Source organism: Haemaphysalis longicornis, unplaced genomic scaffold (assembly GCF_048455015.1).
Source record: "Haemaphysalis longicornis isolate Haplotype H1 unplaced genomic scaffold, Haemaphysalis longicornis Haplotype H1 scaffold_2, whole genome shotgun sequence".
Taxonomy (NCBI): Eukaryota; Metazoa; Arthropoda; class Arachnida; order Ixodida; family Ixodidae; genus Haemaphysalis; species Haemaphysalis longicornis.
This window is the reverse complement of record NW_027526295.1, coordinates 240,721,687-240,849,306: the sequence shown is the minus strand read 5'-3', so window position 1 is coordinate 240,849,306 and position 127,620 is coordinate 240,721,687. Positions and strand designations below refer to the sequence as shown.

The following is a 127,620-nucleotide window of genomic DNA, read 5'->3' as shown; positions in this document are numbered from 1 at the left end:
GTTTAGGTCACTTAAAGGGAAGGTGAAGCGGTTTTAGAATTAAAAGAAAAGTTGACTAGCAGCAAGTACATATTGAATAGTTCATGTGTACGAAATATTTTCGCATTACATGCAATAGAAGCGGCGCAATGAGCAAACAAAAGTGGCTCGATGCTCCGCCCCCATCTCGCCGCGCGATGCCGGAAGACCGAAGAGCGCGGGCGAAAACCGGCTGAAAAACGTCATACCTGGACTTCCGGCCGCATCGGCCGCCTCGGCCATGCTCTTTTCGCCGTGTTTCCTTGTGAATGATACTTGTTGTGGTGGTTGATAGCACTCATTTGTACAATTTTCGTGTTCAAAAAGTATGCACGAACGCCAAACGAGGCATACGTTATCATGCCGTATTCCTAAGCAGAATAATGCCACGCCGGGATGCTTGATAACATACGGAAGAGACAACCGAGATGGCTGTGCTTGATGACAGAGAATATACTACACTACGTTAAATACTTTGTAAACCGCTCCAATGCGTTTTTTTTTTTTTTTTTTTTTGATGCGGCGGACGCGAATGTTCACATTAGATTCTAGATTTAGGAAGGATGGGGAATACTGCTGTACTTTGGCCGGGGATGTTTCGTTCCATTCCAGAAACCAAGTCACATTTGTTCAGGAAATACTTGTTTCGTTAAACGCGTCGGTTTTCTTGCCCTATGGGCTCAGGACAGTGTTAAAAAAAACCTTTTTTTGGCGAAACTAAAATAAGGGGTCAATCCTGATAGAAGTTCTCTCCCGGCTAAGAGGTAAACAGTATTCCTACAAAGTAAAAGAACCAAGACAACCAGATTATACATGTCACGATAAGGTGATGTTTGTCTGGAATTAAAAAAAAAAAAAACACCACTCCGAACCACCACCGTGCCATAATTTGTGTTGACTGCGGGGGCCTAATTTTTTGCCCAAGATTCCGTGTGGCTGCATATTATGACCTGGCAAGCACTTGTTGTCACTGAACCTCAAGTGTGCTCCAGTGATAGTCGGTGATATATATAATGATGATACTAAAAAAATTAGGAGCGAAGAGTAAATATACGGCCTCTGTCCGACTAGCGCGGTAAATGCTTAAATCTAGAAATGGTGAAACAGGCCAACGATTCATTATCACAAACGTTTGGTGCTTGTTAGCTAAAGTAACGTAACTACAACGTAGCTGCCTTGTCCGACTGGTCTGTTAATTATAACGAGGTGGCCGTAATATTGTAGCAGAATGCGCAACGCACAAGCGAAAATCAAGCCCTACTACAGCCAATAATGCTGAGCAGGCACTAGTACGCTGCAGTGTTTTCAGAATAAATGCATGTGAAGCAGTAAGACGCCACTCATCGAAGTGCAGCTAGCAATCGCGGAGGCGCCGTAGCGCCGCTGCCGAAATGGCGCGCGCGTGTGGGTCTGTGTACGGGGATGAGTAACGGGGCTGGGGTGGGCGACGACGAACAAAGAAAATGCGGAAGCAGAGTCTGCTTGTTGGTTTATGCGTGTACCGGCAAGATGTGTCTCGCATACACGTTTACAGCGCATGAACGCTATTTTTTCGCGCAGTGCACGTACGTGCTTTTCGATGGTAGATTGTTTATAAAACGCCAATTAATCTTCGGCATGAATGGTTTTGTGTATAATAAGAAACAGTTGAGGCAGTACCTAATATTAACATAAGGTATAAAATCCCCCTATGCTGGTTGCCTAATTCAAAAATATTTTGATGGAACTCGCTAGTCGACGTCATAGTCACTGCTTTGGGGTTCTCTGTCGTGTAAAGCAAATTTAAGCTCCAAGATAATTGAACCAACAGTACGGGAAATTACAAAACAAACTTCCAGTCATGTGCGAAAATTAAACTGCAAGCTAAATTGCCGCAAAGGCAACCGTGCGATCGTTCGCAATGCTTCCGACAACCCGCGCGGCCGAAGGGTGTCCTCCTTTGACGTCATGATGGGCGCAACCAATCAGGGGCGTCAAAAGACGAAAAGCGCGCGTCTTTCAAACGGGGCCGCCCTTTTTGCAAGATAAATGCCACTTGGACTCATGTACGATAAATTTCAATGTGATATTCGGAATCAGCGCGCAGGAAACTATATAACTGTTAATCTAACTCAATTTTTTTGGAAAGCGCTTCAGCTTCCCTTTAAAAAGCAGCTGCGTCTTCGTAGAGTACGCGATCGCCTGCAAGAGCTACCTGGGGACGCGGTTCTGTGCGCTTCGTCGCCGCTCTTCCGGGCGTCGGCGACGGCAGCAACATATCACCCATGTCACCTCCAAAAAATCAGGCACAAATGAATTCTACTGACGCCTCGTTTAGACCTAATACTGGCACAATCAGAGGTTGGCTTCATTTTGCAGCGTGGACAATGAATGCGGCGTCGTTTCGCATATATACGCCGCAGAAAAATATGTTTCGGGGATGTGATTACCCAATCCTGGAGAATAACTTATGCCTTTTATAAGAATATAAACCATGCGAAAATGTAAAGTATATTCCAAGCCTGTGCGTCGTTAAATATGTGCCCACACACGCCATATAGCAAGAACCAAGGAAATGAAACCTCAGAAAAATAAATGCTGTGCCAATGCGGAATTTAGAAACATAATAGCTCTAACGGAAATGAAAAAAAAAAAAAAAACAGTGCAGCTTCTGGCATGCTAAAGACGTTCGTCTGAACTTAAGCCAGGTAGGTTTCACTATAGACCAACTATACGAGAAATGCACTGCTATTTCGCGAGAAATCAGGGGGGGGGGGGGGGGGGGGACGCCGTGTACAAATGCGGAGCGGAATCAAGCAATGAACGTTTTAGTAATCCCACACACAAATCTCGCGTTCACTTTCCTTTTGCTTTTCTACTTCAACGAAGAGCTGGTCGTACGGCGGACGCATTTTTGGAAGTATACAGGGTAGGCTGTTCAACAAGCGATGAAAGGTGTCGTTGGAAGAGTGTGGATGTGATAAGGCCCTCTGATTTCAGTTTCTGGTTTATTCTGCAGGCTCCCTGTGCCACATGACGATATTTCGAAGAAGCATTTAGTCGCGGACGCGGATTATATTGTAAGCCCGTCTCCGCGCTGCTCGCAGAGGATATATGTAGCAAACGAAGGTCTGCGGGCGCGCACCTCACGACAAGACGACTCTGTCGTGTGCGGATCCCCGAGTATAATTATGTATTGTCCATCGTACTTTTGTTGAATATTCCCGAAATTAACACAGACTGGCTTGTAAATGGTGGTGATCAATACCAGGTATAATATTGGCAAACGCAACTGGTGTGCTCAGGTATGAGTGCTCCGCTGATTATGTAAGCGCACAAAACCGATCTAAATCGTAGTGTATAGCCGTAGCATGAACATCTGAGGAACCGGTGGTTACAGAGACACGGCTAGTAAAGTCAGGTCAGTGTAACTACAATAGGCTCCATCATACGCCGGTTCCGCGACGCTGGCCTGTGACACACACCTGGCGCTTATACAGACCGAAAATACCACACTAAGATCGCGTCGGAAACATTTACACTCTCGTAAACACACCCCATTTGCGAACAGAGTGACTGCTCCACACAAACATGAATTTCAAACGCCCACAAACGGTAAATCTCAGTCGTGAACGTGCCGCAAAAGCAGCGGCGGCACTGGGGAGCGGGGTGCGGACTCCCGCGCCTGCTTTCGAAACGGGCCGCTAGGGGGATTTCAGTGGCGCCCCTACAGGCCGCGCTCGAGGCGTATATATATAGCTGTTGTTTGTTCTATGTGCCGTACGCACGGAAGGCTTCCGCAGTAACCAGCGGGTGTCTTAACAACTATCTTGCCGGTGCGGCACACTGAAACGAAGTTGACTGATTGAGCAAATGCAGCACCCCATCTTTACGCACCCCGGGTTCTGACTGACGGACAATGGGACAGCCCACAAACGTGCAAGGATATAAAAAAAGGCATTTGTACTGTCTCGTAAGCAAGTGCAAGCAAGCAATTGAAGTGGAGTTCACATTCAAGGGATAACCTTTCTTGCTCAGAACCGATACGCAATTGGAGAAAATGATGCGCATCTCTAATGCCTCTCCTTTCTACGTCTTGTTGTTTCCTATAGCTTGTATTCACTGGTGAGGCACGCATGCAGGCAACCATGTGAGTGCACCGTTACTGGTTAATTCGGGCTCCGCGGGATGGTGGTATTTGCCCGTGTTAAGAACATGATTTGTGTTGAACGTTCCAAACTCTACCCCACTGAACGCGAAGTAATGCCTCGAGTCCAATGTGAGTGCGGTTAATAACATCTCTGTTGACACCACCGTTGAGAATCGAGTTGAAACGCAGCAAACGACGCACGCCGGCGTTTTTTTTTTCTTTGGCGTGCGGGCGCAGTGGCACAAGCCGCGCCATGTCCGTGGCGCATCGGCCATGTCCGTGGCCGTTTCCAGTGTTGCCAAGCGAAAGAAATTGAAGGCCAAACTTTTCAATGAATACCACCTATATTTTTGTCTCCTTTTCAAAGCGGCAAGCATAATTTTGATGCAGTTTCACATGTAATTGTTCGTTTTTACGCTTCAAATAAAAGCAGGCGGCCTGAACAAATGGCAGCCTGGTTTCAATTCTATGCAAAGAAATAGTCGGTAGCACATTGAACCATGTTAAGTCTCAGCGCTGGAGAACAATCAGCAGGCATAGTCGAAATGAGGAACGCAAGCGATTGAAGCAGTGTGCGTGCTGAAGACGTCAACTTACTTGTGATGTTATCGAGCGGGTAGTCCCTCTGAAGTAGCCGATGTAGGTACGACCTATGGACCATTGTGCAGTTGTTCACTGGCTTCAAGGTAGGCTGCAGCAAACGGAAACCACGAACAAGACGTCAAGGTGAAAATTATGGAATGAAGGGCACAAAAAAATACCGGCAGCAACAACGAAAACCAGGGACAGGTAACAGTAAGTACCGTATTTACTCGCATAATGATCGCACTCGCGTAATGATCGCACCCCTGTAGTTCGTCGTCAAAATATGCCTTTTTTTTATTTCCCGCGCAATGATCGCACCCTGAACTTGCCGCAGCCATATGTCGTATGTGTGCCAAATCTTGACGACAATGGTCGTGCTTACGTAAGTTTCCTCCTCTTTCAAAGCGGACATGGCTACGTTATTGCCGCGAACTTGATGATATTAGCGATATCGGCAAGCATGAGTTCATTATTGGTGCGGAAGAAACTCTCACTAAATGCACATAATGTAGTCACAAAACATATTAAAAAACGCGCTCGGCTTGCTATGTCGGCGGCCGTGTCTTTATGTCCCACACTGTGACAGCACCAGCCACTTATTGGTCGACCTGTTCTCACCTCACAGCAAACTCGTTCCGGCGCGTTCTGTAATTCCGTAATCCCGGCGAGTTCCGCACTGAAAGCACTGCATTTTGCATTACTCGGTGGTCAGTCGGTGGTCAGTGGAGATTTTATTGTTTTTATATGTTATGCTTGTTATGTTCATGAGACTTATCGTAACCATTCTGACCTGCAACTTGCATCTTCTGCGGTGAAATATTTTCCCGAAAAATGTACGTCGCGTAATGATCGCACCCCTAACTTTGCATCATATTTTTGGAAAAAAAAAAGTGCGATCATTACGCGAGTAAATACGGTAATGTAAGTCGATGGCCTTGACAGAGGTCCCGCAATGTCCCAATATAAAACTCGCGACAACAAGACCTAAAATTATCTTTATCGTGAAACGGACGAAAAGGAGTCAAAATCAAGGCCCAGATATGCTACCACGATCAAGCACAGGAAATATTTACCTTGAGATAAATACCCAAGGAAGTGGAGGGGAAAATAGCCCCGCCGGTAGCGTAGTGGTCATCGCACCAGACGCGTATTCTGGAGGTCGTGGGTTCGGATTCCACCCGGCGGGCATTTTTTCTCTACTTTCTTTCTGTCTTTCAAAATTCTTCGTCTATTTCAATGACCTACCACATTCTCCCATTTGCTTTCCGAGGCATTCTTGATTGACAACCATTATTTCTGTCTTAATTCAACGAGCCCCTCATTTCCCATTCTGATTCACTACATGCATAGCGAGGGCCTCTGTTATGGCAGTCTTGGTGCCATAGGTAGCTTTTATGAGGGTCCAACGCTTGTCGATCACTCCCGACATGTCGTAGACACTCGAGTCACGGCCCGGGGGTTAAAAAGAAAGTCCCCTTCACCCCGAGTAGTCCGAGTGGGGCTGGCTACCACCCCCAAGCGCAGGAAACAAAAATACCTTAACATAAATACCCCAGAAAGTGGAGGGGAAACTAGCCCCGCCGGTAGCGTAGTGGTCATCGCACCAGACGCGTATTCTGCAGGTCATAGGTTCGGATCCCACCCGGCGGGCATTTTTTCTCCACTTTCTTTCTGTCTTTCAAAATTCCTTATCTGTTCAAATGACCTACCACATCCTGGCCTTTGCTTTCCGAGGTTTGTTTGACTGCCAATCCTTACACTTCATTCAACGAGGCCCTTATTTCCCATTCTGATTCGATATATATATATATATATATATATATATATATATATATATATATATATATATATATATATATATATATATATATATATATATATATATATATATATATATATATATATATATATATATATATATATATATATATTCATTCCAGAAAGCGCACGCGTTGAAGTTACGACTCCGACGACCAACGTTCGTTGCGACCTGTGGGTGTGCTTATGCGTGCGTAAAACAACTTAGGCGCTAAGGCGCCCACAATTTACATCATGAGTTGGGTCTGTCGGTCGATGGGCGAATGCGCCGTATAGTTTACGGGCACTGTATAGCTTACTCCCTTCAACAGAAAAAAAAAATGCAAAATTTAAGGCGCCTAATGGAACATATTGTTACAATCTAACGATGCAGAACATTATTATATGCCCGCTTGCACATTTGCCGATGTGGCAACTGCTGGCGGTTGTAGCTTTTTGCACACTGCTAGCATGCACCGCGGTGTTTCTCAAGGTTCACAGCAAAAAATAGGCAATAAGGCTTTCGCAGTTAACTTAGAATACTGGGTTGTGTGTTCGACGACTTGCGTTCAACGACGAACTCACGTCGTTCGACGAACAATATAATGTACAAGGCTCAAGAAAGCTGTTGTTGTAGCCTTCTTCTTATACGTCACCGTTTACATCCCGAAAACATTCAGGTCACTCCCAAGGAAGGCCAAGAAGGCACGCTCAGTGTACCACGACGTACCAGCTCGAACAGCCTCCTCTCCAACGTCTTGCGGGGCTTGAACTTCTCCCGCAGCTGCAGTCGCACCGTCGTGGAGGTCGTGGGCGCGACCACCGCGGGCGGCGGCGGCGTCCGCTTGGTCGGTTTCTGCTCCGGCTTACACACGCACAGAACCTCGGTGCGCCCGGCCACCATGGCACTCTATGCGGAGAGAGCATGCAAGCACTGATTCAACGTCTGCACACATGCACACCAATGCGCATGCGCCAAGAAGAAGCGCCGTGTTCGAATTAGGGTTGGACAGCATCTCCTGTATCTTTTGTAGTTTCTTCGGGAATACATACCTTCGTTACAACAAAATCGCTTTGTTCGAAGTGTTTCAATGTCCTATCTGCCGTGTGTTGAGAGCAAACAATCTCCACTTTCAGCGAATAATCACTTGTGACGGAGCGTGTTCTTTGTCCCGGTGACTTCGCTTTAACGAGGTTTTACTTAATGTGTATATAAACATTATATAGTGCCGCGAAGCGTGTTGAGCTAACGTTCTGGTTACGCTTCGTTGTCCATACTTGATCGCGCACGGCCAAGTCTTTCTGTCTGCAGAATGACAAGCCCGCCTCTTGTTGCTTAGGTCAGGCTGCCCCTGACTACCTTGCTTCAGAGAGAAGGAATCTACCCCGTTCACCCCTCACCTGGCTCGATCATAGTGCGAAATTGTACCTACTAATACGAAAAATGGTGTGACCTTCGATTCACCGGCTTTGAACTGCACGCGCCCATCTGTGAAACAGCTACCATTAGTCGTCCGTTCTCGTCAGTTTACCATCGAGTACAAATTCTCTCAATTAAGCTATATTTAGTTCTGAAACCTTGTATAGTTTTCGTTCTTGTGACATTCCAACCGATTTTGAAGCTAATTTTTCCTGAGTATATTAACATTCAGTTCGATAGTTTCAATATCACGCTCTGGCAAACGTACAGTCAGGATAAATTTGAAGGTGATCGCTCGGGTGGCAAAGAAACAAGCAGCAGCGTGATGTTACGGGTTGTATCAGGGTTGTATCATGCAAGAGACAATGAGGGAAAGAAGGCACTGCTACCTTTATCTCCAACGTTCTGAAAACGGCAGCTGTGTAGGTTGAAAGGCCCGCTGATCGATATTCCCGCGATCACCTTCAAATTTATCCCGACTGTACATATTGCGAGGCTCCGACACAGGAGGTTTTGGTGGCACGTTTGATGAGGAGGTAAGTTAAACGAGAAGCCGTTTCCAAGACCGATGATGGTAGGTGATGAAGAAGATGGTGTGGTGCTTGCATGTGACATGATGATGAGTTGCGAGGGGGGAATGACCAGTTTAGCAGCAGTTAGGAAACAACGATGATGGTAGTACTCATACTAACACATTTCCCTTCCGTATGCACTACAATGGAACCACTGTCAGTGAGGAGGAGGTCCTCCCCACTGTTCTCATCACACCGCAATGCCATTCCCACCCAAATAGGACCTTCGTCTACGTGCTCTATAACTGACGGATTTCCAGACTCTAGGGAAAGCCTTCTCAAAACATATAGTAGGGAGTCTAGTACCAGGCTTCCCATGGAATTTTTACCCATGTTTAGCCCGTTAGTTACCCATGTTTAGCATTACGAGAAGGGCGGGTACTAATTGCATGATTGAGGCGCGTCTACGCTCGTGCACCACCACACAACCACACACCCATCCTTTTAACACGTTGATTCTTGCAAATTGCCGCCACGAATAGTAATGTAGTAGGAATTTTATTGCAAAGAAAGCCATTAGTCGAAGGGGGGACTGAAAATCTGGGAAATGGGCGTGTGGTCTTCAGTCAAGCTGTGGTGATTCCCTACAGCAGCCATCCGAGAATGAGTCAGCGGATGCGGCAGGATGTCGACCTGGGCGACACCTCATGTGCCGTGCCACTTTAATGGAGAGTAGCGGTACTGGGTGTAGCAATGTCTTGCGGTTGATAGGTAATCCGAGGACACACTATCTCCGAATGGCGACATCCCCAGTCTAAGCTCAAAGAATGAGTCACACGTACAAATTAGAGATGATGGAACGAGGCGCAGTTAAATGTATTCAACAGGTGCATTTGCTGGGTGAATTGGGGGTGAGTTGTTTGCGAGCGATGTGAGGGATGTACGCAGCATTCGAGCCCAGCTTATGGAACGAAATTTCTCCGAAACGAGAAGCGGGAGCTGTGCCTTCGAAGTACCCCTAAATGTTCAGTGGAGGTGTGTGGTGTAGCGGGTCTCTTTGGTGTGCCTGTGGCGAGTGAGTTGTAAGTCTGCGAGTTTGGGGTGGGAATGTGAAGCTAGATTCATAAGCACTCCTGCGTCGGTTGGGCAACGTATGGGCGGCGAGATTGCCCGCAAAAGGAGGATTATGCCCTGGAACGAAGACAATGCGAATGCAGATGGCATTTTATCGGAGTATGGCAAAGTGAGACAGAATCTGCTGCACCTAACGGTGATGTGAAATGAGTTTTCGGAGTTCATGGATCTTTCCAAATAAATCCGTATGACCACCGGAATCGGAGGAGCTTGCGTGATGTCAATGCTAAAGTGATGAAGGGCTCAGGGGACACCATGTAGTTGGGCTCTAGTGGAGCCGACCGAGCGACCGGTAATGCGGCGGAGTCAGTGAGGTTCGCCCACTCAGGACAGTGCCCCGCCAGTCCTGGTCTGCAGCGCTGGCTTCTGTGTATACTTCTAGCTCACCGGACCGGCAGCAGGTGGTGGACTTCTGCAGGTGTTGGGAACGTAGGGAGGGTTGATTTCGAAGGATAAGGGTGGCAAGTGGACGTAAGGGTACACAGAGTCAAGGGGGGAGGAGAGAGGAGGCGTGTGCCCCAATCCACAAACGCAAGCTTTTGAATGGATAAGGTGCGTTTGAGATCAGTTTGGTTGCGAACATGTTTCGCTTATGATCAGGTGTATGGGGAGGAAGATACAATCGTCTGTGTGCTCACTCTAGCTGTGCTGTCGCACACCGTTAACCAAGCAGCTGTAAATGAACGCCGTTCTTGTTCCTCTTCGACCTCGGTGGCGGCCGTTTACGCTCGAAGCCGTAACCCGGGAACGAACAATTGACCTTTAGCCAGTGAATGACCTCAATATAGCAAGCTATTAGTTAGATCTTTGGGGTGCTTCCCTCCGCGGCTTCGCCAATCGCCGCTGACACGTGTCTCGAAGCTACTCGAAGCCCTTACACTGCAGACAAACAGCGATAACCGAAATGTAAAGATGCGGCGACAGTGATGCCCGCGTCTGGTTCCCACTGAAAGAGAGCATCCTGTGTGCATCTTCCTTTGTCGTAGTCTTGTTTTCGCTAGTGAAATGCGTTCAAGCAATAACAACCTAACACAACTTTCTGCCTTAAGTGGGCTCGAGGCAGCACAGCGCTGCGCACCTTGCAGTTGGGTGACTTGTCGTACTCCTCTTCGTCGAGGAATCGGCAGTCTCCGATGGCGGTGATGAGCTTGTAGCGCCGGTACGGGCGGAGGTCTACGTTGGGGCCGGGCGACACCATGAGCACTGTGACGAACAGGTGCCTGGGCTCTCGGGGCAGGTACGACGGGGGCACGCGGTACGTGTACATGGACAGGGTGCGAGGCACCGAGACGGCCCCACCGGCGGCATCGGGTGGGCCTGCTCCCCGGCGCCCGTCGCCCCGCCCTGTGCCCACCCCGCGGCTTATGTTCTTCAGGTCTGGCACAGTCTTGGCTATGACCACCTGCAAAGGGCCAGCACGAATGCACTCTGCTGCATAGGACACAGAATTGTCGATGGTCTAGTTAAAGTGTGAACTGCCGATAGTAAGAAAACAGCTTACATTACGCTGTCGATAGTTGACTATCGATAGAATATCGATGTTCTATTATGGTAAACTATTTGGGTAGGGCTGTTAATAGTCTACTATCGTGACACTGCCGCCATAGTGCTACCGATTATCGTTTATCCCATTACTATAGTTGTAACACTGTAGTCGGTTATACAAAAGCTGTGAACAGTAGTTTTGACTGCCAGTAAAGAAAGCTAAGAGTACGCACCAGTTGCGTAGCCAGAAATATATTTCGGGGGTATTATCGCCACAGGGCAAAAACAAAAGGAACAGAGACTGCGCCAGACACCCGAACAATGTATGTCATTTTTCTGCATGCATGAATTTTGGGGAGTGTTCTGACGCTGAAACATCACCTGGCTACGCCCCTGATCTACACGATAATAAAACATGACTGCCACAGAAAACATCCGAAAAATGATCAAGTAACTATCCAAAAACATTTGAGCCGCTGGAGAAATAACACAATTTCTTCTGGGGAGGGGGGGGAGGACATACCCACAGAATAAACATCCCTCCTTCCACACACACAGACACACAAAAAAATACCAACGGCAACTGCCAGAAGCAATCACTACTTGGACGCTATTTAGTTTTGGAAGCCATCATTAGCACTCACCTTCATCCTGCAAACACATTCATCCGCGCCGACACCCATGAAGCATGCTATCTATTCCCCAACAATAAACGCATCAATGTTCAGAGCCTTCTCCAACGTCCACTTTGGCCCCAATACCTCCCTCCCCATTACGTTGCAGCTGATTCCCTGGCCACAGAGGTGTGAGAAAACTGCTACCTCCTGAGCTCACCCACGTAAACAACATCCCCAGTCCACCGTGTCTACAGCCACTTGGACCCTTGAAAACAAAAGAAACGTACACCCAAGGCCGTAGCCAGAATCTTTTTTTCTGGGAGAGGGGGGGGGGGGGCATTATTGGTTATGGGAAGAGAGAAGCTTTGCCAAAAGGAGCACTAGCACTCACTTACACGCTACCTGAAAAAAATTTCCGATAAAAGTTGTGTGAAAAACGACCAAGTTGGTACTCCCGCTTGCATGAGGGGTCATTGTTTTCGTATTGGGAACTCTTTGAATAGCGTATCATTTGTGCGTTAGTCTAGCTCTCCTTCCAAGGCGCACTGTAACTGCGGACGGGCGGATGGCGAGCTTACCACGTAGGAGCGTGAGTCATCCTTAGGCTTGAGCTTGACCTCGATGGGCATCTGCTCGCCCGGGTACCAGATTCGATGCACGCCCAAGCGAACCAGACTGCCCTTGTCCGGGGGCCGAGCGGGGGACTCCGGCTCTGCCCATAAGCGGCGAAAGGATTATTGCGCTTGCTGTGCATGCTTGCTTCGCCCATGTGTGGGCGCACGGAAACGATAAAAGAATCGCCGTGGTCTAACTCGGTTAAGCCAAGTTTGTCGAGCGATCGCTCGGTTGTCACGCCGAGAGCGCGCAGTGAACGCTGGTCGGCGCAGACACCGCTCTAGTCGCGAACTCCCAGCGAACTTAAATGCAGTAACACCTCCTTGTGCCATTTAATGATGGCACGGGCTTTTACTGTTTCTCCCTATCCCCCTCTCTTCATTTGTACCCTTGGAACGAACAAGTGATTAGGCGCTTTCTCTGCATAGCCGAACGACGCAGTGGCTGGACCTTGGCTAGGCTTGAAAAGTCAGATTCGCGCTACAAGGAACGGGGCTTTTTCTCGTTTGTACATGGAGTATTAGAGCTTTCCTCTAAAAGCCTCCCCCGAAGTGATCTACTTGCGGCGCTGTTATGTGCCGTAATAAGCATACCTTCGCACACCAAAATGTTGCAGCTAATTTACCCCATAGCCGTAGTCTGGAACTTGCACTGAACGTAGGGGTAGGCGAAATCGAGAACGTATTGATCCTCCCGGCCCGCCCTATGTTCTACCTGGTTGTAATTCTGGTTTTGAGAAAACAAAAAAAAAATTCTCGGAACAGCAAGTGCCGCGACAAACGGCTGTGGGTTGCCCCGTGAGAGAAGACCGCCAGAGGCACGTCCCACACAGATACTTACTACTTGCGGCGGGTAAATACTGCGTACGGGACAAATCTAGTGCGCCATCGGTAATGTTTATTCCTCAAGAATGAAAAGCCATGTGCTTACAAGGCAGTTGTGTGATGTCTTTGGATGATCCTTCGCAAACCGGAAAACTACCATGCTTTTTTTTTTTTTTTTTTGCCGGAAGATAATTCGCAATTCTTTTGTGGCTGTTGCCATACGCATCAAATTGCAAGGCCCGGTCGGACATGAACAAAATATTGCCACTAGAAGGTTAATTGTGAATTTTTACGTGTTTTTTGGAGTATATCTCGCAGTTTCGGCAGCAGTGGTGGAGATGTAGGCTGGTAGAATGTTCACCAATATGATAACAGTCGAGAATCACCTTTAAAGGGCGCTCCACAGCAAGTAAACTTGTGCTGCGGTGAAGACACTAAAACAGCGTTGCCAGCAAGAAAAGCACTTGTAGGCCTGTCTGTTAATTATAATTGATCACTTATAAAACTATTTGCGATAGCTCACGATAATGCATGCCGGAGGAGAAGCAGTAAAGCAGGCCAAATCGCGATAACTGAATTATGTTAATTGCATCATCTGTCAACCTTTTTGCAACTGCTCTTAATAGCACAGCTGCGTTAATATTCCTGACACAATAATGACAGTTCTCTGAAGCGGAACGCCATAATCGCCTGTTGAACCACCAAGGCTGGACTGTGGATAATCTCTCCACGTTGTCTAAGCGAAATCTTACTTAATACGCAAAGTGCTTGGGTGAGCTGGTGACGCATTTCCAAGGAAATTATGGTCGTTCGCAGTATTTCGCAAGATCAGATACCAGCGACCGCTTAGGGTACAGCACTATAGATTGGCCGGAGGCATTGTTTAGATATTTTAACCCTTTGATACCCAGTGTTGGTCAAGAGCAACAAGTAAAACAATATTTTTTTTCTCTCGCACATTGTGGTTTTTTCGGCATTTAACACTATCTATCGACAGACAAAGGATAGCTGACCTAAAAAAATTCAAGAAGACAGAGCAGCAGGTACGTTTGTGCGCTAAAAAAATATTGTTTACGCGTGTCAACTCGCATCAAGCTTAGGCGGCTCAATGGGCTAGTGACAGGTAACCGATATTGCGCAATTTCGGTGTTAATACAAATGATAGCAATACAAGCTTTACGTTATTTATTGTCTTCACTTGAACCATAAATCATGGGGATCAAGGTAGCTCTCTTGTTCAAGTGATATATGGGCAGACAGTGCCCAGTGTTTCCCAGTGTGTCCTAGTGTCCGTCCTAATGAACCAAACTTTTTTCTGACTTCATATTTGTGATGCCGAGTACTTTTAGGTCATAAAAAACTTCTCAGACGCTGAATCAAAATAATAAAGTTTCGGGCAACAAAGGGTTAAAGACGATAGCTTTTCCTGTGCTACCTAAACGCGAAAATTTCGGTTTGTCTATGTCTTTATGTGCCTCAATTCAGCTGTGTGGCTGGAAGCTGAATTCTTGAACAAGACGTGTACCTAGGCCAAACAATTCCAAACTAAAAAATCTGGGAGCGTACATCATACTCGTCGACACTGTTCAGCAATAAGAAAACAAGAATATTTGAAGCAAAACAAATACGCAACTGATACTAGCATTGCTCTTTTAGATAAAGATAGACGTGGACGAAATATTTGCGATAACAACAACAACAACAACAAAAATACGCTATGAAGGAGATTCAGGTGCCTTTTGCACGATGTTCAACGAGCACGCAGTGCAATGCATAGCTTAAAGGGACCCTGCAACACTTTTTTTCACCTTTTTTTTTGAAATCCTAAATTCTTGCAGAACGTAGTCAGGCAACACACTCAGTACTTAGATTGGGTGTTTGCAAAGGACCTCAGCCACAAATTACTGCCCTATGCCCATCAGATAACTTGTAAACTCGCTCAAAAGGTTGTTCTCTCTTTCCCGGTCTTGACGTTCTTCGACGACTAGAATTACGTCACTAAGGCCGTGTAGCGGCTTTTGACCGGTTTTCCTTCAGTTGCAGCAATGAACGCTTTTCGATGCCAACTTTAAAAAAAAAGCCACAAAAACAAAGCAGAAATTGAAGGCGTATCTGGTGCGACGAGCAAATTACGCAGGGAAGCTCCGTGGTGGCGATAACTATAGCTTTCACAGTGGTTCCAAACGCGAAGGAAAGTGTAAAAGCGCTTATAAAAAGCGCTGCAGGGTCCCTTTAGCGCAGCGGTATCGTCCCCTCCATCAAGACTGACGCCCTCTCACCAAACTCGTCGAAGAGGGAGCTGTAGGATCCTCTCCGAAGAAGTCCTGCTCCCAGCAAGGTTCTGTTCCGCGGATACCGGTATCGCCGCTTGGACAGCAAGTCCTCCCAGCCTCCCGTCCTGCTCGGCCTCCGGCGATTGCCCTGCGCCGGTGCGCCGCCTACACTGATGGACTCCAAATGCAAGTACTATCTCGGTGCACGGATAGCTTAGTGACATGCCAATTCTGTCACCGTGTCCGTCAAAGAGCACGTGAATATGTTTTCGCTTAATTGATTACGCGGTCTGTGCCTTCTCCGCCGCCTATGTGTACGACTAATTACGCCGAACGGCATTGACAAGGTGGCCAGACCTAGTTACAGAATTTCATTTACAGCTCATTATAGCGCTGAAAAAGGGGCAGCTAATCACGGCAGCGTTAAAAAGCACGGCCGCTATTCTTCGCTGGTTAGAATATGCTCCTTAGTTGTCTACCGCTAAGCGGCGGTAAAGGTAAGCAGTACGACGCCATCTTTCATGAGGGTGTGCACAGTTGGTTTCGGTTCGAAGTCGTTGACCATCAGTGCCCAACTGAATTGTTCACCGCTTAAAAAAAGATCACTAATGACAGTAATAACTCCGATCCTTATTTACCTGCCTTACTGTTGTATTTTGCTGTTGATTGTTGTATTTTATTCCCGTGAAAGCTGCACAATAAACAATTTCAATACCCTTATTGCGAACTGTGACCGATGTGGTCCCGCAGCACAAGAAGCCTGCTCAACCCCGAGCCACGCGTATCCGCTCGTAGCGACAGTACATGCTTCTTCACATTCACACCCATGCTGTGAAGCTATCAATCCAACCGGGTTTCGAAGTGGCACCCTAAAGTAACGCTGACGTCAATGACTACGTCGGGAGCCATTTCATGATACTCGCAATAAACCCTCCACACCACAGCAACAGCGACAGCACGCATGAATGACGTATACTCACTGAGGGTTTGCGTCGAAGTTGCGATTTACGAGAAAAAGAGCAGTGACATCGAACATTTTACATCGGCTAAAGGTAAGGTCGACAGCATACGGAGGAGTAAAGTTTACCTAATATAAACAGGGTTGCATCGATGCCGAGCGATGCTATTGATATTGCAAACAACCAGCGTAGTGGTTTTCCCAACATTTACTTATACAACTTTAAGCAATTAGAAGTAATCTGCTACAAAGTAATCTCCAGTAAATTTGTCCTCCCAAGCAAAACTTAATACTTCACAGTTAAGGACAACCATCGGAGGTGACTTGTGCCTGCATTTTTTCTAACTACGCATTTCGGGTGGATGTAACAGTGGTGGTATAAAACGAAGTAGTGTGAAAACTACAGTAGCAAAACTATTTAAACTTCTTAAAGCATCATTATGCGCTGGGAAAAGCCTCCTTCGTCGGTTGACCAACCGGAGTGTCACGAACATTGTAATATCCTTAACCTGTAGTCGGGTTCATCCGGCTGTACCAGAAATTTCACCGAGCAGGTATGCTTTGAGGTAACAATCTTCGAGTTGGGGATCAAAATATGGGAAACTTACGTGGTGGCGAACGCGGATGTCGTCGTCGGCAAAATTGTTCTCTTTCTCGACAAAATCTCTCTTTCTGTAGCGAGAATGCATAGGAGCTTCGTCGTACCTGAAACGATAGAAAAAAAAGCACTAACCAATGCCGAATAGCCCGATTACTAACAAGCCTGCAACGTCGCCAATCTGTGTCCACTGCTTTACTCGAGAGGAGTTTTTTTCGCTTGATTTTCTTCACACCAACTTCCTATTCATCTGTCCCATCTTGAACTGCATACAAAGGGTTGTTCGTTTTCGGGTAAAACCCGATTTTACCAGATTTTCACACACCGAACGTGTTTCGGGAGGTTAGGGTTGAACCCGAATATCTCCAAGAATGAATCTTCTCAAAGTAGCGATCTGCACAATCGTGCGCTGATGGTCCGCCGTTCTCAACCAGTACTTGCTGGAAGCAAGTCCCACAAACACAGCTGTCGAACTCTTTGAGTATTGGCATTAATCTACCGCTCGTTACCCCAGGCTGGCAAATGGAGACCTGCCAAACTAGCAACACGGAAATTCGGAAGACTGCAGGGGAAGGGGGGGTGTTAATTTGGCATTTTTAGCATTTCGGAAATTACTGAGACTGTAGACTAACGCCAGGAAGGAGCAAGGGTGTATATTTCGAGCGGCAGCGACAGAAAGCATTGGCGGCAGCGTGTGATTTTTTTTTTGTTGTTGCTTGTCGCTGCAGCCGCCCACGCTACCTGTTCTTGCATCATGAGAAACTGTACTCCTGGTTCTGGTAATGGAGAGCGCCAAACTTCTTTATTTGTGAAGGGACGTTTTCCCTTGCCTTCTTTCGGTACGGTGCATGCGAGGGCGTCTCGGGGCTGGCCTTTGTAAGGTATATAAAGGGATAACCACATGCAGAGACGGCTACCAGCGACGCGAAAAACGTAACTCATTGGTTACAGCAAACAGGTAGTGTGGGCGGAAGCGACAAGCAAAAAAAAAAAAAAAACATTACATAGGCCGCCGGGGGCGGCGACCGCCACGGGAAGTCCCCGTCGCTCGCTTATTTCCGGCTACAAGCGAGCGACAGCGACATCGACGAGCGACAGCGACAGCGGCAGCGACAGCGGGCATTGGCGGCAGTATATGAATTTTTTTCGCTTGTCGCTGCCGCCCGCGCTACATGTTTGCTGTTTCCATTGGGTTAGTTTTTCGCGTCGCTTGTCGCCGTCGCTGCATGCGGTCTTACACAACATTCAGGCAGCGCTCAGCCGCGCTGTGCGCGCGGTGCTATATTGCCTACAATATACCTACTTAGCAGTACTTTACGGTATGGTTACAAGGAACTAGAAGTACAGTGGTGAGCGCTCTTCAGCAGCACTGCAACTGTCGTAACAGGAAAGACTGACGTGAGCACGTGATTAAAAGAGTCCGCCCTCTCTGCTGTGGTGGCCAATTTTCGGGAAACTCGAGATAGCATTCGTACAATCGAGAGATGTGGTCAAAATTTGGGAGTCTCACGGACCAGTCGGGAGAGTTAGTAGGCATGGAACTGCTGCACTGACATTGTTGTGCGTAGCTAATGAAAGCTGTTATGTCGAGAGAAATCGGACCAGTCTCGAATGAAACCGACATGTTGCGCATGCAGATGATAATGTATGTAAGCAAGGATGCGCAAAAAGTCGATGACCAGCTTTTCGGGAACGAAATGTTTCCTTTCTTGGATGCTACCAATGCTCTTTACTGCCATTATTACTGATTTATTTCCAAACAAACACCACATTCTGGATAGTATTTGCAAGAGCAGCTTGATTTCCCCGCGATAACCAACTTGAAACAAACGCCAATTTTATAGTGTTAGAGGTAAAAAAAAAACCCTTATTCCTTCTGATAAAGTAAACTGAGTGTATTACTTCATACATTAGTAGATTCAACCCAAAAACCGAATTCCCCATTAATTTAGAAAAAAAAACCCTATTTCTCCTCTATTATGAGTTTGAAAAATACCACACTATTTTTACCCCCAGCTTAAAAAAAAAAATAAAACCCGGAAGCGAACAACCCTATGCATGCATGATCAAAAAAGGGGAAGTCGAAGGAGAAATCATATTCCAGGCAATGAATGGCTGGACATCAAATCATAGGGACTGGCTCAAGTAGTGCTGGTTCATTTCAGACCACATAGTTTTTGTTTTCGCTTACCACTTGGTAGAGTTTCGGGTACGCATTTTTTGAAAATCAGCTTGAAACTTCAAAACTTCTAAAGGCAGCGCCCTTCTGCATTAAAATGTTCACCTGTTTGTGGAGAGTGAACGGTCGCCTGCTTGAGAACTGTGGTGTTCTAGGACACTATATACCCAGAACACTGTTATCGCTTCGCTTGATGTAGAAATTCCCGCAGAAACTGTAGCCTTCGTTTCAAATTTCGCTACTCAACCGAGGAAGCGGAAGTGGTTTACACACATGTCGTACGGTCGAGGTAGTCCGCGGTAGGGCCTCGACTCGAGCATCTGCGGTGACCGGGACCGCGGCACATCGTCTAGCACGAGGAACCGTACGTCGGGCCCCGAGTCGGGATAGGCGGTGTCTATCGCGTATCCTGCGTAGAAAAACAACCCACAGCATTCCACGCGTCTCGTTAACGAGCACTCTATCCGACCAAGCGGGCATAGCCTATCAGCGCATTCGCATTTTTCGACTATTTTTGAAGCCACGATGTCATAGAATCTTTTACCAGCCATGAAAGAATGGGGAGACAGACAATGCCAGCGCCACCTGTTGAAAGGATAAGATGTGAATTTGGTGCGCGCCACTTCTTGAAGCAGCGATCGCATTTTGGCAAAACAACGGCGTTTTGCTCTTTATTCGGGGAGCGACCGCACGATTCCTTAATTTTTGAGTTTCCCTGCAATCGCCCGAGACATCGAATTGTTTGATAATAAATCCACGCATCGGTGAGTGCATACACAAAATTATGACATTCATCTGAAATGCAGCTCTAAAGTTACCAAGGAAATCTGCACACGCGCTTTTCAGAACATATATCAGTCAAAACATTTACACCATCTTCCCGCGAGAAGAACCATGGGGTAGATGCGACGTTTCCGTTGCGTTTCCGTTATGTTAGCGTGCCCATTGTTGTTGTGTGTCCATATTTATCGGGGTGGCCGGTGCTTGTTACGGTTGCGCCGACCATCGCGATATCAGGCCTGTTAGTCTACATTTCAAATCATCGGCGGTCACCGGAGGATGTCATCGGAGGAGCGCCGGCGGAGCGGCGCAGTTACCGCGTTTATATGTATGGTGAGGGGAATGAGAGAGAGCAGCGCTGAGCAGAGCGTGCGCATGTGTTAACCCGCACCCACGCACAGCTGGCACGGCGACGGAGCGAGCGCAGCCGAGCGCTAACACGCAGATGGCGCTGCGGTGAGAGCAGCGCGAGCGCGCAGCTGGCGCGGCGAGGAGAATGGGGGAGGGATGCGGACGCCGCCGGACTATGCCGGAGGGACAAGGCGGGTGAAAGAGATGCGTCACATCTAAAAAGAAACGCGTCCAAGTTCAACATTCGCAACCGGGACCACCGCCTATTTAAAGCCTTCGTTAACCAAGACGCTAGCTGTTTGTAGACCTAGAGAGAATTCATGAACTACTCGAAGTGAAGGACAGGTTTTAGATGACCAGTCTTAGTGTAATATATCATATAAAACATTACTTTTTCTTGCTGGTTTATATTTTTCAACGGGGTGAGGAGGAGAGAGGGAGGGATACCTCCTGCACGAAGCATAAATTTCGAAATACGTCCTGCGATGTCACATTTATGTCGCGCGGCAGCAATTTCTGATATGAATGCGCCAGCATTCTATATGAAACGAATGTGAATGCGCCGGCAACAAAGTCAACAGCACGTACCCGAGTTTCCCACTGCGTGTGCGACTGATTACGTAATTTATGACGTAACAGGTGTAAAGATGTACATCGGTGGATGTGTTTACGGATATTATTTCGGTACACGCGTTGGTATATTTTACTCAAACTTGCCTATTCTAGCATAAGCTTCTCCGTTAGGCCCCGGCGATTATAGACAACGCTGCAAAAATGTCTATGTTTTTCTTTATTTTTTGCAACTACAAACTCGTTTATGACTCGATAACAAGCATGGGCATGGTAGCGTGCTATAAAATTTTGTGGGGGGTAAGCACAGGACGTACCAAATATCACGAGCGTTTTTAAAGTACAAACACTGCGGTAACACTGCGTGACAACTCCCGTAATTGTTTATGCGGCAAGCGCTGCATTCCCTTGTCGACGTCATGATGTCTGCCGTATTTGCTGCCAGATGTAACAGGAAAAAACTAAGTTGAGAGCCAGCACCTGTGTGTCTCGTCTTCCTTCTAGTCCTTGTTTGTTGCACTGCCTATTCAACAGCTGTATTCGCGCTGCGGAACCACTTCAGTAACCGTTAACGTTGCAAGCGCGACAGGAAAGCAAATCAAAACTACTTTCAACTTATTGTCGCCGTGATGAACCGGAGTAAATGCTTTGAACCTTGTGTCCGCATCAAGGCGCTGGACAGCATACAAAATGGTTGGAAAGCTTTGACGTTGCACTGTCCTGTGGTACGAAGACCCGCCCTCCCCGGAGGCGTATTTTACGCACTTCTAGCTCCTATACAGCGCAGAAAGAACGCCAAAGCGTGGGTCTGGCCAAGCAACGTCCCGTTCTTGGTGCGCAGTCACCGGCGGCGGCCAGCTTACCTGTGCGGTATGGCAAGAGTAAGAAACAGCAGACGAAGTGCAGCTTCATGTTTTTCGCGGTCGTACTCGATGGCTGGGCTTCATTACCGACGCGCTGGCTTTGCCTGAGCCCGCTGGCCGGCCATGACACTTCCAGTCTTCTTCTTCCTCATCGGCCTCTCAGGGCTCACGAGCACTTACCGTCAATAACAAATTTGTGGGCCCTTCATTTCAAATCGCGTTGTTATTTACTTTTTGGCCGATAACTGTCTTAGGTTCCTTTGTTAGGAGGTTTACAATCATCAGACTACAATTCTTAAGTCAAGACACGCGCCGGATTGTGTACGCAGATTCGTTCTTGTTGTTGTTCCTTTGTTTTTGGCGCATACCCACTTGGGGGATTGGACAGGATCGGGAACTTTATTGGGGCTAATTTGCCCGATTTAGGGAACTAAGATTTGGAGGAAAAAATTGATGAGAATAATCGCACAACAAATATAGGAATTTGTAGAATAAAAGTGCGTACTATGCGAGCAGTCGGAAGAAAAGGCTCTTCTTTCGTGTGTGTACAGCTTAAATAAACTCAAGAAGAGCGGCTAAAAGGGTAGGCGCCTTGTCTCTGAGACGTAGGCGTGGACGGCTGTAACCGAACTCCTGTGAATAAGCCCAAGCGAAATGGCTCCAAACGAAAGTAAGACCGGCATTGAAAGGGTAAGTCCAAGACGGTGAATTGGCAATGCGAGGTATTTTCTTCTCAATAACGAGAAACCGCGGCAACGTCAGAAAAAAATGCTCTATGGTTTCAGGTTTATCACAAAGAGCACAATGACCAGAGGAGGCGAGATTAGCGCGGTGCATATAGAAGTTTAGCTGTGGAACTCTACAACGCGGGTTCTTTTAGGAGCACGTGCTTTCGTACTTTTTTCTTCCTTGTCACGCATTTTTATTTCCAGTTCCATAGCCAGTGATGGCGGAAGTGCCATTTTTCCAGCCAATAACCAGACTAACCACCAGTAAAACCTAGCTGCTGTCATCTTCGTTGGTTGGCCGGTTGCCCCTTCGTAGTGTCGTTGTTCCTTTACTGATAGCACATACCCACGAGGGGGATTGGGTGACCGAACACGTGGTCGGGGGATTTGCTGACCCCGGCGAGCTGGTTCGTCGTTTTATTTTTCCTTTCTTCATTTTAGAAATGTTGCTGGAGAAGGAGGGAGAACCGGGTATTGCTATGCAGATCTGCTTGCCCAACATCTGTTTGGAAAATCCAAGGAAGGAAACACCAGCCAGTTACAAGATGTTACAGGTGGAGCAATCAGCTGAAATCAAGCAAGCCTAGTCTGCTACGTATATACGCCTCGAGCGCGGCATGTAGGGGCGCCACTGAAATCCCCCTAGCGGCCCGTTTCGAAAGCAGCCGCGGGAGTCCGCGCCCTGCTCGACAGTGCCGCCGCTGCTTTTGCGGCACGTTCACGACTGAGATTTACCGTTTGCGGGCGTTTGAAATCCATGTTTATGTGGAGCAGTCGCTCTGTTCGCAAATGGGGTGTGTTTACGAGAGTGTAAATGCTTCTGACGTGATCTTAGTGTGGTATATTCGGTCTCTATAAGCGCCCGATGTGGGTCACTGGCCAGCGTCGCGGAACCGTCGTATGATGGAGCCGATTGTGGTTACACTGACCTGAATTTAGTAGCCGTGTCTCCGTAACCACCGGTTCCTCAAATGTTCTTGCTACGGCTATACACTACTATTTAAATCGGTTTTGTGCGCTTACATAATCAGCGGAGCACTCATACCTGACAGCACGCCAGTCACGTTTGCCAATATCTCAGATATTGACTACCACCATTTACAAGCCGGTCTGTGTTAATTTCGGGAATATTCAACAAAAGTACGATGTACAATGCATAATTATACTCGGGGATCAGCACACGAGAGAGTCGTCTTGTCGTGAGGTGAGCGCCCGCAAACATTCATCTGCTACATATATCCTCTGCGAGCAGCGCGGAGACGGGCTTGGAATATAATCCGTGTCCGCGACTAAATGCTTCTTCGAAATATCGTCATATGGCACAGGGAGCTTGCAGAATAAAGGAGAAACTGAAATCAGAGGGCCTTATCACATACCGCACTCTTTCAACGACACCTTTCATCGCTTAATTGTTGAACAGCCTACCCTGTACACTTCCAAAAATGCGTCCGCCGTACGATCAGCTCTTCGTTGAAGTAGAAAAACAAGAAAAAAGTGAACGTGACATTTGTGTGTGGGATTACTAAACCGTTCATTGCTTGATTCCGCTCCGCATTTGTACACAGCGTCCCCCTCGCCTCCCCCCCACCGATGTCTCGCGAAATAGCAGTGCATTTCGCGTATAGTTGATCTGGTGAACCCTGCCTGGCTGAAGTTTCGACGAACGTTTTTAGCATGTCAGAAGCTGCACTGTTTTTTTATTTCTGTTAGAGCTATTATGTTTCTTAATTTTGCACATGCACAGAATTTTGTTTCCCCAAGGTTTCATTAACTTGCCTTGGTTCTTGCTGTATGGCGTGTGTGGGCACAAATTTAACGACACACAGGCTTGGAATTTACTTAAAATTTTCGCATTGTTTATATTCTTATAAAAAGCATAAGTTACTGTCCGGGATTGGGTAATCACATCCCCGAAACACATTTTTCTGCGACGTATATACTCGAAACGAAGCCGCATTCGTTGTCCACGCTGCAAGATGAAGCCAACCTCTCATTGTGCCAGTATCAGGCCTAAACGAGGTGACAGTAAAATTCATTTATGTCTGATGTTTTGGAGGTGACATGGGTGATATGTTGCTGCCGTCGCCGACGCCCGGAAGAGCGGCGACGAAGAGCGCCGAACCGCGTCCCCGGGTAGATCTCGCAGGCGATCGCGTACTCTAAGAAGACGCAGCTGCTTTTTAAGTGACCTAAACGTACTCTTTGCCTGTAGACGTCACCATTACAAGTTTTCTTTAGGGCGCTAAAAGAATCGAAACAGAACCAAAACACTGCACGAGCCCCTATCAGCCACGCAGCGCAAATCCCGTCAACGCCGCGGAGAAGCGGCGGCAGGCGGCGCAGCGATCGCGAAGCTCGGGGCGTATAGTAGCGCCACCTCGCGTGTCGGGATCAATTTATTCAGAATCAAGGCAAATCAGTGGCCAATATAGTAGCCATGGGGTAGCCCTCACGCATGAAAACAATGCAACAGCCACTTAAGATATTTGTTTCGGAATGGGGAGTTCTGTCCGTTTCGAAACTGTCATTTTCCCGTGCAAATCAATCGTAACGTAGTTGCACTTTCGAGGCTTCTGAAACGCACGGAAACCGACGCCCCGCTTTGCTTGTGCTGCTTCACCTCCAGCCATCTACTTCCAGCCAATCACGGCTCGCTCGAAATAGACGCTCTGAAACGAACACAAATAGACAAAACTCAGCATTCCGCCATGATTTCTAAGCGTACACGAGTTTCAAAATAACAAACACCACAACCCAGCCTTCTGTGGAGTCGGAGCTAAGACGCTGTATTGTCGCGCATGACGCCGCCTGTTTGATTACCGGCCACAGAAGCCATATTTCTCATACAGCAACAACAACAACAATAACAACAACAAAAATCCACCACCCGCAGGTATTAAATTTTAATGTATGTTTAAAGCCCCAGAAGTCCAAATTATGCCGGAGCCTTTCAATATTGCACATTTTGTTGCTAAAGTGTAGCTCGCCGAAGATTAATTCCTCTTAGTCTTGCGTAAAGGTAACACCCCCAGTAACGTTGATAAATGATAAATTCTTCCTACTGCCCACCCCATTTTTTTACCGTACCTCAACCCCGTCCATATATTGAGAGGCCAGGCAAGGAGGCTGGGTAGACGGCATTTATTCGGCGAGCGGCAGCCCAGTCAGAACGAATGATGCACACTGGTGATGAATGTCTGCGGCGGCCGAACGAAGGTGATGGTGAGAATATGTTGCTGGGCGATCACGAGGATCAGCGTGAATGATGGATAAAATTCGACGACATGATCACACTTGTCTCATAAAGAATAAAATTCGAGCAGATTCCCACAATATTGACACGGAGCCCAATTTATTAAAAATGAGGTCGCAGCGTCTGCGTTGCGCTCAGGGAAAGGCCCCGATGCGAAGAGGGCAATTTTTTTTCCCGGAATGGATACGCGCCGTATCTGTGTGGGCCATCATCACTACCATCTACAGCCAGCGCTTGACGAAGGAGAAGAAGCACCGAGGCGGGTTCGCGCGCAATCCATCCGAGCTGCGAGGAGGAGGAGGAGGAATAAGCGTCCCTATGAAGAAGTTCGCGTTGGGGAAGAGTCCTTATTCCAGGACCCCTTGAGGCCGTCCAGCTTCTTGGTCTCTTTTCATCAGCCAAAGCTGGTCATCAGGGTCCGAGCTGGACGGTGCTCTCTCCCAGTGCTCAGGGGAGGGGAAGGGCAGGGGGGTAGGTTAGGGTTTTTATCGCAGCCCCACCCAATGTGGTAAAGCGTGCCCGGAGCCTCACAGAAGCGACATTGCGAGGAGTACAGGAGGGGGGGGGGGGGGGGGGCAGAATGTGGGCTCTAGTTGGGTGGGGAAAGGTATTGGTTTGGATACCTCGAAGGTTGCGCTCTTGTTCTTTTGGGAGGTTTTTGTGTGGAGGAGGGTACATTGTTCGCTGCAGGCGGTAGTGCTGCGTGATTTCCTTGTAGGTCAAGAGGGGACAGTAACGCCCCTGCTCGTCGAACTTTAAGGGATCTGTCAGTAATGTCTCACAACGTGAATGCAGCAAGATCACAATATCCTTCCTCTTGTTCAGAGGCCTCCAGTTAACGCGAAGGTTGCTGACGCCAATATAAATAAGGGACACGACAACCAAGGGAACGCTTGCTACACTACAACGTGTTTTTGTGCTGCCTTATGGGAAGTTGTGGAAGGGCTCCGTTGCTTGATATTCCGCACTATGTTTTGCGATTATAGAAGGTTGCTTTCCCGCAGTGCACCAAGATATGCGAAAAAGCCGACCCACTAGGGCTATTTCCCTCATGGAAATGTTGAATCAAAAGCGGTATAGTAATTTAAAAAAAACTACGAGACTTCGTATAATTTGTTTTCATTGAACAAAAATAGTTGGCACCGGCTATAGCCAGGAAAGCAGGTGCTCGTACTCTAACTTTTTTATGATAAAACTAACCATAAAATAGAAGCATTGCGGTCTAATCAGTGGTCCTCATGTGGGCATTAAGAGCCCCTTGCGCTTAACGAAGGATTGTTAACGGTGCCACACAAGCTTCAGTTTATGCTTAGAAGCCCTCCGGCGTTCACTTATTTCTGCTAGCCCTGGCAATGATGCAATGCGGCTCTACCGTAAAACACACCCTAGCGGTGATGTTGAAAGTTGGCTTTGCGGTACACCCATTCTTCGCTCCTTTGACACGACACGCACTTTAGACGATATTTGTGCGTGCGTTCGGGGCGAGAATTGGGCGTAAAAGGTGAGTATCGTATGGAGGGCGCCAAACAATAGCCCCAGTGACATTTAGGCTCAACAAGAAATTAATTTGAACTTAAGCCAAGCGCCAACATCCTTACGCCCGTTACCTTACTCCACGGGGCTCCCCATGGCTGTTCTTTGGCCACAAGGCCTGCTGTGTGTATTTACTGCCACTGGAAATTAAATGGCGCCACTGTTGCAAACGAGTATTAGTTATTACATCCAACAGAGAATCGGGCAGCGCAAGACAGGCTCGGTTGCAGATCCCTTGAGGGAAGTTTTCGTCATGCAGTGGACTGATGATGATGATGTTCCTCGGTGAACATCATCATATGACGATGGCGACGACGACGACGATGCTGCTGCTGCTGCTGCTGCTGCTGATGGTGATGATGATGATTTCCACTACATTCTGCGATACTGGCTCGCGTAAACAAGGAATTACCATTTTCCGTCTGCCCAAACAGCACATAACTTCACAAGTATCACTCACAATATGCTGTGTCACGTATTCAAGATGAAGTTAGGCGTATTTTCTGCGTCACTCAATTCCAATCCTGCAGAGAGCGGCTGACCTAGGAATACCAAATGGACGTTCTTGTCGCAGAAAACTGCGCACATTTACAGATGAGGTGAATCATGATCCTAGTTCTCGCGCACGTCCCAGTGTGGACCGAGTGTGTAAGTGCAAGGGGGAAATAATCTACATTACCGATGCCGGCCAACCAAAACTCCGAGAAGATGTGGCAAGAAGTTAAATATAAGTTAGACAAGGTCAATTACACAAGTTCAGTTCATTATGAAAGCTAGTCACAGTGCCGCACCATGCAGGCCTTGATCATAGGGCAGTTTAGCGCCTTTGGTCTAACCCACTTCAGCCCGTACGGGATACCAAAGCTCTGTTGGTGTTCTTACGCAGAACTGGCTTGGACCAAACTGGACCAGCGCTCGTGTTGTTGTCCCCCTTCTTTGTCCTGGTTTATTCGCACTGTTTCACCACAATGAATCTGTGCCAACTGGCCCAGTTCTCGACTCTTTTGGGCGAAGTATTGGGATTAACTTCCCAGCCAAGCTCTGTGTATTTGTTTAAAGTTCGTGTGCATCATCTCACTTCTTTATTTATTTGTTTACTCATATTAAGTAACAGAACCTCATGTTTTTGTTTCCTCATAGACCATAGCATGGTAAGCCAAATGGCTCAGCTAACCTCGCTTTTACCATTAAACGTACTCTCTCTCTCTCTCCTACTCCCTCCCTCCCTCTCTCTGCTTATACAGGCTGTTCATCATCATCAGCAGCAGCATCAGCCTACTATCACCTCTCGCCAAAAAAATAGCTAGTCTAGTCCCTCTGACTAGAGTCACTAGAGGGACTAGAGGGACTAGTCACTCTGACTAGTCCCTCGATGCCGAATACTATGTGAACGACAATGGTACTGATGTTTCAAACTGTAGCGCAATTGACCAGGGACAATGAACGAGTAGAGTATAAGTTTCCGTTGAGTTTTCAGCCCCTGTGAAAGTTGGATAAACTTTATACAAACGAAGGTGGGCGTACTGTGTTTAGTGACTGCAAAAATAAACACCGAACTCCATTTTTTTTTAATGTAAAGAAGGTGTTGTATACCCGATTTCACTCTCTGTGGTCAACAGTATACTGGCCAAACCGGCCGCTGTCTTAACAAAAGCCTTCGCGAGCATAATCGCGATGTGAAAAATGAAGATGAACAAGATGGGCAACACGAGTCAAGATTGCAGAATGCTCATTGATAAGTGTTCTGTGTTTGGCAAGAGAAAGGGCAACAGCACACGGGAAATTATTGAAGCAGAAAAGATAGCCAGATTAGGTAGTTCCTTTGTCAGCTACAGTTCTGTCAAATTATCTGAAATACGTATTGCCTACTTGCGTTTACCCCGAAGTTCACATGTGTGTGACGTCACGGAATAATTGCTTATATTTGAGTGGAAGTGTTTTAACCAAAGTTGTTTGGAGTTAGCACTGTGTGTGTCTACTCATTCTTTGTCCCTCGTCTTCTGCGCTACAGTTTGAAAGTTCTGAATCTACAAACCAGATTGCTACGCTACTTAAGGTATTGATGTTGACCGACGACAATGATGTTAAAAGACCGCCGTGACCGCGCATAACCGCCCTTCCGGCCATGCGCATTTTCAACGCCGTAGGCTGATCGATGCAGGGACATAGGGGACCTCGCGTCCTCCTGCGTCTCCTCCCTTCTACAACACAGTTTAGGCCTTCCAACAAGAACTTGCGTTTGGCAAGCATGTCGATACTGCATTGCCACATGAAACTTTTTTGCCCACCGAGATCCCTTTACTGCACAGTGCCGTATTTGTCTGTTACTCATTTGAAAATTTTGATTGATTGATTGTAGGGTTTAACGCGCCGACGCAACGCAGGCGATGAGGCGCGCCGTAGTGGAGGACTCCGGATTAATTTTGACCACCTGGGGATCTTTGACGTGCGCCGAAATCTCGTACACACGGGCGTTTTTGCTTTTCGCCTCCATCAGAAAAGCAGCCGCCGCGGCCGGAAATCGAACCCGCGACCTCGTGCTCAGCAGCGCAACGCCTTAGCCACTGAGCCACCGCGGCGGGTATTTGAAAATTTTCGTTGGTTTTACTCACCATAGTGGAAATCTCCGGTTAAATTTCGACACACACGCGTTTCTGTTTCCCCTCCATCTGAAAAGCGGTACCGGGGCCGGCCGAGAATCGAACCCGCATTCTTGGACTCAGCAGCGTAACGCCTCCGAAATTCTCATTTTGAGCCGAGCTGCGAAATACACGAAGTCAAGCACCAACTATCACCCAGGTTCCTAAGTCAGTAGTTGTTTTTGCCATTTATTAGGAAATTTACATCATACAGAGTTAAAAGACCGTTCCTCACTCATCATTTTAAAGCAAAGCTTTCTACCTCTACCAGCCAACGGTTCTTTCGTAGCATGCGGGACAAGAAACTCCCAGCGCGTCTGCGGAGGGAAGGTCTGTTTTCACTCACGGAGCGCAGTGTAATGGCGCAGCGAATTTACCCAGCGTTCCCCGCGCGCTCACGCTGGCGGGCGCATTGGCGCGACCCGGCTTTGTCGTCTGCTTCAGCCACGGTTGGTTTGGGACTGTTTGGCGCAGCTTCGCGTTCATTGCGCGCTCTCTTCGCACGGATTGATTAAATTGTTCGACAGCATCTCCTGGGTAACCCGGAAACGACGGAATTAAGTGGTCGTGCGGCAAAGATACGTAAAAGATTGGTTTGCAGGGAACGAAATCAAAATGTAGACAGCACATACAGAGATGTGGCTGCTAAACAAACACTACCTTTTGCACACTGCTTGCCACGAGTGGGGCTCCGTTTTCTCAATTGGTGAATACCAGTTCGGTTGTGTTTTAACAGGTATTACAACAGGCGAAAGGAGCAACCGGTTGTGATAAATAGCGATTATAAGAGTTCCCTCAGCTCTCTCGCGAATCGCTAACTTACTAAACTGTCTAGTTTAAATCGGTATAAATTGGTTGATTGTAGGGTTTAACGCGCCGACGCAACGCAGGCGATGAGGCGCGCCGTAGTGGAGGGCTCCGGATTAGTTTTGACCACCTGGGGATCTTTAAAGTGCGCAGAAATCTCGTACACACGGGCGTTTTTGCTTTTCGCCTCCATCAGAAAAGCGGCCGCCGCGGCCGGGAATCGAACCCGCGACCTCGTGCTCAGCAGCGCAACGCCTTAGCCACTGAGCCACCGCGGCGGGTAAATCGGTATAAATGGGAATCACTAAGCTCACATGCCGAATTGTCTCGGTGTCCGCGCTTGTGTCGCGCGGTGATGTAGCCCCCGATCTAGCACATCGGAATGGCTAGGTCCCGCTGTCTCACCCTTCGAATGACGCTCCTCGCCGTTTTGTTTCTTCCGAATCACGGCCGGGCTACAGCAGCGTTGGCCGTGGCCGACGCTGCTGCTGCGTTCGGGACGCCGCCCCTGCGAATTCTAGATAACGGCAGGCAGAATCTCTGGTTTGACTTTTTGTAGAGCCACGTGTGTGAATTCACGCGGCGTCGCATGGGCAGTTGTGGGTGTCGTTTAAGCCTTTGCTTTCCTACCACCTTCACAGCGTGGATTGGAGCCTTTTTTTTTTTTTTTTTTTTTGGCGAATGCAACGGGATTGCTCTAGGCAAGTAACAGGGACGTGGTTATTTATAGGCGAGTTTCTGGCGACTATCATTGATACAACTGTTGCAAGCAAAAATAAGATAGTAATTTCACCCCAACCAATGCTGCAAATCTGACTCCTCTCTTTAAAATCACCAGTGGGGTGCGTTAATCACTCGTCAGCGGGAACATTCGAACATTCGCTTTCAAAGCATGGAAATGCTATACCCACAGGGCGCGCGCGAAGAAACAACACGGAGGAATTCGCTTCGTACGTTCCCGCAACTGGCGAGAACGTACCTGGCAGAGATGTTTATGGAAAGTGGAAAGGTCCGTACATTCAACAACTAAATTCTTAAGGCAAATACGGTTCATCCTCGCAAGACTGATGAAAGAACCTTCGAAATAATATCGTCGAAAGAACCTCACTTTCTGTGCTATTGCATGAAGTGGTAGTATGAAATATGTTTTTGAAATTGTACGTGTCAACCTAAGCTTTCTCCACCAAGCTGTCAACAAAAAGGTGGTCGGGGCCCCGTCAAGCTGTTCAAACAGCTTTTTTTCTCGCCTCCTCCTGTAAAAAAGGAAAATAAAGATGGAAAGAAGAATGGGAGAGCAAGGGGACTTCAAGGAGACCACTCGGCTTTGTCGACAAGATCCAAGTGCGTGCATTTATCTAGTATTTGTACGAAGCAAGGACAACACTGTTGGAGGTCCTCCTTTGGGAGTCTTTCATAGCCATCACAAAGCGTGACTGTGTGCGTCTAAACGAATCCAAATAAACATCTCCGCAGCATTGAGTTGACTGAATGGTGTATTCCCTTCGTCGTCGCTCATTTAACATCGCGCATCAAAGATAAAGAGGTGCCGTTATCCTAGAAAGCGTTCATTTTAAGCAAATGTAAGGCATAAAAAATTACTAAGGCGTAACTATCGTCAAAAGCCATCGAAATATTACAAATCTTGCATCTGTTCAACAAACAGTACTCTACTCTCGCTGCACTCCGCACAACGTGCCTCAGAGGCACTCGCGTGGAATTTTTGGACACGATAATTGCGTGACGAAACAAAATGGACGGCAGAGCTGTAACTATTCTCTTCTCTCGTCCATCAAGCTTCGTAGCGCAGTTGTAACCAAGTAACAGGTAGCAGCAATTACAAGGAATAATCTAATAGGAGTTTTGAGCTTGGACTTTACGCCCAGGCTATAAAGCGCAGTATAGTGAGGTTCTATGGGTGAATAGAGAGCAGCTTTGGGATTGTTGACCCGCACCTTACACACTGGTTGATAGTGTGAACAAGGGAGCCGTAGTGCTCCCGAAACGTCATTTGTATATTGTGACTTTGGTCAGTGACCAGTAAACCATTTCAAGCATGTTTCCTGGCCATACGGTATGCCGTCAAATCCTCGACTACACAGCTTACACACTGGAATGTTGGTTGATGGCCTACGCCAGCAACGATATGAGAGGATGCAGACTAACTCTATGGTGAGCCATGTGGCCTAGGGTTTGTGTTCGTTCAGTACGATTATTCGCTGGTTGTGCTGCGGGTCACGCTAACCCGCAGCACAACCCAGATTTTGGATTTGGAATTCAGAAACCCGCAGGGAGAACAGCCCGTTAGACATGAGACACACCATGGTTCATGGCCGTGAAAAAAAAAATCCTGGGGCACTAAAGCCCGTTAAATGATTTGAAGGTAAAAGTCTGGAGATATACATTTCTTTTCGCCGGCGACGGGGCGGTATCGGCTGTATTGATGTGATGTGTAGCTTCTATATACTGTCACGAAGCCAAGGACGACGCAGTTGTTTTGGAAAAGAAAGAAGTTTATTGGAGCGAACTTGTGCTCCCCTAACAACTCAGAAGATTACAGAGGCGGCGAATCAGCGGTCAACAAAGTGACGTGCGTCGGCGAGCGTAGCAGAATCGAATACCCCGGCGTCTGCTCTGCAGGCTTTTTATCTTTCGGCGCGCGTGGTTCTCGAACAGTCCATTCGCATCGAGAACATTGTAGATCCAAGAAGATTATTCCGGGTGGTTCACGTTAGATCGGAATGCTCTCCCTATCAGAACAGATAACACATGCGGCACAGAAAGAATGGAACACGCGCTTCCCTTGGCACAGAGATAACACAGACCGGCGCAGCCGGGCGGAAAAAGCAAAACACAAATAAACAAACCCCATGCATGATTCGCTGCAATACACTTCCACCTGTAGACACCGAACCCAGGCTATGTTACCGTCTCGGTGCTACATCGCCGTTTACTCGTGCCCGCCTAAATCCCCTTTAATCTCACCTTACCGATCGTTAATATGAATCCTTAACGTTGATAGCTATTATTCATCTCAAACGCACTGGCATGCTTTGGCTCGCTTCTGGTCTTTCTTGTACTGAATTTTGTACTGAATTTTGTTCCGTTTGTGTAGACTCCAAGGACGTTCAAGGTCACCTTCCAACGAGACCTACAAGGTTTCTGAAGTTGACAGACCAAGAGTGCTGAAAGAAAAAAAAAAGCATTATTCAAACCTTGCTTGCACCGAGTTGTTTGGAGGGACTCGACTGGAAACTATGTACTAGAGAAAAAGAAAAAACGGACGAGGTATCGTTTACAATGCTCTTTATTGCACACTTGTACGGGAAGAAAGATGCACACATTATGACGAACAAAGGAGAAGACAATACAAGACACACGCACAAGAAGGGTGTTTTACATAGTTACTTGAAAATTCTTTCGATCGCAGGTCACGGTTGTAAGCGTTATTTACAAGACACCAACATAGTTTGCATTCGTACAAGACACCAACACAGTTTGAATTCGAAGTGGTGGTAGGTTTGCCGTCACACATGCGTCATGATAAAAAAAAAATGGCTAGTCACAAAAGTGGCGATGTGACTTCATCTTGTTTGTTGTCCTTACATGAGTTAATGAGCGTTTAAAAAGCTAAAGACAAATAACATCGAACCGCGGTGTGATTTGAGAGGTGAGAGAAAGGCAGGCTTATGTCTATTGGCAGAGATTGCGGCTAACGTGAGCGCGACCTGTATCAAGTTCCGCGAAGCATGCACTTCAATTTAATTTTTTCATTTTGCGAATTTACCGCAGGACATACTCCTGTCTGCGAAAAAGGCCGTGGTAAAGAACAAATCTCAAAACTCATCACACGTTATTGTAGGTCACGTACTTCAAGCACCTTCATGCGTTTAATATTCGTTGAATGTCGTCCAGAAAATATCTGAATGACAAAGCATTTCGTTTAAAATTATCTCGTAAAACGCGCAAGTTTTACGATTTCGGTGTCTAAAATAAAAACTTGTTTTTGGACTCGTGAGAGATAAACACAAGAGGCAAAGCGAAACCTCTGGTGGCAGACAGCATGCAAGAGGTCACCATACAACTATCACGCCACAGCGACCTACACTTAGAACGCCTTCCACTGTCAGTTCGGTTCGTTAATGCCCGTATTCTGAAAGTGCACTCCATCCTCAAGTCAGCTTTGTGCTTCATAAACTAACTTCAGCCCGAAGGGACCCTCCAACGGAAGAGCCAGTGGACGCTCGGGAGGAGCCCCTTCAAGGTTGCGTCATTGATGCCTTGAAACAGCCCTCTGGTGCACTTTGCAAGATGGCTGCCAAGGTTCGCTAACGTAAATCGGGCGTCCTGTTAATAACAGCTGGTCAAGGCCGCGGTTAAGAGGCCGCGATGTTGAGTTGGCTCAGGGACTTGACGAGGGTGGCGTCCGTGTTCAGGAACTTCCGCTCGTCGAGGTGCCAGAGCGACATGTTGCTCGTGTAGACCTTGAGGGTGTCCACGTAGTTCTCCAGGGTCTCCGGCGTCACCTGAAACAGCGTCCACGTTTCCTGGCGACAGGCCTGGTACTCCTTCTCGATCACCATGGCGACTTCGGGGGTCGTCTCAGGAATTATCTGCAGCGGACGCAGAGAGCAAGAAAGTTGTAAGTGACCCAGACCGGCGTTCTTCTCACACCACATCTCCAATCATTCCCTTCTTACACCATAACGACACAAGAAAACTGAGCAGAGCACCAACAACAACACATAAGCACAAACCATCAGGCGTAACAGATCAATATCCCCGGTCAAGTCAGGTCACGAACAAATCATGAAGAACAAGATCAACAAGCCAAGATCGAAGAATCAAGTAAAGTTCAAGAACAAGAACAAACAAGACAAGACGTCTACTAAGGACCTAAGTCGACAGTGAAGATCAATTTTTTGAACAAAGTGGTCTTAAGTTTAGTGTTTACTTTTCTTTTGTAGAGTCTTCTGATTTTTCGTTTCAAACAATTAAATTTTTCTTGGATAAAAAAAAGCCAGCTGAACTTTTGCCCGTTCCTGGGCGGTGGTCGCTGATAGTAGATCTGTCTTCTCTTCCCCATTACCCCATCCTTTTCCAGCCCCAAAAACTTTTCTACCACTACCTCAACCCATATTTCTACCCCTTCCTCTTCCTTTTCTTTCCCTGCGATACATATGTGGTGCAGGCTGGTAACCTCTTTCCCTCTCACACTCACACTAGCTAGCGATCCCGAAAGTGGGAACGTCTGTTGCTTTGCTTGGCTGTCTTGTGCCGTTAATTCGTTAGCCAAACAGGGCCGCTACCACAGCTTCGATCAGAATCAGAAATATGTTTATTACATGAAAAACAGGTACAGAAAATGGGTGAAGAGTCATCTGGATCCTTAGCCGATATGGCTAGTCATGGATCCATAACAGAATAACTACAATAAACAAATTAACAATCCAAACAAATTTTTTTACAATAATTACATTAATGTGAGCTAGGTAAATATATTTAGCTATGTGTTAACAGGGTGAAGTATAATGTTTAGACGTGAAAATTTCTCTAAGGAACGAGTGTTAAGGAACGAGTGTTAAGGAACGATAATTTACTGGGTAATTTTGATGTGTGCGGGAAAAGCTAAAGCAAAAAAAAAAAAATGTCAGCATCTCCGTTCCGTGGATGATGGCGAGGGTGCGGAGTACGGAGACTCGAAATGACATCCAAGTTGCGCCCCGAGTAGCATTCGATTTGCGCCCCGACCGTCATTTGCGCCCCGACTGAAGGAAAGAGCCTAACATTTCAGAGGCGCAAATTTGACTTAACTGTGACAATGTCATGCTTATTTAGACCTTAATTAACACACGAAGCCTGGCGATTTGTCAGACTAGCTTCACTCGTATTTTAATTCATTACGACATAAATCACTCACTTGCAGACCATGAATGGCACGAGAAATTACACCCGGCTATGCAATTGGAGCTGTAAACCATTGCTTCTACCCTAGTTTCGTCGGGTTCTCTAGTAACATGCGTTTCTCTTATTATTGCAAAGCTGAGTTTGCTAGTCAACGTGTGGACCACACGGGTAACAACTCGAGGGAGCAAATAGCTATACTTGTGGGGTATTTCAGGCAGGCTAAGGCAGGCTTCCAGTATAGTTCCTTTTGTTCACGGCTGTTTTTCTGACATCTTTTCGATCGAGGCTGCCTAGTCAAGCATTACCTTTTTAAAACCTTGCTATTTGCACTAGCCCATAAACTAATATTGCAGTGTGTAAGAATTGGCCGCATATCTTCGGTCCTCGCAGCAAATGACGTCGAAACGCGATAGCGTTTTGGCCGCCCCTGCCATTAATGGCTGCGTCTTTCCACCCGACTCCTCACCCTCGCACCATCTGCGCAGGTCCATCTCACATTGACCCTTCCGCCGTCCTTTTCTGCCTTTACTTCATCTGACCTTCTCTCCAATAGCCGCATTGTGAGCCACTCTCGTCCCGCTCTTCTACCTTACCCGTCAACCAATTTTACGCTACCTTCTGATGATTTATCGCTACATTTCCTCAATCGTGTCTTTACCATCCTCTTCCTTCACCCTCCCATATTTTCATTCTCCTTCCTACCACGCCTGTCGCCCCTTTCCATCGCCGAATTATATCCTATCCTGACGCAAATTTCCCGCTACACTGCCCAGTCTCAGTCTTCTCGCTCCTCAACTACCCTTTATCCCTTTCATTTGCTCATTCCCATTTGTCCACCTTCCCCTTCCCCTCCCCCTGCCCCCCCCCCCCCTGACCACACACCGTTCCGTTACCTTTTAACCCCCGTTCTTACCTTCTCTCTCTCTAACCCTTAAACCCCTCCCACCCGATATACTCCTCTTCCCCTCTAGCCTTCTAACTTAATCACCCCCAACTCATTCTACCCGCCCCTTACAATAGCACTCCTCTTCCCAAACTTCATTCCCTAGCGAGTACCTCCCTCGCCGTCTCCTCCCAATTACATTTTACTATCGTCCTCTCCGTTGTAGGACACCACCCTCTTTCGCCAGTTCGTTCATCCTCTTCTTTCTCTCCCCGACCCATTTCTCTCTATCCCACTCCTCTTCTCTTCCCCTTCCGCTACTGTCCACTTCCATTTTTAAAATGCAGATTTTTTTCCTTCCATCCCCTTCCTCTCCCCTTCACATCCCCCCCCCCAATCCTACCGGACTCCTCCTTCCCTTCACAATTTATTTCAGGATCGTCGCCTGCCCACCCATTCAGCCTTTCCCATCCTTTCACCTCTCCCCTCGACTTTCCTTTCTATATCCCACCTTCCCTTTATTCCCTACACACTCCTCTTCTGCTGCATCACTTACCGATTCCCAGCGGGTCAGTAACCCTGAGCAGGCTCACCAGTAACGTTCGATACGAGCGGCAGAGACCGGCGGACAGACAGACAAAAAAAACCATTTTAGGTGGCCCAACAAAAACTGGTCCTTAAAATCTGGATAAGCTAGGGCTGGCAACTTGCGCGTACATTTAGCAGAATACTTTCGGAAACATCTTGGTGTATCAGATGCATGGGTGCCAAAAACGGAACATCACCAAATGCCTGCCAGCACCAAAGTGAAGCGTCACGATGGAAGGAACACAAGCGGCTGTGGCATACCTTGTAGACGAGCTCGGATGTCTTGTCCATGGCGACCTTCCACATGCGTAGCAGGGCGTCGTTGAGGTCGTTGACGCTCTGCAGAGTCGGGTGGCGCCAGAGATCCGGGTCGAAGTCCTTGGCCACCGTGTCGCCGAGCTGCACCCAGAGCAGCACCACGGAGCAGACGCTCTTGACGAGTCCCGGCTCGCGGCCCTGCATCACGTCGAAGCAGCTCTCCAGGCTGGCCATCACGTTGCCCCACGCAGAGGCGTACAGCTGCCGCAGGTCTTCCAGAAGCACCAGCAGCCGCCTGACGAAATGGAAGGAGTCGAAGCAAATGTTAACAACGCACTTCTTGAGGATCGTTGGAGGACGCGATATATCCAGTGTAAGTGCGAACCTCACGAGACTGCACAGAGGCCGAAGAGGACAGGCACAGCGAAAGTTTCTTGAACCGCTGCAGAAACACAGCTACTAAAGGTGCTTCAGCGCCCTGCGTGACGGCCGCTACACTACAACGCCCAAGGCCAGGATCATGAGTAATCACCCAGTGCTTAGCGTCAAATTGCCTTATACAAGCTACGTGTTGGATCAGAACAAAGAATAAAAGAAAAAAAAAAGGAAATGAGCACTCTGTACATGCATGAACGCAGGATGAAGGAAACGACCATCGTCACCACTTAGTCCCAGCATGGGAGGATAGTTTTAGTGACTTTTTTAAAGCTTCTTTCTGTACTGATGTCTACTTTTTCTATTGACCCAGCTGCCTGCCTTTCCAGCCGTGCAGCGTTCACGAACGATTAAGGCCACACGAATGTGCCTGCGCACGTTTACTATATGTTTCCTTATTCTGTTTTAGAGCATCACATACGCACGTATTGAATTTATTGTAGAATCCAACCTTACTTAAAACCTTCATGAATGTCATCAGTGTCTTAATATATTAATCATACTGCATGGTTTTCCTTATGAATTCAAATATTTCCGCTGCACCCGTTAATAAATCAATGTGAACTTACTGAAGCTAGCTTCTAAATAGCCTCTGCGATTCCTTGTAGTGCTGATCGGAAGCCATTTACCGCGGTCCGTCCCTTTCTTCTGGTTTTTGCTGCTATCACATTTTATTTTAATCTCACCTTCGGAATTTCTGATACTTCTACCAAACTCAGTGGCAGAAATTGCCGCTGGGGTGAGAAATTGCACCAGGTTTCGAATGTTCTTTGCGAGAGTTGCTAACGACTATTTCTACGGTTCACAAATGCAGCAAATTCGAAGCATGCATCACCTTCTCAACAAGACACAGGTGGACAAATTTCCGTAAATCAATTCTTGTCCTGCCTGTATTTCGAAAAGTATACGTCTACCACCACCGCCTTTGCTTTACCATAAAGCTAAGGTGACGCGCGTTTCATCGACTGACAAACTAGACAGTGCAGACACTTATCCGAAGCAAGTGCCACGCGAAGGTCATGACTCTCAAAGGGAGAGCAGCCTAGGAGAGTAGCTTTGAGGGATTCGGTTGAATTTTTCAAACTCGCGGCCACATGCTTGCATCGTGGATCTTTCGAGTATGAGCAACGCCCCCTATATATGTGGCAAACGTCCTTTTTTCCTTTTCCCCGAGAAACACTCTCTCTTATATACACGCCTGAGCAGGAGCCCAAGAGCTAAAAAGGTCAATCAAGACCATAGATGGTGAATCCGACTGTTTACCGCTTCAGTTCACTGGCATGAGACTTCGCTTGGGCGCGCTAACCACCGAACATTTGTATGGACAGAAAAATGACAGGGGGAAAGCCAGTGGAAAGGCACGGGGGTTAAACAGGATAGAGCCCAGTTTGCTACCCGGCACGGGGGAAAGGGGATTGAGGGGGTAAAAGGGAGGCCAGCAGAAAAGGGGGAAGGCGGAGAGGAGATGCGTTCGTCTAAGCCGCCATCGTTGAGAAAAAAGGTGAATAGATTTGGTCTATTCTGTGGCAGAGATTTATTGGCAGTCGGGACCAATGCCCAAGATTGTCGCCACCACGGCCGATCGTCTAATTAGCCGAGCTTGCTGGAAAATGCTTCTACAGGGAATACTGAGGGCAATTAAAAGAAATTACGCCCCACTGTCGTCAGCCCCACAGACGCCACAGTCGGCGTTACTAGCCATCCCTATGAGGAAGGAGGGGCTCTAGTGAAGGCTATACTTTAGACCACAGTCGGCACAATCCCAGGTGGGAGACGGTGCTGAAGTAGATCATGCACGCAGTGGCGGGAATTCGCAAGGTCAGCTGTGTTTCACTGTTTCAGGGTAGTCGTGTGGGCTATGGAACGAAGTGTTTCAAGGTTTTTTTAAGATTTCAAGTTTTATTTTGCCCAGTTGGGTAGGCATGCGAGAGACGAAAAAATCTGCGGGCGCAGATTGACGGGTCCCCAGCCCTTACAGTGCAAGGCGGTAGCACGAGCAAGCGACAATACAGGCGTAATTGCTAAAGTGCGATTACGAAAGCGATACGCGTGCATCCCAATTATAGATATCAAAGCAGAAAATCAAAATAAATTTACAGATTCTTTAGTAGCTTGGGTACTTGGCACTATGGTGAGTAAATTTCGTTATGTTCGTTTGGCTACTTAACCCTAATGATTTTGGGGAGGTATACTGTACGTCTGCATAGATCCCGTCATTTGTACGGGCATTCCGCGACAGGATACTGTGATAGCGTGGAACCTACAGACTTACCGGGTCTCCCGATTGCCATCGGCGTACATCTTGCTGCCGACGAAATGCATGGGCGACTTGTGAGACTGCATCTTGCGCTGCCCGCACACAAGGGCCCACTTGATCAACTTCTTCAGACCCATGGCGAAGCCTGCACGAAACCAAAGGAAGCACCTCAACTTCAATCCTGTTGGTGCAGCCTCTTTCTATGGAGGCGCGGCTACTTTCTTTTCAAACCAGTGACAAGTTCCTTTTATACGCGCTAAATGCTGAACATACTTTTCATTCACGCATGCGTAAAGCGTAAAATACGTACGATCAGCCCAATCATTCAAGCGTTGGGCCGATTTTTATCCTTACGCTCTAAATTGGCACGCCAGAATAAAGAGAATCAGCCCGAACCCGTCGGCTTAGTGCCCTCATTACGAAAACACAGCGGCTGTATACGTCAGCCATTCGATGAATGTGATGTTAGACATGTTTATGTTTACAGCACATTCATGAAGGGTAAAAATTGACGATTAGCTGTTACCCGACTTGCGACAATATAGGGGTAATGAGCAAGGCTATTCAAGAATAGCAGAACAGTGTAAAGGACGGGACAAGGAAGAACAACACGACGAAGCGCTGATCTTTTCCGTCGTTCTTCCTTGCCCCGTCATTTGAGTTGTTTTGCTATTCTTGAAGGTGTACCAACCAGCCCAAAATTTTACCTTGTTGGAGCAAGGTTATACATAGAGAAACTGAAGTACGGTATTGAAAATGTAGCCATTCAAAATTGTTAATAAAAATTAGAAGACAACCCCGCCCCCCCGCCTTCTTGATCGCCTTGTACACGCACATCGATAGCTTTCCTTGAAAGGCCGAATAAATATTCAAATGCAATTACCGCGCAGAAAGAAAGCGATGAAGCGGCGCAGTTCTTGCGCTTGAAACTTTTGAATTTGGTCGAAAAAGGACAGTCACCTCGATGCTTTTTATTCGAAATAACTTTCAATCAACGGATATAATGGGTTTTAGATTCGAATGATCGAGCGAGTTTTTCCATTAAATTGTGTTAAAATTGCCGGGACAAGCACATCACTTGCAACTAACCGAAAATTCCAATTAAGCGACTTCGAATTACCGAGAATCGACAGTACAATATATCAAACTGGGTGATCCACCAAGTTGTACAGGAAAAAAATGACACAAGTTGGGGTACAAACAAATGCACGGGCACTAATTCATCCCCGGGCACTAATGGAAGCAATGAATGAATGAGTGACCTTTACTTAGGAGGAGGCTGAAGTTCCCTGGTTTGGGTTTTAGGGAAAAAAGGAGATGGGAACGTTTACAAATAAGGTTTACAAGACGCAGAAATCGTTTAGTGTTTCTGTTGGTTGGAGGCACGGTTTAAGTTTTCATATAGGCACGGGTCGTTGATTAGTGGAGCACTGTCACGAAGGTGCACCAACACTTGAAAAAGACGTCGGAGTCCATCAGACACTACACAAATCTGTACAGACCATTATGAACAGGAAAGTTGCTGACCCTTTCAAGGATGCGTGAATCGCCTCTAATCAGCTGTAAGTTCGCTGCTTGAGACCCTTGGAGTTGGTATTTTAAATGAAAGAGATGAGAGAGATTAGGGGTGCACTACAAATGGAAGCTCAAATTATTCCTGCGCTTAAGTTCTCATTGAAACGCCATGAACCGAAATATAGCAACTTCAACTCGCGCGCAATGAAGTACTAAGTGGATCTGTGGAGCCAGGAAGGCATTGCAGAGACGTGCGCGTGCAGACAAAGTTCTCACCCCATCCGTGCCTGTGATGTGTGCTTGACTTAAGTGCTTCAACGCGGCCCAATGTTTTGTATTTGGTGCAGAGGTCCGCAACAGTAATGAACCTGAGCAGTGCACCGGCTACACCAACCTACTTAGAGGGTACGATTCTTCATTGATCGAACCAAAGCTCATCGGGTCTATTTTATGTGTACGGCCGCTACAAACACGCTACAAAACTTCGGTAAATTTAATGACTTCTTAAACACATATCAGCACACAAAAAATAGAAAATGTATTGCGCGAAGACCAGAACTTTTATGGCGCAAATAGCCCTCACCCCCTTTCCTTCTATCTTTGACTTCACTGAATAATAAAGTAAAGAGGCATTAGGTACAATAGGAACCGGGGTGAAAGGGGGCAGCCCTGTCTAACGGATGACTCGCTCGCAACCGGGTCATACAGACCACGGTTACCGATAAGCCGTGCAATGGAATGTTGGCAGTACAGCTGCATACATTGATAGGACTCCTACTTTTGCCGTCGCCGGAATTTAAAAAAAAACAAGAGAAAAAGAAAGAACACAATAACCTCGCTCAAATTGTTTCGAAAAGTCACTTTGGATAAGGGCCACCTGTTCAGGCGGACCTGTATGTCGGTTTGAATGCTCCCACCCCGAATAACGCAAGCTTCGCGAGACCCCAGTGAACTAGTGATTACAATTAGAAGGCGCGTGGATACAGTGGTGCATAGAGTTTCTTACTGTGTACACTAGAGGAATCTGGCGCTAGCGTCTATGCGGCTCATATCAAGGCCGTCTGTGTCGCCATGGGCCGCCAGTATATCATGCGCTCGCCTTATTTTCGTTATTGGCTCGGATTGAAACGTTTTAGTGGCAATATATTCGAACACAGTGCCAGAAAAACGCAAAGAATGGTGTGGTATTACAAAAGTGGGAAAAAAACAGGCCTTTTTTAATGATACGGGAAAAGGAAATAAGGCGTATTTTTGCCCGAACGGTTGTGCCTACTATTCTGGATGCCAAGCTGGTAGTTAGCAATAACGGTAATGTTTGGGGGAAACTCAGTAGAGACTTGTTTTATTAATTTTACCATTATTTCTATTATTAAGTTCTGTGAAGAGCTTGGAAATGTTTTTGAGCGTGGCCATGAAAACGTCGCCTTCGTGGTGAACCGGCACCGACCGTCAGCTGGAGTTTTACAAAACTTGTTGCTGAGCGAGTTGGTTCATACATCAAGAAAAATAAAACGTGGCGTTAAACAGTCATGGACGAAGGCAAGATAGGACGGATGCAGGCGCCCACATCTGTCGTATCTTGTCTTAGGCAAATTACGTTTGGTTTCTTATTCTTTCGTCAGCTATAACTTTCACGGCGGCATATTACCCGCTCAGTCATGCGTTCCTTCGACTCCGGTATGACCAACGTCAGATACAATCACGCGCTGCCTGCTCTTTCACCGGACACGCAGTTGCCACGGCTCACGGCTACCACAGTAGCTCGTAGACGTGTTAATGCATAGTGAAGGAAGCAAATTCCCAAAACCGCTTAAGAATCCAATTGTCATGCCAAGCCCAAGCCAGAAGCAGGGGTCTTCCCATAACCCCCCACGACGACGTGGATTCACAGGTGCAGTTTCTTCTCTAGTATATTTACTGAGAAACTCTATGCAGTGGTGAGCACGCGCACTGACATTGAAAACATTCCTGCTGGCGCCGAAAGAGCCGTCACGCTGTCCTCAGGCCACTGCAAGCGAAGCCCCAAAACCAGCTGCGCCGCACAGCAATAGCGATCCCTGCAATTCTTTCCAAAACACGTGTCGAGGTCAAACATTGTCACAAACGGCGAGGAAACGGTATTAGGTTCATATAAAGCGGAAGGACACCGCACGCTCAAAAAAAAAAAAAAAAGAAAAGAAAAGAGAAGAGAGAGAGAAAAAAAGAAAAAGAACGAATGAGCTGTCTGTGGTCACAAGGCAGTGGGGGGATTGCCGAAGCCCGAGAGACTTACCGGGACGACGACTTGAGAGATCGCGTTTCGCAAAGTCGAGGTATAGCACTTCGCCTAAGAAAGAGCGCTACAGGTTGCGCCCGCTTTTCGTGACCCGATCACGCTGAACAGCTGCGCAGCTTCATTTCTTTTGGCCAGCCGTACGTGCCCCGCAAGCCTCAGTTCAACGCTCCGTGCGCTTGCTGCGGGTCGCAGTATTTATGCGGGCATATACGCGATCGTACACGACAACACGGCCGACAAACGAGCCGCGCAAGTTTCGCGCGGTCTAACGAGGCCCGACAGACCTGCGTCTTCTTGTTGCGCGTATATGCGCCCCGTGAAACTCCGTAGCGCGGAGCAGATGTTGCCAGCGTCTTCAATGCCGCTTTTGTTTTACTACGACATCGTCGCGTACTCCTCACCGCCAGGCACAAAGCGCTGCTTCACTTCGCCCTCGACAAAACCGAGAAATGACAGCTCGAAAACGACAAACGGCAACGAAACGCACATGTAGGTGTGGGGCTTAACGTAACGTCTGTTATAACTACGTCAAAGCGCTGCCTTTGTAAAAGGAAGTGACCTGTCCGGACCATTCAGTCAAAGCAACAGGAACGCATGCAAAGAGAGAATAGAATCGAAGTCTTTTTTTTTTTCTTCTTACATTTATTATCCACACCAAAGAGCAGTGGGAGACCGTGCTGCTTAGCGAGGACCCTGTCATCCAGCGTTGGGCCGTCCAGAGGGCCGAAGACGCCGCTAGAAGCCAAGACATCCTGGCCGTCGTCTGAAGCACACCGGCCATAACTAGGCCTTTCCTCTCGACACAATAAAGTTACTTCCTCCTCCTCTTGCTTTGTGGCGAGTGTATGTAGAGAGTTTAGAGCCCGAATTCATCCATGATTTAAAAACGCGACACCGCAACCAGGCTTTTCTTGACTGATAGATGCAGCAGAGGCTAGAACTGTTTTTCTACTTTCAAGTGCTCGGGTTTTCTAATACCGAAGAGTAGACGACAGCATGTTTTTTTTGTTTTTTTTTTTGTATGTGTGCCGGCGTCCAAACACTCGCTGTCTTCGGGGTGAGCTGTGAACGTAAGATGCTGCAGGCTGCACTGAATACTAGTAATAGACTTACCCATAAGGCAAGTACTATCAGACACCGCAACCATCTACCCCGTTATTCGGCAGGCAACCATTTGTGAGAGTGAAATCGCCTGCACGCATGAAGGATGCGACGGGCCCTCAAAAAACGAAGCGATTTTTTTTGTTTTGTTTGCGGTTAGGGATTTATACCATAATTTTTGTAGACAATCGTGAAGCTTTCAGAAGCAACTACACTTGAGAATTCCGCTCGTAAAATTTGAGGTGAAAATGTCCAAAGAAGCGGCCTTCTTGTCGCGGAGGAGGTAGCTCGCAAACGATAATGAGCCGACGCAAGCGCCTTCGTAGCGCCTAAGACAGGCCCAAGCGGCCGCTTTAGCAGCGTGGTTATTACGAAGGGATCAGCAGAGTGATCAGCAGGGAGCGAAATGTGCTTAACATACATTAATGCCACGCTCAATGAAACTGCGCTTGAAAAAACCAGTTGACGAATTACCATTCCGAGAAGACCGACAAAATCAGATTTTCAAGCCCTAATTAATCCAGTTTTCGAAGCAAATTACCAAAACAACTTAATAAAAAGTATTCTCAGAAATTTCGGAGACAAAGCATTCGCTTGCCAGCCACGTGGGGAGTCTGTACGGAAAAGCGCTGCGACTTTGACAGCGTCATTTGAGACGTACATGTCATAAAATGTTCAAAAAATAACCCCCAGCTTAATTAATTAATTTATTTATTTACGATACTGCCAGTCTTTACAGATTAACAGAATACTTTGGTTGAGATATTACACAGGAGTAGTTTTTACACGAATACTCCTGTTTTCTCGTTTTTTTTTTAAAATATTTCACGACAAACCGAACAATTTCTCCGCGGCCTTTTTTTTTTCAGATGAAGTAAATATGCCGGGAGCTGCGATTTTACGTACAGTCGGGATCAATTTGAAGGTGATCGTTCGGGTGGCAAATAAACAAGCAGAAGTTACATATTACGTGTTGTATTACGGTTGTGTGATGCAAGAAACAACGAGGGGAAGATACTGAAAAGGCCGCTGTGCAAGTTGGAGGACCCGTTAATCGATGCTCCCGTGATCACCTTCATATTGATCCCGACTGTACGTCCTATTTGAAATTTGTGATGTGGTGGTTTTGGAAAGTGCTGAAAGGCTGCCGAAGCACACCTTACCTATATATCTTAGATCAAGAAGCTCAAAAATTCATGCCATGTTTTCTAGTACACGACTAAAGACGACGCCAAATGCCGGTTTCTAGCTTCAAGATCCGGGATAGTATACGGCGGACTGTTGTCCAGAGTACTTCACGTCAGTAGCCTACCAACAATCGCAGGTGACAATTTTTTTTTTTTTTGCTTCGACTCTAAAATGTTATTAAGGGTCGCCGAGTCCTGGGGGCTGTGAACGCAGCAGTGAATGTCACACGAACGACATTTCTTTCGGTTGTCAGGAGTAATGAAACCTTTGAACAATAATGTATAACCATCTTCTGTGGCTCACTCACCATAAAGCGGGCACTGATGAGACCGTTTTACCTTAACGAAGCCGCCATCTCACCCCAACGGCACATCGAACGCCGCGCAAACGAAGCCACCTTAGTTGCCCGCAACATCACGTGAATCACACGCGCTTACACAGCCTCGCTCGCGGAATGGACGTAGATATAAGCTCAGAGCCTACCAAGGGTGATCCCCTAGCGTCAGTCAGTGATCGTTTATTTATTTATTTTTTGCGTACGTGCAGGCGCGCCTCGTCGGAGAGGAGGCGTGAGCACAGTGGGTCGGCAGAGGCTCGTAAAGGACGCTACCTGGATGCATTACATCCATGATATAGCGCCGTTGTCCCCGGCATTCCACAAATGCCGAACAGCATGCTGGTTAGGAAGCCGAGCGAAGCCACCAGAAACAAACGAAAAGAGAAAAGCCGAAACGAAACACAAAGCTCTGCGCGCGCATAACGAACACGTAGTCGCCGCGTGCTCTGTGCGGATGCAGGCAACTACCGTCGAGCGGAAATCGCTCCCACGACCGCGACTTCCTGGAAATCACGTGACGGACACGGTGCATTGACAGCGTCGATCACCGGATTTTCGTATGTCTTTTTTTATCTGCTCAGCATCCACTGAAGACAAAGGCTAGCTTATTTTGTGGTTCCAGGCTCCATAGGTGAGCGTAGCATCCAAGGAGAGAGAGGGCGAGGTTAGCGGGGCATGCATCTAACAGTGAGACCAATGCCAACAGAGGGAAAAAGGAGAGAATGCATAGCAAAAAAGCTCAAGGCTACCCGATACGAAGGTCAAAACCATGTTTTGTGCAATCGGAAAAAAATTGACAGCGTATCTGCTGACTTCGCTGCAAATTTCGTCGAAAGACGACAGTCTTCTGCCGAGCCTGCAACGTAAATACCTCACTTCTCTTAGCCTCCCGCCTGTCCCGCTCACACCCTTCCGTTTCGCTTCTCTCCTGATAAACACGGTGGAGGTTTGGTCAAGTAAAATTCAATTTTACCGCGTTCCACAGCTCGCGCCATTTACTGGAACCTTTTGTTACTGTTAAACCTGGAACACTGCAACAAGGGGGCGCCGCGAACTTTTTGTATTTTGAGGTCAGAGCATTTTAATGCGTAAGATTCTTTGCCGCGTATACCCCCACAGCCAGGACCGTGTAAGACCCCGCATTTCCACAAGAATGCAGATATCGCGGAAGTTCCACCTGTAATCGTTATAATAACGTAAATGGAGATAATTATTCCAAAGAAATTTCGAAAGACTAAAAATATGAGAAAAATTAAAAAAAAATGCGGAAAACGGCGAACCGCGCAACGCCCTGCACTTCCATAATAATGCAGATTTCGCGAGAGTTCAACCTGTAATAGTTATACTAGCGTAAATGGAGGTAATTGGTCGAACAAAATTTTGATAAACTGGAAAATAAGAAAAATACAAAAAATGCGGAAAATGGTAAGTGGTATAAAACATGGCATCTCCACAATAATGCAGATTTCGCAAAAACGTTGCACATGTAATCGTCATAATAGCGTAAATGGAGATAACTGGTAGAATAAAACCTTCAAAAACTAAGAAAATAAATATATTAAAATACGAAAAATGGCAAACCATGCAACGCCCTGCATTTAAACAATAATGTAAATTTCATGAAAGTTCCAAGTGTAATCATATAATAGCGTACATTGAGATAATTGGCCGAACGAAATTTTCAAAAAACTAAAGAAATAAAAAAGTTCGGAAAATGGCGAACCGTGCAACGCCCTGCATTTTCAGAATACAGATTTCACGAAAGTTACACCTGTAATCGTTACAATAGCGTTCTGCAGAATTATTTTTCAAAGCTTATTTTTATTTGATATCACGAAAATCAAGCATTCACGTATTTTTAATTAAAAGAGCAATGCAAATATCACTTATGTATTGATGTCTTGCCTCAAATATGGTTAATAAAGCTTAATACTACCAGAGTCCTGATACTACTAAGTGCAAAGCCTTACGCATTTCAAGAACAGCCCCTTCATTACCTTAACAACACTCTTCTTGAACCTGTCACGTCTTACCGCCGATCTGACGGGCAACCCGCGCCACGCGCCCGGAGCAGGGTTAGGTATATATGGGAACACGCTATTCAAGAGCAGCTGGGTGGGCTTTCGAAAGCCAGTGGAGCCCCGTGTTTGTCCGTACAAACGGAGCTCTACGGCGCCACAGCTGCGCACACACGCACGGTCACGTGAACTCAACGCGATCCCCGACTCCTTTCTCCCCACTCGGCAAGCGATGCCGCACTAAGAAAGGCGGCTGGTTACTTTTACATACGGCCGCACTGGTTGCGCGGGCAGCTATAGGATTCTACGTGTAACTGGATGTAAGATAAGCGACGGGCCTTCGTCCACAACGAGTTACGAGATAGCAAGAGCTTGATGTGGGCGAGTTTGTACATTATGCTTAAAAATTACACAAAGAAACACGTACACGCGTTTCTTCTTTGTCCCTGTTGGGTTGACGAGTAATTTTTAAGAGGTACGAGATCTTTGCGCTGCACTGCTGCACACTGACCTTGCTAGGCCTAGCAGGCGAAAAAGAAACAAAAGCGGGGATGCACGCGCCGCCCCCGGCACCACGAGGGAAGCTTTCGTAACGTTACCCAACAACCTGAATATATGAATGCATACGCTTTGTTACGTTATCTGCCGCTGCTCTCGCCCCTACAAGCATGCGCAGCAAGTTTTCCCGTCATAGGAAATGCGTGGTGAACGACACCCTCTGCATTGAGGTCTACCTGGGACTTCTTTCGGAGATATTCCGCGAAAGGCTTTACAGGATTATTATAAATTTCGCGGCGTGGTGCATTGCCCGTTGTACAGATCTTACCCGCGGAAATGCCCTGAAGACCGTGTGACATTATGAGGCACGACGGCATCCCGGAAGCCAGCCGGGCGGCTCCGTCCAAACAGAGTGCGTTAACTTGACCTCCAAAACTCGGCCGCCTAAGTCACTAATCGCAATGCGTTGACTGGGCTCTATTCGAAAGCGTACACTGCGCCTTCACACAGAGCGAGCGGTGCGCATAAAAAAAATAAAAATAAAAAACCGGTGCAGCGTCACAAAACGTAGGATGGTTTGATAAACCCATGGCGACGAGGCATGTGGGTGGGTTGAGAAAGGGCAATGACCGGGACAATTTGGTAAGCGAATACCCTTGCTCAGAAGAGCAGGACAAATGCTACCACAACCAAAGGCGAACACTAAGAGTGAGAACATATGTACCCACGCTCACTAAAATCAGTAAATATCGTAGCTGGGGACAAAGTTCGAGTGCAGGAATTCGTGCTGCATTTCGGGAGCTCTAAAAACGGCGGTAACATAAATAGCCCAAGAACAGTTGTAGAAGTACGCCTCACGGAAAGCAGGGCTCGCGGCACGAAAGAAATGGCCGGAAGCAATAATCTGAACTGCAAACTGCGCGTGGAAGGCGATGGTTACTGCCACGACCACACAATGTAACGAGCAAGTTCGAAAGGTCTTCGGTGCAGTTATATGACGTCCAACGTCCGCTGCATCTTCTGACCACAGTACGGGCAAATTCGAGTCGCTCATTTTCTATCTTTGTCTCCATTAGTATTTACAGTAAAGAGAAAACAGAACGGGACTTCGGGACGACACCACGAGGAGGCGGTGAGCGGCTTTACTGCCCGCGTGGCTATGCACATGGTATCTTATCTTTATATCCAGACCCTCACATGGCCACGGTGACCTGTAGGAGGAAGTTGGCGGCAACTGCAGGGAAGAGGCATGAGCGTCACGAAGCGTACATGTATTTGTATAAAGAACACTACACTATATACATAACACCAGTACGGGGATCAGTGTTTGAGGCATCTTTCCTTTTCTCTTTTTAAATGAGCACGGGAAGCCCACTTTCAGAAATTCAGGTTTATTCACCATGATCATCGAGTACGCTCGTTCGTACGCTCTAAGCTTGAATATGCCTGCACCATCTGGGACCCCGGTCATGTCACGCTGACTCACTGTCGAAGCTGTTCAAAATCGCCCGTTTTATTTGGTGTAACAATTCACTTCATGCCAGGATCACAACCATGAAAAAAAAAAAAAAGCAACCTGCGAACGTTCGAGAAAAAAAAAGCGAAAAACTCTTAACGTATTTATCGTTCCATCGTAAATTCTCTCCGCTTTTTCTTTTTCGCGAAAGTTATCGTTATAATCCATCTTTAAAGGAGCAGCTGTTTTATTTCGCCTCCCACATTTCATCCAGTTGGAATCAGTTTCAACGTAGGTATAACATCTTGAACAAATCGTTACAGTGATTCCAAGAACAAGCAACGACTCGGACCGCCTTTTCCGTTGACATCGAACTCATCACCAACTCTAGAACGTCCAAACTCCATTTTGCAACAATTCCAACATGTCGCTCAAACTCGTTATTGCTGCACCCCCTCCCCCGCCCCCCCCCCCCCACCCCCCCACGCACACACACCACGCACACAGTCCTTTTCGTAAGGTCTTCGAGCACAGAAAGTATCCAAACAAACAAACAAACAAACAAACAAACAAACAAACAAACAAACAAACAAACAAACAAACAAAACAAATAAGGCCACCTGTTCCAACATCTATATATTCGCGCTCATCCTTTCTGCAGTACACAGGAAGTATACAGAGTTACTGGTATGGCGCGAATGCTGCCCTGCGCCGTGAAGGCAAGGCCGTACGTCGTACTTGTGGAATCTACAGAGTACGAAAGTTTATTACCAGATCCTATTACTTTTACTACCGTTAGTTCGTAATCACACCTCTCGGCTTGACGAAGTACTAAATCAAGCTTAGCATTATATTACCCCAGTCACACATAGCAAGTTATTCTGTCTGGCTAACCGTGATGAGGGATCCCAAAAAATAAACGCCCAGATGGGGGGCTAAATTATGATACATGAACCTTAACGCTACGTTTAAGTTAATCATTCATTCTAGAGTGACCAAATGACGTAAGAGTAGCTTATTTAGCGGCTGTAATTTATGCTTTTATGACCGAGACATGAAGCAAAGGGACCGCACATAAAGTGCAATGCGCTCTATCAGCTCCTTCATTTGGGTCATGTTTCTTGAACGATACACTGGCGACTAGCGGACATCGTTTGACAACATACACACAAGGGAAAAGAAAATCAAAAACAAATTGGGTGCAATGAAATATAATGCGCTCAATTCGAAATAGACGGTCTGTAATTCACATCGAGACGAGCTTCAAGTGAAGTGCTCTCGACCCTCGTGAATGGAGCATGCCAGAGAAAAAAAAACAATTGAGCGAATCACTTTCACAAAGCGGCGTAATGGTAAAGCTCCATCGTGCTGAGGCAGACGACAGAACACATGAAAGCCGCGCAACTATAGTAAACAAAAGTGAGATCAAGCCAGTAAACCCACCGTAGCCACCGATGAATCACCGGCTGATGGAGAGCACGCCAAACGGTGCGTCAACGCGAAGGCCGAATCCCGTGACTGGAGCAACGCTCTTGGGCCTCGACAAAAGCACGCTGTTTTGCAAAGCACACCTGCCAGCGCGCTGGCGCTATTACGGCGAAAGGCGACTGTCGCTGATAAACGGAAGCCGTATAGCACACACCGGCAATTCCAGCTTCCACGCCTTGCAGTTAATGTTGCTTTGCTAGAGGCGGCGTTACGGTGGAACCGCCGCATAAGCAGCGCAGACCGGATCGGTCGCTGTTCTGCCTGTATAGTCTGCCTTCAGTATGAACAGGCGAAACAAACGAACCCGTTTCCCAAGCTTATGAATTCCCGGCCGCGGCGGCCGCTTTTCTGGTGAAGGCGAAAAGCAAAAACGCCCGTGTGTACGATATTTCGGCGCACGTTAAAGATCCCCAGGTGATCAAAATTAATCCGGCCTCCCCTATGCGGCGCGCCTCATCGCCTGCGTTGCGTCGGCGCATTAAACCCTACGATCGATCGATCAATCAATAAATCAATCAATCAATCCCAATGGTATGAGAGCAGTGATTCCTCCGCTGGCCTACTCCGAGCCCATTTCTGTTGTTTTTAATCTGGCACACATGTGAATCGGTTCATGGCTTACCAGAACTTTAGTCCAGCAGCTTCGCAAGGCGAAGCTACACGGTACACAAGTCGATGCTCATTTAGAAGTTCCACTCTTGATGGGTGCGCACAAGAGAACGAATAGTGGTTGACAGCTTTTTTTGTTTAGTAAAACGTAGTAGGCTTGTTTCCTGGCAGGATAGCAGAAAAACTTTTCCCTTGTTATGAAATTACGTGTAGCATACATATAATTGCATTCATTTCCGTAGAGGGTGCATTACACATTTATTTGAATCGAAATGTAAAATTGAAGAAAACTTCCTATAACGCCTACGTGCACAATGCAGAAAATAACTTAAAATTTCGGATATTTGCGATTGTAATTTAGCTCCAATTTTTTTTAACAAGGCTGCTATTATAAACGTATGCTTTCAGTTTTCTTGAAAAATCAAACGCCTGGTGAATCGTTACCGACTGACACTCAAAAGGAACCAACTGCGCTTCGCATTGGCCGTGTATAGAAAGAAGCGCCGATCCTTATTCAGTAAGGCGAGCATTGACTAGCTGAACTGAAACCAGCCTCTGTCAATGGCATAAGCTTGGTCGCAACAGGATACGGGGCAGACGTTACATACGCCGAAAGAGCATGACAATAGGGATGCCGACGAGATAGGCACCTGCCCCGCAGCAGTATTTCGCCGAAACGCTTCTTTCCTGTCGCTAAATCCGAAGCTTCAGACTTGCCGAAGGAGCACGATGTGCGTAAGTGGTTAAAACTATCGATAGAAATATCGTTCAACCGTGCGACAAAATTGAAAATGCAGATGCTTTTAGGCACAAAATGGTTTCTACCGAGGCTATCTTTTTGGTGCGTGTGCCTGCGAGTAGGCGATTTTAGGAGACAGAAAAATAAAAGCTTTGTCAGTTAGGGGTGTGCTCAGCCAGACTTCACGAATCGAGAAATTGGAACCTCTAGCACTTAGCCCAACACCGTTTATGACATGCTAATAAAATTACCAGGATTTTATTCGCGAGCTTTGCATCATTACAAAGACCTGGACGTGAACGAATTCAACAAATTTGGTATAATCTGCCTCAAATGGAATAATCAACGGTAAAAATATTTTACTTCGTTCATTTCATACGCGTTAACGGCTTTAGAAAAAATTTCATTACGTCTGGATTTTTTCCCCTACAGCTGCAGTTTCGTGTACAAGTGGCCGGCAAGTACCCAAAACCAGCACCACCATCGCGGCTGACGCCCAGTCTTATCGCGGCTGTTTCGCAGGGGCTAATCAGAGCACGGTGATAGCGTTTACAACAGACTACAGCTTCGACCCACCAACCCTTAACCACATCCTCGCATACTGCAGGACAGTTTCGTCGCGTAGAAATCCCAAGACGAGACCGATTCCTTGACTTTTACAAAAAAGGCAAAGCGGTTCAACAACCATGACACCTAATAAATTTGTTTTTCCCAATGTTGATTTTTTAAATTCCCCTCCGCGTACTGAACAGATATTGGCTCACATCCTTTCTCTAACAGCAAGAATGCTTACGCACGTGTATTCAGCCACGCGCGCAGCGACAAATTACGAAAGAAAAACCGGAACAGCAATCAACACGGAACTGATTTTTTTTTTAACAATACCGCAGTGCTGCATTCCGGCCTCACTGCCAATCATCAGCAGAAAACAGTGCTGATACGCTCATTTGTGGCATTCCAGAGTTCAAAGAGGGAAAACATCATACCGGCAAGCCACTGCGAACTGATTTATACAGGATCAAGAGCGGCCACTTTCTACCTGGTATTAGGTTGTCAAGCAACATTGGACACGCGCCAAACGTCCGTATGCTGCGACCGTCGCACACGTGCTCTCATACCAACATGTGCTGCAACCCTCCCCCCGGGTCATACCCGTGCCGAAGAGGTTGCGCTTAGGAAAATCCGGAGGGGGGGGCCTTAACTCCCCCCGTGACCCGCCAATGGCCTCACTTCCGAGATTGTTTTACAAAAAAATGGTTGCCCAGTTTGCCACCGCAGCGATGCAATATCCGACATAAACCACTTGCTGTGGTCTTGCTTTGCGTCCTACGAGACTGCGACATCTTGCGGCGAAGGGCCTCCGAGTAGACGATGCATCCGCCTACAACGCATGGATGCATGGACCCCATCATCGTTCCCTGCTAGACTTCACCCGCGAAGCAAACTTTTTCATGTTCATCTAATCAACTTTCCTCATCATCAACGCATACCCCTTATCTATGCCCTGCGACAAAATCAACAATCTTAAAAAAAAAAACATGCGAAGAGATTTTCACTCGGGCAACAAACATGAATTAACCCCTGGGAATCACTGAACGCAGTGAACTGATTCTGAATGCCCCCTTACAAAATATTGCTCGAAAATTCCTCGGGAACTTAGTCTGCTTAAATGCTTTGAAGGCGAGAGCCTAGCGATAATCAGATGCACTTAACTGCTTCGTCGTGTTTGCGTCGCCTCCTTCGCATTCGTTTCTCCGTCTTTGGCGCGAAGTGCTCCGACGGACAGACTGGACGCTACTCAAGTCGCAGCGTCGCCACAGTAAGCCTACCTCGGCGTGTGACCTATCTGTTCTTCACGCGCCGTCACGTGAACATTTCACAGATCCCGATTTAGGCTCATTTTTGTCCATTCTGCCGTAGTACCGGGTTGCGTATTTCCAAACGCTTCGCCGCACAGAGCACCCCCGTGACATGTCCGTTCGCGCGATGCAGAACGGTAATAAATGTTGTCAATGGCTGCGCCCCAAACTTAAACATACCAAATAAACATACCAACATACCAAACATACCAAAACATACCAAAAAAACAACACGTATATTTGTGTTTAAAAATGAAATTTAGAAAGAGGGTAAATAAGCAATGAAAAAAAAAACTACCTGCTACGGCTCGAATCCAAGCCGTCAGCGCCCGTACTAAGAGGCCACAGAGCCCGAACGGTGAGGATGTTTTAGCAGGCGCTCAAAAGAATAACGCGCGCAGTGACATCACACACGTCGTGTGGGTGCTCGGTGCAGCGCAGCGTTTGGAAACAGGCTACCGGCGTAGCGATCTTAGCGCACTTGCCGCCTGCTCTTGCGACCCGAGTTTAAATCCCTCATGAAACCACATCCTCTGTCATTCATTTATTTTGTTCTTAGGAGCGGTGACCATTTCGGCCCCATTCGTGTTGACGGACAACGACAACGAAGACTACGGTCACTTTTCGCGTTTGATGAGACACCTACGGCTTTCGGCTTAATGAATGTTCTCCGTCGCTCACTTTCTCTGCACACAGCAACAGAGCAACTTGACATCGTGGAAAGTATGACGACAGCTCTACAGAGCACCCGTTCATTCCTCGTACGAATTGCGCTGGGAAAAGCTTTAATGAACAGTGCTGTCATTAAACCCTGTCTTAAGTGAGAAAAACTGAGTAGCACGTAAAAGCTCTTGGTACTTCAGTTCGCCCGGTGCTCCTGACATGTTGCGTACCGAAGGACGCAGCTACGAAGGGCACGGAAATTCTATCACACATTTGAAGTTCCGGTGCTGGCGCAGTAGCGCCAGCTACTGAAGGAGCGAAGAGGGCACAGATAATTCTGATAAAATTCCTCTAATAAAAATCATATCGTATTCAGTGTTGCACATGGTGTCCCAGCTATCTGTGCCGTGATTTAAAAAAAAACAGCAATGGCGTTAATTTAAGAAAATCCAATACATAATGTTTCCAGCACAGTGGAGAACCGCCAGCAATTTTTTTCGTTAATGAGATTCAACTAGGTTACTGCAGTAAACTATCCAAATCGAGAAGTACTGTCACAGCCATCAGGGTGCCAACGAGGCGCTTGCAGGCATCCACGAGAGGCATCAAATCGCGGCACCTTCAGCGATGAACTAATTGCGTACTCCTTTACTCGGACTGGCAAATAAACCCAGCGAAATATGAAAAATACCACGCGACGGCGTTTACAATGAGTACGAAATTAGTACGTCGCTGAAAACGCCCCAGTAAGATGTTCCCTGCGGGCACCCACAAGCACCCCACCGATACCCCATTGACTGGGGCAGCACCCTTGGAGATAGACAATTACAATGACCAAATTCAACCTAATTAACGAAAAAAATTACTCGCCGCGACTCCACCGCGCTGAAAACATTATGCATTAGTTTTTTTCTTCTTTCCAGTGACGCCATTGCTCTTTTTTAAAAATATTGTGTTCGTAATAGCTCGGACACCCTGTATAAACGCAGCCCCCTTAACTTCCCGACACAACTCCCTTAATCAGCGATCTCCGTGGCTTTGGCGCACCTGTTCTCCCACCCTCCGCGAGGCTTTTTGGAACCTGCCGCTCTGGAACGCTAACAACTCCAGACTTTTCGATGAATATAACATTTCCACATTAGAAGATAAACTTGTTCCCAGTAGATGAGATGGCGCTTTGCGGGCACGTGTACGTCAAGCACATCAAGCACGCGCTACCCCAAGAGATAAAACTTCTCGTCGTGACAACCGCACGGCTGGGCACGGCGAAAGGCATTCCCGCGAATCGACAGCTCGTGAGCACACGAGGCGGCGTGCCACTGCCAACAGTGACAGAATGGAATTTCTAGTCTACGAAAAATTCTGCTCGCCTGAAACGCATTCCCCGAAGCTGAGTTACAGCCCTGCACGCGAGAAACGCGCATCACTCATTCCGCTGGCACGCGTGACCGAGTGCACATTCCGGTGGCCGTTACACTCGTGAAGCGAAAGCTTTAAATTACGGCCAGGTGGCCGTATGTGCAATGGCGTAAATAGTGCGCACGGGTTCGAATGATGGCGAGGCGCCCGCCAATCCCAGACACTTAAAAAAAAGGGTGCAACAGAGCAGCGCGCAACCGGAGGGTCTGCTTGTTTGAAGGATGTTTCGAAGAAACAACAACCGAAACCGGAAAAGAAAATAACGATATTTTTAACTTCAATGAAAACGTACTTGAAACATTATTTGTTCCTTGTTCTGGGAACTTTTTTTTTTTTTTTTTTTTTCTGAGCGGTTTCCGGTTCAGAGGGAAAGTGAGTTTGTTTCCCGCAGCGGGCTTTGTTTCGCACGAGTATAGAAATGCGACACAGTGCCCTCTCTGCCAAATCCATTAGCACGCTTCCGGGAGAACAGGGGGAAATTATGGCCTATGGTAGAGGCGTTTCACAAGCACGTGCCGAACCCTGACGCCAACTGCGAAGGCTTTGGTTTTGCTTACGAAGACAGAGCGGGGTGTTTTTCATGAGAATATTTTTTGCACTACAATATATATGAACTCTCGCCTACCTAGGGACCAGAAATGTGGAGGATGCATTTCAGCGAGACATGGAAACTGATTGGTGGCCTTTAACGGAAGCAGGGTAGCTGTTCATCCCAGAGGAATCGACGATGCCTTCCATGTGATTTTCGAGAGACAAGCTTAAGATGGTTAGCACATCCTCCCTCGATAAATGAGACACGTTCCATTTGGGCGTAGCGCACGTGCTTGGGATGTGAACAGGGAGCCATGCTTTCCAAGAACCATATGTAATGATATTGTGCGAAAAATTACAACGAAAACCAATAACACTGTATGCTTTTGTGCAAGTATATCACTTGTGGTACCATCAGGCCCACCGGTCTGCGGGTGTTCTCGGAGGCGAAGTCTGCTGTATCGGAACCGAGACCTTGCATTGTTCGCAGCACGCGCGATGGCGTGCTGCGTCTAAGATTATGCTCGGTGTCCTAAGCAGTTCTTCGCCTGTCTGTTTATTTTCAGGAGTCTACCAAATTCGATCGTTACAATACAACGCGCTCTTGTTAGATCTTGTTTAATGATCCGACTTTATGACAGAATTAAAAGTTGAGTGTTCTTCTTTTGTGTGCAGTCTTTTTTTTTTGTTGTTGTTGCTCTTGATCACGGACGGTGACGTAACCGTTTTTCTCCCTTTTAGAGCAGGACCACAACATAACCTGTGTATGTCACGAAAATAAAATTAGAACAAGAATCTTCTGGACGAATCTGCTGTGGTAATATAGAAGACGAGGAAAATGGTGCCAGCAAGGGGCGCATAGGTTTTTCAAATACATTATCATCATCACCATCATGGTTGTGTCCAGTGCAGGGCGGAAGCTTCGCCTATACGTCACGACCCTTTTAGCTTCCTGGGCAATATTTTGCACTGAGGGAGGCTATGCAAGTGACAATGATTTTAAAGTCCTCTATCCTTGGATAAAGACAATGTCAACGAAAACTGTCAAGATCGAACACAGATTTCAGCGAGTAGTGGCAATAAAAATTTATTGACGTGAAATCCAGAGTATGGGGGGTGAGTTCAGCCGAATTGCAACTCCCGGGGTACCGTACAACCCCCCAATTGTTAGAGTTTTCGCTTCATAATAGGTTCAAACTGCCGGCAGAAGAAAACCGCGAAGGCATTTTTTTCCGCACTCGGTTTGCTTACAAGGTTCGCCGAAGTAGTCTTGCAGAAAACTTGCAATAGACGGTATGTGGTAGAGCTGCGTTACTGTTCTATAGAACTCCAGCGAGTCGGTGCGTATAATTCCGGGAAGGGAGATGGACAGCAAATAGGAGAAGGGGATGAGCAGCAAGATGCATTCTTCACACGGCGTGTTCACAGCGCTCAGGAAGTACAAGTGCCTTAGGACCCGACACGGAAGTCGTGGTTGCTCCGGGTTCAGGAAGTTGCCACTCGTCTACGGCTACAGAAGTAAACAATGCTTCATCGCAACGGGGAGCGACGGCCCTGAATGTCACACGGCGAAGGGTGTCAGGCTGACGTAACGACTGAGGAAGCACGACGAAATGGGATGAAAGGCGAGTTGAGGCACACCTGCTCAGGAATATGGGAACGTACCTAAGCGCAAGTTAGCACCTTAAAACGCAAAGATGAGCTCCTCGAATCGAGTGCCTTACGTTGAGGAGAAAGTTTCAAAGCATTGATGTGTCTTGCTAGACTACTCAAGGCTCTTGCATGAAATTTTTCTACTGTTGATTGATTGACTATACAATAGTCAATACGCCTGATAGTGTGTTAGACAATCACACTATCGGCCATCAGGCACTCGATAGGCGTGGCTGCAGATCTTTGGGAGAGGCCTTCGTCCTGCAGTGGACATAAACAGGCTTAAGATAAAGATAAAGATTGATTGATTATCGGTGTTTAGTGGCGCAAGGCCAACTAGGGTGAAGGGCGCAAAAAGAGGGTTTATTTTTCTATGGTTAACCTTCTTCCTGCGCGCCTTCTTTTAGGTAATCTTAACGAAGGCCCTAAGCGAACCTGAATAAATTAAAGCTCAATAACAGCGCGAACTGACGCAGCAAATGCGACATAACAAAACTGGACGGAAATAATTTGAAATTATTTTTACAGAAATGTGTAAAAAAGCGATTACTGCAACGACGCGAGGATGCGCCATTCGCCGAATGCAATGCAAAGCATAACCAAGTATCTAGACCATTGTTCGGAACAGGGTAAAACACGTTTTGAACTCCCCAGCTGAAGTCTGAATCATAAAGGTTGCCGACGCATCCCTCATCGTCAAAACTTCTCGGACTCGATACCCACGCAAACAACGACGGGAACGTACACCGAACCAGCAAACCAGGACTAATCCACGAGCGAAGCCTCCTGGCTAAGTATGGGTACTTCAAGACGTCCGCGTTCAGTGGCCATGTGTTTAGCACATACGATCGTGTTTACGCTCAACGGCTCCTAAAAGAAGATCGACTCAAGATGACGCAAGACGGACCCCCCACTCAACTCTACGGGCTCCACTAATTGGCTCCATATACTTGCTCAAGCAGACCACTCAAGGAACCCGAAGTCGCAGTCGACCATCGATGGGAGGCCGGAATCGTGCTCCCGAGTTAAAGGCGACGCCCAGGACCGCTCAGTGCGTAGGGCAACAGTGAAAGTTAAACCAGAGATGAGAGAGAGAGAGAGAGAAAAAAAAAAGGAGACACAGACTTGCGTCTCGTTCGTTTCGGGAAGCTCGCCATGATCGGCGAAAGTACCCGCTCGAGTGCCTGTATTACGGCAACCAGCTATACCACGCTACAGCGGCCACTACTGCAGGGAGCAGCGTCCCTCGTATATACGTTGGCGGCCCACCTGGATATACTATAGCAACGGCCCAATTGCAGGAGCACTTGAGGCACGCAGCGGGCAGCTTTATGGGGGTTCAGGCAGCAGCCCGTACAAGTTATTCGAGGGCCTTAGCTGCGCGGTCCACTGATCACGAGAACGTGACGCGAGACGGAACGTGTCCGGAGTCTGCTGCGCCCTCCGGCGGCCCGGAAGGAGTCGCTAAGCTTCGCGAGGATACGGAGGCAGGATGACCGTGCCCTTCCTTCCCGCCTGTGGCAACGGAGGCATTTGCGGCACCCTACATGTCCCCAGGGCTGCGTTGAGCGCAAGCAACTTCGCCGGTGACGCGGAGCTAGACGAAGGCTCGTTTCCGTAAGCTGCCAGGGCGTCGCCGTCTAGAGGGCGGATCGGCCGGTTGCAGCCTTTTGCCTGCCACGTGTACCTAAGGAGGACATTAAAGCTGGTACTGTTCATTTAAAACACCGTTAAGCGCAACAAGGAAGCCGAAAGACGGAGAAGATAAGGACCGGCGTTATTAACGGTTTTAAATGGAGTACCAACTAGCTCGTACTCATACGTTGGTACTATGCAGACCGGGAGATCAAGACACTAAAGTCCAGCATGCTCCCTACTTTTTGTTTTTGTAAAAGGCAGTTTTATTTTATTTGCACATACTGCTAGCCTAATAAAGGTTTGGGCAGAAAAGGGTACAGTAGTGAAAGGTCAAAAACGTACATGATTATTCACACATATTTCAACAAGAGTAGCAAGAGGCATTTGCCTCGGTTGAAGCAATCATAACGATAAGACCCATGCTGCGACATACACAATGCGACATCTTCTCAAGACGTTGTTCTAGTTTCCAGAGAAACTAGAACAATGTAGTGTCTCGTACAGCAATAAGGTGAAATACAGTTCCTTCTTCCCTTTCTGCGGAGGATACTGAACACTGTTAGCACATATCATTCGTATAATCGTTATTTCTTATCTGCACGATTACTTTGGCTTGATTATCCGTCATAACTCAGTCAGTTGCTACTTGCGGGGATATAAGATCAGTTTTTCGCATAGATACCGTATCGAAGTATGTAAACGGTTAAATAGCGAGTCCTAAAATGAGAGCTGTTAATACATTGCTTTCTTCTTGCAACAGCGAAAATGCGGACGCACAAACAACGTTATACAATTACAACTGCAATTATGCAATTAGAAACCTTAACAACAGACCTTTTATGACGCACCAGCCGTTTTGAAAAAGTCACGCTACTAATTCCAGAAGAAAATCAGCCCGCCTGCGGTATTTTTCTCGACTGTGTGTAGATACCGAAATTCTGAACACGCACACACGCAGAAAAAGAACGTTGTCATTACAATAAGGTTATTTAAAAACAGCGCCATTTTTAATATTCTCGCGGAACAGAGAACTGCAAACTTTCATGCAGCAGAAAGTCGAGATCAATACGGCCACCCCGGTCTGTACACACAGTTGACGCTCGTGTCACGACCCGGCGGTAAAAACAACGTTTCCTTCCCTCCGAGTTGTCGAAGTTGCTCTGGCAGCGACTCCCAAGCAGAGGATAACTTGCGTTAAAAAATTAGAGACCCAAACACGACGTAGCAGCTCAAAAGTGAAAGTAAAGAAGCCGTCCCGCAGGCGAGTTGCTAAAGCATAGGACGAGTTATCCGAAGGTTGCGGACGCGGACCCCAGAATGGCGCATGCTTTTGTCAGCTTCCTTTCTTGCCTAAGAATCGAACATATACATTTTGATTTGATTGATTGATTGATTGATTGATTGATTGATTGATTGATTGATTGATTGATTGATTGATTGATTGATTGATTGATTGATTGATTGATTGATTGATTGATTGATTGTAGGTTTTAACGCGCCGGCGCAACTCAGGCGATGAGGCACGTCGTAGTGGAGGGCTCAGATTAATTTTGACCCCCTAGGGATCTTTAACGTGCGCCGAAATCTCGTACACAGAGGCGTTTTTCTTTTCGCCTCCATCAGAAAAAATTACATTTTACCATTGAGAAGCGATGAACTACTCACCATAGGCAATCTCGGGCGTTCTTGACTGCGAAGTTTTCCTTATGCGCGCATTTATAATGCATACACACACATACATGCATACAACACGGGCGGCTTGCGCATGCGTGAAGAGATCATTAGGGGCACACTTTCGTACACGGTTCCTATTCGAACCCTCCTCTAGGCGTGTCGCCCGCACTGAACTCATGCAGGCTCGTTGTCGCAGCTGGACGAACTGTCCGCGTGGCCCACTCGCTGGCAATAACGCACCCATTGCCTCGGCATCCCGTGTTGGCACAGCTGCGGACACCGAGACGAAGTCGAATGGGAAAATTCCGACCCCACCCACGGCATTGAACGTGAAAACTCCGCTCCCATTAACTGACGGAAAGAGGCCATCTTTCTTTCTTTTTTTTTTTTTACGCGGATTTCTCGGCTCAATGAGGAATATACGGGACGTTTGAGCCGCCTTCTCAACAAGCCTTGGCTATTTTTTTTAATGGCAATATGAGGTAAACGGTGCCATCAGCTGTCACCGCGCAAAATGAAGCTGCTCGTCGTACAGTCGGCGCATGCGCAGCAAGCTGCCGTGACTATGCCTAAATCCTTACCCTGCGCAGTCCTTACCTCTGAATTCAGACTTCTAAAATGAAACTCGTATAGCGAAGAAATAAATGAGGTAAAATGGTCCCTTTTGCTCAATGACAGTCTCATATTTGAACAGCGAAATTTGCTACAATACGGGAAAAATAACGATGAAAATTAAACCTCGCTTCGCCTCTCTTGAAGCAAATGTAACTTTAGATAATATTGGGCAGTAAATCGCTGTCAGGAACAATTGCATAGGCGAAAAGGCAAACTTAACCTTAGCGCATACGCCCCGACTCCGGTTCATGAAGCGAAACTGACTTGTAAATGTCCGGAATTAGTAAATGTCCGGAATTAGTCTGCGCTTAAGAAAAATAGTGGGAATCCGGGCGTTGCGGTCCCCTTCGTGTTCGAGCTTCAGTTGCATATTTTGCCACCGTCACGAACTCATTTTCTCCTTATTAAACGCCCAAAATATCATGCACACATACGATATATACCTTGATCAAAAGTGCATGCACCCTAATTAGGCCTTAGTGACTGAAAACAATTCTGCTCGTTACCAGAGCCTTTGCAGAGCCATTGAAGAGAATTCCAGCAAGGTTAGTCATATACATATAAGCATGCAAAATCATAAGATGTGCCAAAAAAGAAAAAAACCATTATTGCCAAGCGGATTCTCGGGGCAAAGAAAGGAAAGAAAACTTGGAAAAGAAGCTGTCTCTGGACCAAAGTTCTTCGCACGGCCATAACCCCGGACCAAGTACCACAGTGAGAGACAAACTGGTTACGCTACAGGTGAGACGTGAGCTAATACTATGGAGCGTTGGGGAGAGACCTCAGATTTGACCATGCTTCCACGGCGCTCCGAGATCCACCAAGGTTTTCCTGACGGTCTGCACACCGAAGGGTGGCACGTTGGCTTCGTACGCATTTCACGGACTTTCATGGTTGAAAGCTCTTCTTCGACCATGGTCATCTCCATCATCCAAGCGAAAAGTGTTAGATGCCCTATTTGGTTTGATTATTTAGACGACATCGGCGTCGCAGAGACAATGTAGAACTATGCGTAGTAATCCTGTGAGACCACCTGGACTTTTACGTGACCCACGGAACCCTCCATGTTACCTTATTTTTTACCTTTTCCTTTTTTCCCCTCTCTTTCGCCCTGCTTCCTTTAGGGCCTTTATTCCCTTCACGCCATCCCCGCAGAGTACGGGGGTGAGTTACCCAATCACCTATTTAGAGCGAAAGAACATCAAGGTAAAGCGACACAAGAGGGCCTACAAGAGAGCAATGTCAGTTTGGATTAGCTGTGTGTTCTTTTAGTATTAACGTGCCTTCGAGACTGCGTGCGCGAACATACACTGCGAACCGTTTTTATTAAGTGTGTGCTTTACCACAACAACTGATCCACTAAATAAGCGTAGCATAATTAGTGGCTCTGATTGACTAATATTCATCATCATCATCACCATCACCACCAATATCATCCTATCTACGCCCATGCAGAGCAAAGGCCTCTCCCATAGTTCTCCAATTATCCCCGTCCTGTGCTAACTGCGATCAATTTATCCTCGCAAACGCCTTGATCACATCTGCCCATCTAACTTTCTGCCGGCCCCTGCCACGCTTGTCTGCTCTAGGGATCCACTTTGTTACTTACTCTATTTGGGAGTAAGTGATTGACTAATCACTTACTGCCAAACTGGCAGCTTTTTTTTTTTTTTACGAGAGTTTGAGAATTTATGGAGTAGTCTTATAGACAGTCACCTGAAAGTTAACAGGTTAAAGCTGCTAAATTAAAACAATCTTAGAGGCTGCTTTCTCCAATAGAGGCTAAAAGCACGTTCACGAGCAGTTAAGGGGAGTTTTTATGAGGCACGAACGCAGGGGCAGCGCAGATATTATATCTTAGGGACGGCTTGCACGCTCAAGCTGTCAAGCTGGCGAGCTACGGGTGCGGTAGACCAAGAGAGATTCGTCGTAATGAGGGAGGGCGTGTACTTCTCTCGCAAAGTGAATCTCCGTACACGATTTCTCCCGCGCGCTTTGACAGTCCTACAGGAGTGTGCGAGCGACAGGTGTGTTCTGCGGGTGTTCCCCTTTCTGCGCCCGGAGCCAGAACCCAGGGTGCCGCGTGCGTGTGTGCGTGCCTAAAGCTGACTGATTTACGCTGGCACCGCCGTGCTAGGCGAGCCGTGAGCTCCACTTGCGCGTTCACAATGAAGCGGCGTGCTATAGAGAGCTATCGTACGCGTCGCTTCTAGTTTCTTCGAACGACGACGTCTTGAGCGGCTGGACGGCGCTTTCAACTGATTTAATGCGTCACGACTCCCCCTCTCTTCTCCACAACCTTCTCTTCACCTTTCTCCTTCTGTCTCCGCTTTCGCCGTCTCCCTCCACCTCTTCCCGGGCTACGAAACCAGATGAGGTGCGCCATTAAACGTTGGACCTGCGGGCGAAATGCTCGCAGTGGAAACGAAGCAAATGCCCCTGCAGAAGCAGTTTCCCTCGACAAGCATGCGTTTTTTTTTTTTTTTTTTTGACATTGGGAGCTACTCTCCGGAATTTAGCGGAGTCATTCCTTGAATACCGCATTTCGCATAATACTGAATTGCCATTAGAACTTTGAAAAAAAAAAAAATCCAGGATTTCTATGTACTTCGTCATTAAACGAACTGCGGCCTATAGAATTACGCGCGATGGCTTCCACTTCTCTGGTGCATCGTAGAACGAGCTCCTAAGCCTGGTACAAGCAATTGGTTTTACCTTCAACAACTGTGGCACAGAATTTCAAAGAATTCGCCAGAATTGCGGAGCAGTTTAGCGTGAATGCTGTTTTATGTCCCGAAAAGCTAGACATGGGCTGACCAGTCCCAGCACCTTACTGGGCAGTACGACGAAAGTTTTTTTTTTTTTTTTTTCTCTGCACAACATTGTGCGAGCACTGCAGAGGGATAAGCTGCCCAAGCTGCACGTCCCACTCCCGTGCTTTCGCACGACCAGCTCTTTGCCAACCAATCGCGAACGTTCTCCCTCATCGTGCTGTTTCAGCACGAATGAGCACGTGTCGCGAAGGCCGCTGGCACAGGACGTACAAGAAGTTTCAAAAACCATATACTACGCGTCTCTCGAACCACCCGACTCCGAAAGGAACCGGCTCGAAGCGCGTGGGCATAGCACTGTCGTAGTACGTGGTGGCTCGGATGTGTCGATGTAAGCATTACTACGGCGGCCTTCGCTAAGCACAGCGTGCGCAGGGGGCACAAGTGCGGTCGACGTCAACGGCAGCCATGTGATCGTCACGGGTACCGTTTCCGCTGCCGAGGAAGCGCAGTGCACGCGATCCGCTGCATTGGAAAAAATCTGGCCGAAGCGAACGCTGCGGTGCGACCTTTGGCGTCCCTGTGTGCAGTTAAGCCGAGCCGTGACCGTGGCGAGAACGCGCGTGGGCCTTGACGCTACTGCAGCGCGTGTGCGCCACGGGATCGCCGCCTCGCCTCGGGGATTACGCGCTGCCGAGTGCGACGGAATCGCACCTACGCCATCGGCTGCCGATGTGTAACTATTACGCCACGTGGCACCAAGGCAGCGCTTTGCGTACACGTTGACGTTTGTTACGCTGCAAGTGAACGCTGCGCGCTGCATCCTATACGCGCTGTGAACGACGAATGCGGGCATGGTCACAACGTTTTGCCGCTTTTCCCCCTTTCCGGTTGATTTGAGCCTTGTTGCCTGGAAGCAGAAAATATTTACCGACGTAATATGCGTTCGTTAGTACTGTTGGTATTCGAATTTCGCCTTGCCATCGGTGCTTTAACGTAACGGAATTAGATACGCGCTGGTTAACTATGGCGCGCAACACATGTCATTTGAGAATGAACGATGTCAACAAAGTTAACGTAACATAAGTATACAGTGTTTCTTATTGCACGTGTGGTGCAACCATCTAGGGAAGGCATATCGGGTATTGTTTGGAGCACGTAACTTCTCGGGATCATGCTATTTGCAGCTGTCATTCGCTCATGTGGGCGGTATGTATGTGTGAATCGGTGCGAGTAATTGCAAAAATTAGCCGCTCAGCTTTTGAAACAAGGTTTAGGAAAGGCCAATCCAATTGTTTAAAGTTGAGTAGTGTTTCTTCACATCCCGCTTCTCGTAAAAAAATCATAAAAGTCCCCTTAGTTCGAGATATCTACGAAGGTTATGAGCACTGTCCTTTCACCGGATATGCCAGCAACGAACACGTTCGCTCATTATTGGTCAATTCTCTTGACCTTGGCAATCGTACTAAGGCTGTAATTAACACCCCACAACATTCCGTCGATGTAGATGCTTCTCTTTTTTTTTCCCCTGTCAAAATTAATAGTAACAAATACACCAATCCGCAATCAGCACGTGTCGTGGGCTAACTTTTCTACAGCCTTAGGACACCCAGGCGCCCAGAAGATTGATTGATTGGTTGATTGATTTTAGGGTTTAACGTGCCGACGCAACGCAGACGACGAGGCGCACCGTAGTGGAGGGCTACGGATTAATTTTGACCACCTGGATATCTTTCTTGCGGGCGTTTTTGCTTTTCGTCTCCATCAGAAAAGCGGCGGCCGCGGCCGGGAATCGAACCCGCGTCCTTGTGCTCAGCAGCACAGCGCCTTAGCCACTGAGCCACCGCAGCGGGTGCGTCCAGAAGAGATAGCTCATCTTAAGTCTACAGCTTCGCTAATCTTATATACGCTCTCAGTGAGCGAGGCCATCACAGTGAATGGACTGGCAGTTTCCACCATGACAACAGCAGCTGTTATTGCTTTTATCAACAGTTGTGTGCCCCGGCGGATCCTGGCGACTGGGGCGAACGACAGTGCGCGGTCAGTCATCCGCAAACACGGAATACGGCACGACTAATGTGCAGCTTGAATAACATCATATCAGCCACCGTTTGCCGGTATACCGAAAGCGCGGAGAAATCTACGGCTACATGCGATTTTAACCTACTCGGGGACAGCGACTGGGTACCCGCAAACGTTCTACTTTACTGATCCAGCAACGACATCGCTGGCATATATGTGCGAGCTGCATATATTCCTACCAATGGATACTGGCTTTTCTTTGGCACAGCGCTTCGCACCCTGAAAGGGCAGTTTTCAACAATGAATCGCACAAACCCTGAAAGATATTTAGTATAGCACGATTAGGTAATAGTAATATCACGATTTAGGTGATAGTAATATCACGTAATAGTAATAGTAATAGCACTTGCTATTTAGTAATAGCACAATTACACACGTTCACTCGTAAATTTTGAAAGAAAAAGGACGTGAACAGCATAAGTTCACGCTATTAAATTAGCTCAATGGGACGAGAACAATAGGAACGGGTCTAAACCAGAGAATTTAACATCGTTGGGGATAAAAACGTAAAAATCACAAAACACGGTTTTTGACATTGGTATGAGTCATCCTTGGACATAACAGCAAAAGCGTTAACATTTAAGCATTTCAAAAACATTTTGTAGAGAGTGAAACTGCAAACACGTGTAATATAATATAATAACCAACAGCCAACGAACAACCCATTAATTTTAATGAGTAAAATACAGTCAAACCCCACTATAACAAACCCGGATAGAGAGAATTATGCTATATATCGAAAAACAATAAATCAGTTACGGTAATACACGCGAAACATATTCCTTATAACGAACTTCACATCTGATATATCGAACTCGGCGTGCCTAGAATGGCCGCCAAAATCCATGGTCTCGGAGCGGCGGTTGAGATGTTGATTGGCCGCGGCCACTGAGCAAAGGCCGCGACTGAGACATTGCGCCTCGTATGGAGTGACATCACGCCCGACACTTTCCGTAACTGTTCCCGACGCGCGAAACTCACGACGGCACCTGACCAGTCAGTGAGTCCGGATCAAGACGACAGCTCGCCAACGTTCCCGATGCTGTGCCGAAAGGAGTGTCCTTCCAAGATTTTCTGAGTTGCGACGACGACGTTGCCATCACTGTAAGGCCCTCGGACGCGTGCACCGTCAGCAGCACCGCCGTAATGCTGATGAAAAGCACCGAGGAGGCAGACAGAGGATGTCGTGAGTGAAAGCCGTCCGACGCTTAATGAAGTTATTTCGGCAGTCGATGTCCTTCGTCAATATTTCTTCGATATTGAAGGACACGGACTCGAACTGGTGCAAACAATGTCTCGAGTAAAAAATGCTGTGCTAGTTGACGCTGCCAAAAGGAAAGGGAAAACAAAAATCACCGCTTTTTTTGGACGTAGGCAGTTAAGGCGTTAAGGCGGAAAGTAGCTTTATTATTTGCAATAAATCAATTGTTTTGTATACGGTAATGACATACTTTATTTTGTTCGTTTCTGCATGCGGGGATGGCAAGGGGATTCCTGCGTATTGCGAACTCGTAACAATGAACTCGTTATAGGCGGGTTAGGCTATATCGAACTATTGGATATATCGAACTAATCGTGGCGCATATTGCAGTTCGCTAAACAGGGTTTGACTGTAGCATGTGGCACCATAACCTTGCGACAGCAATTCAACAAGGTAACATGCGGCCTCACTGGTTATTTTTAAATCTTAACCTTGTAGAAGTAGTATCGCGTAAATTTCATCTCGGTAGCAGTGTGCCCGTTTATCGCGAACAAAGAAAGGATCGGGGCTGTCTGGGAGCATGCGGATTAGTTCAAACACTTGAAGTAGTACGCAAGCAAACCAAAAGGTAACAACAAAGGCTCCGCGTTCGCGAGAACGATTCGTTACAGAACAGTTGATGACCCTCCTGCGAGCTTTCGTGCTGAATGAGGAGCTATAGCTCATATTTTAACTAGAGGCCTTCCTCCCTGGGCGTCGCAATGTGCCTCCTCGCTCTTATACAGCCGTATTGCTTCCCCGAGATGGGGAAAAATAAACGTTTTCCCCATCTAATTGGGAACGTCATTAGGTCTGCTTACGTGCTGTGATGACGAAAACCTAGCGATTATCAGAAACTTTACTGCGAGATTGTATTTGCGTCGCTTTAATCGCTGAAGTGTGTCTTTTGACGCTAATTATCTCCCACAGTCAGCTCTACTCCGCGTGCACCTGCTGAACTCACACTCACGTGACGTCGCGTTCACCTGTCCCGCGGCCCGCACCAGACTAATGTTCCATTCTGGCAGAGTGACGGATTGACGCGTGGTAATGAACTAGGATTCTGCTCCAGCAACCCGGGTTTAATTTAATCGAACACGAAACGTAATGTGGTTTAAAGTGAAGCTTTTTACCTCTACTCGCCAAGGGTTCTGTCGAAACCTTTGGTGTTAACACAAAACTTCCACAAACAAAAGAAGCTACTGGCACCACCAGGAACCGAACATGGAACGAATAAAGAAACGGAGCGAGAGCCCGTTGTCTTACCGATTGGGCTACGAGCCCACGCGGAGACGGGGGAGACAGACGTGCACTTACCGAGCACATCTGCGAGTTTACCCCCTGTGTTCTAGCTGAATGCCACGCGATAGAGTCACGTGACCTCTCGCGCCGCTATGCGCTCCGCCCACGGCACGTGTAGCGGCCGTGTGCGCGCCTTGCGCGTGCGCTAGGAGTCACAAAAATTAAAGGAGGAGGAGGAGGAAAATGACTTTATTGAATTAAAGGAGGCTCACACCAACGCATGGAATCTCACTTCTCAGTCTCTGCCGCCGATCTCGTCGCCACCGTCGGTTCCGGCAGAGACGGAGAAGTGAGGTCGTATAACCCGGGTTTGAGGTTCCTTTTATTTTATAAAAAAAGAGTTTCCACTGATGTGCTTCACCAATACAACTTAACCAACCATCGTTTGATTTAGCCTTAGCAAAGAATATCTCTTTGAAGTTATAAAAGATGTAGTTAAGTGCTTTTAATTGTCTCTGGTTTCCCTCTTTGTTAGAGCCACGTGTGTGAATTCAAACGACATCGCATGGGTAATCGTTGTGGGTGTCGTTTAGAGCGTCGCTTTCCAGCCACCTTCACTGGGTGGATTGGCGCACATTTTTTTTCTTTCTGTTTCAAGCGGCAGCTATTTTATTACCATTCTATTAATCGGCCGCAATTTTAATACCAACACTATTCATACTCTCTGTTCGTCACTATGCCACATTTTTGTTGCACTACAATTACTTGTCGTTTGATGTAGGGTGTTGTGTATTTTGTGACGACCGAGTTTTTCTTGTTAAGGTGAACTGTTGTTCAGTGTTTTCTTGAGTAACAACTCTACTAGCTTAGCTTGTACATGCTTCTACAAACCATCAAGGGCCTGGGAGCTAGTCAAGCTTTTGTCCTGGTGTCCTCTGATCTGTGAGTGGAAATGAAATCATTATTATTATTATTATTATTATTATTATTATTATTATTATTATTATTATTATTATTATTATTATTATTATTATTTATCTTTGTTTCCAGTTTTTGTAGTTCATTTTTTGCTCGCTGACTTGCCAGCTGTTGATGAATTTCAGTGCTGCCTTTTTCCCGCTCAGTGCGCCAGCACGAACTGATTGTGTAACGTTGCTTGGATTACACTATTTTATTTTTAATCTCTTTTGTCGTTTTTGTAGTTTATCTTTTTTTGCTCACCGACTGTTTGTTTGCCAGCTGTTGATGTATTCCAGCACTGCGTTTTTCCCTCTCATTGCGTCCGCACGAAGGCTTCGGCTGTTCCTGGGCGCTATAATAAACACTGATTGATTGATTGATTATTCGTGTTGAAAGACGGTCACTTTTCACATTTGATGAGGCATCCAAGGCTTTCGCTTTAAAACGCCGACCGCCAGCCGATAAGGTAGGAACGAGTGGCCTTCATTACCCTTTTCGCTACCGGGACGAGGGATAGGCTCGCATTCACCCCTTCACGCCCACCCAAACGTTTCGTTTCAAGACACACGATGGAGGGCACCTGCGATGACGCCTCAATCAATCAAGAACATCAGGGACACAGGATCGCCATGATCGATTAGCAGGACCACTACTCGCATCGGCCAGCGCACAACCATTTCTCACTTGATAGCTCATTCCAGCTCAGCAAACACCGTATCCCCTTTAACGAAACAACTTTAGGGAAATGGATATGGCTGCGCGGTTCGCGTCATAATATCTGAAAACTTGCCCGTAAAAATTTTCAAATCAAAGGAGAAATCTAATATTCGAATACGTGATGCGGTTTTTTCGGGGTATTCGAATTACGTCCAACTTCAGAGTTCGGATTCTAACCCCCTTTTATAAACCCGACAGAATGTTCGATTACGGCATTCGAAAGCCTACGGCTATCGCGAAATCGAATCGCTCTGAAGAACTGCTTCGTTGTTGAATAACGCCGAGTGGCCTTGAGAAATCGTTGGAAAGCTTGAGATTTCGGGCCTGGGGGGCACGGGCACATATACCACTGAATAGGTGGTAACATAAACGTTGGTTAAGCAAGGGTATCAAGACATCTAGAGCTTTGGCGATGTCTGGCGTCTAGGGTCTAGGGTAGACGAGAAATTTTATGGGGTTGGAGAAATACAATAAAATATTAAACTAAAATTTGGGAAATTTTCGCACCATAGCTACATTTCGACTATGAGGCGCGCCGTAGTGGACGGCTCCATCATTTTTTTTTGTCTCCATTTGAAAAGCGGCCGCGCAGCCGGTAATCTAATACGTGTCTGTAACGAGAAGTAATTTCAAGGGTAGTAATGAAGGCAAGATATCTGAAGGAGTTTGTGCAGAGCGGTGAGCAGACGCACTTCACAGCTGGGATTCGGTGGGTTGATAATTTGTGTTCTCAAGTTCAAAGGCTTGTTGTCAGCAGTTCGGCGAAACGAGGATAGCTCCAGAGTCGTGGTGCACTGTCATTATTGACCGAGAAATGTGACCGCTCGGGAGCACCTAAAGCACCGTATCTTTTAGGCCGAAAATGTGTTTGCGCCCACCCAGCCCGATTCCCTAAATGATGGTGTGCCATTTTGTGGGCCAGAGGTGAGAAATGCCTGGCTGCTGCACAGCTGCAACCTCACTATGGCTGGGACTTCCAAGATGGTTCGCAAAATAAAGCTATCGCGTTTTTGTACATTCAGTCATGACGTCGCTCGAGCGTATACGTCCTCCAAGCACCGCATAAACCGGACCAAGGCCCGCAACATATCCCCCCACAGTTCCGTGGAATCCTAGAGCACTACCGTCTCCCACGCCAAAGCTCCCACAACCACACAAAAAAAAACTCGGTGTAGAAGAATCCACAATCTGGCGACGTCCACAAACCAATATTAATACTCATTAATTCCCCTAAAACAAATGCCCTCACTGCCCCAGATGAATACCAATCCCTCAACCATGGGCCCGCCAAAAAATACAATCCACCCCTGCAATTCCCAATCCGTCTCTCCAGAATTGGAATGTCGCGCTGATCAGCTCGGACCTGAGTGACCACCTTATGCTGACCACTAGGGCTCGGGCCACGGCGCAAAACTCCGATGCCTTTGACTAAGGGCGCGATCACCTTGGGAAGAAAGCAGCGGTGGGGCTGGCCAACTTTTTCTCTATTGTAATAAAAATGATTCCTCCACCTCTCGGACCCGGTTGGCTTTCGGAACGGCCGCTTATTAAGCGTTTGTGCCACGCAATCCTATAACTATATATGGACCTACGAGAACGTGCGAGGGAATTCCGAAACATGTATCGTCAGAGAAAGCGCTTAACATTCGAGGTACCGGCCTGAAAGAAGGCTGTCGTGCACTCACGCCGGGCTCATGCGCCTATCTTTACGACAAGCCCACCACGCGCTGCAGCCTTTCGACGTGGACGAGAAAAGCATAACGTGCCCGAGCGTCACCGGTTACAGGTGTGGAATGCGCGAGTCACGGCATTCTGTATCCGCACACGGCGTGCGGAGGAAGCCGGTTCCGCTCGGCTCGGCGATCGTCGTAAAGGAAGGGGCGCAAGGCCGCCCATCTCTGGAAGTCGGGGTGGCAGCACGGAGTAAGAGATACAGATAGCGACAAAGCACACAAAGAACGGGGATGATGGTCAGCGTAAAGATAACGGTGCGTAGGGGCACGTCGAAGCCCCCGAAAGTACAGGTCTCTTATGGCGAAGTTGGTGCGTGCTGATTGGCAGTGACCTATTCACGTTCACCTCAAGCTTTCGTGCACTTTCAAGTGATTTCTTATCACACATGACTCGTTGTCCATGGCTATATGTACTCACCACTACCGCATTTTCGTAGTTAACAATTTTCCCGAAGGATGTGTTCTGCCTCATTTTTTTGACACCACATCAACTTCAAGACTGATCTAGCGAGGACCTGTCCGTTTGCCGTTTAGGGTTCCACGTCAGGATATTGCAAGAACCACGAATTGCTCTTCATCTCCCTGGACTTCATAATGATAAAAACCTGAAATTGTGGTACTTAGCAGCAAAATAGTTGTTCTCAAATGGTTATTGCCGCTGTTTTACTTTGCAAATCAGGGGGAGAAAGGGGGGGGGGGGGGGGGGAGTTATGAGTTGTGTCCGTTTCAGGGCAGTCTAACGTCCAACTAAAGTTTTGACGTATAGGTTCCGGTAGCGGGGTATTTGATATACGCAACGAAACGAACGCTTCCCCTTTTTTATGTTGGGTCACACCTGGGTTGTTTACTTTCAGCTACTCTGGGCTCGCTCGAAGCAGACACAACACAAAATCCCCCTCCCCCTCCGGCTGTCGACATGCGCACCCAAAAATGTGAAGACGGGTGAGGTACTGCCAAATGAATTTTGCCAAATAATAATAATAATAAGATTAACAATTCAAGACAGCGCACAACACAGGACCGACAGGAAGTGTTCGTTCGGCCACGCGTTGTGCTCTGCTCCCACAGTACTTTCGGTACAGTGCTAAAAAAAGGAGGATGAAAGGAACACGCGCGCAAGTGAAGCGAGGTCAAAGTGCGGTGGAACGAAAAGTGAACGAGAAGAAAAAAAAAACGCACAAAAGAAACGACAATCACAGCGCATCAAAACGGATTCAGGGGTCGCTTGTTCCAAAGGCCGCTCGATAACAAACCAGTGACTCGTGTGGCAATGACATCGTTCCTCTTACATGGCAGGACGAGCTATGAAAAATTGCTGTACTGTGACAACATTGTCCGATACACGGCCTCGCTAAGCTGCAGTGCTCGTCATGGTTACCGTTAGAACGCAGAGTTTTTTTTTGTTGTTATTTTTAATATTCGCTGGTGCCAACAACAAGGAAACAAAAACGGCAACTCGCCCTCTGCAGAAAGTAAGGTTAAAAAAAGTGACACCAGGAGGGTGAGGGTGGGAGAGACGCGACAGATGCGGGGAACAGCCAACGGTTTCTTCTTTTTTTTTTTTTTTACAGCAGAGCTGTTTAGGCTCTTACTCCCGTCGTGGAGCGTTACCCAAAAATTATCATCATCGGCGAAGTGGAGAGGGTGAAAATGTTAGGCCATAGAGAAAGAAAGACTTGTTCGCTCTATGGTTAAGCCAAGAACTGAGGGAACGTGGCGAGGAGGCCCACGAACAGGTGGTGTGCGCGCCTCAAGGGAGTGCGCGCCTCAAAGAAAAAAACTAGTTATGGAGATCCCAGGAATCGAACCCGGGACCTTTACGCCGTGAAACCGGCAACCGAACCCACTGCGACACCCCAAAGGCCTTAGAGGTACGGGGTTAGCAGCGGCGGAGAACAATAACCTGCGCAGCCAATTAATTGGAAAGAAAAAAAGGGTGTTGGCTCGCAGTGCGCAACACGTACAAGGACAAAAAAAAAAAAAGAAGGGCCAGATAAGAATTTTTACAAGTATTAGAGCCAAATGGGGTAATTTTGAAGCGAAAAAAAAACTAAAAAAAACGAATATAGGCGTCCATAGCATGCAAGAAATCATTCCACCTCGCCTTCCCGGGCCCCCTTATTACGACACGGGAAGGCAAATGCACACGCGGGCTTGATAGGCTGGAAATAAATAATAAAATAATGAAAAAAAGCAGTAACCTAACTTCCTAAACAAAGCACGACAGGAAACATTAAAAGACTGCTGCCACATGAAAAAAAAAAAAAGAAGAAAGACGAACCAGGGGCAAGAAACCTAACCCGGGTCCTTCGCGTCATGAAACCGGCTTTTATGCGATTGCGTTCGTAGCGCGATCTCTGGAGTGCTGTTCTCCTCGTCCGTTCACGTGTGCTCGCACCTGAAGTGGGAAACGCAGACTCCGAGTTCGCGAAGCCGATTGCCGCTGGTTCTAGGCCGTGCTAACGCGGTCCAATTTGGGAGAGATGTGAAAGCCTGCAAACAAAACGACCCGGGCCTGCCACTCATGGAGACCTCTCAGCGGCAAGTTGGGAAATCCGTGTGAGGTGCAAAAGCCGGGTCTGCGACGAAGGGAGAGGGGCCGCCAGCTGTGCTGCTTCTCCAGCCTTGCACCCCTAGTGCAAGCTGCGCAATTTTTTATTTTTTTTCATTACAAAAACCGAAACAGCCTGTTTCCTACGTCGGCTCTTGTCTAGACTTCTCTAGTTTTATTGTCAGAGGCTATGAAAGAGTAAAAAAAGGAAGCACTAAAGACAAATATGCACTGTCACGAGCAGCGAAAGTGCACCGCGTGCCTCTTTAAATTTTCTGGAAAGCGTCGGCAAACGTTTGAGTCGCACATATTTTGGAAAGAAATTTCACCGAAGCTGAGAAAGGAAACGCGCAGTCTCAAACAGCGTGCCGAGTGCGGCGAAGGGCACACGTCGAATGGGATGCGAAACATTGAGCAACCGTCCCCCCTCGTCATTCACTCAAGAAAGTGATCCCAACTTCGTGAAACCACGCGAATGGCGGAAAAGAATGAGTATAATGCAGCTTTCCGGCGTCAAATACACCAGTTAGTTCAGATTTAAAGCTTCCGCATTTGAAGCATTCGCGTACACTACAGAAACCGTCCTGAGAAGCTGTAATCAGAACCGTACGAAACTATACTGGAAATTTTATTCGGCCTGCTGGCGCTTCCAACGCGAACGTTGTGGCGATTTCACTGCCAAAAGCAAAAATCGTAACTTCTGCAATCGAGTGGAAATTTCGTGGAGTTAGTTCATGGGATAAATTCAACCTTTCCAGATTACAGACACATTCTTGATGGTATTAATTCATAGCGCTTGGAATGGTACATTTACGAGAACAGCTTACAACTTGCTCTAGTCAACGACGCATGCGCACGCGCGCCTGTACCGGATCATTATTTTTTTCTTCGTGGCCCCTTTCGGGGTATTACATAAGGTAGTCGGGAGGGGGGGGGGGGGGGAGGCTCAGGTCGACTAGGATTTGTCCAAGCTAAGGACAATGGATTAGAAAGAGCCGGGTAGATTCGTGATGCTTACCCGGGTTGTCTTGCCGATGCGGCCGCCATTAGAACGCGGAAAGCTATATACAATGGAGCGACGTTGTCCTCGTCGACGTCCGCTCCATTTGAAACTCGTCGGGCAAAGCGTTATGTGCAGTATCAGGCGGAAACCAGCACAGCATGCGGCTCCACGAAAACCGCGCGCATCGGCGACCAAGGAGAACTTAAAGCTATATAGACCAGCTGCGCGCACGCATCCGGATGCATACGCGGCGCCATGGATCGGCAGTTTTAACTCGCAAAAAAAGCTATCAGCACCCGGCTTGTACCACCAGAAACTTCCACGCGCATGCGTTTTGATCCCAAAAACAGCAAGCTCCAATAAGCCCCGTCTGTGTCGGCAGAAAGAACTCAATGTCGTTGCACATTACAGTTGAAAAACACCTCGAAGTCAAAAACATTAAATGATATAGGGGTACATCGCTCTCTTTTACTCATACAATGTCGAAAGCTTTTTATAAAAAGGCAGTGCCTATTCTGTCGACCAGTGGACCGGATAATGTGCAGCATTACTCTGTGGACCAGACCACGGCGTTACGCTCAGGTGTATCCTGTGGACCGTACTACGGTATAGTTATTCCTTGTTCGTTTAAAGCGACCTAAAAAATACCAATCCACACATATTTACATAAATAGTACGGAGAATCGACTGAAGAGAACACGTTACAGCAAAAAATTGTCTTGAAAAAAAAAAAAAAAAAAAAGGAAACTGCTGCGCATGAAGTTGAACAGCGCAGGGACGGGACTAAGTGCAGAGGCGACAAACACGGACGCCCGCGTTTGTCGCCTCTGCACCCAGTCCCGTCCCTGCGCTGTTCAACTTCATGCAATGAACGAACTAGCCCAGTTACAAACTCTCCTACATAACTGCTGCGACTCTAACCCAGGGCATTAGCGCCAGAACCCAAGACTCCACCCCTGCGCCACGGAAGCCGATGAGCGGGGTTCTATTAGCAGTAGCTTAAAACACAACATAACCGTATGCATAGTTACGGGTATATACTAGTTGCAAAACTCCCCATAGGGCCATGTATCAAAATCCGGTTGCCCCCCCCCCCTGCGCTAGGGCAAGTTGACGATCCTGTCGTCGGTCGGCAGAAAGTTGAAGCAGTACTTAAGTGCTTACGGCTGCTGCTGCAAGTCATAAAAATAAAAACCATAAAGACATAGGTACTTTTTATCTAATTAACTATTTTTTTCTTGCGGGGTGTACATAACGAGTTCGTTGCTGCTGCAACGAATAATGCCCTTTTATGCGCGACATTTACAACGAAAATGATGCACTCACTTTGCAACAAACCAACCGCGAGTCTATGTATACGGATGGGCACAGTGCTTCATAATGGTTAAAGCAAATGACTTATCGCAAAAACCGAAAGCGCCGTAAATTTCTTCAGGTTAGCCCAGCGCATTTATTTGGGAATGAATCTGCAATATCTTGACCGCATCTTAACACGAGACTAATTGATGAGCGCGCTATTTTCCAAGCGTACGTCTACAAACATAAAACTGAAGGCAGGTGATGCGCTGGCGTATCATTTGCAGTACTACTGTAGCTCGGCCAAAAACCGCAAATTGCAAACGCGGATAAAAAAAAACTAAAAAAAAACATTCGTTTTGTGCAAAACTTTACGATGCATGAAAACTGCTTTGTAAATCCGGGTAATTGGGGCACCTACTTTGTGGCATGTGGACCAAACGGTATATACGCCAGAAATGTCCCGCGTGCTTTGAATGTTTGGCGCATTCATTTACCTCGTCGTGTTTTTGCTCGGAAGCGGCGTGTTTTGACGCAAAGCTATAGGCAACCGAGCGCGGTCGTAAAGAGGTAACGTTGGTGCGAGTAAACCCGAAGATATCTTGGCACGCCGACGATAGCGACGGCTCTTGTGAATTCGAATCTGCTCCTTTACAGAGCAGTTACAGGCTTGCCTGCCTTCTATGCTAAGAAGGAACGCGATAAAGTCTGCTTCAGCAAGACCACAACTATCTCGAGTCCACGCACGCTAAAACCAGCCAGGTATACGCACGTGTTACAGATCGACTAGTTATTTCGCTTCGCTGAGATTTGGATCGCGTCCTGTAGCGGATGTACTTCTCCGGTAAAAAAAAAAAAAAAGCATACATTAGAAGCAACTTGACTTACACTGGTATTCGAATACCAGGGTGTTTGCCACCTTCGGACCCCACACAGACCAAACGCCCTCTTTTGTTATTCCTCTTGTATACTGTTGATTTGGGCCGCCTTTTTTTCTTTCGGTTTCGTTACTCTACTTACTGCGACGCTGGCGAGTTCTAGTACTTTTCCGCTCAAATGACCTTGACCCCAGCTCATATTGTTTGGCGCAATAAGCACGAGAACGGAACGGGTAAGATATCACCGCATCCGGCATCCTACGGATTTTTTTTTTTTTTCATGCGATGCTCCCTAGTAAGCTGTACTTGCGTGGAATAACAACGACAAATAGAACCACAAACAAGCGCGCGGGATAAAAATAACGTAACTACGGCAGCCAACAAAAGCGCGAATATGGCGTAATTCGACAGGCAGCAACTTGTATCGGGTTTGTAAGCAAATATTCGAACACACAAAAAATCACGCACGACAAATACTGCCACAGGGTGACGACACACACACACATAAAATCTTGCTAGCTACACGAACAGAGCTGAGTTACGAAGTGTCCAATAAGGTTGTCCAAGCTTTTTCGTTCTTTTTTTTTTTTTTTTTTTTTGACGCCTTAAGTTGGAAATTTCTGCTGAACATGTAGAACGCGCTATAGCAGCAAGTAGGCGGAACTTGTGAAACAAAGCCAGGCAACTCGAGAACGTGATTGTCGCCATAGCGAGTGCCACAAATACAAAAAAAATCAGGAAATTTCGTACGAAATGCACCAGAATTGGCGGACGCTATGCCTTGCCGAGCACATTAACCAGCACAATGGAATGCCGAAGTTTATCGCGAAACTGAGTCACAAAAGGGAACGCCAGACGTTCCAGCCACCGACCGCTAACGGCGAATGACAGTAATTCCTTAAGGTCTAGGATTGCATCGTAAACGTTGATAAGACACGGGCTGCCTAATCTTGTTTATAACACCGTGGTCCAAATGGTGCTGACGAGAAAGAAGGCCTCTCGATGGCTTTTAACCTCAGTCCACGAGACCGCTAACTTGCCTTAGCCAGTGAGCGCGCGTTCTTTTTTTTTTTTTTTTTTTTACTTAATTTTACACGGTTAAGCCACAGTGTACGGCACATTGAGGCGTTTTAATATCGTCCATGGCAGTTGAACGCTATAATACGCCGCTCAACGTTAGAATTCGTCGACGGTCTCTCCACAAACGCGTGTACCACCTTATTTGTGCGCTTGACGTGTGTCTGCTATTCGCATTGGTTGTTTGATTGAAATTATGAGAACAAGGCTCACCCGGCGCTAAAATCTTGTCGCAGCCGCCCTGTCATGGTTGAAACCAGTGGCAAAGTGAAACGGCGGGTCACCTCTGGCCCCAACAGCGTCCGCATTACCTGCTCGTACGGAGCCTGACTGAACCCATCCATCGCGTTTTGCTTCCCTTCTAACTCGCCTCGCGTTTGATAGGCCGCGGGATAAAAACAGCGACGCTACAAAAGTCCAGCTCAACGCACCATCGAATTTTGCTGTTTGTAGTTACGGTGCACACACAAAAAAGTAAAAGCATGGATAGACAGTACAAGTATTTTTCTTGCAACTTTTTCAAGCGTGACATATGAACGGCGAATGACAGAACGTCGCGGCTTCGAGTCACGAGTAGGGATAGTTAGTTGACAGTCACGGAGGAAAGAAAACTTTCCTCTATGTTGACAGTGCTCACCGAAACAGTTCTGGCCGAAAACAGGCAAGCAGATGGCTGTTCCGACGTTCGGCGAGACGACGGTCGAGGCTGGTGACCTGGAAGGGGTGCTCGCCGAGAACAACGCCGTCTGCACCGTGAGACACAATCGGAGCGGCGCTCGCCCGTCGAGTTGAGAGCCAGCCAGCGCACAACGCCACTCCGCTCGACGGGCGCCGTTCGGTTTTTCGCGCACTTTCAAGGCCGGTGTTGGTGATAGCAGCGGCGGCGCCTCGGGCTCTTCCGGAAGCTGTGCTGGCTGTGCAGCAGCCAAGCGGAGAGGCTGAAGCGGGCTACGCTTGGCCACGTGACCCCCGACGACGTAGTGACGCCACCGCGCCCTCTGGAAGTGACGTTGTTCCGCGTCTGTTTGGCTGCTGCATAGAGTTAATACTGGCTGCTGGCCTCCTTTGCTTTTATGTTGTGCCGCATCTGTCGTCGTTTCCTTCTGTCACTCCTCCTCTCCCCTTGTTTTGAGTACATCAAAGAGTTACTGAGCGTGAAAATGAGCCTCACAAGCGCAAAGAAAAAAAAAAAGCGCGTTGCAGGAGAAAGCCAGCTGTTGCTTTTCGGTTTGTATGTTTGTACCCGCGGGCATTTTCCAGCCGCCTTTCTTTCCTTCACATTCTTTTTAAATTTTCTCCTCGTGAATGCGCTTTTTAATTTTTTTTTTTTGGGGGGGGGTGCATAAACTTTCTTTCCCGAGCACCCCAAGGTGAACAGTCTGAGATATGCACGAAAATGCGTAATTGGAGAAATTGTGACATGTAGTCATTATAACAGTATAAATGTCTGACGCAAATGTGGTGCGAATGTTTGGTTGAATAGTGTAAAAAGGTGCTGTCTCAGTTGACCTGCTGCTTCATTGTCATCAAGACAACGTGAGACAATTCTCAATATTTCTGTATACGTTGCATTTTTTTATATCCCTCCATCTTATACAACAATATACTCGCCGCCCCACACGAATGAAACCAAAAAAGGAGCCGCGCAATTCCGATGACCGCAGGCAAGCTCATTCCTACATGTCACACTGCTGCATGGTACCCGCCACGCTCTTTAGCTATGACTGCAACTCCTGCCTTTGGACGTCCAACGCCCTGTACCACATGGTTGGGAAGTAGAAGGGCATAACGGAATTACCAGAAGTCCTCGCACGGACAGCGGCGCAGTGGGAGGTCCGGCTAATGTTTCTCAATATTACCTAGAGTGGAAACTGTCGCTGCAATCGCACGCCTCTATGGGAATTGTGGGTACCCGGTGAATCGGATTGGCAGCAAGCGGCTATATGCAAAAAGCTACGGATTAGACCTGTCGGATTTGAAGCGCGTGTTTTAGTTCTGTTTTCGGCATGCTTTTTAGGGGCGAAGCTCCTAAAGCCATGGGTCTGTCCATCCCTTGTGTCTCGTGGTACGTAACCGCCGCATGCTTTCGGAGATGTCGCAAAGTGGGCCGCGTTGCACGCGCAAGAACCGGCTGCAACCGGCAGCGCAAACTCGGTACCGGGAGCGCGAGCTTGTCTGTGTTCGTCAACGGAGGCGCGAGCGCACGTGCACTGCGAGGGGGAGATCACGCAAGAGATCACGCCACGAACGCAGGCAGTCGTTCTCGGAGATCGAACGAGACGCAAGGACCTTTGCTCGTTTCCTCTCGTCTTTTTCGGGCACAAGTTCGCCCTAAATAAAAGTTCTTCCTTTACCGTTGTGTCCCATCCTACGTGACAAATTGTGGTGGAGGTGCGGGGTGGTCCTCGATGGCGCGGGGTCTTTCACCAGGTCTGGGCCTGGGAGCATTGACTCCGAAAATAATAGTTGATTTGTACAATGTACGCACACAGTCTTACGTCTTTCTTAATGATGTAACGGGCGAACTTTCACGGGAGATTTACGGTTACCGATGATCTCCCCCTCTCGAGCTTCGCCCCACTTATCATCGTTCATTCCGTGGATATGGCGTGATTTTTTCTTTCTTTTAGGCATGGCAATTTCTAGCATTCAATGGCTATATGTCCAAATAACCACGTAATTTTCATTTAGCACATGTGCTCGCATTAGCGGGGAGTTTCTCAACATGAAAGGGTGACCACATGCAGTGTAGGCGACAAACGAGACGGAAAACGTAACTCAATAGCTACAACAAACAGATTGTGTGGGCGACGGCGACAAGCAAAAAAAAAAAAATAATAGCCGCCAATGTCCTCCACCGTCGTCGCTCGTCGCCACAGTTCACTGCATCATCGCTGCCCCCCGCTTGTGGGCTGCTCTAGCCGGCAAAAAGCGAGCGAGTGTCCCGGCAGCCTGTGTATGCGGCGTGCCGCTGTCGCTGTACATTTTGAGTTACCATTTTTGCGTCGCTCGTCGCCGTCGCTGCGTGTGGTTACCCCTTGAAGCATGCACTGACAGACACAATGAGGTAACATACATGGCGATTCGGCAAGCCGGTATTTGTTTCCCATTCGAAGCATTAATGCAATTTCATAACGTTTTGCGCGCGTGCTTGAAGAGTTACGTGCGGTAACAGGCTTCGCCTAGAGCTTTATTTATATCTTCTCGGACAAAACAAATAAATACAACGCGACTAAATCCCTTTTGTATCGCTAGCGGTTGCATCTGCTTCGCCTGCTCAGAGTGAAGCAGATAATAATAATACAGTACTGAGAGAAAGCATGAACACCGTTTAAGGCAATCTATATAATTAATTTTGAGCTAATTATCACAAAAAAATCAAAAATACGGCATATAGTTTGGAGTATGTAATAATTTATAAATATATACGGGACGGCCCGCTGTATCTGGCGGCGTGAGCGAAACGCAGGACTCCTACTTTTTTTTCTTTCTAAGCACAAGAATTATTTCTCAAACTAAGCACTCTAACGCAGCAGTTTAAGACAAAGTAAAATTTATCAATCGCGGCACTTTTGGCAGCATTTTTAAATCAAAAACTTCATATGTGTAGCCACAAAGTCGTTACCGGCCGTGCCACGCCGAACTTCCGGCCGATACCGGGCATGGTAGCCCACCACTAGGCACGGAGCGCTTTCGCAGAATCACGTCGACACTAGCGCCAGGTTCCACTCTAGGTAAGCTAGCGAGAAGCTCTATGGTCCCGCCGTGGCCTCCGCGATCGGCTGCGCGCCGCCGGTGGCCGATCGTGGAGGCCACGGTTCCGCTGACCAGTGGTGTCATAAAAAACCAGCGCGGCCTGGTGACCAGGGCCGTTCAAGCTGCAGCTCGCCGGGACATCCGGAACTAGGGACGCCACCTACCAAGGATGACCGGCAACCATCCCACGCTACTTTCCTCCCATTCTCTGGTAGCAATAAACGTTTATTTCTCTTCGTCCTTCCTCCCGGAATGCATTTTCAAAGCTTTGAGGAGTCGAATCGTGCGGATGCGTCTTTTGTCCCACATTTCACTGACGCTGTCTTAAACAAATACGCGGCCATAAAATCAATTTCCTTATGTGATTGGACCTTATATTTTGTATGCGCACCCGCCGCGGTGGCTCAGCGCTGAGCTCCACCTCCACCGGCCGAACAATTCTGAACCAGCCTAGGGCTGCGCTCACCACTTCAACACCCCCAGGCCGATGCAACTCAGCTTCCGCATGAGATGCACCAATTCATTGATGTGGCCTGTTACGAATGAGCCCGCCGCTGGGCTTTGTTTCAACACTCCTCGGTTGTGCGGCGAAGCCTCCGCTACGTGCGCCTTTCAAGCAGCCCCCCCTACCCGCACCCCCCCTCGTTTCGGTGACTCACGCTTGCACGTTTCGACTTGTCTGGATCTTTGGCGCCTATCTATCGGCGCGATCAACCTTCGATGGCGTGCCGACGCAACACGTAGAGACCTGCCCCAAGGACACAGAAGCCCCGCGTCCGCTGCAGAGACCTCATCTCTCCCCTCTCTCGGACTCAGCGTGCGCCGCTACTACCGACTGCTCACGAACTCTGGAAAGGGCGTTGTGTGTCTGTGCCGTTCGTGTCGGGTGCACAATCTAGAGGGAACGCTTGTTTCGACCGTTAGCGCTTTGGGTATAAATACGACCGCCCCCAAGCGCTATTGTTCATTCCTGTTTGAGCAGTGAATCAATGCCATCACTCTGCTCGAGTCCTGTCCTCTAACCTTGCCCGTCGGGGCATTGTTCTTTGGCTTCGGCTCATCTCTCGCTATGAAGTAAACGAGTTACGTTTTGCCTACGGCTTCTGGACTTCTTCAAGGCTGCAACATTGGCTGGCCGCTCGCTTCAAACCACGCTACCAAACGTATGTCGGAGGCGACGGAGCTCGGCTCGGGTCGGCCTTCCCGTACGCAGCAACGGGTCGTCAGCGGTGGGATGACAACGTCGCAACAGGCCCCACTGCCCTGGAACATGCATCCAACGCACCATCCGGATCGCAGAGACGCCAGAGCTAAAACAATCTTCAAACGGTACGGCAAAAACTCCACCACAGTATACACGGACGCAGCCTCCTATCGCGGGAGGAGAGCTCTGTTGTGACTACAGCTCAAGCCCTCCTCACAAGTGCATCAATTCCTACCACCCATGCACTACAGGCAGAAGAACTGGCCATAGCCTTAGCAATTGCTCGAACCCCTGCAGAGATCATTATTATACGGACTGCCAACAAGCATGCAGAGCATTCCCGAGCGGCTTCGTCTCACCCCCCCCCCCCCCCCTACAGAAATTATGCTGCAGCATCCTACACAACACCGCGTAAGGATTATTTGGGTTCCCACCCATGCCGAAGTGCCTGGCAACGAAGCTGCCCACAAGCATGCCCGAGATTTGCCACACCGGGCTAGTCAGGAGTTCGGCGAGCAGTAGCGTGACTGTACCCTCTTGTCCTACAAGGAAATCACGCAGCACTACCGCCTGCAGCGAACAAGGTACCCTCCTCCACACAAAAACCTCACAAAAGAACAAGAACGCCACCTTCGAGGTATTTAAATCAACACCTTTCCCCACCAAACTAGAGCCCACATTCTGCCCCCCACCCTGTACTCCTCGCCATGCCGCTTCTGTGAGGCTCCGGGCACACTTTACCTGCGATAAGAACCCCGTGCCCTTCCCCTCCCCGGAGCACTGTCCAGCTCGGACCCTGATGACCTGCTTTGGCTGGTGAAGAGAGCCCAAGAAGCCGGATGGTCTCAAGGAGTCCTGGAATAAGGACTCTTCCCCGAGGCGAACTGCTTTATAGGGACGTTTATTCCTCCTCCCCCTCAGCGCTGCTGCTAAGCCCAAAGACGCAGGTTACATCCCGGCCGCGGTAGCTAGCTGCTTTCCGGTCGAGGCGAAAAGCGACAACGCCCGTGTGTTGAGATTTTGGCGCACGTTAAAGATAGCTAAGTGGTGAAAATGAATCCTCGGGGCGATGAACACCACAATCAATCAAACCTCGTTAGCGCGCGAGTTTCCCAGATGCACTTCTTGAATCTTCGAGTCCGTTTTCCGCCTTTTTATCTTCTACACTTTAGGTCTTGCTGCAAAAATACCGCATTTACTCTGATCTAAGCACCCCCGTTTTTCCACCGTCGCGATGCCCAAAGTGAGGGGGGTGCTTAGATTCGAAAAACCTATAGTCCCCCCCCCCTCCCCTCCCCCGCCACTTTTTTTTTCTTGGACGTATCTCGATGAGACAGGCGCAAATAATGATGTTTCATTTGGCGAACATTCGAAAGAAACATAGGTACAGACAGTGAACCAACCGCTTACGTACTTGGTCACAACGTCAACTCGCACCGGTTCTCACGCGTCTGAAATCCACCTTGCGATGGTTGCTTAGAAAAGGGGGTGCTTAAACTCACACGCACTTTTTTTTTTCAATTCTTTTCCCCGAAAGTAGGGGAGGGTGCTTAGAATCGGGGGCTGCTTATAATAGCAAAAATACGGTATATCGCTTTTCCTACACGTACTTGAAGAAAAAAATTGGCCGCGTATTTGCTTCTTTCGTTGCAAATGTCGTCAAAAGACGATAGTCTTTATCGACTTTTGCCAAGTAAATGCCTCCCTTCGCTTTCCCGCTCCCCTCTCATGTTGTTCCTCTTGCGTCGCGCTCCTCCCAAGGTAAAGACGCCAAAGGTTTGCTTAAATTATTTTAAATTTCCCGCGTTCCACTGCTCCAAACCGGGTGTCTCGATGCCAACGCTGCCGTACGGCGAAGACGCGCGTGAATCGAGGCGCCCTACTTCAACGTTTATAGAACCGCGTTTCCCTACTCCACGTGCGTTCAAAGCAGAACGTGGAACCTATATAGTGGAACCTTTCGTAACTGTTGCCGGTTGATTCCTTAAAATGCCGCAAGAAGCTATAGTGGCGCGGGCGACAGCAGGCGACGGCGAAGTGAATTTTTTTTCTGGAGTTGATGAAGTATTTAATTTCGCCAAAGTCAAGCATGTATAATTTTTTATAAAGGAACACTGGAAACATCACTTCTGTATTAATTTGTTGTCTTATATTTGCGTAATGTCTTGTTCTTCTTCAACAATGTTGACAGGTATGAACATTACACCGGACGTAGACGGGTAGATTTAGCTGTGACTATATAAGACTATTGCGCAGGCAATGTTATACTTTGGCCGGGTGGCTGAATCGAGTCACAGATAGACAGACGGACCGACAGACATATACCGACAAACCAACATTTCTAGGTTTAAGTAGCCCAAGAAAGACAATCGTCTTTAAAAAAAATGGCTCCAATCCACGCTGCGAAGGTGGTTGGAAAGCAAAGCATTAAACAACACCCAAAACAGTTGCCCATGCGACGCCACTTAAATTCACACACGTGGCTCTACAAAGAGTGAAACCATAGATTCTGCCAGCCGTTACATGGAATTTGCAGGGGCGGCTTCCCTAACGCCTCAGCATCGTCGGCCACGGCCGGGCTAGAGCGGCGGACGACGCCGCCGCTCTAGCCCGGCGGTGAGTCGGAAGTGAGAGAAAACGGATAGGAGCGTCTTTCGAAGGGTGAGACAGAGCGGAACCTATACTCCGTTTCATACATCAGGTGCAACGCTTTCAAAACTAGCGCTCTTGTTTGCGCCGTGTACTCCCGCGACCAAAAGCAGTGCGTTGCTTGCGCTGAGCGAGAAACAATAAATGCTTCGCCGGCAAGTTAAAGCATAAATAGTTATCATCAGCTCAACAAAAAACGCCCGTGCTGCCGGAAAAACAATCGAAATATGTGAATTGGTATTTTATGTTTGTCGCTTTCGTATCAGGCTTTCGCTCTCCGCACAACCTTGATCGTCGTTTTTAGTTTACTCTTTGAGCCAGCGCTGAAAAAATGGCGTCCAGCTCTCGGGCTTCGACCACCTCTCCTGTACTCATTTTTTCGAGGGTTCGTACAACAAAGTTGTGAAAGAACGCCAAGCAAGTAATTGCAAATGTGTACGCCCGTACCAGGATGCGTTTTCCGGAGAAATCTGTGTGGGAAGTACTGCGTGTTGTGAGCGAGGACACCGGAGTATCCCCCCCCTACCATGGCGAAATTGAAGGCGGAGTGTCTGTGTGGGCCTTTGGCGTCTCCAAAGAAAAGACCTCGCGACGTGAAGATTTCAAGCTCGCGAACCGTCAAACATAACAGCTTCACAGTCCATGCCATTCGTCTGAAAGTGCACAGCATGTACGCCAAGAGGGAGGTCCCAACACTGGACAGTGTGCGACAGGCTGTCAACGAAGACGACGACTTTCCGAACTTCATGAAAACCACCTTGTGGAGGTTAATGAAGGACATCGGCTTCACCATTGATAAGAGAAAACGGAACCTTGCGCTGATCGAGCGCAGCGACTTCATTGCCTGGTGCCTCAGGTACCTGCGGGCGATCAAGGAATTCCGAAGACAGGGCCGGTGGGAATCGTTCTTTGCACATTTCCTTACGCGGCATGTTTAGATTGCCTTCATATAACACTTGATGTTAGCATTGCAACTTTATTACCGTAATAGAGAGTATTACATCTGAATTAGAAACTGAAAAAGAAAATCGGCTAAGCAAGGTTGTCCTTTGCACAGAGGTGGCATTTCACGACTTTTGTTTGGTTGGGTGGGGTACTTGCCTGAATCGGTGAGAGTTATTCGCTAAATCTCCGCCGTTTGGCGCGACAAGCCAGACCAACAAATCTGCCAAAAGTGTAACTCATTGCTGTGGATAGGGCCATCTCGTCTTCACTGAAGCAATAAATCAACATAAACTGTACAGCCCTCACTCCCCTAAAAGAAGCGAGGCACCACAGCTGCGCACGTAGTCTATTTCTGTTTGCCGTCGCCGCAAATGATGGGGACTGCCAATATATTCTTGCCGAATCAGGCAAGTGTGATACGCAAACTTACCACGAATTAAAACTGACTGCGTGCCAAATTTAGGCCCGGAGAAGGGACTTGTAACGCCGACAATTTTTTCCCCCGATTGCCTCTGGCAGCTGTGCATGTACGTAAGAGCAGTAACCGTATTAATTGGAAACAAAAAATAGAACATGCATAAGAATGATATTTGTACTTTTTTGTTCAAGTTCTCCTGTGCAGTATTTGCGAACAAGATCATGCCAAGTCTCGTGCTGCTGCAGTGGGTGTGTTTACTTGTGTGCACTAACTCGTGCGCTCGTTCGTTTTGCTTTGCACAGGTGCATCATCTACTTAGACGAAACATGGGTCAACGCAGGGCACACAAAGGAATACATTTGGCAGGACACGACTGTGAAGTCATCTCAAGATGCTTTCCTGAACGGTCTGACGACAGGATTGTCTGCGCCTACGGGCAAAGGGGCCCGTTTGATTCTTGTACATGCTGGGAGCAGCGCAACAGGTTTCGTCGAAGGAGCTGCTGACTACTTCCGAGCAAAAAATGGGAGCAGCGCTGACTATCACTCTGAGATGGATGGCAGATACTTTGAGGATTGGTTTACCGACAAGCTTTTGCCGAACATTCCGACCAAAAGCGTTGTTGTCATGGACAATGCACCATACCACAGTGTAGCCCTTGAAAAAGCGCCTACCAAGTCGACGCGCAAAGCTGATATTCAGCTTTTGCTCACAAAGAACATTGTTTCATGGTCACAGGACATGGTGAGAGCTGAGCTGCTGGAACTTGCAAAAAAGGTCAACTCATCCAGTATTGTGTACCGCATCGACACTTTGGCGGCTACGCGCGGCAATGAAGTGTTTCGTGCACCACCATACCACTGCAAGTTAAACCCAAGTGAACTTGTTTGGAGCCAGGTGAAGGGGTACATTGCAGCACGCAACACGGCTTTCACTTTGACTGCAGTTGAAAAGCTTCTGCCGGAAGCACTGGCATCTGTAAGCCAGGAAAACTGGCAAAACTGCTGCACTCATGTAGAGCAAGTTGAGGCTGAAGCGTGGGAACGTGACATGGTTGTAGACAGTGAAGTTGAACCAATGGTTTTCAGCATTTCTGTTTCGTGCAGCTCCTCCTCCCATGAGTCGAGTGCTCATTTTAGTGATGAATGAAGTGGCATTGATGAACTTGTTTGGCTTACCAGGAATGTTGGACCTGTCAGTGGCTGCTTTGTTCACGAGGGTCAACTGGCAGAGCTGGAGCGTACACATTTGTATCCAGCCTGCTCGCGCTGGGGGGGGGGGGGGGGGGGGGGGGGGGGGGGGGGCGGGGGCGCTGCGAGCGGTCGCCGAGTGCGGACGTGTCTCACTTCGGCTCCGTGCAAATGCCGCTTTTTATCGCGGAAGAAATTCGCCCAGTCTTCTGAAAGTGTGAGTACTTTCTCAGTTCAACCGCCGGCACCGCCCGGTGAAAGAATCTTGGAATTCCAACCATTTTTCGGCACTTTACGCCAGTTTTAACGATCGACGTGGCCGAGCGGCAGCTAACCCTAACGGATCGGCGGCTAGGCCTGGCGACGGCTTCGGCCGCCGCGGCGGCGCCACCCCTTGCGCCGGCTCCGCCGAGCGCGGGGACGCGTCTACGATGAAGAACGTGTCGGCGGAAACGCCGGAAGATCTTCAGGCAGTGATGGAAGTGAACGTGTCGGACGAAATTGGTGACTACGTGGGCCGGGATTCCGGCCGCATGACCGTTCGAGTGCGGGGATCGTCGATCGGCGGAGCCGCCTCAACGAGCGGCGAAGAAGAAGAGCACGCGGGCTGGATAGTAGCCACGCGGCGAGGAAGAAAGACCGAAAGGGAGACAACGATTGGGGACGTGTCGTCGGAGCACCAACGACAGCAGCTACATCGTCCTCGTTCTCCCGGTAAGCGTCCACAATTGACGCGTACGCAGATCAAGCAGAGAGTCAACATCAAGATGGCGAGAGCGGCGCGCATGCCTAGCCTACCCGCTAACGATCACCGTATTATAGTGCGGCCGCGATGCGGCTTTGCCATCGGGAAACAAGACCTCCTAGAATTTGTGGCGGCCATGGCAGCGTCGGCTCGGATACCGTTAGACGCAACGCTGGAAGATACAGTTTGTCCAAACATCGGACAGAACATCGTAGTCATCAGCACACCGAGCCGAGAAAGGGCGGACAAGTACGACAAGGTCAGAGCTATCACCTTGAAGGGCACCAAATATGAAGTCTTCGCGTATCGTGCGGCTCCTAACGATACCGTAAAGGGAATCATATACAACATCCCGCTTGCGTACACGCAGGCGGACGTCAACGCGTGCCTCATCGGTGAGCGCAACCCAACCATCCTTGCCGCGCACCGAATGGGGGAGACTACGGCGGTCGTGGTGCTCTTTGAAGGACAAGTGGTACCTCAACATCAAATGTGCCAGCCTCATTGTGAGATGCAAGATAAATAAGCAACACAGAGAGGTCTGCCGGCAATGCGGGGAGGTTGGACATCGAAAAGATGTATGCCCCCGGCCGGACAAGAACGTTTGCTTCGCGTGCGGGCAACAGAACCCCCCGGAAGATCACGAAACAGTTTGCAAACCGAGCTGCAAGTTGTGTGGCGGCCCCCACCCGTCGGGCACGGGCAGATGCCGTAACAAGTACAAGACCCCCTTCCTCGTCCGACAACGCAAGATGGCGGCGAACGGATCAGAGAAACACAAAGGCCACGTCGGCACGGTCAGTTTTGGCGGGAAAGAGGACTTCCCACAGCTGCAGCGCGTCGAGAAGGAGAACAATGGAGGGACACGCCAGCGCTCGCTCAGCCGCAACAACAGAAGCAAAAGCAGAGAACGAAGCAAAGAGCGGAAACGTAGTCATTCGAATAACCGCATGACGTGGGCGAAAATGGCTGCGCGCAGGAACGCCCCGCCGCCCGGCCACAGCCCACTTGCGGAAGGGGGCCGGCTAAGAGGAATGAGAGATAAATCCACTCTCTCACAGAGAGGAGAAGGAAATAACGAGGTCTTTGCGCTACGAGAAGTGATAGCTCAGTTACAGGAAACGATCAAGGAACAAAAGAAAATAATTGACCAACTCATGAAGATGCAGCCGCCGCCTCAACAATCACAATTGACGTGGCAGCTGGGTAACGTTCCGCGACCCCCCGCCTTCGAACCGGCGGGCGATCGCGATGCAGCGCCATCACAGCCGCCAATAAAGATGAGAAAACGGACCGGCACGGTAGAAGCCGGCAACGAGGAGGGCATGGTGGAAGAGCCGCCCAAGGAGGACACTGGAAACAGCACCGCCGAAATTTTCAACACCGACGAGTGCCGACTCACGCCGGATGATGCGGGGATCAACTACGGTGTCCGCATCCACAAGCTCAGCAAGCGCATGGACAAGCAAGCTGGACAGATCAAAGTACTAGGCGAAAAGATCGTTAACATAGAGCGGACTACGACCAGCATAAAGAGGGACATCGTGGACCTCAAACAATTCATAACTAAACAACTCGGAACCCTCGGCGGGAAACAACACGAGACTACACAGGCATTCAACGATGGCCCGTAAAAAGACCAGTATACGTATTTGGCACTGGAACGCAAATGGACTCCGGTGCCGCAAAGCCCTTCTACAACAGGTCGTTAGCACCATGACGGACCCCCCGGAGGTCATTCTGATACAAGAAACACACATGGAGGATCCCCCCAAACTATTGGGGTACCGCACTCACTTCTCACCCCCAAGTGCTCGTACGCAAGGAAAGGGAGCGGCGCAGGGGGTCTGCACGTTCATACGCAAGGGCATCACTTTCATCCCACTCGATCCGCCGCACAATGGCTCGACGGCGCTCGAAACCTGCGCTACGGAGGTGGTGCTGGGAAAGCGTCAGCGTCACTCCCTCACTCTCGTCAATGTATACAGCAACCCGCAGCACGGGAGCCAGCGATTCAAGACTCTCTTCCAGAGAGTTCAGCAGCTTGTTCCGGGCGCACCTTGTGTCGTGGGAGGTGATTTCAACTCTGCTCACAAGGAACTAGGATATCCACGCACGACAGCCAAGGGAAGGAACCTTCTGGAAGAGGCCGAGGCAGCGGGCTTCACCCTTCATACAGATGCCAAGCAACCCTCAAGAATCGGCACGTCCACAGTGCGCGACACGACCCCGGACCTCATCTTCACGAACGCGCCAAGCGAGGGTCCGGTAAGCTGGAGAAACACTGATATGAACTTAGGGAGCGATCACTACATAATAGAAATCACGCTGGAACTCGGTATCGAGGGCGCTAACACTCCCTTGCGCGTGCACAAGCTCACGGATTGGGCAGCCTTCCGCAGGCAAAGCACCTGCACCGTCATTGAAGATATCGAGGAATGGGCACACAACATAAATAAAGCGGTCCAGGACGCGAGCACGGAGGTCAGAACTGAGGACACCGTTCCTGCAATGGACCCTCATTTGGCCCACATGATCGAAGCGTGAAGGTCCCTTCAGCGTCGATGGAGGAGGAATAGAACAAGGAGGAACTTACGAAAACGTGTTGCGCAACTCGGTCGGGATATAGAGGCGTACAGCCAACAGCTAGCCAGACAGCAATGGCATGCAGTCTGCAAGGAAGCGGATGGGCAGCTTCATGCTAGCCGTACCTGGAAGCTGCTACGGTCTCTCCGAGACGAAACACAAAACAAGTCCTTCCAGAGACACCGGCTCGAGCAGATATTGCACACACCGATTAAACAGCACGGGGAGGACGGAGTACGAGACTATCTCAATAACAAGTACCTACCTTCCACGCCTAGCGTCGCCCATCCGGAATATGCAGGGAAGGCAAACCCCGAATTGGACGCCGATATCAGCGAAGGCGAGGTTAGGAGAGCCGTTAGTGAACTCAACTGCAAATCCGCCGCAGGCCCGGATCGAGTGCACAACAAGGCGCTTCGCAACCTGGGCGACGGAGACATTACGGCACTCACGTACTTCTTCAACAAATGTTGGAGCACTGGTCACGTACCGAAGCAGTGGAAGACGACCCGTACGGTCCTGATCCCCAAACCGGGAAAACCACCTAACATCGAAAATCTGCGACCCATATCCCTTACATCGTGTGTGGGCAAGGTCATGGAGCACATCCTAAACAACAGATGGCAACGCTACATGGAAGAGAACGGCATCTATCCTCCCACCATGATCGGCTTCCGTAATAAGCTAAGCACCCAAGATGCCATGCTTCTCATACAAAGTGACCTGCTGGACCAGCCCAGCGTCACTGATTGCCGAGCGATTTTAGGATTAGATGTCAAGAGCGCTTTCGATAACGTCCGGCACGCGGCCATATTGGCACAAGCTCAGCGCGTCGGCCTCGGGAAGCGCTCTTACGAATACATACGAGCCTTTCTCACGGGCAGAACGGCGCAGCTCCAAGCGGGCCAGATCCAGTTCGAGGAACGAGTGATGGGAGGCCAGGGAACACCACAGGATGCGGTCATCTCCCCTTTCCTGTTTAACCTGGTCATGATCCCGGTTGCCAACAGCCTGGCCGACCTCCCCTCCGTGCATCATACCATCTATGCAGACGACGTGACCCTCTGGGTAAAAGGAGGAGCCACGGGGCACATACAGGAACAGCTGCAAGAAGCCATAGATTGAATAGAAACGCAACTGCAAGGGGCAGGACTGCAATGTTCCCCGCAAAAATCCGAATTACTGGTCTTACCCCCCGCCGGGCACTGGATGAAGAGCGCTGAGGCAGAGGCCGCCGAAATCGTCCTGCACACCGGTGATAACGGCACCATCCCTCACGTGGCCAGCATCCGCGTTCTGGGCATGCACATCAACCGGGGCAGTGGAAACGCGACGGCAGTAGACCGATTCACCACAAAGATAGGAGTGGCCACGCGCCTAGTCAAGCAGGTGGCCACGAGGAAACAGGGAATGCGGGAGGCGAGCCTCCTGCGACTGGCGCAATCCTTTGTGGTCAGCCATGTAGCCTACATTGGAGCTTTTCACAAATGGCTCCGACATGAGAAGGACAAGATCGATGCGGCCATTCGCAAGGCCTACAAAGCCATCCTAGGCCTCCTACCTAGCACCAGTAACGTGGCACTGGCTGGCTTGGGAATGCACAACACCCTTGAAGAAATAGGGGAGGCGCAACGCATATCGCAAATAGTCCGGCTTGGTACCACGCAAGCGGGCAGGGAGATACTCCACAGGGCGGGTCTGACGTCGCCGGTGGACCCCCTGCCTGGAGAGGGAGACCAAAGGATACACGCGGGCAAGAAGCATCTACTTGCGCAGCAACTAGTCGTGCCTCCACTTCCCCGCAACGTGCAGCCGGGGCTGGACGAGGGACGTCGTAGAGCACGAGCAAATGCGTTAGCGCACATGTATGAAAACGATGGCTCGGCATATTACGTCGACGCAGCCGAACATCAGCACAAGACCGGGGTCTTTGCACTCTCGGTAATACGAGCACGCGATGGTCAGTGTGTAACGGCCGGCAGTGTCCGGACCCGTACGGCCGTGCAAGCTGAAGAAGCTGCCATAGCGCTTGCGTTGACCTGTCAACCCGGTCAAACCATCACGATACTGAGCGACTCCCTCTCTGCTGTCCACAGATACAGCAGAGATGCGATAAGACGCGTCGCGTGGAAACTGGCACCCACAAACAGAATGGCCCGAGCATACCTCAGATGGTTCCCGGCGCACATGGGAAACTTATCGAAGGGGACCCCCAACCGCAATGAGGAGGCGGACAAAGCTGCACGGGAGCTCGCACACCGTGTAGCGACTGCCGAACCTCTTACGTCGCGGGCGGAGGGAAATGAGACTGACTGCGACAGCTCCAATGAAATGCACCCAATCCTGAACTATGGAGACGTACTCGCCTGGCATCGGGAGCAACGGAGGAAGACAGTGCAGCCACACCCACTCCTCACCCGTACCGAGGGAGTGCTTTATCGTCAACTACAGACAAACACAGTGATTACGCCGGCGTTGGCGCGTTATGTGTGTCCAGGATACTACGCAAGTGACACGTGCTGTGTGTGTGAACTGGTGCTAGCAGACTTACCACACGTAATGTGGGGATGTGTAGAACACGAAACTCATGGGTACCCGCGGGTGCTCCCCCCGAATGTGCAGTGCGCGCTCAACTCTACGGACCTCAGTGCGCAACGGACGGTGATCCAGCAGCTGGAGCTAGCCCTGGCTAGACAGAAACGAGGCGGATCGGGCAGTCACCAAGGTGGTGGCATTAGCCCCTCACGCCCGGTCTCCCCAGGCGCATTAGTCATCCAGCCCGGTCCTTTCGGGGACTCCACGGACGGGGCGGAGTCCTGCGTGACGCACCCCCCGGTGCCGGATTTCACCGAATAAATGTCTTTATCTCTCTCTCTCGCGCTGCTTCATGCTGAGCCGATTCCCCGAGAAGGCTTTATTGCCATGACAAAGCAAACTGTGTTTCCTCGTCGTGTGGTTTTGTTTGTGGGGTTTAACGTCACCAAGTGGCTCGGAATATGAAGGACACTACATTGTAGTGCTGTCCTGTTCTGTTGTGAAGTGCATACAGCCGGAACGGTCATATGACTTCTGCAAAAACTGGGTGGAAGAAAGGAATGCAAGGAAAAAGTCGGAACCCACAAGGAAATCGACCAGAGGTCCTCTCCTATAAATAAAGTTTGTTTTTTAAACCGCGAAACTCAGCCTCCTATTGCAACATTTGTGTATTCACGCAATCTGTATTGCCCCTGTACGCATTTATGTATGGCAACAAATCTCCAACTCATGAGCTAGTACTGTTTTTTGTCACAGCATTAACCTATACCATAGACATTTCCCTAACACAGAAAAACAGGCCATACCAAGGTTCTGTATGTAAAAACAATTGACCCAGCCATTAAAATACTCAATTTTCTGGCGAATAAGAGCCTAGCTTAAAGAGCTCTCTTTTCAATGATAAAAAAGAATATAACTCTTGCTTCCGGCGCGAGACATTGTTGTGAAGAAATAAATCACGCACCAGATTTCGCCAAAATTTTGCATATATTCAGAACTGGAAAGGGGCGAATAACAAATCTGAAATATGTATTATGCGTTTCTGTGCCAGAAATCAGTATTTCAAGGCACAGAAATCTACTTTCTGGCTTTTCCCATGAATAACAAATGATGCGTTATTCGCACGAAGTGCTTCGGCTACTCCACAGTTCAGTTCCAAAGCCGGTTCCAAACTGTTTCGGTAAAAACTGAACCCGTTGCTCTGCTGGCGGCCCGGTATAATCAATAACATGCTGAGTGTTTTAAGAGAGACCCAGAAAGAAGTGGATAATCAGGGCAACAGCGAAAATGAAAGTTGAAAGTGAACCCCTATTGTTAACCCAGCCTCGTTGGAGGAGCTGTGCTAACTACATCTTCTTACACAAAATTGTCGCTGGAAACAACGAGGTAAACCGATAATGCTGCAGAATCACGACAACATGGCCATTGTTGGTCAAACATCGGTGCGAGCTTGTTTCGGCCCACACAAATGAACACTGTATGCATCAAATGAACACATACGTGCAGTTCATTTCTGCATGCGCGTAGAAGTTACAGGGGACAAGATAAGATTTAGAATTAACTCGCAGAAAATGTGATAAAAATAAAGAAAAACTGTCGGCACGCGGTTTCGAACCCATGCACTTCAAAATTTGGTGTCTCCCCTCCAGAGCGACGCGTTAGCCCGCACGGCTACAAAACCGCGCGCAGCGACACAACCCTTGTTTTCTTTCTTTTCGGACTACTTGTGTAGCCTTCCCAGCGTTGCAGTTGATGTATGAAACGGATTATAGACATCGTGATGTGCTAGCTTGGGGCTACACCACCCCGTGACACAAGCGCAGACACCGAAACGATTCGGCATGTGAGCTTAGTGATTCCAATTTATACCAATTTAAACTAGTTAGTTTAGTAAGTTTGAGATTTCCGAGAAAGCTGAGGGAACTTTTATAATCGCTATTTATCAGGACCAGTTGCTCCTTTCGCCTTTTGTAATACCTCTTAAAACATAACCGAATTTGTATTCACCAACTTATAAAGCGGAGTCCCACTTATAAAGCGGAGGCAAGCAGTGGGCAAAAGGTAGCCATCGCTAGCGGCCAAATGTGTGTATATGGTTTCTACATTTTGTTTTCCCGCCTTGCAAACTAACCCTTAACGAATCTTTGCCGTATGGCCACTTAATTGCGTCGGGTCAGGGTTACCCTGGACATGCTGTCGAAAAAATTAATCCAGCCGTGTGAAGGAAGCTCGCAATGGACGCGAATCTACTCCAAAACAGGCCCAAAACAACCGCCGCTGAAGCAGACGACAAAGCCGACGCAATGCGTTCCGCCGTCGAGCCCGCCGGGCTGAGCAGGCTCCGGCGCGCGGTGAACGCCGGGTACGCCGGGAGACGCCGCGCCATCTAGAGTGTAGCCCTATACTTCCCCTAATAAATTATTAACTGTATTTGTTAAAAGACCGAACTTTGTTCTCGTGAAGAGCTACGAACGCTACAAACTGGCATGCACTGTGACCGTGGAAAGATTCTATTTTGTTAATTTTCGTCTTTTTCTTTTCGTGTGTGTTGCATATGGAAAGAAGTGCATGTGCATTCGTATATTAAACAATTCAACACTTAGAAATTGAGATATGTAACCGTCTGGGCTATAACCCACACCGCTGCCAGAGTACGCGTGCCAGCAACACGTTCCGGACCGCTCGAGCAACGCGGTAGAGGACGGAAGGGTGCGGTTTCAGCTGTAATTCACCAACGTTGTACCGGGTCGGGCGTAACGCAGAAACCTACGTTTTGTTTTTTAATTGGCGCCGCTTATCGTAAAACGGATCATTGCAATAATGTTGCATGTTAATAGGGCTTTCCAAACTTTGACTCCGCCAGAAGTAACGTTTTTTTTACGGTGGAACATGTTTGACGTAACTTCAATTTAATTTTCAGGTTGCGGCGGACGCAAGTAATTTTTGACTTTCGGTTACGTCGAACGTAACTCAAAACATGTGGTAAAAATACAGTCGGGCGTAACCTTAATTTAAAAAAATCGCTCGCCTCGGTCCGAGTCACCTGAGTCGAACTGGGTACGCGTTATTCCGGTAAGGGGAAGAATGGGAAAATCGAAACGGGGAGGTCGTTTTGCACCGGGTTGAAGCAGGAGGGAACAAGCGGGAAGGTTGAAATGGGGAAGGGGTGAAAACGTGAACCTCCCGGATGGAGAAGGCACATGCTCACGACTAGTGCAGTATAAAAATTTATTAAACGGGATGGCGCGAGGCCTAGTTGTGAAAAGAAAAACAAGGTTCGGAATATGAAAGCCTTTAAGGCGAAACTCCATACTGAGATGTCTCTTTGGCGTCAATCGGTGGCCACATTGTCTAGCGGCTGTATGCAGTCTTCGCCGATGTCTGTCGCAGATGGCCTCAAGAATATCACACTTCCAGATGAATGGCGCTGGTCTGTGATGAATTGCGGATAGCCTGTGCACACGTGGGACAATGACAAATGCCGTGGAGGATATTGAAAAAATCTCGGGAGCACGGCAGAGAGTGGTTGATGGTCTTGAGAGAGAGAGAGAGAGAGAGAGAGAGAGAGAGAGAGAGAGAGAGAGAGAGAGAGAGAGAGAGAGAGAGAGAGAGAGAGAGAGAGAGAGAGAGAGAGAGAGAGAGAGAGAGAGAGAGAGAGAGAGAGAGAGAGAGAGAGAACTTTATTGGCTGAGGAAATGGGTCAAGGAGAACTGAAGTCCTGATGTCGGTGGCCGGCAACGGCTGGAGGTCCGCTCCTCAAGGGCGTCTTCTTGAATTAGGTGGGCGAGCTCGGGGTGACCGTAGGCCGGTGCCTCTCAGTGACCTCTTCCGCCCTCAGACCAGGCGCACCTGCAGGTCCGGGTAGGGGCTAGCTGCGAAGCGAGGCCTCCCACCTCTCCTCAGAGGGGATTTCGGGAAAAGGGTCCTGGGGGCATGCCCAGATGATGTGGGCCAGGTTGGCATGGGTGCCACATAAATGATCCCGAAATTTTCTTTCGCCTACTGGGTATACCGGAACAGCTTATCTCTTTACCGTGTAATTGATTTCAAGAAGGGCGAGTGTGGAAGAGGCAAACCTTCAGTTAACGCTTGACCAGATAAACCGGCATGTTCTCTGCCACAACGCGCGTTTCGGCTCATCTGAAGCTGAACGTAGCTCTTCCTCAATGGCAGGTGTCCCTTATCGCCTCGCGCGGGTCTTTTAATAAATGGGTCCTTAATAAGTAAAGGCCATTCAAATAGAGTCATGTCTGCCCACACGCAGCATCTTCCCAGGCGTTAGGAACAGATGGATGGACATAAAGCTAAAGGGCTATAATATAAAATAAAAGCCCAACCCGTACCACATACGTATCATGGGTAGATGGATGGACAGACGGTCTGGGAGGGAGACGCCGAAGAAGGCTTGCGCATTGAAAGCAATTAGCCACAACGCTGTTATCCACGAGAATGCTGCACGGCCGCCGCACGCGAGCGAGGACGACGCCCGTCATGCGCTTTCCAACGTCAGACTCGATCAAGCTGTCCGCCGCAAGCGTGTTGCAGCAGAGCACGGCTGCAGCTCGCCCACAGCACAGGTGTTTCAGTGGGCCGCTCGGACGCGCAAACGAGCCCAGATCGGGACATGCCACGTGCGCAGCGCCCACGGGCGGAAGCGCGCGCGTTGTTTTTGCTCCGCAGCTGTATTGCGGGATCGGATACGCGCTGCATGCACAGGAGCGTGCAGTGAACGGAGTTGGCCTCCACGGTTGGTCCCGCTCCGACAGTCTTCCACGCGAGTCGCCGTCACGTGCCTTTGGCTCGTTTGCCATTCACGAACACGAAGCAGCACCACCCGGCCTCACCGATCGTGCGTGGCGATAGATTTGTGTGTGTGTGTGTGTGTGTGTGTGTGTGTGTGTGTGTGTGTGTGTGTGTGTGTGTGTGTGTGTGTGTGTGTGTGTGTGTGTGTGTGTGTGTGTGTGTGTGTGTGTGTGTGTGTGTGTGTGTGTGTGTGTGTGTGTGTGTGTGTGTGTGTGTGTGTGTGTGTGTGTGTGTGTGTGTGTGTGTGTGTGTGTGTGTGCGTGTGTGCGCGCGCGTGTGTCTGTATGTGTGTGCGCGTGCGTGTCTGTGTGTGTCTGTGTGTGCGTCTGTCTGTATGCGTGTGGGTCTGTGTCTGTGTATGTGTGTTATGTGTGTGCGTCTGTGTATGTGTTATGTGTTATGTGTGTGTGCATGTGTGTTATGTGTGTGTGTCTGTGTATGTGCGCGCGCGTGTGTATCTGTATCTGTGTGTGCGTGTGTGTGTGTGCGTGCGTGCGTGTCTGTGTGTGCGTCTGTCTATATGTGTGTGGGTCTGTGTATGTGTGTTATGTGTGTGCGTCTGTGTGTGTGTTATGTGTGTGTGTCTGTGCATGTGTGTTATGTATGTGTGTTTGTGTATGTGCGTGCGGGCGTGTGTGTCTGTATCTGTGTACGTGTGTGCGTGAGTGCGCGGAGCCACGTGAGTGTGTGCATGTATGTGCGTGTGCGTGAGGAAGAGGGTGTGCCTCGTAGTCCGCCCTGTCGCGAAAATGACGCGGATGGCGGAATTACGAACACGAGATGAACTGCTCGAACACAACAGGGGGCCTGGTATCAAACGTGGCGGCAGCATTATTGCGTGTTCGATGCAAATCGTTTTCATCCCAAGACCATTCTGTCATCATTTAGTGTAACGGCCCTGCTGCTGTCGGCAGGTGTTTCTTTCAATGCGCTCCACCCCGTGACGCCCTTTGGACCCGAATGTAAACTAATGAAACGAAAGTTAGAAGGGGAGGTCTAACGAAGCAGCTTTATTTTCGCGTGCCCTAAATTACGCAAATGTTGAGAATTGGAAACTTCGGGAAGCTTAGACATGCGCGAAAATTTTTATTGATTTGATTGCAGGGTTTAACGCGCCGACGCAACGCAGGCGATGAGGCGAGCCGTAGTGGATGGCTCTGGATTAATTTTGACCACTTGGGTATTAACGTTCCCAAATCTCGTGCACACGGGCGTTTTTGCTCTTCGCCTCCATCAGAAAAGCGGCCTCCTCGGCTGGAAATCGAACCCACGTACTCGTGCTCAGCAGCACAATGTCTTAGCCACTGAGCCACCGCGGCGGGTGCGAACATTTTTAACTTTAGAAGTTATGGCTATCTTCGTACCGGCTTATTGAGGCAGCATATGCGTGACGTTTGCAGTGTGCTGCCCTGGGGAAAAACCCACAAAAGTTCGCGGGCTGTTTGAGTGCTTTAACGATGTCGCAAAGTTCGCACGAACTCGCCCAGCAGCATGCGAAAACAGCTGTGTGTTCCGGATTTCGGGGCACGTTAAAGATCCCCAGGTGGTCAAAATTAATCCGGTGTCCTCTACTACGGTGCGCATCATCGCCTATATAGCGTCGGCACGTTAATCCACATAATCAGTCAAAACCAATCAGCAAGTTCATCTCAACGCTTTGTCTTGCTTGGCTTCACGACAGCCACGCGCCCCTGCATTTTTACGCTTTACTGCTGGACGTTAATGGACGAATAGATGTTTTTTTAAATGCGGAGCATTTCTTAGGCTCGCCTGGTTTTGCGTCGTTGATGGCGGCGCCATCCACACGCTCACTGCGCATGCGCAACTCTCCTCCTTACACCCAGCAGCTCCGCGATACTACACTATAAAAAAAAGAAATAGTTAGCGGCGCCCGGTTTCGATCCCACGACTCTCTGGCCGCAACGGGAGGTACGCGGTGCTCTTCCCTCTACGCTACAAATCCGGGACAGGAGCAAGGGCTACGAACACGCCTTATGTCCTTGACTCATTCAAACTACGTCAAGAAGCTACTGATACAACGAAGGCACGCGAAGCTGAACGTCAACGGAAACGACGAACTGAAAACTTTAGAGGGGGATGCTGAATTTCCCGTGGGAAAGCTGTGGCGGGAAGCGCCACGCGCCTTGCAGCACAACCAGCCCCGTCCGCAGCGCCTCTGATGCTGATTGTGGCAGGATGCCCCTAGGGATTGGCCAACCAAAGAATCCATCACGACATAGGTTCGCGTTCAACCACCGTCGTCATCTTCCCGTAGGGGAACCGCGGGCGAAGATGAGGGCGTGTACATTGCTCTCAGCCGGTGCACCAATGTCAACAACCTTTACCTCACCAAAGCTGACGGAGACTACCGATTCTACCACAGAGACAACATCGACAAGAACATGATGAACGACGAGTTTCGGCGCCTCGAGAACCACCGCCTACTCACCGTAACACAACAGCACTTGCGTGCCTTTGCCACCGGTGTGGACCCGGACGCGGAATTCCCTCTGGCGCTAGTAAAAACCAGACCACTCAACATAACGGCAACACAATGGAACCACACGGAACCGCCACGATGCTTCGCATCCTCATCAGGGTTCCCCACGGGAAGATGGTGTAATTTTTTTTTTCAGTAACCCCACCGGCTGTCCCCCGACCGTTTTGGCCACGATTCTGTCTGGCAGTGACGTGAGGGAGAGAAAGAAATTCCCTGCACAAAAAATTGCGCAGAAAAATGTAAGCACGTGTTCGGCATGCCCCCCTGGTCCCTTTGTTGGCCCTTCGTGTACACCAGCCTTCGGATTGGCTAGTGCCATGCCCATCATCGCCCCTGGAGAAGAGTGCGTCCCGGCTGCGATATCGCTGCCTGATCTTTGGGCCAAACCATTGTGCCAGCAAGACAGAGATATTCAACTCGTCTTAGCCAAGCTGGTCGCAGGAGGACTGGTCAAAGGGCTTCTCATTGTAAGGGATCTCGCGCTTGGGAAAGTGGTCGTACTGACTTTCTCGTTTTTAGAAAATTGGCGTCGCGAAGTTTTTTAAAATATGTCTTCTTGCATAGGGGTGGGCGGGCGGGACCTCGGGTGGCTTCAACCTGACTCAGCGGCGTGCTAGCGGCGTGATAGCTGCGTGGTGTACAAGTGATAGCACCAACCCCCCAAACACTAAACGTTAACGCAATACACCCACCCCCTATGCGACGCATTTACTCGAGTCCCCCTTGCGGGGAGATGGGCCCATTTTTTTAGTTATTTCGGTTCAAACGTAGCTATTTACTAAAATAAAGATGCCCTTATTCTGAGCTGCGTAGCGTAGCTGTTGAAACGCCGCTTCAATATTTTTAGAAGACATACTTCAAAACATCCTTTAGATGACTATGATGAGATAGTTAGTATTTTCATAAATAGAAAACTACAAAACTTATGAATAAATTCGCATATTTTTTCCCACCTTACGAAAACATACAGGCAGGCTCATTTATCGGTCTACACGCAGCCTTTTCGAGTGCGTTACTTTGAATATAACCTTGATGTAGTCCCCCGATAACATTAGCGAATAAATGTGCAGCTAGCACTGTTTTTTTTAATATGGCAATGGTTTTACAGCAACTGATGCATCTAAGCGACGCGAGCTATGTCAGTAACACCGCTTGGCGCCATCCCTTGTCAAAATTGCGTAGCTGCTTTTTTGCAGTTCGCCGACCCTTTTCTCGTTTTCCTTCGCGTTCCAGGGAAATTCGTCCCACATATTTTTGTTGTTCGGACGGCGATCAAACTTTCAGTCTTATCTTCAGTTTGGCTCTCTCTGTGGTTACTGCATCCCATTTTAACAGCAAAGCTGTTTAGCAAAACATAGTTATTCGCGTAGGCAGTTAAAGATAGCAAGAAAACGCCGAGTGCACGTTAGCGCGTTCCTCGTGGCGACCACGCGGCAGTTCATAAAACTAAGTAAATGAAGAGCACTCGTGTGTGCGTGCCTCACGGTGACCGCCCCGCGCATAGGTCGGCGTACTCACTCGTGAGTACACTCATTTGTACTCATTTGTACTCAAACTCACGAGTGAGTACGATGATGAGTGATCACACACCCAGAAAAAAACAGTGAGTACGATGACGAGTGAGTACAGGGGTAAGTCCACTACTCGTGAGTACAGTACTCATGAGTACACTACTCATGAGTATGAGTACTCATTAGTACAGTATTCATGAGTATGAGTACTCACGAGTTTGAGTACTCATGAGTATGAGTACTCATGAGTACACAGTACTCATGAGTACACAGCACTCATGAGTACAATACTCATGAATACTGTTTTTGCGAGTGCTTGCACTCTTGAGTATATGCACTTCTGAGTACAGTAGTGCAAACAGTAGTGCAAACAAGAAAACGGACGACAAAAGCTGCCACCCGAAGACACGCAGAAAAACGCAGTTTACGGCCACGGCTGCACCGTTAAGCCCCGAGCTCCCCTGAGCCCGACCCGGCCTGAGAACAACAGGAGACGCGAGACGCAACGCGAGTGCTTACGTTCCGTTTCGCTTTCTCACAGGTACTTGCCTTCGCGCAGCAAGTCACCCAACGACAGTGCACCGCGTCAGACGTTTTCTTCCTCTGTCCTGATTTATATGTAACCTGTGTTTTTCTAATCAATTAAACAATTGTTTTTTTCTACTTAGCTTTTCATTCGAGCTACGACCTAACTAACAGTGCAGATGACTTGATTATTCATGAGTAATACAAATTGAGTACTCATGAGTACAGATTGAGTACTCATGAGTGCAGAATGAGTAGTACTCATGAGTGCAGAATGAGTAGTACTCATTGAGTACTCATGAGTACAGAGTGAGTACTCATGAGTACAGATTCAGTACTCATGAGTACAGATTGAGTACGAATACTCGTGAGGACAAATGAGTTTGAGTACAAGTGAGTACGATTACAAATGAGTGATGAGTGAGTACGAGTGATTTTGTGAACAGACGAACTTTTTGAGTCTGAGTTTGATTGAGTACAGCGTGAATGAAAAAAAAATTGTGATTGAGTTTGAGTGAGTTCTTTCTGTTTTGGCGACCTATGGCCCCGCGTCCTGGGCACACGTTTGTAAAGCCAAGAACTGCCACATAGGGAGGGACCGCCCAGCATCCCCTGAGCATGTCTGTCTAGCCAAGCATACCCACTTTGGGAGATTGACCAAGATTGGCCAAGTGGCAAAATGGCAACACTTGCTCCGAACGCGATAAACACGTCATAGCGTACGTACGCCCCTCCAACTTCATGTCCAATGATTATCACAAAAAAAAAAATTAAGGAAGCTCACACTTATCGAAAAATGATGGAGTATAGGTTGTTGCGGCGGCTAAGAAGCAGCAAATCGGTTTCAATCTGTACTTAAACCGTCGTTATGGTCGTGAAGGCTGCGTCCAGCTTCGCTACCTTCGAGTCTCACGCGTTAGTGTGAGCTTGCTTCATTTTTTTTTTCTTTGGACAATTTAACTCAAAAATATCTGTCTGTCCGTCCGTCCGTCGGTCCATCGATTCCGCCTTTGAATGAAAAATTTAAAAGAATGCTTGAGCGAGAGGTACAGGCAATACTTCTCCAAACCCCTAAATTCGAACACACTTCATACTTGTCGACGTTGTTCAGGAACAAGAAAACATTAGGCATATTTGAGGCAAAACATACACGAGTGGTATAATACGCAGGGCCATTTTAACTAAATATACGTGCATTCTTTATTTTTGCGATTCAAAAGACAAAAATTCGCATTGAAAACAATGTTTCGACCCAAAATAGAAAAAAGCGCTCTCGGTCATGGCTCGTGCTTCGTGCCTTGTGGCGGCAGGAAGTTCCACAGTAGCGAAAGCTTTCATTTCAATAGCAGGCGAGGGAACAGTGGAACGTGCGAAAATTGAATTGACTGGAGCAAACTTCCACCGTGTTTATCGGGGGAGGAACAACCGGGGGGGAAAGAGCGTGACAGGTTGGCGGGGGAGAAAAGAGAGGCGTTACGTGGCAGTGGCGGTAAAAGGCCTTGTAATGATAAGCAAGACAACTAATGGCAAAAAAATACAATCATAACATTCAGGGAATGCAAAACTAGGGGCAGGCAATGACGTTAACGATGCTACGCATATACAATGCTAATACGATGACCCCTTGCTGCTCAACGGAGCAGTCCTGATACATATGTGCGGAGTGGGTCAGAAGCTGAAATGCGCGCTTTAACCTTACCCAATAAAGGGGAAAATACGTAAGCTGCTATAAAATAACTGGTATAGATGTCAGAGTAAACGTCACTTACCCGCACGCTTACCTAACGTAAAGGACACCGAACCCAAAAGAATCTCAAAATATAGGCTCAGAGAAGTCCTCCAGGTGCAGTGCTAGCTGTTTTCAGAGGTGATCGTTCCAATGAAAGTGGCACCACGCCATGCCTGTGTGTTTGCCGCCCCAGCCGAAGCGCAACATCAGCCATGACCGTCGAGAAGATATATACTATCTCGAAAATGACTAGCGTCCAATTACGTGTCGGTGTGGCTGGTTGGTGTGTCTATAATGTTGCCAAAACGATTTCATTGGCGTTTACAGCTAAGTAGTGAGCGCATGTTCCCGCATTGTTTATTTCGACGAAGAAATGTATGTGCATGCGCATTCACATACGTACACGTGAGTAAAGATTGTATAATGTATAGGCATGAGACATATATACTATATAGGCACAAGACATGCCGCCATAAAGATAGCACGGCTTAGAATCACCCAGTCTTCTATTGTGCGTACAGTCGATTGCTGAGTGCGCCGCAAAGTTCACCAGGCAGTTCAAATACATCACAGGTAGCTCGCATAAACAAACTTCAGTAAAACACAAACAAAATGCGTCGGACAAATAAATCTAAAAAGCGCTAAAGAAAAAAAGCTTGTCACATAGTGGGCAGCAAGGCGAATGAGGGCTAAAAAGCGCAAGTAATTTGCTGTTCCGAAAATTGCGCGGTCAACGGAGCTTAATTCACCACCGGTTCACCCACTGCCACGGGATCCTCACTAAGGGTCACGGTCTGCTCCGAGGAGCGTGTTCCAGAAACGGGAAATGATGGCCCTTTGGCCTACTTGGCTTGGAGCGAGTCGGTCTTTGTGCGCGGGGGACATAGGCCAGGGCGCCGAAAAACTTCCGGAGGTTGTCGCACTGGAGCTGCGTTTTTTCACTCTCGATATGGACACCTTTCGGGCTGATGGAGATGACATCGCCCCGCAGTCTCCTGAACGTCGGCCATGGTATGCCGCTGTCGGTTGTGGGCAGCTGTCTGAAAAAAAAAATGATTGTGAAGCGAATGGTCGATTTTCCCGCGACTCAAAACGAAGTGTCGGGTGGACACCAGCTGACTGGGATTTCACCTGGATGAGAAGCGGCCAGGAGTAACGCCACTGGTAAATTCAAGCGAATAAAAATAAGCCCGAACGTGTCAGATTTTAAAATATCTCGATCACGCAGTTACAACGTATTATAAACAATGCAGAGAAGCAGAGAAATGAATGAGGGTGCGATATGAGCAGTTTAAAATAGGGTACACGAAACAGTTTGCCAAATTAGCGAACCTAATCTAAATGATTTCGGAACTGTCTCGCGACTGTCATTCTTCCCTCCTTCCCTCCCTTCATTCTCGTTAGCGACGCGAGCCGAGGTGGCTGTGGGGTTGAAGCGTTGTGCTACGACACCTGATGCCGCTAACTAGATTACATCCAGTGGTGACGACCGCATCTCTGATGGGTGCGGATATCTGCACGTGTACGGAATTCCGGAGCAAGGCCCATGATCCAAACTAATTCCTAATAGCCAAGGAGTACGATCGGCTGTTCAGCTCCACTTTGACTTAGTTTTCTTTACGACGACCATACACAACCACCGTGCTCCCTGGTCTTGTTTTTTCTTTTTTCTTTGCGTTCTACTACACGTTCGTCGCTCTCGCCCTTGCAATTCTACATGTCCGCTATTAGCGTAAACGTGCTGTTGTTCTGCAGTAATTAGCGTGCAGAAGTTATTCCTGTAGGGGGCCCCAATACATGTCCCAAGTGGACGTTTCTGTAGTACAAGTCGAAGGTCACAACGCATCCACTAGGCCTATCTCTTGTTAGGGGCGAAGCCCCTTAGGGGATGTGGCTGTTGGCGTCTCGTGTCATCGTCGTAATCGTCATTCGTCTCATGTAGTCACGGTAATAAAACACCGGGAAACTCCTTTACCCCTCCTTCTAGAATGTAACGCGTACTAAAAAACACCGGGGCACTTGTTTACGCTTCGCGCTGGAGCGCTTCGTAACACGTAACAACCACCGGGACACTTGTTTACTCCTCGCGCTAGAGAACTTCGTGAAAGACAAGAGAATTTTACAGCAAAGCTCTATACCTGTACCCCCCAACATTTTCATTTCCGTTGGCGAAAACGCCAAGGCGCCAAGAATACACTGCATGCATCGCCTCTCACCAGGTTTCACGTTAGTGGAGATGGCCCGAATTTTTTTCTAGATCGACTTGAAATTTCAGCTTGAACAAAAAAACGATAGGACTTAGGAAGGAAACACGGACACAGTGCTGTTGAAACTGCAGTATTGCTTGGGTCCTATCGTTTTTTTGTTCAAGCTGAAATTTCAAGTCGATATGGAAAACCAACTCGCCCAAACCCAAGCAATTCTGTTTTTTCTAGAGCCAAGGCTCAGTGATGTGATGTTTCAGTAGATGCGTGTTGAACTCGTATTGCAGGACTAGGGATCAAATCCCAGGCTCACTTAGTTGTCTTTTCTTTGCTTGAATTCCGTTTTCGCTCTCGGCCATTTTTCGTTCCATTGTTAGGTCAAGCCGACGCTGGACGCGGCATTGTCGCTTAATGGCACATTGGATGCTTTCGCACTGCAAGTTACCGAGAATTCAAAAGCACACTCTTATGAGGCGAGAGCGCGAAAGCGCTAATTTTGGCTAGGTTCGTCGGTGAGCCTCCTGTCCATGTTGACTATAGCCGACGAACTCAACGTCGGACTCACTGCCCCTACTTTTTGCACAATAATTTTTCATGCTGTAGCGACACTGCTCCCCCGTTCGCACATTAAAGATAACCAGGTTGTCAAAATTACTCTGGAGACAACCACTACGGCGCGCCTCATCGCCTGTGAAGCGTCGGCGCGTGAAACCTCACAATCAATCAATCAATCAATCAATCAATCAATCAATCAATCAATCAATCAATCAATCAATCAATCAATCAATCAATCAATCAATCAATCAATCAATCAATCAATCAATCAACAGAGACCAACTGAGATGCGAACAATATTTCGGGTGCACCCGTTTTCCCACTAATACGTCGCAGATGATGGGAATTAAGCGCGCGCATTTTTTTAGTGTTTTATTTTTTTTTCTGATGCACAGTAAAGGACCCCTAGCAGCCAATGGGAATCGGGCACGCGTAGAGGGTTATGTGCTTTGAGGACGCTTTTTGCGAACGCCAGCCGAGCGCGCTTTTCCGGGCTCCAGCCTGGTGAGTGCACGCTTCTTACGTCAGCTTTATACGTCCGCTGCTCCCAACAAACGATGATTTCGCCGCTGTTGCTGGTGTGGTCCTAAGATCCTCAGAATGATTCAGTCTTTCACCGAGGCAGAGTGCACAGTCGCTAGAGTTAACTCACTCTGCTTTTATATACAGCACTGCGATGGGCGCTACAAGGAAGAAATTTTAGCCCGAGAGCAAGAAAAATTAAAGCCGTTCCACTCAATGTGAAAGCTGTCGGAAGTGCAGAGCAGTGATTCGCCATAATGGGCTGTAGCGCTGTTACCCGCTCACTGCTACCACCACATTCATTTCAAATTTCCCGCCTTCGCAGTGCTCGCGCGCCCACTGCCTGAAACTGCGCCAGCGGGAGTTCTATTTTTGTGCTTGTTTGAATTTTTGTATGCTGGGGCCCTATTCTCGACTACTAAAATTCCCGGGAAATCTGGGAACTTGCCGAAAGTCTTTTCTAATTGGCTTTCAGTTTTGGTCACGTGCTTCCGGTTGACAAACTGGTTGTGTGCGCTTTCGTCATTTTGACGTTTCATGACATTTACTGTCAACAGTTCTAAAGTTTGCCTTATTATTCCCTACGTGAAGTGCACAATTCTTGGCCGGCAATGAAAAACTAGACTAAATGCACCGGACATGACAACGTAACCCTGTCTTTGCTATTCAACAACAACACTGCTTGTAATACACGCCCTCTCTGTGATTGGTTGAGAAGGCGTGACATAATTGAAACCGTTTGCGGGAACGACACGTCACGCATTGTCAACTTCAGCCTGCGTAAAAGTGACGTAATGTTACGTGACAGCTTGAAAATGGCGGCTGCCTTTGGCGCGAAATAGGGCAAAAAATTGCCCCGACCTTCGGCGTCGCGAAACACTGATGGAGATCAGTGTCGCGAAATGCCCGCGAATTTGCAGCACGCGCAGTTTCGCATGACGCATGGTTTAAAGCATGTTTCCTACCGAAACAAATAATAGTTCCGACTGTTTCCAAGTCAGCGATAACGGAGAATACAAATAACGGGCAGTATTTTGCTTTTATGTTTGTCAATAAAATAAAAATTATTCGTTTGCCGTAACCGCAACATAAGAGGGCAGTACAAGCCTTTCAATGACAAAGAGAACCCAATGCATGGAATTTCTCCACACTCGTCCTAGTAAGCTGGTGGGTCACATGATCGAACTCAAGAGAAAAATAAAGAAAAGTGACTCTCTGGTTCATTACAGCGCTGATTGAAGTGGAGCTTGAAGAATGAGTGAATCGGTGACATCGGTACGCTCAGCGGTTATCAGGCGTACCCCTTCGCTGCTCTTACGTGTCATACAAGCGATGGTCGCACCCTTCTTTTGCTGTGATTACGCCATAAGCTTGTAACATAGCAGCAGACGATGGCGTGGCGGCGGTGGCGGCCGGGAAGGTGATAACGCAACAAAGCTTGCACTGAAGCAGAGAGGCCAACTATGTTACTAAAACCGATTGAAAGAAATAAATAGATACGGTGAAAACATTGTGTGATGTTCTTTAGCTCGACATCCGCCTTTCGCTCGCTTTTGGATCAACGTTACTCAATCGCCTTGTGGTGTTCGCGCAAATTTTGCCCTGCAGAAATGTGTTTCCCTTGCCAGCCTCAGCTACCGTCTTAATTTTTATAGTACATGCCAAGCGTTTTTATATCTTTTATGCACAATATTTGATACCTTGGTTGGGATCTTTATGAGTGAAGCGTCAAATTACACTGCATGTCGTCATTGCTATACGTGCATTACGTCACTGATTGCTTACGTTGTGCTTACGCAAAAAAAAAAAAAAGAAAACATGGCGAATAGCCTGGGAATTTGTGCAGTCGAGAATAGGGCCCCTGGAGCTGTTTTGCGTCATTTCGAATGCGCCATTTTTTTCTTGCCTGGCTAGAGCCTTTCTGCGGCATTTCGAACGCGCCATTTTCTTCTTGCGCGTGGACCTTGTCTGCGCCATTTCAAACGCGCCATTGTTTTCTTGCGCTGCAAACTTTTTTACTCACTACCGTAAAAACCAACCCAACGAGCATTCCTAACTAAATGAACGTGGGCGCTGCAGGTTAATTACGCATATTTGGCCTCAAATGTACCTATAGTTTTCTTTGCGCTAAACAACGGGAAGATGTAGGACAAGCGCCTGCGGTTCATGAGTTTCGAACGCTTATGACTACATAAACCGCTTGGCTTTCGAAGCCTCTAACGTACGCCGCGAACGACAGCGTTACCACGGGACGCCCTGTTGCTCTACTTGGGTCCAGCGAGCGAGCTACGATGACCAGGCGAGCCCCTAAAGTGCTCTGCACTTAAAAACTGCGCCGCGAGCCTGCACACGCCGGCGACTTTTGTTCCCTTAGGCATTGTTGCCAGACTACGCCACGAACGTGGAAGTATGACCATACAACTCCAAGAGGCGCACTTCGTGCAACGGCCTTTCCCATTGAAACTTCGGCTGAATTCCGCTCGTCTGGAACGGCGCACTCACCCAGTCCTGGCGAAGTGGCTGAAGATGTTTATGGCCGTGCGGCTCAACAGCTGGAGCTCGTCGCTGAGTCCTTTCTGGCCACTCCGCGGCAATGGCTCGCCGAGCACAAATGACAGGTCGTCGTACGGCCCGGCGGGATCCTCGTATTGGTGCAGGCTAGGCTTGTAGTCGAACAGGTACGGGTATACGACGTAGCCCTCGTCAGCAAGGTACTGCGAGTAGTACACCACCGGGCACTTGAAGAGCACGTCGCCGTACATCATCTGCGTCAAAGGGCGTCGCACGCAATTATCTCGTGCGCCCTACGGTCTCCCGTGCAAATTTGTTTGATGCAAGTCTTGTTAATTTCGGCTGATTGGGGATGTTTAACGTGCGCTCAAACCTCGCCACACGGGCGATTTTGCTTTTCGCCTCAATCTGAATAGCGACCGCCGCGGCCGGGAATAAAACCGGCACCCGTGAAGTCAGCAGCGCAACGCCTTAGCCACTGACCCACCCAGTGGTTAAATTTACTTGATGCTCGGTATGTATATTCACTCCACTTTCATCCTTTATCTGTCCGGCTGCTTACCCGCTTCCGCAACTATCTTGCCTGACTCTAAGCATGTTTGTTGCACTGTTTGAAGGGGATCGGCAGAAACTGCATAGGGTTCTTAGCAAATTCACCTTAGACTACGTTTTAAAGTGATAAGGAATACCAGCAGAAGCTTCCCCATACAGAGAAAGATATATTCATGTGCAGTTGAACGGTCCCGCCCGGCCCCGTTGCTTTTCTGCGAGCTTATGTGCATAGTAGTAGACCACAACTGCCTGTGGACAAATTTTTTCCTACCGATATTTACCCCAGTGTACAAGCAACCAACCGTGTTCTACGTCACGACCCTTTACATCGAAGTGCTTAGAACTTTGCAGCATGCTCTGCCGGTTGTTAGCTAAGTGTGCTGGTTACAAAACGCGTGGTGTAGATTGCAGAAAGGGGGGGGGGGGGGTGATTACAAAACGTGTTTGTTACAAAGCGTATTTTAAAAAATACCCTTTAAAAATCGTGAAGATTTTCTTTCGTGCTAATCGAGGGGTGTTGGCCTCTACACTGGGGCTGTGAGATCGAGGAAGAAGGTTTTGCTATAAATGCACAAACGCGATACAGCGGCAGGCACGATCGTCGACGGCAGTCTGGTTCGCTATCGAGAATCGATGCGCCAGAATGCTTTACGTGCCGTCATGCATGCGTTGAAAGACCGCCTGAAGATGGTGCTGGGAGGTGATGCCGAAAAACTTTCAATTTTCTTGCACTGCTTTAGTGCTGTGCAAAAAAAAAACTCCCACCTTATCTCGCGGGAACCCCTGTGTAGATGCGACGCATAGGGGGTTCACGTTGCAGCGTTGGACAGCGGAGGAACGGCGCTGGAACGATGGAGCGGAGCGGCGCAGGCACCACGTTTTATAGCGCGCATAACGGTGAGGGGACGCGCCGGCGCCAGTGCGTCTGCCGCGGCTATGACCCAACACAATCCACCACAATCCACCACAATCCACTTTAATCCAAGCCAAGCCAAGCCAAGCCAATTCATTCGTATCCAATCCAATGCCCCTCGCGAGAGAGTGTTCGCTATCGGAGAGGAGAGGGGGTGAGCGGCGGAGAGCGCAGCTCACGCGGCGAGGAGAATGGGGGAGGGGTGGACGCCGACGACGACAACGCCGGATGCAGGGAAAAGGCGGGTGAATGAGATGCGTTGCATCTAAAATCCAACCTACAGAAATGCACGTTGTGTGAAAAAGCTAGTTGTAATATCGCAAAGATGATTTCTCTCGTCCCCGTCAAGAGTGTCTCTTTATTAAATTCATAGTCAAATATCCTTATCTGAAGCTACGGTCGAGGATATCGCCTTCAAGATCTCTCATGTCGATCTGCAAAATAAGCTTCTTTCCCTAACTAATAAAACAATCCACGAAGCAATCATAAGAGGAACTACGTTATGTAGGACGTTAGGACAAAGGCGAAAAGCAATTTTAACTAATTGGATCTACAGCTGATTGTCCTCGTTCATTTCCTCTTTTGTTTCGAATTTCATAATAGATCCGTCATAGTTACACGCATTTGAAATTTGGCGATCTCGTTAAATGCTGGCAATGCGAGCGATGATTTATTACAAAGTCTGATTTAAAAGCCCACTACAGTAAACCACTTGTCATAGTCACATCAGTCTGCAGCATTTCATTTGTTTAGATATGTTCTCAGCGTTGCATCCACCGTGATAGCAGCAATGCCTACGTGCCAAGCTACGGTAAGCGTGTTTCCAAACGCTTCGCTGCACACAGCACCCGCGTGACATGTGTGATGTCACTGCGCGCGCTATTCGTTTGAGCGCCTGGGTTCTGTAGCTCAGTACAGTACATCTGGGCTCTGTAGCCCAGATGTACTGTACTGAGTACTGGCGCTGATGGCTTAGGTTAGAGCCCCACAAGGCCTCTCTCGTAGTTGATTTTTCATTGCTCAATTTTTTTTTTCTCAATTGAATTTTTTTCTAAGCTCAAATCTACGCGTTGTTTTCGTTAATAATGGTGATTTGATATGTTTTAGGTAGCTATAGTTATGGGGCGCAGCCAATGACCATGTTGAATTACCATTCTTCTTCGCGCGAGCGGACATGTCACGTGGGTTCTCTGTGCAGCGAAGCGTTTGGAAATACGCTACCGGTAATGGGCGCATGGCTGGCTACAGACACACGCTCTCTTCCAGGCACCGAAAAAAGTGACCTCGACAATAGCCTATTGACGGCTGCCATAAAAAAAACTGAGTAAAATTACGACTTGCAACATTAACTGTAGCTAATGTTCGCGTAAATCGGTATGTCTTAAAAGCTTCCCATGTCTGTCTTGTGTCGGTGCCGAAAAAAAGGCACCGCAGGAGAGCCAACATTGCACAATGTTTCTCATGGGGCACTTCAATCACACAGCACATAAGCAAAATATTTCTTTACGTGCATAACGAATTTTATTGCTGTAGGCGAATGCAGTTTAGCGTCATACGGATGAGCGATGACGATGCTGAGGCATTCTCTAACAGGCGTACAGATGGCACGTCCATCGCGCCACACGCTTAACCAATGGGAAGCCCGAATCAACGACAACGCCGAGCTAACCTAATCTGCACATACAGATGATCAAATCTCAACCAAATAGATACGAAATCACAGCAACACATTCGGTTAGCTGAACGCTGTCGTAGATTTGGACTTTGGTTAACTGGATTGTGAACTTGTATCAGAAAAAAGCTTCGCGTTTCAACCATCTTTCTTACAGAAAGGGTGTTAGGTTTCACCATCATGTGGTTTGAAAGTAACACATGAACATAAAATGTCATTGAATTGTAGGCGGCTATAATGCAGAAAATGGGAAAGACACATGCCCATGTACAAATGCAATAGCGCCATGATGCTAGAGAATTGGGTCCTCCGTATAGGGTGATGACGGGACGCTATTTAGGACATCTTTGTTTAGGTTACTGTTTAGTGATGCAGTTGCAATATATGCCAAAAACAAGCATGTTGTATTAGAAAGCGAAATGTGCAATGGGGTTTTCGAGCTGACATGGTAGCGAAATATTTGTGAGAACACCGGTAGTCGCATATAATCGTGCTGCTCGTGCATGCGGAGGACAGTGATGCTGAAGCCTTTCATAAAAAATACTTAAAGGGAGTTAGGAAATTCTCTGGCCTGTCCGATGTTACCGCGACCATGCCTATAGCTTTGTCGTGTCCCTGTAGGAACAGGATGCACCCCGGACAGGAGAGTGAACTTCATGTACCATTTGTAAATCTGTGGCACCTTTTCCGGATTAGAGAGGGATGCAGAAGAATACAAGAGCTGTTTTGAGTTTTTGCACGGGAGAGAGAAGAACAGACAGTTCGTGAACTTTGGACAGTTCGCATACAATTTGCGAAATTGCGCGAGATACAGAACAGCAGGGGAATAGTTACAGCAATTAGGCCACCCCCTTCCTCCCCTGTTTTTTTTTTTCCAAAGATTGTTTTTGGCCAGATTATATCGATAAGGCGGCAAAGAGATAGTCTGGCGGAATTCCGGTCTCTCATCAGTTTGTTTGCATAGTCCACACGCTGTCTGTCGCCTCCGATGATCATGCATGCAAAATGCAATTCAGGCTGTGTTCACAAGTGGGGTTCTTGTTGCCCTTGACTTCGGTTGCATAGGATCCCGCTATGCAAAGTCAGCCTGAATAATAACGCAGAGTTCGCATGCTTTCGTGTGCCGTCGCGTTTTCGGTGCGTGACGTGCCGTCCGGTATCTGCTTCCGGCCGGAATCGTTTACATCCGCATTCTCTCGTTCAGTCTACCACGTTCCGCGTTCCTGCGGTCTGTACAAAACATTTGAGCAACGTGGCGCATGCCGATTTCCATCGGTCGAGTTTCAAGGGGGGCTACATCTGCAGGCTCGAAGTGCGAGCGGCTCGTGTAAACGTCGGGTGGTCCGCAAAAGCTGAATATGAGTGCACCTACCGGCCTTCATTCGACGCATATCCACTCGCCACAGTTACGCGACAACATCCTTGCGTACCTTGGCGATGTGGGTGCACTCGTCGTCGCTGCAGTTTGCGTCGATGTTGTAGGCGCTTAAGACCTCATTAAAGTCCGCCGCAATGACGGACCGGAGCTCGCTGAATATAAGCTGCGCAAGGCTTCCTGGCTCCATCTTGCTCTTCGTCTCGATCTAAGAAAAGACAAGATGCCTTATTGCCTCCACGTTCTTTTCCAGCTCTAGTCATCTTGCATAGAAGGCAATGGGTCATGCCTCGGCAGCTGTCGCGCCGCACCCTCTCCCTTTTTTGCGGTTCGAATGAACCGCCGACGCCCCACTCTGTTCCCGCTCTCCCAAGCCTCGAATATTTCAACGCGGTACCATGCCTCCCTCCTCGCGTATTCCTGTAAACGATCATTTCCGGCTTCAATGCGCCCCCTGAGGAAACATGCGGGGGCTAGAGTGAACGGTAGCACAGGGGCTAGCTCGCCTGTCCTGCGGTGTGTGCCACCTTGTACTCGTGTCTCCAACATCATCGGCATGCCGTCGTATATGTGGTAAATTTTTACAAGTATAGAAGTGCGGATTAGCATTTTAAAAGTTGGCAATCGCGGTTAAACTTTGTCAAATTAGTTTTATTCTAACGTACAAGCATGCAGTATTTCGTTGCAGGAAATTTGTAGGACAACTTGATTTGCAGCTGCTCTACCAAAACTCCGCAGTGCCACTGGAAGGCTTCGATATATCTTTGGTGTGACGGTGATGATGATGATTGATATTGGTTTCCCCTTTGTGGCGGGGTGATGACGTGTCATCTTACGAAAAAGGACTAATGTACAGCCGGTAAAAGGCTTGTCTATAAAACTACTGCGGAATTCTGAAGTCTTAACCCTTCGCTTTTGTCTCCGACATGTTTGGAATGAGTGTGTTTCGGCAGTTTTCGGATGTAGCTGGTTGAAGTCGAAATCGGTGTTATAGACAAGCGTTTTACCGACTGTACCTATGTTTTATACTCTTGGTTTAATACTAGCACTGCTTAGGGCAGACGCTATTAGGCACAAAATACTTTTTTTTTCCCTGTTACAGGTGGTAACTGTCCTAGGTAATATTCCCCCCTCTGCTTTTCGTCCACCAGCATTCTAATCTTCTTTTCGTGGCCTGTTAGCTGTGAAACGTCTTTACTTACTTTTTCATGGTTATCAATTTATGAAACACCCAAAGAGTCACTGTCATATTAGCGGTAAATCGGGGTACATACGGTTTAATGAAAAAGACGCGATCGTCCATACTTGCCCCGGTTCGGAAATCCTGAGGCTATTGGTAGCTAGATGAGACTTCATGAGGTCATGGCGGAGGTCTGTTTATGAGTATTTTGAACACCGTATAACCACTTCCCTACCTGTCTATACACGTAAGTGCAACACTGTCGTTGAGCAGCCATTGAAATATGTTTAGGTAGACCAAGAAAAAAAAAATTGCAGTAACTCCTTCGTGGGCATTGTTGGATAAAATTTTAAGCCGCTCTGCTACACATCCAGCTCACATAGGGTCTCTTTATCGTGCACAAATTCACTGCGAGGAAGAAATTTTTTTGGGAAAAAATATACGCAATCTGACGTAGAGTAAGAATGCCGCTGACCTTTTCAAACGGCTCTATGAAACTCCATGCCCTCGAATAAAGCTCTATATATCAATCAAGATCACGCTGTAGGAATATTTTCTTCCAGGTCGGGTTCACTGCTGGGCCCAAATAAATTCTTTGGAAGAAATCTTTAAGGGCATAATGGGGAGAATGATATAACTGTATGAAGGCCCCAGCAAGGGGCCTTCATACAGGTATTTCATTAGGCGTTCATCCAGGCTTGATGCAGGTATTTCATGCAAGGCAGTGGGGCCTTGCATGAAATACCTGCGCAAGACCCTGTTATTCACGGAGGCTTTTTAAAGTGGGCTCCACCGCTGCACCCAAACGCATTGCCTGAGAGACATCTTGAGGGGCAATATAGGGAGTTTGATAATAAATTACGAAGGCGTAGAGGCTTTTTAAATCATGCGTAAGCATTTATATGTGAACTCCAGGATGAAATCCATGTGTCCTTGTATAACGATTGACTTTTCACACTTTCGCGGTATAAGGAAATGGTATTAACGAACGGGGCTCGGCCTTCATACTTTAATATAAGACCACCTACTGGGCCCTAAAGACCTTTTTCCAAGCAATGTGCTCGTGTGTAACAAAGAAGCCGACCTAGAAGCAGCTTCATGAGCAGCGTTTTGTTTATATACACGGAGTGTTATGAAAGAATTAAGAAAACTCGAATTAACTCCTAAGTAGGAGTAGTCGAAAAATCGAACGTTTTCCTCTGTCCGAAAAATTGTGGGAACATATTAAAAATTAGCATTTAGCCCTCTTGAGAGCAGAGCAGAGCCGACACACCACGCGATCACTCCGAACACCCCCGTAGCCACTAATTTTACTTTCTCATTGACCCACGAAGCCCTCGCTGACAACGAGCTACCACATCGCCTTCCCCCTTTTTTTTTTTTTTTGCTATTTCAAATTAGCGGCAAGCGCGGCACATGCCATTTCGGGGGTACAGAAACCATAAAAGCTTGACCGGGAAAACCAACGAGAAACCGGGAGAGCACATAAACAGCAGCGGAGCGGGAGCGGAATTCATCTTTGGACGTTTCTTAAGACGGTGCCACCGTGGTCAAAACAATTGCTGGATGGGAAGTCTTTTGACAAAACCGTCGTTAATAAACACTGATACCGAATCATCAAACGTCCTTAGCTGCCGAGACATGGTCGTCACTCGCCTCGAATGTGCCTTCCTCGGCCATGAATCCGATGAGCACCTCCTTGTGCTCAGGTGGCCCGGCGACTTCGTCGAGGGCCCCCTGTTCCTTGGGCAGGTACATCGAGGACAAGCTCGGCCCCGCCGCCAGGGAGCGGTAGCTCTGGGGGGACACGAACACACTCGGCTGCTGCTTGCGCAGGCACTCCCAGTCGACGTCCGTGCTCTGCAGCGCAGACAAACCGGGCGAATCCGATACAAGCCTCGCCATACGGCACCGCTCCTACTGCCCGTCCGGACGGACAGAGTCGCGAGTCATATCTGTATGTGGGGAGTTTTATACAACCTCCTTGGTGAGGACTGATGGCCACGGGGCGCCTGCCTTCACCCAGAGGGAGGAAATAGTGTGAGGACTGATTGAGGCGGGTTCCCGCTTCGCTTGGAGGGACAAACTAGTGTGCAAAATGAGGAAGTGGCTTCAGCCACTTCGTCATTTTGTAGTTTATTATCATTATCGTGTGAAAACACAGAAAGGCGGAAATAGTGTACGAACGCGGGACTTCACCACTTAAGGATTTCACCACTTTACTCAGTTCTTTAGCAATCAAGAAACTTGGTGGTCTAGTGATTTCGAACCCGTCAGGCGCCGTCGAGAGAGATTGGGCTTATAGGGTAGCTTCGCTGCATCGAGAACAATTTCGTGAGTCAGGTTTTTTGAACGCCGCTGAATATGCGCCGGGAAGCTGCACAAACTAAAAAAAAAAAAAAACATCTACCTAAATTTGCGGCCCGACTGGTCTCAGCGGAAGAGCAACTAAAGGGATGTAAAATCACTTCCGGGCACTTTTGAGGTTGGAGTTTACCATTAGTTACGGAAACTCGCAAGGTGTCCAGGTGCAGTAATTAATGTTCAAATTTTGGGGGTTTAGCACACCGAAGGAAGCGACACCAGGGCTACGAGGCGCGCCGTAGTGGAGGGCTCCGGAATAATTTTGACCACCAGGGGATCGTTAAGGTGGGCCGAAATCTCACACACACGGGTGTTTTCGCTTTTCCCCTCCATTAGAAAAGTAGCCACCGCGGCCGGGATTGAACCCGCGTCCATGGGCTCAGCAGCACAACGCCATACCTACTGAGCCACCGCGATGGGTGTCAATGTAAACAATTGAGATAAATTTAAACGACTTAGCGATTGCCTCTAGCAAAGTTTTGTTACAAAGTGTCAAACGCATTCACTTCAAAACAAACAGAAAACAGTAAATCGACAAGTTTGGGGTAAAGTCTCACTGCACGTTGTACGGAATTTGCCAATCTCCAAGAAAATGCGCCAAATTTAAACTACTGACTCATTGAGCCCCTCATTAAAACCTCGCACCTCTCTACGCTTTTCCAGGGTCAGCTAGGCAACCCGTCCAGATCTCGCCCCCGTCGTTATCAGCGATACCATGCATCAGAAATTTCACGGAACTGCAATGTTTTGCTGTTCTCCCTCAAGCACGGCAAATCTCTTCAGTTCCCGAAAATATGTGCAGTTTTTTGTTGTGTGGGGGCCACAATAAGGCCTCGTAACACAAAAACTTTGCCTAGAAAGACTTCGTGTAAACTAATTACTTTATTGTTTATGGTGGGGTCGGCAACCCGGGGCCCGCTGGGAAGTATTACGGGCCTCCGGAACGACGTCAGAATCCCCTTGTCACTTCCTAAGGCTGACATGACAATTCTAATGTCAAAGGGAGTTAGACACGAACAAAGCAAGATCGCTTCCGGAATTGCCCCCAAATTCACACTTATCCAAATAACGTGTAATTCCTTTCTTCTCTCTCTCTCTCTCTCTCTCTCTCTCTCTCTCTCTCTCTCTCTCTCTCTCTCTCTCTCTCTCTCTCTCTCTCTCTCACACACACACACACACACACACACACACACACACACGCACGCACGCACGCACGCACACACACGCCCACACACACACACGCGCGCACGCACGCACGCACGCACACACACACACACACACACGCACGCACGCGCACACACACACACACGCGCACGCGCACGCGCGCACGCGCACACACGCACACACGCACACACGCACACACGCACACACGCACACACGCACACACGCACGCGCACACACGCACACACGCGCACACACACACACACCTCTACAGATGGCTGACCTCGGGGTTAGAGTATCATATGACGACGCGGTTTACACTCAAGTGAATGTAAGCATGCTGATGCAGAAAAATTTCCCTTTTTCAAGATTGAATCGTTGGTTCAAGTTACATGCGACCGGGCTTTCGTGTGACTTTATTTATACGGCCAAAAAGTATTAAGACATGCGGCAGTAATAAAACAAAATATAAAGAAGCAAATGCAATTCAAAGATACAGTTGAAAAATTAAAGCCGTTCCACTCAACGTGAAAGCTGAGGGAAGTGCAGAGAAAGTGATTCGCCATAATGGGCTGTAGCGCTGTTATCCGCTCACTGCTACCACCTAAAGCAGTTCAAACTTCCCGCCTCCGTAGTGCTCGCGCGCCCCCTGCCTGAAACAGCGCCAGCGGGAGTTGTGTTCTTTTTGTGCTTGCTTTTCCTACTGCACGTGCCGGAGTTGCACTGCCATTTTTGTAGCGTGAGTTACACTGGCCGAGGTTGAGCAGTTTCGCGTGGCTCCTGGAGAGCCGTGCTGCGCATGCGCGCGGAGGAGTGACGTCTCACGGCGCACAGCTGGCGCGCCGGAGCCGGCGCGACTAAATTGTATTGGAATGGATTGGACATGATTGTATAGGATTGGAAATCATTTTAGCAGCGCAGTAAGCATGATAATCAGATAATCCCAGACAACCAGGAAACCTGAGAATACCCAGCTGTACCTTGGCTCACGCTACGTACATCCTGGCCACGGAGAAAGAATATATAGGAGAGGAAACGCCCATTGCGGCCGGCGCGATCGAGCCACCAGATAATGTCACAATGATAACTACGGCGACCTACGGAGCTCCGCAGCTGCGGCGGCGAACAATTTGACAGCGGCACCTGGTTGAATGTATTAAAAGCAATACTGTTGTTTCCACGGCCTCCGCGATCGGCTTGACAGCGGCACCTGGTTGAATGTATTAAAAGCAATACTGTTGTTTCCACGGCCTCCGCGATCGGCTGCCGGCGGCGCGCCGCCGGCAGCCTATCGCGGAGGCCGTGGTTGTTTCACAGCGCGTTCGCCGGTTCGCCGCTCCTCCAGCCCGGCCGTGTCCGGCCGTGGTTGTTTGCAGCATTCGCCACAAGGCGTGAATCGCTATGCGCTCGAGCTGCTGCGCGACGGAACGCGCGTTTATCTCGGACGTAGCGCGCGCGCGCGCACGCGCGTCATAAATTGGCCGGTGCACTCAACTCGCTTCGAGCGCATCGCACGCGAGATAAGGCCGTGCGTTTACAGGTTTTACATTTTCTTTTGCAGTTACAGGTTTGTATTTTGGGCTTGGTGCTCGCGGAAGATTGCTTACGCATGAAAAGAAAATGCCCCTTTTATTCGCTCGTACCGGCCGGTTTAAATTTGACGGAAAATTAATCGCGAAGGCGGGCTCTTCAGCCAACGGAAGCACAGAAGAGCGCACACACTCTCGCTTCGGCCACGGAATGTCTCGGCGGCGACGCCGCCGCCGGGTTGGACTGGGCGAGCGCGAACAGAACGCGCGCCGGCCGTGGCGATGACCACGCACTTTCTTCGCTTGCCGCCAGATGCCGGAAACTTGACGTTCGCCAAGTGCTTGTGACGTTATCAGGTTGCCCCAGGAAGCTCAGTTTCCCCTCCTATTTTATTCTTGCTCCGTGATCCTGGCATAGCCGAGCTAAGCCACTGCTATTTTTTTTTTTTTTGCTTACTATCGCAAAACCCAACTTAACGAGTGTTCCGAACTAAATGAATGCGGGTGCTACCGGTTAATTACATATATTTTGCGTCAAATGTACCTGCAGTTTTTTTATGCTCTAAACAACGGGGAAATGTATGACAAGCGCCAGCATTTCACGAGTTCCGAACGGTTATGAGCTAGAGACCGGAACCTTAGGCAAAATGCCTATTTTTTCCTTCAGGCCGTATCAAGCCTACTTATCATATAAGCACGAACTAAGGGAAGGGGATCATTTTAAGCAATAGTTCATTGTGCCTATAATGCCTATTTGGACTATATGGGCTTTTTAGTGCCTATTTTCACTATAAGAGCTTTTTAGCGCCTAAAAATGCTTTTTTTTTGTCATATATGCCTTTTTTGATTTTTGAGTTGATTTTCTGATGATGATCATTGTATTTTTTGGCGCAAGGCCAGGCAGGGCAAATAGCGCCAAGTGTCGATTCTCTCCAAGGACTGTTCTCGCTTCAGAAGCCCGCAACGGGGCGTTTGTCTCACGCCGTTTGCGCGAAAACTCCGCGCGCCGTGCCAAACACGCTTAGCGCAATCCATGCTCAAGCCGCCGCCACCTCGAACTTGCCACCTCGGCCGAGCCGCCAGAGGCCCGAGTGCGGCGACACCGCAGCTAGGCTCACCGACGTCACGCCTGTCCGCACAAACACTTTTATTCTATGTCCTTCTGATGTGTCCGCGATCCAACCGCGAAAACTTCGGCCGACGTGCTTTATCGATTGCTAATGCTTAATAAACAAATAGCAAAAAAACAAAAACGCACACAGCCGCGCACATGCCGCTCGAGGTCAAAGACGCATCCTGCGGGAAAACCACGTGTAAATTTGAGACACCATTTGGCCTTTCTGTCTGTCTGTCTGTGACTCGATTAAGCCACCCGGCCAAAGTAAAACAATGCTTGCACAATAGTCTTATATAGTCACAGCTAAATCTACCCTTCTATGTCCGCTGTAATGTTCATACTTGTCAACATTGTTGAAGAAGAACAATACATTACGCAACAAAGTTTTTAGGTGACGCCACGAACACGTGCACTGTCAGCCGCCGATCACGGGTGCAGTATTGCAGCCTTTGCCAAACTTTTTTGGGCCATGGTGACCGTGGCCGGAGTAGGCGCGCGGCCGAGCAGGGGCGCTGCGCTCGCCGCTGTCGGTTGGTTACGCGGCTAAAGAAAGTGAGGGGAAATTTCGTGCTTACTTTCGTAGTACGGCTGGCGCGAAAAGGTTCTGAGTAGCAAACATTCGGATATTCCAGATGGAATTAGGTAATGGAGGTGCCCGAAGTACAAGCACTTCAGTGGATGCTGAGCGTTGTGTTTTGCCGACAATTATCGACTGAAAGGAGGTACAACTTCAAGTAGCAAATCATTGAGATTGGTGGGGCTTTTCATGGCTTCAAGCCTTTCTTTTGGTGTCGAATCGCCATGAATTTCACGTAAATTTTAAAATGAAAACTCCTATGTCGCTTATTTTCACGAAGAAAATAAAATTACTTTCCCACAGCACACGATATGACCGCTGTTTTCACTGCAAGTCAAAAATTTGTCCTAAAATATGCTTTTGTCCTAAAACGAGAGCATTTGGCGCCTATATATGCCTAAATAGCACTTTTCAGTGCCTATTATAGGCGCTTAAAACCTCGATTTGTCGTGCCTAAAGTTCCGGTCTCTAGT

At 48.2% G+C, this 127,620-nt stretch overlaps 2 protein-coding genes and 1 non-coding gene across 3 annotated transcripts; 1 reads left to right on the top strand and 2 right to left on the bottom strand.

The window, feature by feature from the left end:
* Positions 1-5,845: 5,845 nt before the first annotated feature.
* On the top strand, positions 5,846-5,918 carry Trnat-cgu (transfer RNA threonine (anticodon CGU)). Its single transcript has one exon. It is a non-coding gene; the product is annotated as a tRNA-Thr (tRNA).
* A 28,036-nt stretch (positions 5,919-33,954) lies between these two features.
* LOC144170252 (uncharacterized) lies at positions 33,955-82,776 on the bottom strand. The gene is made up of 4 exons (XM_077699923.1): positions 82,457-82,776; positions 41,009-41,138; positions 38,305-38,596; positions 33,955-35,278 (listed from the first exon to the last, which is right to left on the bottom strand). The coding sequence occupies exons 2-4, from the start codon at positions 41,128-41,130 to the stop codon at positions 35,042-35,044; spliced, it is 651 nt and encodes a 216-aa protein (XP_077556049.1). The 5' UTR covers positions 41,131-41,138; positions 82,457-82,776; the 3' UTR covers positions 33,955-35,041.
* Positions 82,777-108,362: 25,586 nt separating this feature from the next.
* Positions 108,363-115,138, bottom strand: LOC144167712 (carboxylesterase 1C-like). Its single transcript, XM_077696900.1, has 2 exons — positions 114,699-115,138; positions 108,363-109,955 (listed from the first exon to the last, which is right to left on the bottom strand). Exons 1-2 carry the CDS (start codon positions 114,959-114,961, stop codon positions 109,703-109,705), a joined length of 516 nt encoding a protein of 171 aa, XP_077553026.1. The 5' UTR covers positions 114,962-115,138; the 3' UTR covers positions 108,363-109,702.
* Positions 115,139-127,620: the final 12,482 nt, after the last annotated feature.

Coding starts and splice junctions, on each gene's coding strand:
- LOC144170252 (XM_077699923.1), bottom strand. CDS start 41,130: ATGGGTCTGAAGAAGTTGATCAAGTGGGCCCTTGTGTGCGGGCAGCGC. Junction 38,597..41,008: donor GATGGCAATCGGGAGACCCG/GTAAGTCTGTAG, acceptor CCATTTCGTCAG/GCGGCTGCTGGTGCTTCTGG. Junction 35,279..38,304: donor CATCCGAGCTCGTCTACAAG/GTATGCCACAGC, acceptor CGTCCGCTGCAG/ATAATTCCTGAGACGACCCC.
- LOC144167712 (XM_077696900.1), bottom strand. CDS start 114,961: ATGATGTACGGCGACGTGCTCTTCAAGTGCCCGGTGGTGTACTACTCG. Junction 109,956..114,698: donor AGCCACTTCGCCAGGACTGG/GTGAGTGCGCCG, acceptor TTTTTTTTTCAG/ACAGCTGCCCACAACCGACA.